Source organism: Hemiscyllium ocellatum, chromosome 6 (genome assembly GCF_020745735.1).
Source record: "Hemiscyllium ocellatum isolate sHemOce1 chromosome 6, sHemOce1.pat.X.cur, whole genome shotgun sequence".
NCBI lineage: Eukaryota > Metazoa > Chordata > Chondrichthyes > Orectolobiformes > Hemiscylliidae > Hemiscyllium > Hemiscyllium ocellatum.
In genome coordinates, this window is record NC_083406.1 from 45,383,642 (window position 1) to 45,520,174 (window position 136,533).

Sequence of the window (136,533 nt, forward strand, 5' to 3'; positions counted from 1 at the left end):
ATATTGCTAGAGCAATTAATATAGTGAACAAAAGGTGAAGATCCCACATCGCATGTCCAATATAGTGAGCACAACTATCTAGGAATTTCAAAAATTCATTCTTGGTGCTGCAAGCCAAGAATACATGTTTGAAAAGACAAATGTTTGACTAGGTATACCAGGGCCAAGCAACCACTAGTATATGGGGACAAAACTTAGAACTAAGAGGCTGAACAGGCTGGGGCTGTTTTCCCTGGAGTGTCGGAGGCGGAGGGGCAACCTTAGAGGTTTACAAAATTATGAGGGGCATGGATAGGATAAGTGGGCAAAAGTCTTTTCCCTGGGGTCAGGGAGTCCAGAACTAGAGGGCATAGGTTTAGGGTGAGAAGGGAAAGATATAGAAAAGAGAAACTTAAGGGGCAACTTTGGTATGGAATGAGCTGCCAGAGGATGTGGTGGAGGCTGGTACAATTGCAACATGCAAGAAGCATTTGGATGGATATATGATTAGGAAGGGTTGGGAGGGATATGGGCCGGTGGTGGCAGGTGGGACTAGTTTGGGTTGGAATATCTGGTCGGCATGGACGGGTTGGACCGAAGGGTCTGTTTCCATGCTGTACATCTCTATGACCTTAATGAATTTTGAACAGATGCACCACTAATTTGTAGCTTGCAATCGTAAGTGTAATTGTGTTCCCCCCACCAGCTTTGGCTGGTCAGAATTTTCTTTAAAAGGACTTACATATAAGTGGCTTAATTTAGAGGAGTGATATACTTATGCAAGTTTAATTTTTCATTGAGATCTGATAGATCGTAGAACCAGATTGAAATTGATGCAAAGAGCAAAATGAATTAACTGTCACCTGCTGTTTCTGCTTCTAACCTGGTAGTCTTAACTCTGAGTTCTCACTCCTGCAGGAATTAAATTGCTGAACTCCTGTAAGACAGTAGCCAAAGAGTGCCTGTTACTTTGCTTGATCTTTTCAAACTAAATATATTTGGTCTCTAAACTAAGTGTGTCTAAATGGATTCCAAAAACATTGCCTTTAGCCATCTGGTGCTAGCTCATATGCAGCAAGATAGTATTTTTCACATTATGAGTTAGCGATGCAAATACCTCAATAGATCAACCCCACAACTTTGTATTAATACCTACATGGTCACCTATTTGTTACATATTGTCAAAATTAAAATGAAAGGCTTCTACATCTTTCATATCAATTTTGACATATTTAACAGATCCCCACAAGGTTGTTGGCTATGATAGGATTGCTCTCCATCACACATCTTTATTCCTACCTTTCATCTCTCACCTCCACCATTAAGTCACCTTGAGTTTCCTGTTCAAACCTCAGTCAAAAAACCTGCACCATTTCTTGTACTAGGGCCTTCCTTTCCTTCGTCCCCCACTTAAATCATTTTTTTCATGTTCAAGCTGCTTCTTTTGAACTTTAATTTTAGCCATTTCCAACAATCAAGTTTTTGCCAGAATTATCTCCTCTTTCTGCACTGAGTGACAACAGCAACTCTAGCACGTCAATTTCAAAACCTCTGCGCACTTTCTGTAAAAATTATGATTTTTTTTCCCCACACCCGGAAGACTAGTGACTTAACCCTGCCTTTCCAGGTGTTCATTAGTAGTAGTCAGGCTGGCTGTGTGTGGGAGATGATGCATCACAAATTTGTTTTTTCATGAAGTGACCAGGAAGGCTGATGAGGGCAATGGCAGTAGACAGACTATACTGAATATGCCTCTACCTAGTGCGTATTTATAGGGTGTTACTATATTGGAACAGCTAATTGGGGGTCAATGACTAAGCATTTTGATAATTATGGTGAAGTCAATTTTTTGACATTATACGCTGTAACTAAGAGACAACTTTTGTTTTGAGCACGGTACTTTAACCAATCTAACTGCATCTACAGGAACACAACCTTGCACTTGTGTTATTTTTAAAAAAAGTTAGGGTTTTGATTTTGAGGGAGTTTGGTCTGGTCCATGACAAATTCAGGGCTCCTGTCGGGATGAAAGTCTAATTCCAGATCTGGTTTATACCAGACTCCCAATGCAGCGAGTGGCCTTTTCTTTTACAGGTCAGAGAAAGTCATACAGCATGGAGACAGGCCCTTCGACTCAAGCTGGTTCACCATGACCAGAATGTCCATGCTAACCTCATCTCTCTAATCTTTCCAAGCCATGTATTTGTCCAAATGCCTTTGAAATTAATAATGTACCTGCCTCAACATTTCACTGGCAGCTCATTCTATATGCACACAATCTGTTTTTTTCTAAAAAAAATTGCCTTTATTCTCCCCTCTAACCTTAAACTGATGCCCTCTAGTCCTGGACTTCCTAACCTTGAGGAAAAGACAGGGTCACTGATTAAATTGGTTTAGCAGAATCTTTTGATGAGGGCAGTGCTTTCAATGCAATTCCTCCATTTCAGCTTTCAGCCTCAATTCAAATGAGTTTTCATGATACTCGTCTGTTGGAATTCCGATTTGAATCTTCGCTATTTCAATTGTATGAGTGAGTATTTCCACATTTCCAACTGTGGATATTAACACTTAAATTGCCAGGAATACTGAGTGCATTCAGAAAATCTCAGTTTGAAAGTACCTCATCACCACTATTTCCCAATACCACACAATTTACAATTGTTATTGATTTGTGTAGGTTCATAGCACTATTTATGAATCCACAAAAAACATTTTGCAAGTTTTTTGGAGAAAGTAAGCTTTTGAACGAAAAAAAGCTATTTCTCCCACTAACTCTTTTGGAACATACTAAAGAAGTCTCAATTGTTATGATCAACCAGAGAGAAGGACTGAATACATTTCCTTTTGTTAAGGCTCTTGCCTGGCTACAGATTGTTATTTCTTTGGAGCAGTTAGGTCACATCAAAATGCAGTTCTCTAGGTTCATTTAGTTGAAAACCTTAAGAACTTATCACTTAAAATGCAAAGTAGAAATACATTTTCAAGATTGGAAATTAGTGATAAGTATTACATACAGTTGGGACATTATGAATGAGACACCATGCAAGGAAACAACCTGAAATTCACAACTTTAGTTTGAAATACTTACATGTATCCAAATATTGTTCCTGCTTATTTCCATATGCTCTGAAGTGATTTTTTAAAAAGAGAAAGTGATCGAAGGGACAAACAGATCAATTTATTATTTAATTTCAACATTATTAAGTGGTAAAGGGAATCCCTGTGCTAAGGGAGACCAAAGAGAATCAACTAAGCCATAACCAGTTACGTCCTTTTGTTCCTATTTTTTGAAATAATGGAGTGACATTGAAACCACGTTAATAGGGACAAGTATCCTTAAGCTTGAGTAAATTGGAGGCCTTTGTGCCATATTCATATTAGAAGACCAAAACATTTTCAGAAGCAACGTAGCATCATTCAACATTTTTCTTTCCAAATTCATTAACAGATGGAAATGTTACTGGTTAAACTAGTGTCTACAACAGCATTTTGTGTTAAGTAAAGAGGATGATGAGATACTATCATAAACTGCTGCGATAGAAGCATGTCCTGCTATTATGGAGGGATTTCCAGTATTTTGAACCAGTTGTAGAATGAACAATAGTTCCCAATCAGGATGACGTACAACTGAAATGACTGTATTGGTGTGCCCAAATGTACGGCCCTTGTACTCTTAAGTACAGAGATCATGAGTCTAAAGTGCTTGTGAATTTTTGCAGTGCATCTTGTAGATAATAGTATATTTACTACGTATTGGTGGTAGACTGAATGCATGGTAACATTGTTAACACAGTAAAAACAATGACTGCAGATGCTGAAAACCAGATTATAGGTGCTGGAAAAGCACAGTTCAGGCAGCATCCGAGGAGCAGGAAAATCAACATTTTGGGTAAAAGCCTTTCATCAGGAATGATCTCTGTACTTCAGGATGCTGCCTGAACTGCTGTGCTTTTCCAGCACCACTAATCTAGAATAACATTGTCAATGCTACTACTTTGTCCCACATGGTTTCAAGCTTCCAGTTCTGTTGGATCTGCACAGAGACAGGCAAGTAGTCCACCATACACTTTGCATCTACTTTGTAGAATTATCAAACACCCTTGCAATTGACAAGCTAGAAGATTGGGTATTGGTAATAATAGCTGAAGATTAAAAACTGAAAACTACCTTCCCTTTCTGTAGTGTAGGGTCTCCCTGGTGTCCATGAACTCAAATTTTCCTCAGAGTTCAGATACCACCCTTAGTGAAAATGGCCTCGTGACAGGAACTGTGCTCCCACCTCCCCAAAAATTCAAGTCTTACTCATTTTAGGCCAATCAGCAACAATGGTAAGTCAGACATGCTACAGCTTTGTTATTACCACTAAAGGGGATGAGAAAGTGAGTTGAGAAAATACAGTAGAAAAATAAATTGGAATAAAAAGTTCTAAGTCCTCAAAAGGCCAAGGGAAAGAAAAAAAAAACACCCAGAATTTAGAATCTGATTGGGGATGGCAACATAAAGAGGACTTGGAAAAAAGTTACTGAGACAATTGAAGATGCCATGGTCAAAAATATGGATGTACGATAAAGAAACAGATCCTTTGGCCAACTCACCACCTACCTCCTCTGGCAGCTCATTCCACCCTCTATTAAAGTTGCTCCTTAGATCTTTTAAGTTTAGGGTGAGTGGAAAGAATTATGTCCTCTCGCTCTAAACTCCCCACAACCCAGGGAAAAGACTTTTCTATCTATCCTATAAATATCCCTCATGATTTTATAAAACTTCCGTAAGGTCAGCCCTCAGCCTTAGGCTCCAGGGAAAACAGCCCCAACCTATTTAGCTCTTCCCTATAGCTCAAACCCTCCAACCCTGGCAACATCCTTGCAAATCTTTGAGCCCTTTCAAGTTTCATAAACTGGAGACCGGAATTACATACAATATTCCAAAAGTGGCCTAATATCCAATACAACTGCAACATGACCTCCCAAATCCTATAATTAATCCTCCCAATAAAAAAAGGAAAGCATACTAAACATCTTCACTGACTTTTTTACCTGCAACTCCACTTTCAAGTAATATGAACCTTCATGCCAAGGTCCCTTTGTTCAGCAACACTCCACAGGTCACCATTAATCCTGCCCTGAACAGACTTTCCAGAAGTGAAGAAATTTATTTAACTCCATCTGCTATCATAATAAACCTGCTTCACTGGAGACTACACCTCTAATTTGGGTTATCTGCAAACTTACTAACTGTACCTCCTATACTCATATCCAAATCATTCATACAATGAAAAGCAGTGGACAAAGCACCAATCCTGTGGCACAATATTGGTCACAGGCCTCCAATCTGAAAAGTTTACTCTCCTCCACCATCTTCATAATCAGATTATCAGAACCAACTGAGCAAATCCTGTGAACACAGACAACTGAACTACTTTGCCAGCCACCAATAACCCCATGTTCACGTGCATTTGTAAAAAGAAAAAGGCCGGGGTGGGGGGGGGGGGCGAAGAGAAGAGAGACCTGGAATTTAAATTGAAAGTAATTATGAACTCTTGGTTTTAAAAAAAACTTTACATGTATCCAGAATCCATGGCAGTTATTCCCAAAGTGTGATGTGCTTTTATTCTTAAAAAGGCAGCTAAATTCGGGAACTGTGCTTACATTTTGAATAGTCAGGCTTTGTATCCTGCCTGCAATCCCAATAAACCTGATAAGTCCGCGTGCATTTTTGGAGACCTAATAGTTCAAATGACCTGAACAGTGGCAGACTGAGTTCAATTTAGAAAAATGCAATACCTTGCATATTGCTAAAAACAAAACCCTAGGACATAGTTAACGAGACCCCTGGGTGCTATCGTGGAACGTAGACACCTAGGGGTTTTAGGTATATAATTCTTTGAAATTTGCATAAGTAGACAGTGGTGGAACACACTTGCTTTCATTGCTAAAGGCTTTTGAGTATAAAGGGTAATGATATCACATTGAGGTTGTACAGGACATTTGGGAGGCTTCTTCTGGAGTACTGTGTGCAGTTCTACCCCTCCTGTAGGAAAAAAGTAATAAGGGCTCAAACACTTTACTAGGACTTGTTGGAAATGGAGGGTTAGAGTCATAACAAGGATGGCGAGTTCAAAGCTAGGAGGCATTTTGTTTAAAAAAAGTGAAAGGAAAAATGATTAAGTTGCCCGCATGTCCTTTTAAAGGAAAGCTGTGTGAAATCAACTCGCAGGCAGTTAGGGATGCAGTTACAAATGATTCAAAGGACACTTGGTCAAGTACACAAACAGGAAAACTGGAGGGATATGGACAAACAAGTGAGACTAGTTTTAGTTTGCAGGCAAGGTGGTTAAATATAATTGTTGAGGACTAGTTGGACCAAAGGCTCTGTTTCCATTCTGTATGGATATGACTGACTAAATATATACATTCAGGCTTTCATGTGAAATTAGGTTTAATCCAGGCTTGAGAAAGGCATTGTTCCATCATGCACATCACGATGTTAGTGCCTTACTTTAATTCAACATCATGAACATACATCTTAGAGCTTCACAGCAAGTTAAGGGAATTGTTTTATTTCCCAAGGAGGAATTCAAGGCTTGCTGGAGTACTGCGATTGCAGAGCAAACTCAAACAGCTTAACCGTCTACTCCCACTAGAATCCCTAATGTAGTACCAGGCCATTGAGTCTACATCAACGCTTCAAAGATCAATCCACCCATACCCACCTCATTACCCCATGCCTGTAATTCTGCATTTTCCATCACTAATCCACTTAGCCAGCACATCCTTCAGCACTCTGGGTAATTGTGCATTACCACACCACCTAACTTGTATATCTACATACTGGGAAGAAAGCCATACAGACACAGGCAGAGTGCGCAAACACCCAACATGGGAATCAAAGCCAGGTCATCTCTCGCAGAGGTGCAAGTGCTAACCAATGTGCTATTTCAAAGCATGTATGACCTCACCCCTCCCTCAGTAAAAAAAAAAAAAATCTCAACCCCTGCAGCATAGCGACCATTCAACCTAAGTCTACACTGACCCGCTGAAGAACATACCACCCAGATTCACCCTAACTTTGCATTTACCATGGCTAAATCTACTTAACCAGCACATCTTTGGAGAAAACCCATGCAGATATTGGGAGAATGAGTAAACTCATTCTGTCGACCCAGACAGGAATCAAACCCAGGCCTCTAGAGCCAGCATGCCTACTTTTAAAACTTCACCTGGTCATTCCTGCATTACTTGTTTTTGCTAGTGAGTTTTGTGTAACTTGTCTAATCACCCTGAATTACAATGAGGTAAAAGGCAATGGACAAATTATTTCCTTGAAGTTTCATTCATAATGAAGTGTATATAATAAATTCCAACATCTACCCTAGTAGAGGCATTAAATAACAGTTTCCATTCTTTCAGTGGTTCCTGCTGACTGAAAGATAGCCATTCCAGAAACTACAGAATCTCAAAAAGTCCTTCACAGATTGCATCTATTACCTCCACAGCTTTTTTCAACTGAAAATGAAGCTCACCTGACCCAAGTCTTCAAGATATTAAGTATTAGCCATTATTATAACATGAATTGTCACTTTCTCCGATCTCATGAAGCAAACATTAAGTTGTTAACCACATTGGGGTCAACGTTCACTTTGGATGTTTCTGCACGTTTTAGTGTAGATCTTGTTTAATTAAGTGCTCTCCATGGTCTGACTTTAAATGGGTGAAATGTTTATCCTCTTGTTGCTTCGCTACACCCAAACTATTCTTCCGATTTACAATGACCATTACACGTATATGGTCATCCATTAGCAATCCTTACCACAACCTTTCATCTTAAAAAAAATAAGTCCACCGACTTTTCTCTCATCTCCATATGGTAATTAATCCATTTCTTCAGTTTGTGCAATCAAGATATCAAGTTATGATACTTTAATACTTGAAGTTGATGCTTGCCATCATCTATTCCACAGTAATTTTTAACTATAGCTGCTCATCTTGAAGCAGAATTCTCTCAAGTTTCCAACCTTTCTGCTAACACCAGCTTCCCAGTCACCTCTTCAAGCACTCAATTTTGTTACTTATTTGTTAGTTAAATACGGAATTTGAAGACCATAACCTCCAAAATAATCCCAATCTACTGAAAAAAAAAATTGATTTTACAACTTCATGCCCCCAAACTTGATTAAAGTCACAAGTAACAGCACAGACCACAAACTCTGGACGTTACCCCCGAGAACACCCTGCATCCTGGACATTCACAGCTTGGCTATCGGGGCACAACACATGCTCCTGAAGCATCATGTACAACTAAAGAACATTCACTTTAATCCTAATATCCTAGCATTAGTATCTTTGCACTCTTTCTCCTCTCTGCACAGCTAAAATCCAGTGATGTCCCTGACAGCAGTCTAAGAAATACTACCATCACCGTTTCCACATCCAAAGTGGAAACCCTAACATGCTTGTAGATTGTTTAATTTTTAAACAAACAACCACCTTAGTCCCTTTAAATTCCCTCAATATTACATTTTACCCGATTCTCAAAAGAATTCAGATGTTCACTGCCAGAATGGAGTCTTAGCTTTGGTTCTTCCTACCTCTTTTTGGAAATAACTTTGTTTGCAACAACTCTAAGAGGTCAATTTTCTTTTTTGCTGGTTTAAAACTGTCTCACCTATTTAAGTTAGTCTTCAAATTTAGAAGTTCAATTTTAGATTCAATTTTAGATTCACTTGCTTTGGTTAAGAGTCTAAATCTTGATTCAAATACCATTTCTGCAGCTTGGCAATGTCTTCATTGTCATACTGAAGAACAAACTCCACCCTTCATATTTGATATTATCCCAAAATACACTGTCCCCAAACCAGCTTTTGATTTCATTGCATTTTTACCCTTTTGTCCACTACAAAATCTTAATATCCTTTCATTTCTAAGAAATTTCTTGAACTCTCCAAACCTTTCCATGTTTTCCGTCAAAAAGCACAGAATCTTTATTATACACTGCTGTCCTCAATAAGCATTTAAGAAAGGCGTTTCCACTAAACACTGAATAGGTTCTGCAAAATCAGTGTAAGTTTCCCAATTAAACACCCACAGCAGCACCACCCCCAAAGTGCTTGGGACAAGATCAAGGGCTGTCATAGTAGCTCTGGGACCATAATGTTTGTCAAGGAGTGTTGCTGGCTGCACAAGAAGCCAAAGTCAGAACAATGGAGGTTTAATATGCACTTCACTGTTCCACTGGAACAGTGGATCAACTCTTCCAACTGTCTTGTGCCATCTGATTGTCAGGAGACAGACTCCAGCCAACTGCAAATTCCTCCAGTAGGTCAATTATACAGGTAGGCAGTAACATTCTATTGTAAGAAGTCAGAAGGACAGGCATGTCAATAATTTTGCCAATTTTAAAAAGCTCAGGTCGACTAGACATTGAAAGTGATCGCACATAATCACTCCAGTTACTTTAAAGAGATGCATTTCAATGATGACATTAGGCTGTATGTAATTGCCCCAAGTTAAGCTTCTAAGTTCAATAAAAATTAGATATCAAAGGGTGATTAGGAAGGCCTGTCAAATTATACCAAATTATTTGGCCATACCTAGTCAAATTAACACAGGTCAAATACACTAGTTACTGCAACTAAAATTTAAACCAGTATTTCACAAGCAAATATTTAAAATAAAAGTAAAGCTAACCATCAAGTTTGATCTTTCTGACCATTCATCCATTTTTGTCTCGGAGCAAACACCACCAAATGAGGCAGAAAGCCACAAAGCTATCTACTAAGCAGTTTCACAATTATTTTGTTCTGAAGAGTCTTACCTTTTTCCTGGAATTAATCCCTGCAGAAGCAAATGAAAAAGGCAAAATAACAGTTCAACACATCAGGATGTTTCACACCTGGTGACTAATTCAAACTAAGTGGCACATGGGCGACAAAGTTCAAAGCAAACTACAATGGACCATTCAGCACAACAGTCAGAAGCATTTTTCATTAAAGTAAATTTCAAAAGGCTAAAATTTTACAACAAGAGACAAAACAGAATGTTCTATATGCACTAGTTAATGGGGCAATTTCATCTTTATTAGCAACTGAAGGTTTGGGTCCAAGTTATAGTTTAAAAGTCAAAAATAAAGCACAAGATTGACAATTTAGTTTGATACCATCTTATACAGGTTTTCAAATTTGATATAGCAATTACAATTTTAAAAAGTGAGCAATCTGAAGCAACAAGTTTGTTTGTAAGTAATAAATGGGCACCACTACAAGAATTTTAACATCCAGGACTGCAGTCAACATGTTTGGCATCAATACACACTTATGTACAGAGGAACCTTGATTATCTGGCAAGATTGCAAAGTCCTGGTGCTCCACTAAACTACGTTATCCAGCATTTAATTAATCAAGCAAAATACTGCCCACCTGTGTCCTTCAGATGATTGAGGTTCTCTGTATAGCATGGAAATTAAAGACAATGTACACCACCAGATAATACATTCTAAAGTTCAAGCTTACTCTAATGGCACCTGCCAGTCCCTTAACCTCCAAGGCAAGATCAACAGTACTACTTCCTAGTTGCACAACTCCATCTGGGGTTAGAGGGCAGCATTAGGACTAAAACAGAGTTCAATCAGCTCTGTCCAACCAAGTAACTATAACTACTTTAAATAGTGCAGTTATACTAATTTATTTAGTAACATCATTTAACTTAAAACTTTGGTTGTCGTCTTGTCTCCAGGTTCTTGCTGCTACATCCAACTGTGCCCACCATCCTTAACAGGCCGGGACAAGTGCAATACCATGTACATTTGTCAGCATTGCAACAAATCCCAACCTGTGCAAGACAGGGTTGTATCTTGAGGTGGATACTTCCAACATTAGTTGTATTTTACTTCTATAGTCAGTTTTGCATGGATTTGCACAGCAATATTTATTAACAGCTGGATGCAAACCTGCAAAACTAACTAGAGAAGCTTTCCACGGTCACAACTTATACAGCTTTAGTCTATTAGCTGGTAGTACTCAAGTGCTTATATTGCAGTAGATTGTTGCAACACTACCTGCACTATAAGCACTTTAATACTGCTTCAGCTATGAGCCTCCACAGCAATGATTTGCTTCACTTACCGTCAACCCAGTCCACCATCAGTTTTGCATAGATTTGCACAACTAATCTCTTCTTGTGGTGCAACCATGCAAAACTGGTAGAAGACTGCAATACTACAAGATTCACAAAACGACCAAAGACCCACACAAGCTGATTAGAGTTACTTATGCCAGAAGGAGCACTTAGGGCAGTAGATTCTACTCTACTTCACTATCTGCACTAGATGCACCTTAACACAAGAGACCTTACTAAGAGATAAGGCTGTAATTAGATTTGAAGGTTCAATGAGGGTTACTGTCAATATAATGCTTGAAGTGCCTCCACTGCAGTAGATTTTAGACACTACCTGCACTGTAAGCACTTTGACATTACTTCTGACCTAAACCATACCAGAAGCATCAAAAAAATTCCAGGTTCTTTCCAGGCATTCAGATCTGAAAAACAAAAAAGTTAATTATCACAAAATCCATAAACGACTCCATATTAGTGTGATCATTCTGATCAGGAATGATAGCAAATTGTAATTGAAGTTATGTTTTTGTTAGTTCAAGTGAATCATTTGGATTTCAACTCAACTTGTAGAAAAAGCAATCACTCAGGGTGGGGGAGACTGTTGGAATGATTCAACTGAAAATCAGCCAACATCTACACAAGCTCACATAACCAACTTTCAATTTGCCTCAATTATGGAAAGGCAGGTGTGGTATCAAGCTTGAAACTAGTAAAGCTGGACATCAGCAGTTCCAGCACAATGTGAAGAAAGAATTAACATGTCAAATCTGGCACATCTTTATCCTTTGTATGAGGTGATTGTTTGACATTGATTTCACATTACTTGGAGGTCAGAATTCATGGCATTACACTTTACCAACTTCTAAAGAACCCCCCTCCATACCATTGTTCTGTTAAACAGAATTCTACTGCCTTTAAAATCTCAATACTATTTAGTGGGATATAGATCATATCCAAAAATGGCCTCTTGAATTATATTTGCAAGAGATATCATTTTGAAATAACTTTTCCTCATCATTCAGGTTGGCAGTTTTCAAATGATCCAAGCAGCAAAAGTCATTCTACAAAGCTTTAAATGCTAGTAAGGCAGACTACAGAAAATACACCAATTGGAATTATCATTAAACCCTATTTTGAATCAGATTTGTGCCAGTTTTTCAGAAGTGTTTGGCAAAATCTGCTTTTGAATCAGTGTCAGGAAGGATGACAAAATCTCTAATGAAGTAACCCAATTCTATGTAGAATCTTTGTACAACTGGTATAGTTATTTTATGCTGAGTATTCCCTTTAGCAACATTTCACTGATTATGAAAATACTGATTGCAAGTCTCCAAAGGGAAGACACCTTAAATGCGCAAGCCAACTGTATGGTCGGGAAATACCAAGTGTACATGTTCCAGTACTCTTAAGTGCAAGAAACCAAAAACTTAATCTAATGTCAGTTTAGGGGACAAAAACTAAACTAGTCATTTATCTTCCAGGGCTGTTTATTCTGAAATAGTTGGAGAGTTAGCTGATTCAAGTAGAATGTTCTTCACAATACAGCAGATAGCCAGGATAGCTGATTAAAGAACATTGCATTGTATCATACTGTGGCAAAAACATGATACTCCACAAAACATAACGGGCCAGGTATGTTTAGGGCCAGAATGGTATTATTACCAGTGGGATTCATGTTCAAGACACTGAGCAGCAGATATTCCAGTTAAAAGTAACCGAAAAGTGCCACAAAACAGAAGGCAAACCCCAGAAGTAGTTGTTCAACAAGCTATTGGGGGTGGAAGAATAGGAGAAACAGACAAGAAAGATCAAGTCAATATCCACTAAGAGTAAAATGCACGATTACTGTACAAAAGTTGCTCATTACAGTTTAATTCAATCTCGTTATCCATCTAATGAGAAAAAGGTGGCATGCAAATAAAGAATAGATCTACTACAGTAGATTAGGAGAGCCCTCAGAGGTGCACAGCTTGTGCTTTCTACCCATGTGGGTATGGAGGGAACTGTGCAGTGACATTATTGGGTTTGGGGGTAGCTTCTAACGACAATGCTGTCCGTCCCTGGCATGTTGTTGATCGAGGGACACGTGTGCACACCTTCATCCTCGACACTACTGGATTATTATACTGACTTGTGTACTCCTGCCCTGCGTTGGCAGAGAAGGCCGCACCAACGTCTGTTCTCTTGACTTATCCAGCAGTTGTGATAGAGCGAGGGGGGAGAAAAAAAAAGGCTGGCACGGCCTCTGGTCTACACAGAGATAATGAGGCCGCTATGTAGCCAGATAGAGAGGCAGCCGTGGTCTCAAACCCTCTTCCCACACCACCGGACAGGAGGCCATGTCCCCTCTCCCTCCCTCTAGCACCACGCTGCCGCCACATTTTTCAGGAGCCGCCACTCGACGTCGCGGGTCAGCGGTCGGTCAGAAATGACGCACTCGACAAACCCGGAGCACACTTCACCGCGGCCGGAGATTGGGGAGGAGAGGGGAGGGAGGGAAGGAAGGTAGAGAGAGGAGGAACAGTGTGGAAAACGGACGACCAGCAACAAGCGGTGGGGTGTAAAAAAAAAGTCTTCACCTCGCCATCTGAATTTCAAACTCAAAAGACAGCTACGCGCGATATAGAATCCCAGACCCTTCAAACCTTCCGCGCCCGATTAAAAACCCACTCGGACGGAAAAGCCCAAGGCCTACACGCGTGTTACAAGGGCGCATGCGCGTATTCCCATCCCCCTCCCCGCACATCATGGCGCTGAGGCTAGAACTCGATTTGTTCCAAAAAGCGCCACACAAAGGGGCAAAAACAAACCAAGCGGGCAAGGCTGAAGCGGCACGGATCCCGCGAACCGGTTGAGCACTCACTTCAATGTGAGCGACCCCCCCCACCCCGGTCGCCATACTAGCACTAAATACTAACTACCCCGCTCCTCTTGCCTTACCCCCTCCCCCTCTCCAGCCGCGGCCCCGCAGTGCAGCGCGCGCCGCACACGCGGCTCTGGTGCCGCTGCGACCGTTTAAATTCAAACTCCAGAGCCTCAACGGCAGGGTCGCCACTCGACCCTCCGGGGTGGGGGAAGGGAGAAAAGGAAAAGAAAGAGGGAGGACAAGAGAGAAAAGACTCTACGCTAACATCACCTCGAGATGCGCGGCGGACAGGCTAGGCCCACTCAAACATGTGGCTTTTTGTTCTGAATAACTTTGGGGAGGCGTGGGTCCAAGGGAGGGGAAAGGCGGGGGATACGAAGTAAAGGAAGTGAGCACCTCCCCTCCCGACCCCACAAAACGAGAGTGGGAGACACCAAACGGAGTCAGAATGAAGAAAGACTTAGAGGCAACGGAGCAATAGGCGGCGAAGACCTTTTAAGTCTGAACCACCCCCGCTATTACCTCTACCTCTCCGTACCTTCACCCTTTAAGAAGGCCCCGCTTTGTGACGCGGCCGAGCATCCCTGACGACCCCATGTTGAACCGACTTAGGCACCCGGACCCGACGCCGTGGCTCTGCCTCCCTTTCCCCACTTAAAAAAGTGAAAAGAAAAAGCCCGCCCCTCTCCGTTCGTGGAAATAGCGACGGCGCCAACTCCAAAAAAAATAAATAAATAAACAAGCCAGTAAGCGGACAGGCAGCGAGAACGCTGAGCGCGGAGCAAGCAGGCCCAGGCTGCAAGGAAAACCTGGAAAGGAGGAAAGAAAGAGAGAAGGCCACGAGGAACAAAACCGTCAAAGAAAGAAGATTATATAGCCGAGCGAAATGGAAAGGGCAGAAGCGAGTTCCCAACACACATACATACCAACACCAAGAGGACAAGCGGACGGGTACGCTTTCACTCACGCAACTTTGGGCCGCTCGGGCGGGGGCAAAAAAAAACTTTTTTAAACAAATGAACTGAATACGAGGGTCACCGTTAGGTGGGGGGGGGGGGTGGAGAAAGAAAGAGGGGAAGGAGAAAGAGAGAAGATGGTAAATCCTGGCAACGAGCCCAAATAAGCTTCTCTCTCCTTTTTCCCCCATTCTCTCTCTTCCCTCCCGCCCCCCTTTACTTTTCTGCTCCTCGCGGCGGCGAGCAGTTGAAGAAGCTACTGCGATTTCTGGAAAGTGGCGCGAATGCAGCACCATGTGGGTGAATGAAGGGCGGCTCCCGGTTCAACGTAAATATACTACACACGGGCTCATTAGCATGTAGCCCGGTGTCAATCACCGCAGCTGCCATAGCGACCCTGACACCCCATTTACTCCTTTCTTAAAATAATATAAAATACCGGGCCCACTTCCCACTGACTCCCCAAACTTCCAACTTTAATCGGTACTCTTTCATAACGCCTCCCTGCTAACAAGGACTGACTGATCTAACACGGATTCTCTCGCGCTCTCTCTCACTTTCTTTCTTTCTTTCATCAATTGTTTCCCCCACCCTCTGTACCCAGGGAAATGGCAGGTTTTATCTCTGGCTCCTCTATTTTACTTTTTTCTGCCGCTTTGCAAGTGAGAGAACCTGCATATTCTTATTCTTCCCCACCCTCCAACCCTGATTAAGGCTCCACCGTCACGTGTAAGACCGTGTCCTGCTTTGCTGAAGATAGCAAGCAGCAGCAAACAACAACAAAAAAAAACCGCTGGCCGCCCTCGTGTTATCAATGGGGGTAACACACACCCACACACACACACACATTAGCACGTGCCCGCCTTTTTCTTTTTAAGAAGCAGCGCCGAAATTATGAACGGACGTAAACACAACCTGCACTTTTTTAGGTGAATGAAAATAGAGACTTTAAATAGTAATTAATCTTAGGCCACAAAAAATACTGCGCTCAGGACAAGATTTGATGTTTCTTTCAGATCACTACAGTACAAGGGCATATTTTGTGAAACTCGTGCAGATTAATAGAATTTAAAGCTATACACTTTATACCCAGATATTCTGTACCAGGTTAAGTGCTAATTAATGAAAACGTGCTTGTTAATGTTGAGTAAATTGAAAGTGCATTGTATTCACTGCTAATCAGATGCCTGAGACTATTAATAACGCACAGATTTTGATTTTATGTTGAGTTGAAATTAAGTTTCTCTAGGAAACAATTCAGCTATTTTGGACAAGATTAAATCTGTAGCGCTTGGTTAATCATCGTTTCTTTTGAAAAGTCACTCATTTATGTCAGGCAATAAGATGTCTTTCGTATTTGGCAATTTACGTAAGTACATTTCTCATTTTAGTCTGAATATATAACTAAAATAAATTTTATTATAAGGATGAAATTCTTTTTAGAAGGAGCAACATTTTTTCATATTTAAGGAAAATTAATTTTTCACAAAGTTGTAAAGTATCTGTGGAATTAAAATATAATAAAGAGCAACACAGTTTTTAACATTTCACACTTAATCATAACATTTGAAGAATTAATAGAAAGTCAACTAGGTGTGACTTAATTATTTTGGATTTTGAAAAGATTTCTGATAAGCAATCATATAAAAGGACTCTGACCAAGTTAGAACATAGAGAGTCAGGGAATAAATAGTGGAATGGATCGCAAGATAGCTACAAATCAAGAGCATAAGAGCTGACAGTAGTTATTCAGATTAATTAAAGGTGGTAATGATAGAACATAGAACATAGAAGGATACAGCGCAGTACAGGCCCTTCGGCCCTCGATGTTGCGCCGACCGAGTCCTACCTAACCTATACTAGCCCAATAACTTCCAAATGCCTATCCAATGCCCGCTTAAATGAACATAAAGAAGGAGAGTTCACCACTGATACGGGCAGGGCATTCCATGAACTCACAACCCGCTGTGTGAAGAATCTACCCCTAACATCTGTCCTATACCTACCACCCCTTAATTTAAAGCTATGTCCCCTAGTAACACCTGACTCCATCATCGGTAAAAGGTTCTTAGTATCTACCCTATCTAAACCCCTAATCATCTTATACACTTCTATCAGATCTCCCCTAAACCTTCTCTTCTCCAATGAGAACAGCCCCAAGTGCCTCAGCCTTTCCTCATAAGATTTTCCTACCATTCCAGGCAACATCCTGGTAAACCTCCTCTGCACTCGTTCTAAAGCTTCCACATCCTTCCTATAGTATGGCGACCAAAACTGCACACAATACTCCAGATGAGGCCTCACCAGAGTCTTATACAACTGCAACATGACCTCAGGACTCCGGAACTCAATTCCTCTGCCAATAAAGCCCAGTACACCATATGCCTTCCTCACAGCACTATTTACCTGGGTGGCAACTTTCAGAGATCTGTGTACATAGACACCAAGATCCCTCTGCACATCCACACTACCAAGTAGCCTACCATTAGCCCAGTAATCCATCATCTTGTTATTCCTACCAAAGTGAACGACTTCGCACTTAGCTACATTGAATTCCATTTGCCACATTTCCGCCCAGCTCTGCAACTTATCTATATCCCGTTGTAACCTACCACTTCCTTCCTCACTATCCACAACTCCACCGACTTTTGTGTCATCCGCAAACTTGCTTACCCAGCTTTCAAGTCCTTCCTCTAGATCATTTATAAAGATAACAAAAAGCAATGGTCCCAAAACAGATCCTTGTGGTACACCGCTAGTAACTGCGCTCCAAGATGAACATAATCCATCAACTACTACCCTCTGTCTCCTTCCAGCCAGCCAATTCCTAATCCAAACCTCTAATGTATCCTCAATGCCATACCTCCGAAGTTTTAGCATTAGCCTACCATGGGGAACCTTATCGAACGCCTTACTAAAATCCATAATAAAATCCATGATATTCCATCATGTCCAGTATTTACATAAACAAATTTGATTGTGGAATCAGGAGGTAAATTGGAGGTAATATAGATATTACAAAGCAAAATTGACCAATTTTGAGGGACACTAATAAATTTACAGTCAGGCATTGAATTGACAATTGAATAAATGTATGGGTAAGTGGGAGATAGTGCATTTTAGTATGTAGAGTAAGTACATCATAGGCAAAATAAGAGTTGAAATCAGACAGGGAAGCAAATTGGTTTGTACGTATATAACTAGAAGTGTCAACAAAGGACAATAAAAACGGCCATCTTAAAAATCAAGAGCTGGTTTTGGAATGTAAGAGTAGAAGAGCAAATAAATTATTTTGCATTCACCAAAACCTTGGTTCGATTGCATTTGGAATACTATGCACATTTTTGACTCATAGAATGTATACAAAGTCATAAAGAAAGATGTGAAACGATCCATAAGATACAGAACTTTGATCAAGGGTTATTCCTATAGGGGAATATTGAACAGAAATAAGGAGAATTTGACAAAGATCTTTAAGATAAAAAGGGGTTTTTGTGCATTATATAGGGACATTTCCATTTCTGGGGATAAACAAGATCATACAAATTCAACCGGGAATTTTAAAAAAAAACACCTTTTACAAAGTGGGTAGAGTGCAGACTATATTTCAGCAATGAGTAGTGAGGTGAATTGTATTTATTACGACATAGAGACAGACAGCTGAACCAGATCAGCCTTTCTACCGCTGTATTTGCAACACAGCAAAATTAAAACTGAAGACTCCCAATAGTTACTCCAATGGTTCCTCATCAGACTTCCAAATAACCAAAACCTAGACTTTGCAAATAATTAATTCCAGTCACTAGTTTTATATCTGAAACAAAAGACTTACCAATTCATTGAATACATGATAACATTAGCGGTAAAAAAAATAAAACAACGTAATCTAATTACTTCTATGAATTAGAACATAGAACAGTACAGCACAATGCAGGGTGTTTGGCCCTTGATGTTATGATAACCTTTTATCCTACTGTAAAATCAAACTAACTTACATACCCTTCATTTTACTATCATCCATGTTCCTATGCAAAAGTCGCCTAATATATTTAACACTACTACCACTGCTGGCAGTGTATTCCACAAACCCACCACTGTCAGTATAAAGAACCTACCTCTGAATTTCCTCTAAACCTTCCTCCAATCACCTTAAAATTATGCCACCTCATAATAGCCATTTCTGCCCTGGGAAAAAGTTTCTGGCTATCCACTCTATCTATGCCTCTCATCATCTTGTACACCTCTATCAAATCATCTCTCATCCTTCTTAGCTCCAGTGAGAAAAGCCTTAGCAGCCTTAACCTCTCTGCATCAGACATGCCCTCCAGTCAAGGCAGCATCCTGGTAAATCTCTGCACCCTCTTCCACATCCTTCCTATAATGAGATGACCAGAACTGAACGCAATATTCCAAGTGTGGCCAAACCAGGACTTATAGAACTGCAGCATAACGTTATGGCTCTTAAATCTATTCCCCCTGCTAATGAAAGCCAACACATTTTTACGCCTTCTTAACAACCCTATCAATTTGGGTGGCAGCTTTGAGGAATCCATGGTTGTGGACCCAAAGATCCCTCTGTTCCTCTATACTGCCAATAATCCTACCTTTAACCCTGTAATCGGCATTCAAATTCAACCTTCCAAAATGAATCCCTTCACACTTTTCCAGGTTGAACTCCATCTGCCACTTCTTAGTCCATGAATGGTTTATGGCCCATAAAAATGATAGATTCAAAATCTCTGGTTCAAAAATAAACTTCAAAGTTTTGAAGAGCTGTTATCACTGCCGATACTTCGTTTTCCACTTTTGGAACCTAACATTGGTACTAATCAATAGGTGTGAAAAGTGCGGAAATTCCCTTCATGCTCATTGTTCAAGTTCTTGTCAATAGCCTTTCAATGAATCAAGTTTAGATATGAATGACACAGTATTGACCCTATCAATGTAATCTTCTAGTCTGGGAATAGCGTATGAATCAGTCTTTGTGATTGCATTCACTTTCCTGTAGTCTACTCATAACCTAATTGAACCGTCTGGTTTAGGAACCAAAAATTGAGGAGAATTTCAATTACATTGACTTAGTTTGATTAGATTAGACTATACTTACAGTGTGGAAACAGGCCCTTCGGCCTAACAAGTCCACACCGACCCGCCGAAGCGCAACCCACCCATATCCATATGGGCAATTTAGCATGGCCAATTCACCTGACCCGCACAGACACGGGGAGAACATGCAAACTCCACACAGTCAGTCGCCTGAGTCGGGAATTGAACCCGGGTCTCAGGCACTGTGAGGCAGCAGTGCTAACCACTGTGCCACCGTGCCGCCCACAATTGATAAATTGATTTTCTAACATGTATTTAATTTCTTCTGTTACTTTGGCCTGTTTCTCTGGGTTTAACCAATGTAGGTACAGTCTTATTGGATCCAAATTACCTATATCCATGTCATATTTGGTTAATGTGGTACATCCAAATGTGTCTTTGCAAACTTCTTATATTTTTTGAACAATCTCACTATATCTCGCTGTTGATCTTTCTCCAGATATGACAAGTTTACTTTGGAAATTGTCTAATTCTCTTTGGCTCTCATCAATCTTTCTTATATTCTACTACTACTCTTAGTATTTCACACACCTGTATCTTTTTATTACCTTCTCTTTGATAGTACTGTTTTAACGTGTTCGCATGACACAACCATTTTTTTTCCTACACTCAGGAGTATCAATTAAGTATGTTTCCTGACCAATCTGTTTAATTTGTAGGAACTATTGAATTTTGCCTCTTAATGACTCACTTTTTAAAGATAACAATAGCAAAATATCAACTGACTGCTATAAAAGTTCTCATTATCTCATGTCTATCTGCCCACTCTTTCATCTTGTTTTGGGAAGTTTCCAGATATACCTATGCAACTCTACAACCATTTAAGAATTGTGGACATATACGCTAACAGTGAACATTTGTTTTTGGCTTAGCAATTTATCTCTAATCATTTTGAATGGTCGTCTTATTTCATGGCCATAATTTTTTTAAATGAGTTGAGAACAGTCGATTAATTTGGAGAATCTCTGATTGCAAATACAAGAAAATCTAATCCTTGTCACAATCCTTTGGGCACATTAAACATTAGGCTTTGATCATGGTTTTGAGAGTTTGATGATACTTCTCCAAGGTACTTTGCATTTGTGGATGATACACAGTCAATTTCAATTGTTTAATTTCCAAAGTACTGATGATATCTTGAAACTGCTTTGACACGAAGTTTGACCTTTGATCAAACTGTAGTTTCATTTGTCGACAATAATGAGGGAAAAACTGCGAGTGTTAAGGAATCGAGTAGTCATATTCATAATGGAAAGGATACATTCATTTCCGGCTTTCACTTTAAGTAATGGTCCTGCACAATCTGTTTGTATGCAATAGATGGTTACTTGGGCGGCACGGTGGCACAGTGGTTAGCCCTGCTGCCTCATAGCAACAGAGACCTGGGTTCAATTCCCGCCTCAGGCCACTGACTGTGTGGAGTTTGCACGTTCTCCCCGTGTCTGCGTGGATTTCCTCCGGGTGCTCCGGTTTCCTCCCACAGTCCAAAGATGTGCGGGTCAGGTGAATTGGCCATGCTGAATTGCCCATAGTGTTCGGTAAGGGGTAAATGTATGGGTGGGTTGCGCTTTGGTGGGTCGGTGTGGACTTGTTGGGCTGAAGGGCCTGTTTCCACACTGTATGTAATCTAATCTTAAAAAAAACTGTTTTCAGAAATAAGCTGTGCTAGTTTAAACATGTTGAGGTTTACCTACAGCTTGACAAATACAACATGGTTGACAAAATTACACCACTACTTTATAAAATTTTGGCCAGTTTATGGATGTCTGAGTTTTCCGAATTGTCAGTGTGCTCCCATGGGAATCTCATGCACTACTCGCAATAACTCCCTATGATAACTGGGTGGTACCCCTACCCGATGTACAACGGACTATTCTTAATCTGTGGGTCTATGAGGGAATCTCTACTTCCTCATCAGCACTTTGTTCTGAAGATAATAGCACACTGAAACTCCTTTATTTTCTAACTCAGTACAAACTGACAGTGTCAATTTATTTAATTCAGGTGTTTTTTTTGTTGTAATTAGGGACATCATACCAAACACTTCTCCTGGATTATTTTCATCTTTCAGGAAAGTTTCAGATATCCTTTCACTTCCTTGCAGTGTCACATCAACCCTTATTGATTGATTTTGTCTAACCAATGCCCTGGTTACCACACACAAAGGAGAGATAGCAGGAATCTGTTCTGTTATTTTCTGTTTCTTTTACCTTGTTTATCCATTCTATAATTTATCGGTGAAGCTACTACCTTTAGTGCTGCCAAATCATTACCAGAAGTAAGTCTACTCCTGAACAGACAATGTTTTAACCACTCTGACAATTACTTCTCCTGATTACAAATCACATTCTAATTCTACTTTATATAATGGAGGTGGAATATATTCTTCACCAATCCCATTTATTGATACCTTAGCTTTCATTGAAATTTATAAAGGACGTATCAATTCTTTCTTCATTAAAAATCATCATGTTGCCTCTTTATCTCTTAAAATTGTTATGGGTTTATCTATCTCACCAGAAAAAAGTCACCTTTCCTTTTAACAAAATTATTTAAACTCTCATTTACCTTACAACTTCCTCTATGAATGACCTTTTTGTTATAATTTCAGCTACAATCTGGTTGATTTTATGTTCCTTTTCCGCTTCATTTTTACAAATTCCTGTAAGCCATGGCTCTACCTCGCAACTTCTAACATTCCAAATGCGCATGGCCCAATTTATTGCAATAGAAAGTTTTGCCTTTCGAAACTTCACGTCCACCTTCAGCAATTTCCTTCTTAATTGCAGGAGGAATTCTTGATGTGTTCTTTACCATTCCCTAAACTGACTATCTGCCTTCCTTGCACTCACCCACATTTTATTTTTCTCAAATTCTTTTGAGAAAAAAGTTTATGGATCAGTCCATAATCTTCAGGCACTGATGCTTTGCCATTGCTATCCTTTGGTCTTTTACATGGTTTCTGATTGTATAAAATAAGTTTTAAATGTTTCTAAAATAATAATTTATCTGAGTACATTTGAAGTATTCTCACCTTTAATACTCTTATCCACTTATCAAAATTGATTTCTTTATTAACTTGCAAACTCAGTATAAGATGTTTCAGGCCATTTCCAGAAGTTCCAACCTTGTGCCTGTAGGCTTCCAGAACCAACTCAGATGTGCTTAGACTAGCCCTTTTCACCTCATCATAATGTCGAGAATGTTTCTTTGACAGGGAGGCTTAAATATCTTGTGCTTTACCACTTAATTTACTTTACATGAGCAAGATCGAAACTGCTTTTGAATTCTCACTTGTGTTGCTATCTTCTCAAACAACATGAAAAATGCTTCCACATCCTTCTCTTCAAATTTTGGAAAAGATTACAGAGTCCATACAATCCCTGTGGAAGCAGGCTATTCGGTCCATCAATTCCACATCAACCCTCCTAACAACATCCCACCCAGATCGACTCCCCTAACCTTGTATTTCCCACAGCTAATCCACCTAGTCTGCACGTCCCTGAAAACTGTGGGCAATTTAGCATGGCCAATCTATCTAACTAAAACTTTGGAAACCGGAGCACCAGAAAGAAACATCATGCAGACATTGAGAGAGTGTGAAAACTTCACACACACAGTTGCCCAAAGTTGGAATCTATCCTGGGTCCTTGGGATTATGAGGCAGCAGTGTTTACCACTGAGTTCAATCTTAAACATCTCTGGACTAAATCGTGGATTATGATGAGAATGTTTCTCTTCCAAGTTTTCCCAAACCTCTGATTTAGCTTGCTGAAGTTGCATCATTTTTAATTTAAATTCCCATTATCTCTCTCTCCCTTCCTTTTTCTGTTCCTTTTCTCTGTCTTTCTTCCCTTTGGCATTCCAAATTTTTTAAGTTCTAACTCTCTTTTCAACTCCCTTTCTTATTTTTCTTATTTCCATTTGCCTGAACTCAAACTTCACTGCTGCATCCAAAGTTCATCCTGTACCATCTGGTACCATCCAGTCTCTCTATTTCCACTAAACCCAGCTATTTCAGTATTTAATCTATAATGTCTGTCCTCTTTGATTGCTCTGGCAACTTTATTTCCAGTCTACTAGTTTACTTTAGTCATACCATGCAGCTGACACAACTAACAATTTTCAGTGCAACCTGAAGTCTGAATAAAAAACAGGTATCTGATTATCCAATCTAAGTACCAAAATCAAGACCTACATTGTCTTTGTTTTAAGATAAAGGACTCAAGTCACCAATTATGTTATGAGATAGACAGCCACATCAGCTTTTCTATTTCTATATTTGCAACGCAGTAAAATTAAAACCATTCAAGCCACCCGATCGTAACTTAGTGGTTCCTAAACAGACTGTTGAATGTCCAAATCCCAGACTTCATAAACTATTAATTCTACCAGTTTTTTAATCTCAAACAAAAGATTTGACAATTTAGTAAAAACACCATAATTTAAATGTAGAAAAAAATTACACAAGGTACTCTATTTACTTATATGCTTTAAAACCAAAATGTTTATTTTCAGCCCCAGTCATATTAAAGACAAACTGACACAGGTAACGGATAAATAAAATCAAATCATTAAACTGACCAGATTATTTAAATAATTTTCAGGATGCATTGTTTCATAGGCATAAACTTGGACTCCTTGGTTGTTTTTTCTAAAACATTGATCAGGGTCACCTTTTCAGTTCACCTGGGTGCACGTAGTAATGGGAGAAAGTGCCTAATGAAGGGCTTATGCCTGAAACCATCGATTCTCCTGCTGGTTGGATGCTGCCTGACCTGTGCTTTTTCAGTACCACACTCTCGACTGTAGGTAGTAATGCTTCTTATTCAGCTTTTCATTCTTTGGGCTTCTAAACGTTGTTCAGGAAGATCATACAAGGACCTTAGAAAAGTTCATGCTTTGTCGCAGCAGCCAAAGCCTTGTCCCTGAAGAAACGATTCAACAAAACAACTTCAACTTTGATTCTGTCCTGAGAGACTGATTGTCTTTCCCCAAGGCCTGGATTACCATTCAACATCTGCCATCTGCTTGAACATAGTCTCTCTTCAAAACTTTCTGGAACCAATTCTCAGATACTGACCTTATTAAAAGCCAATTTCCATTACCTGTTTAAATACAATCCTCTTCCTGGGCTCGTTTGGTTTTATGAATCATTTGAAACAAAATTGGCCTCAAGGCTTGGCTTCACAAACAATCAGAAGCTTTTTTGGCCAGTTCTTTTCCTTTCATCACAAACTTCCAAAAATTCCCCAAGTCATCTTCAGCCTCCAAGTCAAAATTGATAAAAGAGTTAAAATAATGAAAAATCAGCAAGAAATCTAACACATTGATACATTTAGGGGATAGATGCACACCCAAGGATTAGAGGACGTATTGATTGGATTAGGTGAGGTAGAAGAAGGTCACCTTGAGTTTAAACACAGTATGGACTTGTTAGACCGACTACCCCTGTTTTTGCTCAACATTCTATGGAAATAATAAAAATAAGTTGCTTTCTCTTGTCATATTGAAATCAGGCACAGTGAAAACTGTCTGTCTGCACAGTATTCTTTCTTGGAAATGTGGTCAAAGGTTGAGAAGATTTGGTGCATGACACTTTATATTTTTGCCAATAATCAATAATTATGGCATCACCAGTGTCTTAATCCATAAAAGCAGTCCTAAATACTTATGATCCAGGACATTCATTTTTATCTTTATTTTAAGGTATTTCACAACTTTGCAGAAAAGATAAATTTCAGCAGTTTTATTTTACAGGGCTGCCTTATGAAAATGTATGGAAATAGTTGAAAGCTTTTCTCATTCTATAGACATTTGTATCCAGCTATTAATGAAAAACAAATTAAGCAGTAATTGACCCACAGGAGCACAGTCAATTGCAATTGAAATTTAAACACTGGAGTTCATGTGTTTCTAATTAATCTACCTGTTCTTAATTTATATCCTACTCTCCATCCACAAATTTACATTATTTTCTAAATATACTTGCAGTTTATCTTCAATGTTGTCTTGGGTACACTGGTACATTCCAGTAAGAGGTCTGTGCAACTTTTGTTTGGGGTGTGTTTGTGTTAACCAGTTTCTTTATTTGATTTGATTTATTTATCGTCACATGTATCTTGTTACAAAATATAATGAAAAGTGTTGTATAGTGTTGCCACTTTGGCGCCATTTTAAAACACAGAAAAATTAACTAAAACGCAGAATATAAAGGCAGAAGATTTAAGAAATAAAGGAAGTACCCAACTTTGTAGTCCTTCTTGTTAAGTGTTCTCTCATAGGCCTGGTGGCCATGCATGAGTCCCTTTTGCTACACCACTGCCACTGTAATGAAAGTTGCCACTCTTCAGCCCCATCTCGCTCCCACCAATGCCCTTGCCATTATGAGTGCTCACTGGACCTCACCCCTCTAAATGCAGACACCACCAATGCTGCTGGGTATTGCACTGGCCCAACCTCAACTCCGCAGTTGCCATAAATTTGCCTCGGACCCACCTTGCCAATGTAGTAATTGCTGATGCTGCTGCGTCTTGTACTGGACTTAAAGTCACCTCCGCCACCTCTATGAATTTACGCTGGAAGCAGTCACCACTGGAACCCAAACTCATCTTCATAACAGCCATGAGTCAGCACTAGTACTGTCTCAATGATGCAGTAGTTGTCAGGTACTCAAACTCACCTCCATGCTGCCACCACGAGTCCACAGTACTGGTGAGTTTTAGAGCAAACTAAATGAATAAGAACGCATTAGATTTCAGTTTGACAGACCTGAAATTGTTTTCAAGGCTTAGGGGAAACATCCGTAGCTTGAAGAAAGCTTGAGGTTTTCAGTTTACAGAAGTCTTGGTTGAAGATGAATGAAGTCTTGGCTGAAGTGTAAAACAATTGCTTCTGAAGATATGGAATAGTTTAAAACTATTAAGAAGTAAGGAGTTTAGTTTGAAAGATCCAGACAGAAGTGGTTAGTTAAAACCGTGAAAGGTTATTTGAAGCTGAGAAAGTCTAACTGCCAGTTGATGGGTGATGGTGGCTCAGTGGTTAGCACTACTGCCTTATAGCGCCAGAAACCTGGGTTTGATTCCCGCCCCGGGCGACTGTGTGGAGTTTGTACATTTACCCTGTGTCTGTATGGGTTTCCTCCCACAATCCAATAACGTGCAGGTCAGGTGAATTGGTCATGCTAAATTACCCATAGTGTTAGGTGCATTGGTCAGGGGGCAATATAGGGTGGGGGAATGGGTCTGGGTGGGTTACCCTTCAGAGGGTCGGTGTGGATTTGTTGGGCCAAATGGCCTATTTCCATACTTTAGGAAATCTCATCTAATCTTGCATGCAGACTCAAGGAGTCAGATCCTCAGACAGGGAATTTAAGCTGCAGCTAAATAAATCCTTTAGATGTGATAGAGAAGGGAATTCTCTCTGGTGTGAGATTAGTGTGATTGTATTTTACCATTTGTTTTGAAGCAATTTGGTTCATTCTGTTTCTTTTTCTCTTTATTTCTTTTGAATAGTAGATTTTTGCTTTATTGTTAAAACCAAACCTGCAGTATTATGTGAAAGATCACCTTGTTAAAGTAAAAATATTGAAGATTTCAGTCTGGAATCTTACTTCAAACATAAGAACATAATATAAGAACATAAAAATTAAAAGCAGGAGTGGGTCATTCAACCCTCAAGGTTACTCTGCCATTCAATGGCTGGATGCACCTCAGCCTCGAGTCCATTTTCCCCTCCTTGTCCAGTAATAACATAAGCTGGGATCGTAATGGTAGTGTTAACAAAACCAGGACTCTCTAGAAACGTAGAATCATTGGAGTGTGGAAGCAGGCCACTTAACCCATGGATATCCTTAGATGATAAAAAAGATAGAAATTAACATGAAGTAGTATTTAAGATAGATGTCAGGTAAAATAATACAATTATGAACCTGGCTGAATATAGAAGGTTCAGAGAGGAAGAGAAACGTAAAGAGGAAGTGTGAAAGAAACTGGCAGCCAACGTAACAGGGATTAAAACAACCTCTATAGATACATAAAGACTAAAAGTTTAATAAAAGGAGGAATAGAACTGATTAGAGATTTAAAAAGGGATACAGGTATTTGGCAGAGGGTATGGCTATGAAAGCATGAATACATTGCACCTGTCTTTATCAACAAAGAGGATTCTACCAACGGGGCATGGAGACAAAAAAGCTAATTCAGGAAATATAAAGGTTTAAAAGTCATGATGAGGAGTTATTAGTTAGGTTGTCTGTATTGAAAGAGGATAAAGCACTAGGACTGGATGTGATGCATCTGAGGATGTTGAAGAAAGTGGGAATGAAATTTCAGAAGTACTCGTCATAATCTTTCAGTCTTTCTTAGACTTGGGGTGGTGACAGTGCACCATAGAATCATAAATGTGACACCTTTTTTGAAAACAAAGGGTATAAAGATGAACTCACCAACTGCAAGCCAGTCAATTTAATTTTGATAGTTGGTAAATGTATAGACTATTAATTTGGCACACAATAGTCACACGGACAAATTGGGTTAATTAAAGAAAATCATGTTAAACTGCTTTTTAAAGCAGTAATGAGAGCATTGCAGTTGATGTGATGTACCATGGACTTCGATAAGATATACGATATATTGCAATACAATGGACTTGTGGGCAAAATTATACCTTGCAGAAAAAAATAGAAGATATGGAATTGGTTGAGGAACAAAAAACAAGGAGTAGTGCTAAATTAGTATGTTTTGAATTGGAGTAAATTGTACAGTGGACTTCCTCAAAAATAAGTATTAGGTCCTTTGCTTTTCCTGATACATACTTAGACCTTGATGAACAAGGTATGATTTCATAGTCTATAGACAGCATGAAGCCTGTTCGCATTGTGAATTACAAAGATGTTAGTGTACAACCTCAGAAAGAGTTTTGAGATAGACAGTTTGGTGGAACATGTGGGCAGATGTCAGATGAAGTACACTACATGAGGACTGATCCATTTTGTTAGGGAGAACATAGGAAGAAGTGAAAACAAGGAGTGCAACTCTAAATAAATGCAAGACCAGAGGGACCTATTTGTATATGTACATGGGTTACTGAACGTGATTAACGGGTTAACAGTGTAGTTTAAAAAAAGCATGCAGAGTCCTAGGCTTTAGTAAAAGGGACTTAGAGTATAAAATTGAGGATGCTATGTTGAAATTGTGTAAAACATTATTTTAGCTAGATTGCACCCAATTCTGAGTGCTGCATGTTAGGAAAACAGATACAGTTGTATAAATGGTTATAGTATTATGGAAAGCTATAATACTAAGGGATTTTAACTTTCCAAACATAGACTGGTACTGTAGCAGTATTAAGGGTTTGAATGGAAAGAAATTTGTTAAGTGTATTCAGGAAAATATTCTCAATCAATATGTACATGGCTGTACCAGGAAAGGGGCAAAATTCAACATCCTGTTGGGAAATATGGCAGGGCATGTGACTGAATTGTTAGTAATGGAGCTCTTTGGGAGCAACAACTAAAATGAATGATCTTACTGTCACATTTACCACTGGTAGGAAGGATTGTCTTATGAGGAAAGGCTAAATAGGTTGGGACTCTGCACATAAGTTTGGAAGAAAGAGTGATGATCTCATTGAAACATATAGAATTCTTAAGGGGCATAACAGGGTAAATGCTAAGAGGATGTTTCCTTTCATGGGAGAGTCTAGGACAGGAGGGCATTGTCTCAGAATAAAGGGGCACCAAATTAAGACTCAGATAAGGAGGAATGTCTTCTCTCAGAAGGCTGAGAGTCTTTGCCACAGAGAGTTGTAAGGGCAGAGTCTTCATGTACATTTAATTCTGAGATAGATAGATCATTGATCAGTAGGGGAATCAAGGGTTAGGGAGAAAACTCAGGAATATGGAAATCAATCATGATCCTAATGAATGACAGAGCAGGCTCAAGGGGCTGAATGGCCTACTCCCTGTTCCTATTTCTTCTGAGCTTATGGTCTGGTCCACGAAGAACCATAGGCATCTCTCTACAGCAAAGAGCCAGAGAGGTAATTGATTATATCTAGCTTGAGGACTACACTTCACAAAGATGGGGCAAAGTGAGGAGGCAGAGTATTCTGAACTACCGTGGCTGGTTATAGAGATTGATGTTAGTTTTACTCTACACCACACTGTAGTCATCTTAAAAGGGATGTAACTGTATGGATGGAGAAATGATGAGAGGCTTCTGAACGAGAGTTTTCTACCTTTCTATTAGTCTATCTTATGAGGAGGAACCATGTGGTGGCCCTCTCCCAGTGCTCAGGATCCACAATGCTGCCCGCCCCAATTGAGTGAGTGGAATGGGGGAAACATGCCTCAATCATATTCAAACTTCATCAATCATGAGGCAAGACTTTGCTTACCATATGAGGAAATCAAAGGTCTGATTGTGTACAATAGGGATCTCTCTCTCTCTCCTGTCTTTCACAGAGCCTCTATAACACTGATTCACCAACAAGAAACTCTCTTGCACTGACTCAGAGAGAAATCTGTGTTTCAGATGAAATAAATTTTCAGTTACCTCTCAATATTAGTGCCTCACTGGCCAGAACCTGACCACCTGTTAAATCGTGAAATTTCTTGGAAAACTCTTGTGATTACACTTGCTAGGGGCATTGTGGGTCTACCTACAGGACATGGACTGCAATGGTTCAAGAAGGCAGCTCACCACCACCTTCTAAAGGGTCAGCTAGGGACAGGCAATAAAAGTTGGCCCAGCGAGCAATGCCTGCATCCCAAGAATGAATCTAAAAGCAGCTGTCAATTTCTGAGTGGCCGTACTGATTATAAAGTGATGCATTTTACAAAGGTACAGGCACACACGATTCACCCCAAGAGCTCCAATACACAGGTGTGTAGAAGGAAAATGATCAAGATTAAATTCTTGACATTTAACATTCCTGATATCCATGCTTGTGTTGTTTTCAGAATGACATTTGAACACCTGGGACCACTGCAGTTGAACAGCGCTTTATCACTAGAGGTACTGACCTCTAGTGGACTAGACTCAATAAACTGTTGGATTTTCAGAGCAAATAGTTGATGTACTGACATTAAACCATATAGACCAACATCATTGACAAGTGAAAACACATCACCACTGTAACACTCCTAAATTAAAGCCCATCATGTGTAGAATACCTGCACTGAGAGTGCATGAGGACCTGCTTGTGATTTAAATTACACTCTCTTTAAAGGCACTGTCAGTTGAAGTTCTGATGAAAGGTGTCATGGAGTTTTAACAGCACAGACAGAGGCCATTCAGCCCATGCTGTTTGTATCGCCTTCCACTCAGTCACATTGTCCTGCTGAGTCCCTACCTTTGCACGCTTATTTTCCTTAACTGCCAAAACAGTTTCCCTTTCAAAGTATTTGTCTTCATTTCAGACCATACCCCGGCTCCTACTGCTTGCAATCCTTAATAGGAAATACAAATGATACATTCAGGGTAATATCCAACTGATTAAAACATTAAAAAATTTGACCTTATTGAGCATCACTAGCAGCCCCAGTGTGGTACTGTCCCTACCTCTGAGTCAGAACGCTCATGTCCCACTTGCTCCAGGGATGTATCACAATGTCCCAGAGTCGATATGTTAGGAAAAGTATCTAACAGTTTCAGTAAATTAGGTGTGGTGCGTATTATTTTGACTCAAAATTGTCGGTTCAAATCCTACTCGAGAATTTAATAATCACGGCTAATACTGCAGCAGAGTAGCAAGGTAGTGCTGCACTGTCAGATTAAACTCCATCTGCTTCTCAGGTGGACATCTGAATATTTTGAATTCTGTCTGGAATGCTCGTTAAAACTGACCCCTCAATAGACATCACAAATGAATGGTTATCTAGCTCTGTTCATTATTAAGCTGTTTGTCTAGCATGTTCTGTATAAATCTGTTGCTGCATTTCCCACACTACAACAGTGACACCACTTCAGAAACACTTCACTGGCTGCACAGTACTTTGGAAGACAATGATTTGGATCATTCATATTATTTCTCTTCACAGTTGCTGCCTGAGCTTATAAACATTTCCTGATATATTCCAAAACCCTAGCTTCTCCTCTCCCGTCAATCGTGCCAAAGGCTATAGACAGGATCTGAATTTGTGGGGAGTTTTGGTCCTTCATTTGATGTATTTCTCAATATTTAGCAATATACACCAGATGTGGGCAGGTCTAACTGTTTCCAAATCTTTAGCATGGTTTTTTCATTTTCATATGGGATTTTTGAAGCTTTCCTTTCTTGTCAAGCAGTTTTTAGTTTACTGGAGCTATCAGGGCCTTGGTGAAACCACACCAAGTGTATTGTGTGCAGTTTTCTCTCCCTATTTAAGAAAGGATATACTTGTCATAGAGAGTGTGCAGTGGAGTTTCACTAGGCTGTTACCGGGGATGTGGACAGATTGGTTCGACTGGGCCTATATTAACTAGACTTTAAACGGATGAGAGGGGAAATTTATTAAATTCTAACAGGGCTGAAGAGACTAGATGCGGAGAGGATGTTTCCCTTGCTTGGCAAGTCTCGATCAGAGACACAATCTCAGGGTATGAGGTGAGCCATTTGGGGCTCAGATGAGGCAAACTTTCTTCACTCAGAGTGAAGTGAATCCATGGGATTCTCTATCAAAGAAGGCTGTGGAGGTAAAAAAAAAGAATGTTTTCAAGAAGGAGGTAGACATTTAAATTTTAAAGGGATTCAAGGTTGTGGGGAGAAGGTGGGAATATGGCATTGAGATAGAAGATCAGCCAATCTCAAATTGAATGGCAGAATTCTAAAAGAGCTAAATGACTTACTCATTCTCCAAGTTTCTATTATAGAAAATTAATTTTGATTTTCTTATACCCCTCTGGCAGTGGAGTACAGTGGTATGGATGATTGACATTGAAGTTTCAGCACAGAAACAGGGGACCCAGTGTGACTTCTCACTGTGAGTTACATCATCTCATGTTACTGAGCTCAGATTCCATTGCAATGGTTTCACAACTTGAATTCTGTTCAGAAATCTGTAAAGAAGGTGTCAGATTGTTGGAAATACTCAACTTGTTCCAAGTGTCCTTTAGAGATGAACACCTGCCATCCTTAACTATCTAATCTATATGTGACTGCAGCCTTGTCTGACAATCCTTAATATCCCTCTGAAGTGTTCTCAAAAAGCAATTAATCGTATCATACGTCTCTCTATTTAATAAGGTTCTGCAATATTTGCTGCTCACGTTGTGACAGTGAAGAAAACAAATTTGAGGTTTCAAAGCTGGCTGCTTTAACCATCTAATTGGGTGAATTTAGGATAGTTAACTGCTTTCCTCCTCCCATCCCCCATTGATGAATGGAGTGATCCATGCTCAGGAACATGCTCCATATCCTCCCTGACAAGGACAGTGAAGAAGGTGTTTGACATGCTTTCCTTTATTGGTCAGTGCATCAAGTATAGGAATTGGGGAGGGGTCATCTTGTAGCTGTACAGGACATTGGTTAGGCCACTTTTGGAATATTGTGTACAATTCTGGTCTCCCTGCTATAGAAGTATGTTGCCAGGGTTGGAGGATTGAGTTATAAGGAAAGGCTGAATAGGCTGGAACTGTTTTCCCTGGAGCACTGGAGGCTGAGGGATGACCTTATAAAGGTTTATAAAATTTTGAAGGGCACGGACAGGGTATAGACAAGGTTTTTTCCCTGGAGTGGGGGAATCCAAAACTACAGGGAATAAGTCTAAGCTGAGAGGGAAAAATTTTAAAAGGGACTTAAGGGGCAACATTTTCACACAGAGGTTGGTGTGTGTATGGAATGAGCTGTCAGAGGAAATGGTGAAGGCTGGTACAATTACAAAAAAAGGCATTTGGATGGGTATATGAATATGAAGGGTTTAGCAGCATATGGGACAAGTGCTGGCAAATAGGACTAAATTAATTTTGGATATCTGGTTTGCATGGACGAATTGGACTGAAGGGTCTGTTTACATGCTGTCTATCTCTATAATTCTATAGCTTTGCATTATAGTGTAAAATGCAGTTAAGTACAATGAAAACCTTTCATTGTCACCATGATCTAACACTATTTGATTAGCTTAAGAATAATTTTTTAAAAATAAAAAAAGATGTAGTTTAAAAAGAGTCCATAACTCTTCCATCACCTCTTCGCTGCCGGTAGCACCGGACTCAAATCCAACATCGAGGTTGTTGCACCTCGGGCGCCATCTTTTGTCACTGGGCCTTTTCATTACTGTTACCTCCGCTGATATAGTAGCCGATGTCAGCCATGCTCGCCCCCTCCACCAACCACCTATAAGGTTGCAACCAGAATCCTGTTCTGGGCTCAAAGCTTTGACAAAGGGACAGTTAGACTCGAAACGTCAGCTCTTTTCTCTCCTTACAGATGCTGCCAGACTTGCTGAGATTTTCCAACATTTTCTCTTTTGGTTTCAGATTCCAGCATCCGCAGTAATTTGCTTTTATCCCGTTCTGGGCTCACCGACCACCTTTTCACTGTCCGCTAGGGTGCTGCTCCGGGCTCATGAGGTGCCTTGCTTCCGCTGCCAGAATCTTGCTCTGGGCTCACTAGCATGAGAGCGAGAGAGAAAGAGAGTATGTGTGAGTGTGTGCATGTCATTGTGTGACTTGAGTGTGACTATGCGTGACTGTGTGTTTACATGTGTGAGTGTGATGGAGTATAAGCCTGTGAGAGGGTGTGTGCGTGGGTGTGAGTGTAAGTGTCTGTATGTTTGTGTACGAGAGGGAGTCTGTGTGAGTATGTAAGAGTGTGTGTGTGTGTGTGTGTGTGCGTGTGAGAGAGAGAGAGAGAGAGTATATAGTGTACACCTGTAGTGTGACCTGAACGCAAGGTTCCGGTTGAGGCCATCCTCATGGGTGGTGAACCTAACTCAAGTCCAACTCAATCTGTTGGACTATAACCTGGTGTTGTGTGATTTTTAACTTTGTCCACCCCAGTCCAACATTGGCTCCTCCACATCACAGTTTTAAAATAGTCATAGAAAATGATGGGTGGTCCGCAAGCTAAAGTTTCAATTTGGGGTAAAGGAAAGTTTGACACAGGAACTTTCAAAAGTTGATTGGGGGAGGCTTTCCACAGGTGTAGGGACATCTAACAAGTGGGAAGCTTTCAAAGTGGAATAACAAGGATTCAGAGCCAGCATGTTTCTGTTCGTGTGAAGATTTGAAAGACACCTTCAGGGCAACTTTTTCACACAAAGGCTGATATGTATATGAAATGAGCTGCACAAGGAAGTGGTAGTGATGGATACAGTTACAACATTTAAAAGACATTTGAACAGGTCCGTGGATAAGGAAGGTTAAGAGAGATATGGGCAGGTAAATGGGAATTTTTAAATTTATGAAACCTGGTTCGAACATGGACAAGTTGGGCCAAAGGACCTGTTTCTGTGCTGTGTACCTCAATGTTTCTATGATTTTAAAACATTTTCAAGAACCATTCCAAGAGTACAGAACTTCAGTTTTGAAAATACCTCTCAAATCTAAGACTGATTTCCCTAAGTAAAACAAGACTGAAATAAGTTTTAATGTAGGTTTTCAAAATAATGAGGAATAGTAAGGGAAAATCTGTTCCAATTTATGAAGGAATTGAGAATGAGAAAGCACAGATTTAAAGTAATTGCTAAAAGAAGCAAAAGCAACATAATAAAAAATACCTTTTCACTCAGCAAGTTGAATGGAGGAGGCTCATAAGTAAGTGGAAATAATGGGGTGCAAAGGAAAGGAAGGTAGGAGGCTGCAATGGAATGAGTGTGAACAAGGACCCTGTAAGGAATGAGAAAGGAGAGGTGCTGGGGGTCATAAAGAAGGAGGCTGTCAGGAGGGGAGAAGGAGGAAGTGGCAAGGGTTGTAGAAAGGAGGAAGCTGCAAAAGGGATGGAAATCAGAAGACTGCACAGGAGGAGACAATAAACATGCTACAGAAACAGGAAGGAGGGGGCTGCAAGTGGATAGAATAAAGTAATGAGATCGAGCATAGAAAAAAAAGAGGCTGCAAAATGGAGGAGAAAGAGGCTGCAAAGGATAGAGAATGGAAAAAATCAATTTACAAAATAATCAGCTAATGTGGATTCAAGAAAACTTGGAATCAGTGATGTAATGAACTACTTCGAAATGAATGTGAAATCTCAATTTTGATACTGTAGGAAACATAGGGAAATCTAGTAAATGCTACTATAATAAACAACATGTCAGTTATGAATTTTAAATCTCTGACTGGAAATTTGAGATGCAGAAAACCAGAAATGAGAATCAAAAAGATGGGAGGGATTTGGGCCCATTTGGTGGGAAAACAAAAGAGAGGGAGGGAGTAGGGATTGGGAGGGCTGGCAGAAGGAAGGCGTCTGCGTCGGAGGAGTGTGTAGTTGCTGGCAGATAAAAGATACTGGAGATAGGAGGAGACTGGCGGAAGAAGGGATTTAAGCTGCTTGTGGGGATCAAAGAGATAGAGTTGAAGCTAGGTTTGGGAAGCTGACAACAAGTGTTGAGAGTTGCCTCCAGGAGTTGAGATCTTATGGCAGAGAAACCTGTATCAGCAAAACTGAAGCTAGTGGGTTTGCATCATACAGGAGCACTTAGACAGGCAAAAGCTTCTTAAGGTTAGTGCTGTGGGATGTACAATGTTAAATACTTCATTTCTGCTCATATTGTCACATGTTGTTGAACAAACTTGTTTTGGAAATATTTTAACGAGTAGATTTTATTGCAGAATTTTGACAAATAGGATGCTGTGAAGAGATATTGCAGATGTCTGGAAGGCTTGGAAACTGGAGCAATGTTAGTAACAGGGTGACTTCCTAACAGAATTGGAGTCCCAGCTCATGTATCTGGCAGCAATGACTCTTCTCTCACTGAAACAAGTCTGTGGAGAGCCCAACGGACCACTACAAATTTGAGGACACTTTCCAACAGTGCTGTAGGGCTCATCCCTTTTACTTTAAAATTTAAAATGCCAATGACTTGATAGAATTTATTTCTCGAACCATTTACAGGAATGAAGGAAAGTGTACTATCCATTGAATCCATGCTCCCCCTGGAGCAATCCAGTCAATGATCCTATGTGGGAGCAGAAGAAACAAAACAGATCCTGAACAATAAGAGTAGCCAGCATCCATATCACTTACAAATGCGTGCTTAACATACTCTTCCATGCAATGGGACATGGAGTATCTTCACAAAGAGAGCCATATATTGACTCATTGTGGCAATAAGGTACTGAATTTTACTCTGATAAATTGTCATCAATCAAAATGCAAATAGATAGCAGCAGAGTGTAAGTGTTGCATGAACATTGATTCCTTCTTCTTCCAGCCCCAAATCACCCATCAAAGGCTTCATTGCATGTAACATACTCTGCCAATATACAGTTCAGGTTGAGAAGGAATCCATTCCATTCCACCATGCACTGGAGAAGGTCTTGCATTAGCTGTGTGTTTAATGGCTTGCAAGTGCCTTTTTAAATGTCACCTGTGATTATTTCTAGTTCGCGGAGATGTCTACATGCAGTTTTGCAAGATTCAATGACATGGCTTGACATTGTGATCAACTTTTGCACTTTACAAGCAAAGATATTTTTGAATCAGCCTACTCAGAGACATTGTTACACACCTCTGGAGGATGTCAGACTTTAACCAGAGCCACTTGGTTCAGAGGTTCTCACTACCACAAGCACCAGGAATACCACATCACCACAAGAACCCCATTTTTAATACTTGTTAACTGAATACATTTCTCATACACAATGATATGATTGCAAATGATTTAACACTTACACTCTACAGGTATATGATTGATGCCATTTCCCAAGTTGATAGACCTTCCACCATGTTTTTGGCCATCACACAAACAGTGACTCTGCCACCTTCACGTGTGGTCACAGCATTTTCCATTCACTGGTTGCACTTAGCAATCAGTAGCTTATTAAAAAACAAAGCAGACCACACAGGACACCGTTTCAAAATCCAAACTCCAAAGGAAATGAGATTAAAATAAAACAAATTACCCATTTTACATAACATAATCTGGTACCTCAAATTTAGAGTCTACTTTCTTTCTTACCCCTGAGCCCCATTACCACAGTCAGGTCATACGTATTATCGTGCAGCAGAGATCTCACAGCAAAGGAATGGTTATGATGACCAACTATCACCACACCCTCCTGCAGCATCCCATATCCTCCCACGTATTACCAGCTCACCATTATATATTGAATTTATCCCTCTTCACCAATCTTATACCCTCTGCATCCTAGGCTGCTGCCTCCAATCCCCAGTGCAGAGATCCCCCCAATTCCCAACCGCAACAGAGTCCTCTAAGACCCACCCATGACATTTATTCTGCAAACCCCATCTGACTGAGCCCCATCCCATGGGGGAGGAGAAATGAGGAAACTGGAGAAATCTGAGTTTATCCCTTGTGGTTGGAGGGTTCCAGCAACACGTTTTCAGCTCTGATCTCCAGCATCTGCAGTCCTCACTTTCTCCAGGAAAGACAAGCTGCCTGACTTTGTGTTTCCACTATACAGAAAGGCAAGACAGAGTCAAAATGTGTGGTGCTGGTAAAGCACAGCAGATCAGGCAGCATCCAAGGAGTAGGAGCGTCGACGTTTTTAGCATAAGCTCTTCACTTGTGCCCAAGATGTCGACGCTCCTGCTCCTCAAATGCTGCCTGACCTGCTGTGCTTTTCCAGCGCCACACTTTAGACTCTGAGTCTCTAGCATCTGCAGTTCTCACTTTCTCCTCCACAGAAGTACTGTGGAGGTTTAAAGTGTGGTTGAAGGGACAAATTAGTAAAAGGTAAAACAGGGATGCTGTGATCACCCAGACAGGACTAATTGAGTGAGTGCTAAGAAAACAAGCAAGTGCCATGATGATGTGGAGAAGCTGGCATATGGATGCCAATATTCGTAGATGTGAAGTGTGTTCAGGTTCTGTGCATGGATTATGTTCTGAGGTATTCATGCCAGGTATCCAAGATGAATATCTGTAAAAAACAAATGGTGAGCTGGACTTCATATCGGAAATTCTCCTCATCTAGTTTTTATCCAGTGGATGGTGGAATGGGAACGTGAATATTAATAAAGAGAGATTCGTAGTCATCAGGGTAATATTGAGACAAATTTCCTTGAATGCACCCTTCGCTATTCACTAGTGAAAAGCTCATCTTGATATCCAGGACATAGTTGTAAAATGCAACTTATTGCTCCCAACGTCAAGAAGTACCTTGTTCAACTTCTTACCTGATTCTCAATTCATTTCCACTGCCCACATCATTCAGGCCTGGAACAATTCCACCTAACATTTCAATTTTTCAACTCTTCCTGCCATAACTTATGACTTCCTATATTAATAACTTGCCCCATTGGTTTGCCTCTACTCTTTGATTTACCTCACTTTCCCATAGGACCATAAGGTGTACAAGCAGAAGTATACCATTCAGACATTGAGTTTGTTCTGTCTTTTGGTGAAATCATGGCTGATCTAATAATCCTCAACTCCAGTTTTCTACTTTTACCCCACAACCCCTGATTCCCTGACTGACTAAACATCTATCTCACTCAGCACTGAATATACTTCACCCTCTGCAATAAAAAGATCCAAAGATTCACTACTTTCTGAAAGAAGAAATTTCTCCTCATCTCTGTCCTAACTGTGTGATCCCTTACTGTGAGATTACCACAGAAGTGCTCCAGTACATTTCATCTGGTCCTGGAAATTTTCCTACTTTTAGGCTTACCAGACAACTCAAACTACCTCTCTGTCTATGCTAGTTTCTTTAACAGTGTCACTGGCCTTCTCCCTGATTTCTGTACCAACATTTTCCCTCTCACTAGGAAACACTGACCCAAGGTATTCATTTCAAACTCTACTTATATCTTCTGACTCCACACAGAAATTACTGGTTGTGGTCCTTGATGGATTTCTATTCATTCCCTTGTTATCCTAATCTGACAATCACCCAGTGAGATTCAATGGCTTTACCATCACTGAATCCCTACTACCAATATCTTGGGGATTACCACTGACCAGAAACTGAATTAGATTTACTATATAAGGTACTGTGGCTACAAGAGCAGGTCAGAGGCTAGGAATCCTGGAACTCCTATCTCCTCAAAGGCAAACTCCCCTGTCCACAAGTCCGGAGTATAATGGAGTATTTCTATTTGTCAAGAGGACTGCACTTCCAACAACATTTAAGAAGTTTGACATCATCCACACCAAAGCAGCAATTGGCACCACAATCTCAACCATGGGGAAGTGATGGCCTAGTGGTCTTATCACTGGTCTGTTAATCCAGAGATCCAGGTAATGTTCTGGGGGCCTGGGTTCATATCCCACCATGGCAGATGGTGAAATTTGAATTCAGTAAATATCTGAAATTAAGAATCTAGAGATGACCATGTGTCAATTGTTGGAAAACCTATCTGGTTCACTAATTCCCTTTAGGGAAAGAAACTGCCATCCTGACCTGGTCTGGCCTACATGTGACTCCAGACTCACAGCAATGTAGTTGTCTCTTCACTACCCTCTGGGCAATTAGGAATGGGCAATAAATGCTGCCTGGCCAGCAGGGCCCATATCTTTTAAATGAATAAAGAAAAAAAATCTCCCTTGATCACTGAAGAGGTGATACCAGAATCTTTTGACCCTAGATGAGATAGACATGCCTAGCATTTTGGCCCTATTTGAATTGAATTTCCAAGAGTTGGAGTAGGTCAGGTAGGATGGAGATGAAGTGTGTAGCCACCTCTGCAGTGGCCTGAGTGGAAACTGCTAAAGGATCTGTGTGTAGCTGTAGCTCTGGATGGGTACCCTCTGTCCCTGTCTCCTTCAAGAATTGGGGCACCTGACCTAGTTTCCTGTCCCCACATCTACTAGGGACCTAGGCCCCAATAGCTGGATGATGAATTACAGGTATGTGAGCCTCTCCAGCACATCCCGAGGGTCCTGAGTCTGGCTTTTTATGGCAGTAGCCAACCTACCCTTGGAGGCAGTCAGAAAATTGCATAAATCAGCGCACTGATATAGCTTCTGGACAATGAGGGCCATTGCATTTCATGCTTGTCTGCTGCTATTGTTCTGCCCTGTACATTTGGTTAAGATCCCTGATTGCCATAACCACAGGGTCATCCTCTGACTGAGGCTGAGCAAGTGGCTGATCTCCAGTGGTCCTCTAAATCCTGGCTTCTTTGGCCAGTTGCAGAGCTCTCACTGTGAAATGTTCACTAAATTATGAATTCACAGTTTCTATATCTTTGTAGAATCGGAGAATCATGCAGAATAAAAGAAGCTTTTTGGTCCATTGGGTCTGTACTGCCAAAAATATACTATTACCTACACCAGGACCACTTTCTGCACCAGGCCCATAACCATAACACTTCAAGTGCTCATGTAATTACTTTATAAAGGTTGTGAGGTTTCCCACCTCGACTACATTCCCTGGCAGTGCATTCCAGACCCCACCACCCTCAAGGGAAAAATGTTTTTCCTCAATTCCTCAGTCCTGCTTTTCATCTTAAAATTACTTTTTGCTTTGATCCTTTGACTAATGGAACAGCTGCTTTTTTATTTATCCTGTCTATGCCCCTTATAATCTCATATGTATCTTTCAGGTCTTTCCTCTGTCTCTTTGCTCCAAAGCAAACAATCCAAGCTCATCCAGCCTCTCTTCACAGCTGAAACACTGCAGATAGGCAACCTCCTGGTGACCCTCCTCCGCATCCTTGTCTGGTACAATCACATCCATCCTATAGTGTGGTGACCAGAACTGCAGCTGTGGTGTATGTAAAGTTCCATACAGCTCCAACATGATCTCCCTACTCTTACAACTGGTAAAGGCAAGCATCCTTCAAGCCTTATCCAAGCTATTAACCTCTCTTGCCACCTTCAGGGATCTGTGGACAAGCATCCCAAGATCTCTCTATTCCTTTGTGCTTCGTAGTGACCTATCATTCATTGCATACTCCATTGTCCTTCTTTCAAAGTGCATCACCTTACATGAGTCATGCCTTATCTGAGGCCTCAGCATTCTTGTCCTCAGAGGTGCAGAGTATCCCAAGAGGGCTGTTCTTCTGTCAACAATCATTGTTCCATAGATGTCATCAGGAGTCTTTCAGGAAGTGTTAGAATCAGAGAGATTTTATTGAAGTCAGTGGCAATGCATGTGAGTGACAGCAGGTTTAATGGGAGAATGACAGTGTCATACAGAATAATACTTACATATTGGCAGGATATATATATCTTGGCATCTCTCGCAAAAACCAGTATTCTCTCCACAGAGGGGCTAAGGACATAGGTTGGGAATGATCATCTACAACCACCCCACCAACCATACAGGATCTCTCAGCTCTGTTATGGGCTTTCTTGTAATGAGAAACAGGGAGAGAAAGAATACAGCAGGTGGCACAACTGTTAGTTCTGATGCAGGTGGGGAAACAGTGGCAAGGATTAAAGAAGCAGTGTAGTAGCCATGCAGGGTTAATGGAGGGAAGAGTGGATGGGGAAAGACAATAGCAAGTGTGTTAAAGCATAAACCTTGATGGGCGATTGATTAGGTTTTGGGTAGCCGAGATAGAAGAAATATGAAGTGGCAGAGAGAAGAGAGTGTGGCATTTGAACTGGTGAAGTAGAAAATATTGAACTTGTTTCTGCACTGCTGGCCACTTATCTACACTCTGAAAATGACACTGACCCAGACGGCAATTTCAGACAAGGCTGACAAGGTCAGGTGCTGTAGTCTCCTCTGATGGTCTTCCAGGATGGAGACTTCTCTCCTTTGCATCACCCCATCCACCAAGAGCTCCAGATCCCTGTTGGAAAATATAATGCCACATTCTTTTTCTTTGCCATGTTCTGACTCCGTCCATTTATAAAGCAAGGTAGCTTCAGGATGCCAGTCATGAGTGTGTTGCAGCATTTTAAAGATGGCACAGATACTAGGACTATTGATGTTTTACAACGTACATCTGCTGAATGGAGAGTTGTTTTGCGAATGAACCCTAGTAAGATGGGGCAGATATCAGATGTAAGAGATGACAGGTAATTAATGAGTTGAGTTTGGCAAGAGAACCCATGAAGCATTGTCGCAAAAAATCTTCCAAAAAGTCAGATTGAGCCAAAAAATCCCCAAAAGATTCATCCTCTAAATTTGAGTGTGCATGACCCAGATGGCACAATTAATTTTATAATTTGGCAAATGACATGAAACTTAAAATGATTGTGAACTGTCAGTAAGGTCATGACCAACTTCAAACTTGTAATGATACCTTATAGCTATGCTCTTTGCCAAAAGAGGAAAAAAAATCTGTCTTCACTCAAGTACAACTTTTTATTAAGTGCAATGGCCTCTATTACTTGCAGTACATAATGTCTTTTTACATAATGTCTGCTGACATCCCCTCAAACGCTTTGCATCCACATGCAGAAAACACACATGCGCAGTACCTCTGCCAATACTGCCAGTCAATCACGCATATTTATTGTGGATATTTTGATGTCACCATGTTCTTCTTCTTCTTGCAGAGCATCTCACAAAACATGCACAAGCAGAACTCCCAGTGTTCGTAATGTGTAATTTTCAAGGATGTCAGGAAACACTGGCTTCCTTCAACCCTTTTATACATATTCGTGTATTTCTAGTGTCATTCACAAAAATCTTCCCTGCAATCCTGTAGATTCTTTTTATAATGTCATCTTGCAACACTCTAGAAATGGCCCAACCAAGGTTCAATACAGGTTTGATAACTTTCCCTACTTGACAAAGTTCACCCTCTAGCAATATAACTGATTAGTCAGATAATATTCTAGATGGTCTTATTAACGTGGAGCAAGATCAACTGATTGCTTTATTTGTACTCCGAGAACTCTTTGGTCCTCTGCCCTACCTAACCTAACACTCAGCATAACAGTGATGTGATTGGACTGGTAATTCAGATCCCCGGGGTAATGTTCTGATGATGTGAGTTCCACTACCAACATGATATATGGTGAACTATGAATCTAATAATTTAAAAAAACTATTCTAATGACCATGTCACAATTGTTGAATGTTGTAAAAGCCCATCAAGTTCCCTAATGCCCTTTTGGAGAAAGAAATCTGCCATCCCATCCTGGTCTGGGCTATATATACCTCCAGACCTACATAAAAGTACTGGACTCTTCATTGACCTCTGGTCATTACCTAGCTAGACACTTAGTTGTAATCAACTGCTATAAAGTCAAACAAAGAAATGAAACCGACAGGATCATTCAGTTTTGTCTTTAGCACTAGAAATGACGATACAAAATGCAGCCCTGTTTACCCTTCAAAGTTGTCCCGCTGAGGCTTAGACAAAAATTGGGAAAGCAGTTACATAAACTAGTTAGGTAACAGCTGGACATTGTCTGAGAGCTGGACTCGATGCTTCTGACTATGTTCTAGCCACCATTATTGTTATTCCTGAGTATATGCTGACCCCCAGTAGGACAGACCCTCCGGTGATGTCTGTGCAGTCATATATAGTTGGGAACGAGATGTCCTGGATATCTTTAACATTGACTCAGATCTAATGACCTTTCATAGAATCAGGCCAAATATGGACAAGGAAACCTCCTTCTGAATATCACCTAATATTCCCGCTTAGCTGACGAATCAGTACTTGTGCATGTTTCGTTTCACTTGGAGGAAAGCACTGAGGAGGACTAGAAAATCATAGAATCCCGACAGTGCAGAAAAAGCTCATTTGGCCCATTGTGTTGCACCAATCCTCTGAAGAGAATTCCACCCAAACTCAGCAGCCTCCACCCGATCTTCATAATCCCATATTTACCATGGCTAATCCACCTATCCTGCACATTCAGGGCAATTTAGCATGGCCAATCTACTTAGCCAGCACACATTTAGAACTGTGGAAGGAAACTGGAATGCTCGGAAAAACCCATGTAGACACAGAAGAATGTACAAAGTTCACACAGATTGTCACCCAAAGTTGGAATCAATCTCATCTCCCTGGCAGTGGTAACCACTGAACCATTGTGCTGCCATAAATGTACTCTAGATGGGGGACTTCAATGCCCATCACCAAAAGTGGAACGATTGATAGAGTTAGTTGAGTCCTAAAGGATGTAACTGCTGGAATAGGTCTATGGCATCATGAAGGAACCAACAGAATCTGTTTCACCTCGTCTTTTACCAGTCAACATGCCCCAAATGTATATATCCCCATGACAGTTTCAATAATAGTGACCACTCCATAGTTATTGTGGAGAGGAAGATCCTTCTTCACATTGAGGATACTCACCATAGTGTTGTATGGCAGTACTGTTGTGTTAGATTGACTGACCTCAGCAGCAACAGGTTTTGTTTTCAACCAAACTCTGTAATCTTATTGCCCAGTAAATCTCTCACTCTACCATTATCACCCAGCTGAGATATCGATCCTGGTTCAAAGATTTGTGTAGGAGCATATGCTAGGTGCACCATCATGCATACCTCAAAAGGAGTCAACCTGGTGAAGATATGCCACAGGACTGCTTGCATGCAAAATAGTGTAAGCAGCATGTGATAGATAGGGCTAAGTCACATAATAACAAATTGTCCGTACCAGGCTCTGCAGCCCTGCTATATACAGTAGACTATCAACAACTACATGAGGATAAGCCTCCACAAATAAATCTCTTCAATGATGGGAGAGTCATACCTAGCATATGGTCAGACGTGGATTATTCATTGTGCAATCATCAATGGTCTGTACCATTCATGAATTTTCAGATACTAAAGCAATCTGTATTCCTGTGCCACAAGAATGACAGCCAGCCTGGGTTGATAGGTTCGAAGTAATATACCTAGCACATAATACCAGGGAATGACCATTTCAAACAAGAGAATCGTAACATTCAATCTTTGTCATTCAATGGCATAACTATTGCTTAAGGATTCACTCCACCACGCACGGGACACACACAACGCACAAACATAAAAGTACTGTGACTACAAGAACAGATAGATGCTGGGGCCTTTGCATTGAATAGCTTTCTTCTTGTCTCTCTAATGGCTTGTCCATCATCTACAAAGTCATGAGTGAGATGGAATACTTTCGGTTATTTGGATGATCGTAGTTCCACAAAACTCAAATAGCTTTGTACTATCCAGTAAAATACATTCCACTGAATTGGAACCCTAACTACCACCTTCAGTATTCGCTCCTTTAAAAACTAAGTGACAACCATGTGTACCATCTGCAAGATACACTGCTCAAACTTAACAAATAGAGATCATTCAAAAACTGATATTGACATGGCAAAATTTGGAAGAAGGCAGCTTCCAAGACTTTCAAATATTGCAGTAGTGGCCAAACATTGATTAGATTCATAGAAGGAGAGATATGCACTATCTCTGCACTATAGGGGCGAGCAGAATCTTTGGCTAGGTGCCAAACCATCATGATCTGGTCTCACTGAGAGTGAATTTAGCCATGATAACTCACAACATCCAAACAGATTGTACTGATATAAATAAAAGATAATCTGAATGATTACATCTGAAACCTAAAACGCAGGATGGCTGAGAGACGTCGCTGAGTAGCATTTTGGGAGAAGTCGACTCAGTCACCATAACCAAACAGTGGAGTGAGGAAGAACTCAGTAACAAGGAGTGCTAAGCCATTACTTCCCTCCTCCTCTAACCAAAACAAAAGAGAACAGGGAGACCGTTAGGAAGTTTGTTGTAGCCAGAGGGTATTTGGTCTGTTTGTAAATATTGCATTGTAATTTAAGTGGCAAGTTAGTGCTGCTAGTTGACATAAGTGCAGGCTTAGGTGAATATTGGGTTTCAGTGAGTAAGGCAAGCAAGTTAAGATTCTTTTATCTTTATGACTGTAAAGGGGCAGAGATGGCAGTTAGGGAAGTGGTGTGCTCCTCCTGCCAGATGGGGGAAATCAGGGAGCAGTCTGGTGCCCTTAACAACTTTGTCTGCAGGAAGTGTGGTGGGCTGCAGTTCCTCCTAGATCACATTGATCAGTTGGAGTGGCAATTGGACACACTGAGGAGTATATAGGGGGAGAGAGTTGAGTAGACACTAGTTACAGGGAGGTGGTCACAACACAGGTTCGGTCAGATACACGGATGACCATCAGGAAAGGTGGGCAGTGCAGGAGTCTCCTGTGGCTATTCCCCTCTATCACAGGTATAACCTTTTAGATACTGTTGGGGGTGGGGGATTGCCTCTCAGGAGAGTATAACAGTAGCAGCCAGACCTGTGGCACCACAGCTGGCTCTGCTGTAGAGCAGGGTCAGCTAAGACCCAAACGAGCGATAGGGTTTTAGACTCACTTGTTAGGGGCACAGACAGGTGTTTCTATGGCTGTGTTTGAGATTCCAGGTGAGTTGTCTCCCTGGTGTCAGTGTGAAGGACATTTCTGAGTGGTTGCACAAAATTCTGAAGGGGAAGAATGCACAGCCAGAGGTTGTCGTGCACATTGGTACCAATGACATAGATAGAAAGAGGGATGAGGTCCTGTGGAGTGAGTACAGAGAGTTAGGAAAGAGGCTGAAACGCAGGACCTTGAGGGTAGTAATCTCTGAGATACTGTCATTGGCACGTGCTGGTGAGGCTATGAATAGAAAGATAGGACAGACGAATACAAAGTTAAGGAGCTGGTGCAAGGGGCAGGGTTTCATGTTTTTGGATCATTGGGATCTCTTCTGGGGCAGGGGTGACCTGTACAAGAGGCTCGGGTTGCACCTAAACTGGAGGGGAACCAATATCCTCACAGGGAGGTTTGTTAGTGCTGCTCAAGAGCGTTTAGAGTTGCAGGGGGCTGGGAATCAGAGCAGCAGGTCAGCAAGTAGATGGATTATGAGGAAGGTAGATATTAGGACCAGTAAATCAGAAGGAAAGAAGGAGCAGAGACGAGTAAATGAACTCGCTAGTACTAATAGGCTGACGTGTGTTTATTTCAACACAATGAGTATCATAGGTAAGGCAAATGAACTTAGAGCCTGGATCAGTATTTGGGACTATGATGTTGTGGCCATTATAGAGACTTAGTTGAGATAGGAACAGGACTGGTTGCTCAACATTCCAGGGTTTCGTTGTTTTAGACAAGATAGAGAGGAAGGTAAAACAGGTGGAAGAGTGGCATTACTAATCAGGGAGAATATTACATCTGCATTCGGAGAAGAAATACTGGAGGGCTCATTATTGAGGCAACATGGGTAGAGTTCAAAAATAAGATGGGTGCAATTGCTTTGATAATATTATCCTCTAGGCCCTCCCCACAATCACCGAGAGATTGTTGGCAGATTATGGAAAGATACAATAAAAACAGTTGTATAGTGGGTGACTTCCCCAATATTGACTGAGAGTCCCTAATAGCAAGAGGCTTAGACTGTGCAGAATTTGTTAGGTGCATCCAAGCGGGTTCTTGAAACAGTATGTAGATAGTCCAATTCCAGGAGGGCCCAAACTTCCCTCCAGCACATCTCCTACACTTTCCCCACCTCTGCCCTTGAACCCCACCCCTTCAACTGCAACAAGGATAGAACACGTCAGTCCTCACCTTCCACCCCACTAATCTCTGGATACAGTGCATTATCCTCCACCATTTCTGCCACCTACGATCAGACCCCACCATCACCAGACTTACATTTCCCTCCAAAGCCATATCTGCATTCTGCAGAGACCATTCCCTCCATGATTCCCTCGTTAGGTCCATGACCCCCACCACCCAGCACCTTCCCTTGCTGTCACACAAGGTGTACATCCTGCACCCACATCTACCCCCTCACCTCCATTCAAGGCCCCAAAATATCTTCCCACATCTGGCAGAGATTTTCCTGCACATTCACACATCATCTGCTGTGTCCATTTCTCTTAATGTGAACTCCTTTGGGGAGACAGGACGCCAACTTGCAAAGCATTTCAGGGACCATCTCTAGGACACATGCACTGCAAAATCCCACCACTCTGTGACTGACCACTTCAACTCCCCCTCCCATTCCCCCAGGGACATTCAAGTTCTGGGACTCCTCCACCACCAAATCAAAGTCATCCACCAGCTGGAGGAAGGAAGCCTCATCTTCCGCCTTGGGAGCCTTCAATCACATGGCATCAACATTGACTCTAGATTAAAATGGTGCTGGAAAAGCACAGCAGTTCAGGCAGCATCCGAAGAGCAGTAAAATTGATGTTTCGGGCAAAAGCCCTTCATCAGGAATACTGTATTCTTGATGAAGGGCTTTTGCCCGAAACGTCGATTTTACTGCTCCTTGGATGCTGCCTGAACTGCTGTGCTTTTCCAGCACCACTCTAATCTATACTCTGGTTTCCAGCATCTGCAGCCATTGTTTTTACCTATCAACATTGATTCCACTGGTTTCCAAATCTTCCCTCCCCCCACCCCATCTTGATCCAACCCTCCAAATTGGCACTGCTGTCTTGATCTGTCTTACCTATCCATATTTATCTCTCAACCCCCTTCCCCCTCCACGTTCCCGATGAAGGGATTATGGCCAAAATGTTGATTTTCCTGCTGCTTGGATGCTGCCTGACCTGCTGTGCTTTTCCAGTGCCACACTTTTCGACTCTGGCAAAGAAGGCGTATGGCATGCTTGTCTATTGGTCAGGGAATTGAGTACAAGAGTCAGGATGTCATGTTCCAGCTTTATAAGACTTTATTTAACCACACTTAAGAGTATTGCATTCAGTTCTGGTCGCCACATTACAGGGAGGATGTGGAGGCTTTGGAGAGAGTACACAAGAGGTTTACCAGGATGCTACCTGGATTAGAGGGTATGAACTGTAAGGAGAGGCTAGAAAAACTTGGGTTGTTTGTCTTGAGTGGGAGAAGCTGTGAGGTGACTTGATAGAAGTCTGTAAAATTATGAGATGCACAGATAAAGTTGACAGTCAGAATCTTTTCCCCAGAGTTGAAATGTCTAATACTAGGAGGCATTTAAGGTGAGAAGAGGAAAGTTCAAAGAAGACATGAGGGGCAGGTTTTTTACACAGAGAGTGGTAGGAGTCTGCAACGCACTGCCATGGGTGGTGGTTCAGGCAGATACAATAAGGGCATTTAAGAGACTTAAGATAAGCAAATAGAGGGATAGGGACCAACGGCAGACAGAAAGGATTAGTTTAATTTGGCATCATGTTTGGCACAATGTCATGGGCTAAAGGGCACGCTCTTGTGCTATACTGTTCTATGCTGTATGTATTATAAACTCAGCAGGTCTGACAATGAGTCATATTTAACTTAAAATGTTAACTCTCTTCCTCTCTCATCAGATGTTGCCAAACCTGCTTAAAAGAACAATGATATAGTGCCAAATCAGGATGGTGTTTGACTTGGAGAAAAACTTTCAACTGGTGGTGTTCTCATGTGACTGCTGTTCTTAGTGGTTGTAAAGGTCACAGGTTTGAAAGCTGTTGTCAAATGAGACTTTTAGTGACTTGCTGAAGAGCACAGTGATATCAGCAACATACATTAAAATGTTATCTTTTTCCTCTTATAAGTAAAATTTAATAGAATCCCTACAGTGTGGGAGCAGGCCATTCAGCTCATCAACTCCACACTGATCCTCCAAGCAGAATCCCACCCAGAGCAACCTCCTACCCTATCCCCGTCAGTCTGCATTTTCCATGGCTAATCCATCTCACTCTGCAAATCCTTGGACAACAATGGACAATTTAGCGTAGCCAATCCACCCAACTTGCACATTTTTAGACTGTGGGATGAAACTGGAGCACCTCGAGGACACAGGGAGAATGTGCAAACTCCATATGGACAATTGCCTGAGGGCAGAATCAAACTTGGGTCCCTGACACTGGGAGGTAGCAGTGCTAACCATTGCGCCACTGTGCCACCCCCAGTCGGTTGGCTATTGTAACAGCTGTGTGCATATTTGATAAGCATTCAGTTCACCAACACAATTCAAAAGTAGTTGGGATTAAATTGTCGGTTAGCAGAGTGCCTGCTGGATGTGTGAACAGCTGCTACAATAACTAGCTTATTTCTCCTTCTGTGTTGGACAGATTAAGAGGAGCACCAAACAAGCAGTTACTGCTGACTATAATTAAAGTTCCTCTATGCAATAGCGCTGCCATTACAAAATAAAAATGCTGTCGGAGATTTGCATCCACCATGTACTTTAACTTTTGAACGATAGAAAATGCAAGATTTCAAGAAATAGATGGGAGTGTAAAATTGGTTTATGCCACAGCATGAAACAGTGTTGTAATTAACTTACAGCTTGTTAGGCGACTGCACCAATTTTTATTTTCTATTGTCTTTAAAAATCTCGGCAATATTTTCTTTTTCAAACAAATAAAGATGACCATGAGACCAGGAAACAAGTCTCTAAAGAAAACTGGGAGAAAATTAGACATGATGGAGAATTAGTTTAAGGTTTTTCTGAAGATCTGTAGCTCGGTTCACCAGGTTGGTTTTGTTTTGTAATTGTTTTGTCCCCCTACTATGTGGCAACATCACTGCTGTGTAGCCTCCGGATGAAGCACAATTGTTGTAATCTGTGCAGAATTTACACAGTTCTGTCTGTCATGGTGGTTGGTTTTGTACTGTTATGGTCTGTCGATGGGATGTATTTCAATATGTTTGTTTATGGCATCAGTGGATGAATACCAAGTCTGCAGGAATTCCCGAGCTTTGCCTGTCCATGTTGTCCCAGTTGAATTGATGTCATTCATTATCAGAGTGTATTAACATGAGGGAGAACTGGTCGTGTCATTTTGTTGGAAGCTGATGCTCTCATATTCTGGTGCTGAGTTTCCTGCCCGTTTGTCCTATGTAATGTTTCTTGTAGTTGCTGCATGATATTTTATGTATCACATTCATCCTGCAAGTTGTGGGTATGAGGCCTTTTTGTCTTGGATAGTAGTTGGTGAAGTGTGGCTGTTGGTTTGTGTGCTGTCATTATTCCCAGAGGATATAGGAGTCTTGCAGTCAGTTCTGAGACAATTCTAATATATGGTAGGGTGGTCAGTGTATTTAGCACACAGTGTCTTCTTGGTGTTGGTTGTTTGCTTGGCATCAGCAGATGAAGCTGTTAGGGTACCCAAGACTTTGTATGGGTGGTTTCGTGGAGCTCTGTATTATAGCTCATCTAAAAAGGACCTTGACACAGCTCTGTTTGTGGACACTGGGTAGTTACTATTGTAATTAAGAAACTAGTCTGTAAGTGTAGCCTTTCTGTAACTCTGGTAAAGAATTCACTGTTGTTCGTTTGTTCTACCAGTATGTCTAAAGAATGGGAGTTGGTTGTCGTTCTCTTCTTCTCTGATGAACTTCATCCCAAGGAGAAATCAATGAGGATGAAATGATGGTTTTGTTCAACATTATAGCACTGTTCACCTCTCTTAATATAACACTGGCAAAAGAAACACTGACTGCACTTCTAGACAAACAGATAACACAGGCCGCTAATGAAACTACCAGCAAAGATAACATGCTGAAATTACTGGCCTTATGCCTGATCATGCACATTGTGTTTAATGACCAGGTGTATGAATAAACTAATGGGACATCCATAGGCTCATCCATGTCTTAGCTCATTGCTGAAGCAGGGCGAAAGTGAGGGCTGCAGATGCTGGAGATTAGAGTCGCTATGCAGTGCCCCATGTCAGATTGAATCCAAATATTTCTATGCAACTGGATAACAACAACAGGCTGTGTGGCAGGCCTGGCAATGCATCAAACATCTTGGTGTGTCTCCCATTAAAGTCTCATTGTTGTTTCTCTGAGGAGAATCTCTTCTGGCCCTTCGAAAGAGATAGTACATGAGCTTTCACCTTGACATGCAGACCACTTGTGCTCAGTGACACATAACATCTAGATGAATCCAAATTCCATCACAGTAGTGCTTTCAAGTTCATACAAGGTTAGTACCTGTGTTGATGCCCATAAGTATTGGCTCAAGTCTTATGATTTTTAATCAGATGTCTGCTACTCTTTCTCATGAAGTTGCTGTAGCTGGCAAGGCAGCATTTCTTGAATGCCTGAAAGCAGAAAATCAAAAGGGAAAATTAGGTGGGAAAACAAAAGATCCCTAATAATATCTGTTAGACAATCTTGGAGTCTATTTGTGAAGTACATATATTCAGAAAGCAATGTACTTGGAAGATCTTTATTTCTCCAAACTGAGCTTGCTCCTCCATTCAAATACATTCATAAATCAAAACAGCGATTTTCTTTCTCCTTGGATGCTGTTGTGTTTTCCAGCACCTACTCTTGACTCATTGCTGAAGCAGTAATGCAAAGACTAGAAAGCGCAGCCCTCCCCCACATCCAGCCCAAACTATGGATAGATACGTGGATGATACCTGTGTTATCATTATACATTCCAAGTTAGAAAGCACACACCACATTATTAATAGTATATTCATCGGGATCAGGTTCACCAGAGAAGAAAAGAATGACAACCAACACCGTTTAAGGTTAAGGTTTCAAATTCAATGACTCTTCTTTCAAACTCATAGCAGTGTGAACTTCATTCGTAAATTCAGGTACTCCACCTCATCCTCAGACTTCTTTCAATGATTCCAATTTCACAGTCAGTTTCAGCTATTCAGCAGGAAAGACATATTACCCCAAACCATTCTACATAATCAATGACATTAATTCCTGTCTTACAGAGCAAGGCCATGTACAAATATGGCAGCAAAGCTGAATTTGGCAGGGAACAGGAATCCTTACATCTCCTGAGCACTATAGAGAACATGGTGTTCTGTAACATTGACTAATTGCAGCAGAGTCACTTTGATCCGGATATTTGGAATGTCATGTCTTATAAGCTTCCTCAATTCTCATTTAACACTGCTGACCGATAGGATGCTGCTGTTGATATTACTAGTATTTAATTTTGAAAATAGTATACAGTCAGTCCTTCTATAACATGGGCGGCACGGTGGCACAGTGGTTAGCACTGCTGCCTCACAGCGCCTGTAGACCCGGGTTCAATTCCCGACTCAGGCGACTGACTGTGTGGAGTTTGCACGTTCTCCCCGTGTCTGCGTGGGTTTCCTCCGGGTGCTCCGGTTTCCTCCCACAGTCCAAAGATGTGCGGGTCAGGTTAATTGGCCAAGCTAAATTGCCCGTAGTGTTAGGTAAGGGGTAAATGTAGGGGTATGGGTGGGTTGCGCTTCGGCGGGTCGGTGTGGACTTGTTGGGCCGAAGGGCCTGTTTCCACACTGTAAGTCTAATCTAAACATGATGGTTGTGTTCTTGTGCAAACCTCCCTCCCCCACCACCGTTATAGAAAAATCATGCTTTAGAAACAGCACTTAAAGTATTGGCAATGTAATCGTGTTACAGCCAACACACATTTTAAAAGTTTGCGCTATAGAAGCAGCATTCCCAATTGTCAATCACGTTAGTGAATTCGTGTTGACGAAACGCACATTATAACAGAACAACCTGTACTGAAATTGGATTCTTGTGGTGTAATGGTAGCATTCCACTGTCTGAACAGTTTGATCAAAAAGAACTGCCTTGGAATTAAAAGTAAAAGTAATTAAAAGTGGTATTGGGAAGTAATTAGGTAATTGGATAGAAATGTATTTATACATTAGCCAATGCAGAGAAGAATTGAATGTATTTGAATGGAGGAGCAAGCTCAGTTTGGAGAAATAAAGATCTTCCAAGTACATTGCTTTCTGAATATATGTACTTCACAAATAGACTCCAAGATTGTCTAACAGATATTATTAGGGATCTTTTGTTTTCCCACCTAACTTTCCCTTTTGTTTTTCTGCTTTCAGGCATTCAAGAAATGCTGCCCTGCCAGCTACAGCAACTTCATGAGAAAGAGTCACAGACATCTGAATAAGAATCATATCACTTGAACCGAAACTTATGGGCATCAACGCAGGTACTAACCTTGTATGAACTTGAAAGCACTACTGTGATGGAATTTGGATTCATCTGGATGTTATGTGCCACTGAGCACAAGTGGTCTGCAGGTCAAGGTGAAAGCTCATGTACTATCTCTTTCGAAGGGCCAGAAGAGATTCTCCTCAGAGAGACAACAATGAGACTTTAATGGGAGACACACCAAGATGTTTGATGCATTGCCAGGCCTGCCACACAGCCTGTTGTTGTTATCCAGAGTTGCATGGAAATATTTGGATTTAGTCTGACATGGGGCATTGGGACAAATTGTATAACAGGTCAAGCAGATCCAGATATGACCATTTGGAGAATGGATATTGAGTCTCCACTGCTGCAGAGACACAAACCACACAATGGGCTGTATCTTCCAAAAAGTGCCAATTACAATTGGACAGTTACTTTGCCCCTTTTTAACTTGCCATGCACTGGAGCTCCATGTTTCATGCCTGAATATCCAATTCATGCCACTTGAGAAAAGCCTCACTCACCTGCTCTATGAGCCTTCCAACACAGCATTGCCATTGAAGGTCAAACCCTATTACCTTTTTAAAGCAGTAACAACTGTATTCCAGGGTTTAAACATCCAAAGTCTATTTAATGTGTGTATGTGTGTGTGTTTGTGTATGTACATGTGTGTATGTGTGGACGTGTGTGTGTGTGTGTGTGTGAGAGAGAGAGAGAGAGAGAGACTGACATCAGTGGCTGATGGAGTAGGATGGCAAGTGGATGAGTGAGTAATCTGCCAGGAGAGTGAGCTTGTAGAATGCTAGGTATGCTGATGAGAGGATAAGATAACAGGTGAACGAGCAGGTGGAGACTTTTTCAGGCAATTCAAAATGCTGGGTTTTTGCCCAACAGAAGTTTGAATTTTCCAGGTAGTTCTTGTGTAGTCAGTACCTCAAAAGTTCTGAGGTCATTCCAGAATCTAACTGTTTGAAAACCATGAGTTCTGGGCCAATGTTACAGTGTTGAAGTGGAAGCTCAGGTTGAAGATATAAGATCCACGAATGATGCTGTAGTTTTTATGACTGAAGATCTGTGACTTGTGATATCCACACTGGTCAGTGCTGGGACCTCTGTTATAGAGTCATAAAGAGTCATTGCAATGTACAGCATGGAAACAGACCCTTTGGTCCAACCCGTCCATGCCGACCAGATATCCCAACCCAATCTAGTCCGACCTGCCAGCACTCATATCCCTCCAAACTCTTCCTATTCTTATACCCATCCAAATGCCTTTTAAATGGTGCAATTGTACCAGCCTCCACCACATCCTCTGGTAGCTCATTCCATACATATTCCACCCTCTGCGTGGAAAAGTTGCCCCTTAGGTTACTTTTATATCTTTACCTTTTCACCCTAAACCTATGCCCTCTAGTTCTGGACTCCCTGATCCCAGGGAAAAGACTTTGTCTATTTATCCAATCCATGCCCCTCATAATTTTGTAAATCTCTATAAGGTCACCCTTCAGCCTCTGATGCTCCAGAGAAAACAGCTCCAGCCTGTTCAGCCTCTCCCTGTAGCTCAGATCCTCCAACCCTGGCAACATCCTTGTAAATGTTTTCTGAACCCTTTCAAGTTTCACAACATTTCTCCAATAGGAAGGAGACCAGAATTGCACACAATATTCCAACAGTGGCCTAAACAATGTCCTGTACAGCAGCAACATGACCTCCCAACTCCTGTATTCAATACTCTGACCACTGAAGGAAAGCATACCAAATGCCTTCTTCACTATCCTATCTACCTGTGACTCCACTTTTAAGGAGTTATGAACCTGCACTCCAAGGTCTCTTTGTTCAGCAACATTCCCTAGGACCTTACCATTAAATGTATAAGTCCTGCTAAGATTTGCTATCCCAAATGCAGCACCTCACATTTATCTGAATTAAACTCCATCTGACATTTCTCAACCCATTGGCCCATCTGGTCCAGATCCTGTTGTAATCTGAGGTAACCCTCTTCACTGTCCATGACACCTCCAATTTTGGTGTCATCTGCAAACCTACTAACTGTAACTTTTGTGCTCACATCCAAATCATTTATGTAAATGACAAAAAGTAGAGGGCCCAGCATCGATCCTTGTGGCACTCCACTGGTTACAGGCCTCTAATCTGAAAAACAACCCTCCACCATCACCCTCTGTCTTCTACCTTTGAGCCAGTTCTGTATCCAAATGGCTAGTTCTCCCTGTATTCCATGGAATCTAACCTTGCTAGTCAGTCTCCCATGGGGAAACCTTGTCGAATGCCTTACTGAAGTCCATATAGATCACATCTACTGCTCGCCCTCATCAATCATCTTTGTTACTTCTTCATAAAACTCAATCAAGTTTGTGAGACATGATTTCCCACGCACAAAGCCATGTTGACTATCCCGAATCAGTCCTTGCCTTTCCAAATACGTGTGCATCCTGTCCTTCAGGATTCCCTCCAACAACTTGCCCACCACTGAGGTCAGGCTCACTGGTCTATAGTTCCCTGGCTTGTCTTTACTGCCCTTCTTAAACAGTGGCACCACGTTTGCCAACCTCCAGTCTTCTGGCACCTCACCTGTGACTATCTATGATACAAATATCTTAGCAAGAGGCCCAGCAATCACTTCTCTAGCTTCCTACAGAGTTCTTGGGTACACCTGATCAGGTCCTGGGGATTTATCCACTTTTAACTGTTTCAAGACATCCAGCACTTCCTCCTCTGTAATCTGGACATTTTGCAAGATGTCACCATCTATTTCCCCTCAGTCTATATCTTCCATATCCTTTTCCACGTAAATACTGATGCTAAATATTCATTTAGTATCTCCCCCATTTTCAGCGGCTCCACATAAAGACTGTCTTGCTGATCTTTGAGGGGCACTATTCTCTCCCTAGTTACCCTTTTGTCCTTTATATATTTGTAAAAACCCTTTGGATTCTCCTTAATTCTATTTGCCAAAGCTATCTCATGTCCCCGTTTTGCCCTCCTGATTTCCCTCTTAAGTATACTCCTACTTTCTTTATACTCTTCTAAGGATTCACTCGATCTATCCTGTCCATACCTGACATGCTTCCTTCTTTTTCTTGACCAAACCCTCAATTTCTTTAGTCATCCAGCATTCCCTATACCTACCATCCTTCCCTTTCACCCTGACAGGAATATGCTTTCTCTGGATTCTTGTTATCTCATTTCTGAAGGCTTCCCATTTTCCAGCCGTCCCTTTACCTGCGAACATCTGACTCCAATCAGCTTTTGAAAGTTTTTGCCTAATACCATCAAAATTGGCCTTTCTCCAATTTTTAGATCTTGTCTATCCTTTTCCATCACTATTTTAAAACGAATAGAATTATGGTCGCTAGCCCTAAAGTGCTCCCCCACTGACATCTCAGTCACCTGCCCTGCCTTATTTCCCAAGAGTAGGTCAAGTTTTGCACCTTCTCTAGTACGTACATCCATATACTGAATCAGAAAATTGTCTTGTACACCCTTAACAAATTCCTCTCCATCTAAACCTTTAACACGATGGCAGTCCCAGTCGATGTTTGGAAAGTTAAAATCCCATATCATAACTACCCTATTATTCTTACAGATAGCTGAGATCTCCTTACAAGTTTGTTTCTCAATTTCCCTCTGACTATTGGGAGATCTATAATACAATCCCAATAAGGTGATCATCCCTTTCTTATTTTTCAGTTCCACCCAAATAACTTCCCTGATGTATTTCTGGGAATATCTGCCCTCAGCACAGCTGTAATGCTATCCCTTATCAAAACTGCCACTCCCCCTCCTCTCTTGCCTCCCTTTCTAAACTTCCTGTAGCAGTTGTATCCCAGAACATTAAGCTGCCAGCCCTGCCCATGCCTGAGTCATGTTTCCGTAATTGCTATGATATCCCAGTCCCATGTTCCTAACTATGCCCTGAGTTCATCTGCCTTCCCTGTTAGGCCCCTTGCATTGAAATAAATGCAGTTTAATTTATTAGTTCTACCTCGTCCTTGCCTGCCCTGACTGTTTGACTCACTTCTGTTCTCAGCTGTACCGTCTCTGATCGATCTCTTTCCTCACTATTTCCCTGTGTCCCATACCCCCACCTTACTAGTTAAATTCTCCCAAGCAGTTCTTGCAAATTTCCCTGCCAGTATATTAGTCCCCTTCCAATTTAGGTGCAATCCGTCCTTCTTGTACAGGTCACTTCTACCCCAAAAGAGATTCCAATGATCCAAAAATGTGAATCCTTCTCCCATACACTAGCTCCTCAGCTATGCATTCATCTGCTCTATCGTCCTATTCCTGCCCTGACTAGCTCGTATCACTGGGAGTAATCCAGATATTATTACCCTTGAGGACCTCCTTTTTAAATTTCTGCCTAACTCTCTGTAATCTCCCTTCAGAGTGTCAACCTGTTCCCTTCCAATGTCGTTGGTTCCAATGTGGGCAATGATATCCTGCTGGCCCCTCTCCCCTGCGAGAACATTCTGCACCCTCTCTGAGGCATCCTTGATCCTGGCACCAGGGAAACAACACACCATTCTGATTTTTTGCTTCTGGCCACAGAAACGTCTGTCTGTACCTCTGACTACAGAATCCCCTAACACAATTGATCTCTTAGAAGCCGACGTACCCCTCGTTGCATTAGAGCCAGTCTCAATACCTGAAACTTGGCTGTTCGTGCTATGTTCCCCTGAGAATCCATCACCCCATACATTTTCCAAAACAGCATTGTTTGTAAAATACATAAATTATTTCGATGGAAATGTTGGTGGTCTGATAAGTTTTCAGATGACACAAAGTTGTAGAGTTGTGGATAAAGTGGAAGGTTATCAAAGGATACAGCACCATATAGCTCAGTTGGAAAATTGGATGGAGGAATGGCAATCCATGTTCAGATTGCTGGTATCATGACTGCAGACCTCCAAATTAGAAGGGGTATACAAGCTTTTCAACAGTCCAACAATTTGTCTCCTACAAACCTTTAGGATTACTGATGCACCGACATTGTGGAGATGAATTGACAGTGTCCCTCTGAAGAAATGGCAGATATAGTTTAACCTAGACAAGTATGAGGTGATGCATTTTGGGAATCAAACACAAGAGAAAAGTATACAGTAAGTGGCAAGACCTTTAGGAGTATTAGTATACAGTGGAATCTTGAGGACCAAGTCCATAGCTCCATGAAAGTCATAAGACAAGTGGATAAGATAGTAAACAAGGCAGGCACCATGCTTGCCTTCAATGGCTGGGGAATTTAGTACAAAGTTAGCAAGCCATGTTGCAACTGTATAAGACTTTAGTTAGGCCACATTTGCAATACTGCGCAGTTCTGCTTGCCTCACTATAGGAAGGATGTGAAAGCTTTGGAGAAAGTGCAAAAGAGATTTCCCAGAATGTTCCCTGCATTGGAGTGTATTAGCTACAAGGAGAAATTGGACAAACTTGGATTGATTTTGCTAGTGCATTGGAGGTTGAAGGATGACCTGATGTGTGTATATAAATATATATATATATATTATATATAGTTATGAAAGGCATAATTGAGGTGAATAATTATAACCTTTTTCCCAGGGTCGAAATGCCAAAGACTAGGTGACATAAGGTTAACGTAAGGGGGAAAAGTTTAAAGGAGACACACAACAAAGGTTTTTTTTACACAGGGGAACAGCTCCCTTGCAAATGCTGGGATGGAAGCTGGTAGAAGCAGATATAATAGCAGTATTTAACAGGCATTTAGATAGACACAGGAACAGAAAGTGGATAGACAAATGCAGGCAAATGACATTAGTTTAGAATCTCAACATGGTCAACACAGATATGGTGGACTGAAGGACCTCTTCCTCTGCTTCACTTCTCCTTGCTCAAAGGCCTATCAGAGTTTGAAGGTGTGTTCTATTTTGTATTCACTAAGTAAGAATGCAGTGAGGCCCACATTTGAGTTCACAAATATGAGGTATTGAAGGAGAGTTGAAGTTTTGCTAAGCCATGTGCAAGTGGAAGGAGCCCAGTAAAGCTGACATTTGAAATACTTGGAAAAGAACAGAAACAACAGGGAGAATCAAATTGAATTTGATAGCTATGGAATATATTGGTTTGGTCCTGCATACCTCTATTTTGTCTGTCACTGTGTGGACCTCTGAGGTCCATGCATGGCAGCACCTTCCAGAAATAAATCAATGTGTTGCATACTGATCAATGTGCATGGTTTGGTCCTAGGAAAAGTGAATGAACATTGAAGATTCTGTAAAGTATAGGGAATACTTAGTGGAAGATAAGTTTGACATACTGTTGCAATTTTCATTACTAATTTGATTTCCAAATATAGTGTTAAACTAATAATGCTTGCTTTGTATGACTCTCATACAGTATATGATTGTTTGTTTTATATTTATTTGTGGAATATGGGGCATTGTTAGTTAGACCAGTGTTTCCTGTATATTCCTAATCGCCCTGCAGAAGGTAGTAGTGAGGTGCTTTCTTGAATTGCTTTAGCCCTTAGTGTAGGAATATCACAGTGCTGATCGGGAGCGTTCAAAGATTTTGAATATGACAGTGAAATAACAACAATAAAATTTAGAATCAGGATAATATGTGGTGTGGAGGGGTATGTGCAGATACTGGTGCTTCCATGCATCTGCCGTCCTTGTCCTTCTACGTGGAAGAGAACTGGGGATTTGAAAGGAGCTACTCAAGGAGCCTTGGTGAATTACTGCAGTGCATGTTGTGTATACCATTGCCATTGTGCATCAGTGGTGAAAGGAACAAACGTTGAAGGTGGTGGGTGGGGTACCAACCAAGTGAGTTGCCTTTTCTTGATGGTGTCAATCTTAGTGAGCGTTAATGGCACTAATACACATTCAAGCAAGTGGAGAATATTGTGCTTTATGGATAGTAGACAGGCACCGCAAAGCTAGGAGCTAAATTACTCGCCACCGAATTCCCAACTTGCTCATGAAGCCACAGTACTTATATGACCAATCCAGTTCAGTTTATGGTCAATGGTAACCTCATCATATTGATTAATGGGAAATTCAGCTATTAATATCATTGAAGATTGTAAGATTCTTTCCTTATGGAGGGAAGGTCATTGATCAAACAGCTGAACCTGGTTAAACTTGAGACACTATCCTGAGGAACTTAAGAGTTCTTGTGGCACAGTGGTATTGCCCCTGCCTCTAGAGCCAGAAGGCCTGGGGTTATCTCCAACCTGATCCAGAGATATGTCATAACATCCTTTGACAGGTTGCTTAGATTAGTGTTTATAAATTCTGTGTTGGTATTCCTTCCCTCTCTCATACAATGCCTGAGGAAGGAGCAGAGCTCTGAAAGCTTGAGTTTTCAAATAAACTTGTTGGACTGTAACCTGGCGTTATGTGATTTTGACTTTGTCCAACCCAGTCTAACATCGGCACCTCCACAACAGAAAATATCTACCCTGAGGAACTCCTGTAGTGATGTCATAGAACAGGCATGATTGACTCCAAACAACTACAGCCATTTTCTTCTGTGGTTGGTATGATTCTAATCTAAGGAGAAATTCCATCCCTATCCCAACCAATTCTCATTGAGTCCAATTTTTCTTGGCTCCTTAATGTCATACTTAATTAAATGGTTGATTGAGTGAGTAGTCCAGGAGCCTTGGAAAAGGGCAGTCTTATCTTTCCTCTGCAGATCTTATTTTCTGTCAATCTTTGTTCAAAGGCTGAAATGAAATCAGGCACCAAATGACCCTGGCAGAACCCAAACTCAGTGTCAGTGAACTGTTTTCCTTAGTAAATGCTGCTTGATAGCATTGTTGATAATCCTTCAGTCACTTAGTTAATGATCAAGAGATGATTGGATTCGATGTGTCCTCCTTTTTTGTGCATTGGACATACTGAGGCAATTTTCCACATTATCAGGTAGACCCCAGGTGGTTAGCTGTACTGGACTAGCTTGGCTAGGCGTGCAGCTACTTCTGAACGTAAATCTTTGTTACAATTTAAGGTATGCCTGATGCTGCTCTTGGTTGCTCTCTTTAAACCAGGGTTAATCTCCCAGCTTCAAGATAACTGTAGAGCAGTGGACATGCTGGGCCATGAGGTTACTGATTGTAGTTTATAGCAATTTTGCTGGTGTTCATGGCCCACATCACTTTGTATATACACAGTTTGAAGTTGCTCAAAGTTTTTCCCAATCAGCACAGTGGTACTACCACATAACATGATGAAGGGCATCTTCAATGTGAAGTCAGGACTTTCATCTATTCAAGGACTGTGCAGTGAACTTCCTATAGATATTGTTATGGACATATGCCACGAAGATTGACGGGGTCAAGGTAAATATTTTCCTTTTGTTGGCTCCCTCATCAGTTCACAAAACTAGTCTGGCATTTGTATCTTTTAGGACGCAGCCAGTTCAGTCAATAGTGGTGAAACAGAGCTCATCCTCATGATGGACATTAAAGTGCCTGCCCATATTACATTTTCGTCCTTTGCTACTTATTGTGTTACCTCCAAATGGTGTTCAATGTAAAGATGTTCAGATTCATTTGAAAGGACTTATCAGCAGGGGTTTCCTTTCCCATTTTTGACTTGATGACATAAGAGGTTATGGGACCCAGAATCAACGTTAATGACTCCAAGGCTAATCCCTTCCTGACTGCAAACTGGTGTGCCACAACCTCTGTGTCATATTAGCGGGTTAGGACATGACCCAAGATGTTAATGGTGCTGTCTGGGATATTGTCATTCTCATGGAAACATACCTAATGAACAGTGTCAAACTATTAATTATATAGTCTCTGAGAAAGCTCTCACAAATTTGGAACAAACCCTCAGATGTTGGTAAGGAGGGCTTTTTAATATTGACATGGCTGTGTTTGGTTTTGTCAGTTCAGGGACCTAGGTCGATGCCAGATGGTTCATGTGTTTTCATTTTTTTCTTTAGACTTTGTCGTGGTTTGATATCACTGATTAGCCTCTTAGAAGACATTTAAGGGTCAACCACGTTGATGTAAGTCTAGAGATACGTATACACTGGTTACCTGGTCACCACCATACTTTTAATTCTAGATTTTATTGCTTTCAAATGTCACCATCTGCAATACTGGGATTCACACCCATGTCACCAAAACCTTATCTTAGGGTTTTGAATTGCTAGTCTAGTGACATTACCAGTGTATTACCGCATAACAGTTTGTGCCATAGTTCATTCAGTTGCTAACTGGAGTTTGAACTTACTTTTGATAGTTGTTGATCTTCATTTGGGTCATAACAAACTTTGTGGGTTGATGAACCAACACATTTCCTCTGTACTTTTAAATATTCAATCTAAAACCCAAAGAGTTTGGGAAAAGTCAAGTTCACAACTTTTTTTAAACATATAAAACAAAGGACTGTGGATGCTGGAGATCTGAAACAAAATCAGAAATTGCTGGTGAAACTCAGCAGATATGGCAACATCTGTGGGAAGAAAGCAGAGTTAATATTTTGAGTCCAGTTCTGATGAAAAGTCATTGGACTTGAAGTGTTATTTCTGCTTTCTTCCTACAAATGCTGCTAGACCTGCTGAGTGTTTTATTTTCAAGAGTTTACTGTAACATTGATAATCTTTTAAACATCAGAACCTGCTTGCCTTATGTTAAATCAGTACTCAAAAATGTAGTTGATCATTGATGATGAACAGCAATCAATACATTGCTCCCCTTATAACCAATCTGTAACATATTCACAAACTCTGATCCTATAACTTCCAAGCTGCTCTCGCACTGTTGAGACTTGAATAGCTTTTTTCTGAAAATTGTTCCTGCTGGCTCTTTAGCTTAGTTGTCTCATTTTAATTCATGCAGACTCCTTTTAAACCTTATTTTTGAAGAAGCTATATACTGTGTAGTGCTAGCGCTGCTGTTTTACTGTTGTCTGTTTCAGCTGTCACTGCTATCTACTATTGCTACCATCTGCTACCAGCACTCTTCCTGCTAAACATGCATTTCTTAAAACTATGAAAAAATTACACTTGTGACAACAATTGCAGCAGACTCTCCCCAGATCTTTCTTTCATATTGTAACAATCTCATGTCAGTTCATGAATAGTCCATTAGTTATGTAGAGTTTTTTTGATGAGGAGGTTCCTGGTTATGATATAAGTTAGATTTTGTTCATATCAAGGAAAATGATGGCATATTCAAATACAGAAACTCCAATCTGTAGATATTATTTACAGTACTGAAATCTGTAGGTGCATACTCATTGTGTGGTCAGATGTTGTCCATTTATTAACTCAGATATTGAAAATGTCACATATTATGTCTATTTAGTTTAAGGTCTATAGGCTGCTGGAAGGCAAAATGTGACCAATTTTTGAAGGAAAATCCATTGCAAATAGTCTTCTTTTGTCTTACGTCTTTTGGTGTACAGGGGCTTTTAGATATTGGTTCTTGTTAAGTTAAATGCTTTCTTGATAAAGGACCTGCTATCCTCTATCAGAATGACAGCAAATGCATACTCTCAATGCCTATGCGGTTGTCTCCCAGACACGGAATCCTGATTGCGGCTACCATTTCAACGTGCTTCTGTACAAACCCAGGCACTCAAGCTATTGGAGGTCAATCCTGCAAGACGGTCTGCCCAAGTGAATATTAGCAACCATCCACCAGTGTTGGAGTAGCATTGGGTAGGATCAATGAAACAGGAAAAGATAACCTGACCACAGGCACCAGAAGAATGCACAAAGGTTAATTTTCCTTTTGATGCATTGTTTGATAAAGTAGTGACAGAAAGACATTTGTTGCCAACTTATGTTGCAGGAAATTCATCAAGAGGATGCTATCGTCATTGCAGATGGATGGAAAGATCATGAATTGTGGAGCTATGATGGTTAAAACATAATCTTCAAAAGGATTTGGACTATAAGTAGGCACTCATCCACCAATCCAAAGATTGATTCTCTTCACACTGATACATAGTGTGAGCAGTGTGTACAATATATAGATTGACTGATATAAAGCACCCAGAGTTACTTTAATGGCCCTTTCCAAATTCGTGCCGTCTACCACCTAAAAGGATAAGGACAGCAGGTGTATGGGGACTCTACTACCTAAAAATTGCTTATATACCATCCTTTATTGCCATTTCCTTTACTTATTGAATCATTTGCCTCAAGCTACTTTTCTAACTGCATTGTGGGTTTACCTACACCACATAAACTTCACCAGTTCAAAGTATCTCAGCACCTTTTCAGGGGCAGTTATGAATGGGTCTTATTAAAAATGCCAACATTCTATGAAAGAATTTCAAAAATTCAGATGAAAGAATACAACACATTTTAAATAGTCAGTAGAATAAGGATGTACCTCATGTGGTTACAAGCATTCGCCTTACGCCCCAGAGAAATGTAGGACCACTTTTAACCCCTCGATTTTCCATCTCCAAGATTCCTGCAATAAACAACTAGTGTAATAGAGAAGTGAAATGAACAAAGAACAGACATTAAAGAATTTCTCTCAGTGATTTCAGCATTGAGAAATAAAAAGGCCATTCAATCATTCCTGTATATGATATGAAATAAGGAGGTGTTTCTTCTCATTGATTTTAGTTTTCATTCTCTTGGTTGTGTATGTTATCCATGACTTGTAGCTTTTTGGGGGTATTCAGAAGCCTGATGAGAGGAGAGGCTCAAATAGTAGCCTGTTGTTGTTGTCTGAGGAAGGGGAGGATTTGCTTAGGAGAATCCATCCTCATTCTTTGTCAACTTACAACTCTGGCAGCACTTTTTGACTTGGGTCTTCCTCATCATCTCTTTCTTCCTTATCCCTATTTTTAGCTTCCTCCTCATTCTCCACTTGTTTCTTGATAGAAAGCTGTAAGAGTTGAATTCTGAATCGCATAGCTGTGTAGCAGGCAGCAAACCACTAGAAATTGGGAGAGTCAATCTGGGTGATAACAATCACATGCTAGCTGTCCTTGAAATTCCATTGTAATGTAATGGCAGAGGAGTAATAATCTCCTCACATGGAAAGCGCTGTTCCTGTTGAGTGTAGGTCCTGTACTATTGGGTCACAAAGAAGATCTTGGGCAATATTGGTGACAGCACTGATGTTGTGCTATTTATCCTTTTCAGGCAAAACCTGTCAAGCGCAAACCCCCAAAAAGCTTCTGCAATGTGTGTTCTGAATAGGACAGTTCATGTTGTTTTTTCTCTGCTGGGGCATATGATGGTGTGGTACGTTCAATAAAACTGTAAACAACTGATGAAGCATAGATTTCAGTATACCATTGACTATCTGCATTACGGTCAGTTGCCAAGCAGTTTTGTATAGCTGCTCTTTGCCCACAAAGGGGAGAGATATTTTGCTAAAGAGTAGGTAAGTGCACAGTTTCCTGTCAAAATAGTGCTTGCACTGAATCCCCAGCCTGGGCATACTAGTTTCCAAATAGTGTTTACTTTGGTCTCGGTCTTTTATCTGACTCTTTTTAAGGGACATTGTCCCCAGATTGATTCAGGCACTTGAAACTTTGCTTGAGATTCTGCAGCAACTTGGTAGAAGGGTAAGGCATTTCTTTATCTTTGTGAAAAGGACATCTGTCACCTGCTTGATGGCCCTATGTACAGTATACTGACTGATATTACTGATATAATTTGTTGCAACCTGGAATAAAACTATGGCATACAAGTTTACTTTAAGGTTCATATTATAGGTGGCATTTTGTGTTTTCTGGTGTTTGACTCTATGCAGCTGACATGGGTTAGTGACTGTCAACCTGCTGAAGTACAGTATCCTAATACAGTCCTTTGTCATGTTGAGGGTAAAATCCCATTGCAAGTCATCCACATATTTACTTTTGCCTCTTTTCCATCTCTTTGAACATGGATAGGTCTGTGCTACTGCACTTTCTGCTGCTACTGTTAATGCTGTTGTGTTAATCAATTGTAAACACAACATTATTTGCGTCTTTTGCAGCATTTCTGAATTAGTGAATTTGACAATTCTCAAACAGATATTTAGCACTAATGACTGTCCAAACTCTACCAATAGGTGGATCGACTGCTTCCAATAAATAATTATCCATAAACTGATGGTAATGGAATTGGGAACACTTGAAATATCACTTCTTCATCTTTCTTTCTATTGTGACTATCCCAATTTTAACACTTGTAAAGCATATTCACTTCTTCATACCTGCCGTAGGAGCATTGCTCTGGAAACTTCTGATTTCAAATAAACCTATTGGACTATAACCTGGTGTCCTGTGACTTCTGACTTTGTTGGTCCCAATCCAACACAGGCACCTTCACATCATCATTATCTGAAGAAGAAAGTTTACAAGAAGAACAAAAAAGTATTTATACTTTCAACACTGATTAAGGTCCCCAAGAAGAGAAGATAGTACACCACTTTGGATCATAATTTGGTCTTCACATCCAATTTACACTTTTAAAGTTTATCACTGGTGCAAAGCCAGAACAAACTTGCACAAATGCTTGCCTTATAATGCAAATACAGCCAAAAAGAGCAGACTCTGGAGCAGAAATTAAGTTGAAGAAACAAGGCATGGATCTACATAAGAAGTTTTGCCCAAAATGCATAATAGTTCTGTATTTACAAATCACACTAGTTGAGCTTCAATCTTGACTCTATTTTCTGGAATTTGGATGTAATTCACTTTTTTTTTCAGTAAATACTCCCATTAGTGTACTTTCTGTTTGGTGTTTATTGTTCAACTTTCACTTACACAGTGTGTCTATTTGTTTTGCTGATACATTATGCTCATGCCTTGCCTAGCCTGATTGCAGGCCTAACAGCTGCCCATAAATTGTAAAATATGAAGGCCTTGCATTACTGCCAAAGAATTTTCCCAGTTGTTGTATTAGACTTTTTGTGCTTAATGCAAAATTCCCTACATCTGTTTTAATACTGTAACTTGTTGTGCTGGAAGATAAGCCATCTCTGTATTAATGCCATATATCCTTCTATTCACAAACAAAACTCACGATTGCATTCCAATTTGAAGTCGAGCTACTCATGCAAAAAATATAGAATCTCACCAAAAGATGCAAGGTTTTGGAATCAATTTGAGAAGCAATCTATAATTAAAATTATTTAAAACAGATAGAATTCTTATTTTATTCAGAGGTGGGCATCACATCATTAATCACCCTCTCATTACAAATGCACAGCTCTTGACAATAGCACTGCCTCTAACTGAGTCAGGCATTTAGGATTCAATATCCCGACATTTATCAGGTCTCCCTGATTGGACCAGATTCTTTATGCCAATCAGGGAACCCATATTCCAGCTGGCTGACCTTGTTACAATCAATAATTTTTTTTCATTACTTTATTTTATTCTTTGAAATGTGTGTATTGCTGGCAAGGTCAGCATTTTTGTCGTTTCATAATTGCCCTTCAAGTGAGAGATTTCACTCAGTCAGGAGAGCTCCTGTCTTGCTGACTAATCAGAGGCCAGCTGCTCCATTGAATGATAGTGCCAGTGGGGAGGTTGGCTGCTATTGGAGCATCAACTACCAGAGCCTCAGAATTGAGGAGGTACCCAGGCCATAGGTGGGGAAGAAATAGCACAGTGGGTGTCACAGTCTGAAGGGTATAAGAGGTTTGGCAGTCACGACTGACAGTTAGGTTCCATTTCTGATGTCAGGCAGGAGTGTCTTTAGCTGAGGGATCCACTCAACCCACAGGGAGACACAAAAAGGTTTTACTTGTGAGACACAATGTATATCAATAGGCTCAGCTGTAACTGGATTAATTTCAGCAATGAGGGGATGAAACTGTGAAATGGTCATTATAGTGTGAGTTTACCTTCAAAGGGGTATTTTATCTGATGGGATAATGCTTATGCTATCTTCCATAGAACACAGAACATAGAACAGTACAGCACAGCATAGGCCATTTGCCTACAATGTTGTACTGAGCATTTATCTTAATCTAACATCAACCTAACCTACACACCCCTCAATTTACAGCCATCCATGTGCTTGTCCAGCAGTCGTTGAAATGTCTCTAATGTCTCTGACTCTACGACCACTGCTGGCAGTGCATTCCACGCATCCACTACACTCTGTGTAAAGAATCCACCTCTGACATCTCCCCTAAACCTTCCTCCAATCACCTTAAAATTATGAACCCTCTTGACAGCCATTTCTGCTCTGGGGACAGGTCTCTGGCTATCTAGTCTATGTATACCCCTCATTACCTTGTACACCTCTATCAAGTCACCTCTCTTCCTTCTTCACTTCAGTATGGAAAACCCTAGCTCACTCAACGTCTCTTCTTAAGAGAAGCCCTCCAATACAGGCAGCATCCTGGTAAATCTCCTCTGCACCCTCTCTAAAGCATCCACATCTTTCCTATAATGATACAATATTCCAAGTGTGGTCTAACTAGGGTTTTATAGAGCTGCAGCAAAACCTCACAGCTCTTAAACTTAGTTCCCCTGTTAATGAAAGCCAAAACACCATATGCCTTTTTAAAAATATTTTTATTTTATTTTACAGAATAATAGAAATAATACAACATTATTATATTACAATAATGTCAGTAGTAAACTATCTACTACTACTTTACAGGATACAATCGTCTCATACTTAACGCAAATTAAATTAAGTGAAATTGAATTAAATTACAATTAAATGAAATTAAATGACAATTCATTATGTTACTCCACTCGCTGCACCTGCACCGAAGCTTCCACCCACAGAAGCAACAGTTATTATGCCCGTATTTACTAAGCCTCCTTCTTCCAGGGCCCTTAGACTGCCAAATCCGGCCTCCAAGGCAATTCTAAGGCTCTAATCAGAATCACCGACAAATCCATGTGTATGTAATTTAAAAAGGGCTGCCACATCTTATGAAATTGCTCGCTTCTGTGGTGCACCATAGAGGGGAAGTGCTCCATCACGATTCTGCGCTGCCCCGTAAGACCTGGGGTTTTTTCGCATGTCCAGTTCAGTAGAAAGTTCTACCTTGCACAGTGTGTAAGAATTTTAAATAACCTCTTCCCGTACTCACCAGAGGGGGTAGATTCGGCAGTCCCAAAAGAAGGAATATCAGGTCCACCTTAACTTCAATTCCCAGGATCTTCTCCAGCTCATTCACTCTGTCACCCAGTATCCACGAATCTTGTAACATGATCAGAAGCAATGTGTAAGGATGCCTGTACTAACTTTACATTTAGGACATCCTAGAGAACATCCTTTCATAAACTTAGCTAACCTCTGGTGCTATTTGGGCCCTGTGAAGTATCCTTAATTGCAAAACTTGTGCTTTATTGCAAAACTTGTGCTTTATTGCATATTGAGATTTCTTCACATTCTCTCACATATCTTCTTATTTTTCCAATGAAGTTTTCTTTTCTAGTTCCTGATTCCATAGAGTCTCTCCATAACTCCCAAGGTGCTCCCTCTCTGTAAGTGGTATAGGGTATTGGCCAAGAGAGTGCCCACCCATCTTCTCTTCTCTTTATGTCCAACTTGTAGGACTGAGCCAAGAGCGTGGTCCTCTTCTTTATGTAAACCCTAACCTGAAAGTATCAGAAGAGGTCCCTACTAGGTAGCTCAAATTTCTGACTTGATTGGTTAAAAGATATCAAGACCTCTCCCTCAAATAAGTCTCCCAAAAGGAGATGCCCTTATCCTCTCATGCTTTGAAGCCAGAGTCCATTGACTCTGACCTAAATCCTGGGTCTCCCACTAGGGGGCTGATCAGCAAGGTCTTAAGCAAATTGCCCCCACCCTGCCGCATTATTGTCCATGCTTTCACCCTCTTTAAGATAATTGGATTCTCACAAAGCTCAGCTACGGATTTCATCTCATCCATTAACAGTGAATTAACGAGGGGACAACTTGCCTCCGAGGCCTCAATATCAAGCCATATCAACCTTGAGTCCTTACCACCCAATCGCCCATTTGTGACAACAGGGAACCTATTTGGTATCTCTTTAGATCTGGTAGATCCACCCCCACTATTCTCTGCGGGCGTTGCAGTTTAGTAAATTTAATTAGGGTGCGCCTACGGCACCAAATAAAGGATCCAAGCCAGCCACTAAACCTGCACAGCACCTGTCTGGGTAGCAACAATGGGAGCATCCGCGTAGGGTATAATAGCTGAGGAAGAACATTCCTTTTAACCAAGGCTATTCGGCCTAACCATGATATTGGTAGCCCTTCCTACCACTGCAGGTCCTGTTTTAACTTATCAAACAATTGCGCAAAGTTAGTTCAATACAACTGATGGAAGATAGAGGTAATAACAATTCCCATGATTTGGAGATATCGGTGTTGGACCAGGGTGTACAAAGTTAAAAATCACACAACACTAGGTTATAATCCAACAGGTTTAATTGGAAGCACTAGCTTTTGGAGTGCTGATCCTTCATGAGGTGTTTCGGTGTTATAAGATCGTAAGACACAGAATTTATAGCAGAAGTTTACAGTGTGATCTACTCTTTGCTGTCCAGCACCTCCCAGGAGCCAAAAAACTACTCCATGTTCTTTGCAACCTTCAACACATTATCAATAACGATGAGCACCTCGCCCAGACCTTCCCCACGCTTCCACTTCTCGCCTTTAAACAACCACCAAACCTCAATAAGATCATTGTCTGTAGTAAACTGTCTGGCTTTCATGGTAGATGCTGCAAGGCATGTCAGAATGTCGACATGGATACCACCATTACGCGTGGAGACACCTCCCACCATATATGTGGCAGGTACTCATGTAACTCAGCCAACATTGTCTATCTCATACGCTACAGGCAAGGTTGCTCTGAGGCATGATACATTGGCGACAACAAGCAGAGGCTATGGCAACAAATGAATGGACACTGCACAACAATTAACAGACAGAAGTGTTACCTCCCAGTCGGAGAACACTTCAGCGGTCCAGGACATTTGACCTCGGACCTTCGGGTGACCATCCTCCAAGGCAGACTTCGGGACAGGCAACACCGAAAAGTGCCTGAGCAGAGGCTGATAGCCATGTTCGATACCCATGGGGATGGCCTCAGCTGGGACCTTGGGTTCATGTCACATTACAGGTGACCCCGCTGCACTACATAAACACACACAAAAACACACACACACACACACACACACACACACACACAAACTCAGACAGATGCACAGACACTCCTGCACACACACGGTCCTACACACATATGCCTACAGACACACACACTCCTACAGACCCATACACTCACACAGATGCTCTCTCATACACAAGCTCTCTCTCATATGCTCACACATACACTCCCACACTCACATACACAAACGCACCCTCTCATGACTTTTACTCCTTTACACTCACATACACACACTCTCTCACACAGTCATAATCATCTCCCCCCCGACCCACCCCACCATACACACACACACACACATATATAAGTTTGTGGGGTGAATTTGTACTTGCACACTTATATTTTATTTTGCTCAAAAACTGCATTAATCCGTGTAAGATTCTGTAAATCCATTTTTTAGATTAGAATCACTCTGAATATTGTGGCACAGACAATCTCACACAGTGCACCTCACACCTTAAGTGCATTATCTGGGCCGACATGACATCAATTGTTAAAGTTCACTTGAGCATATAACTTTTAAAAGTTCTGCGATTTACATATGAAAGAACTGAAATCAACATGTTCATTCTAAAAGATGAGAGACTTAATAAACAATCCAGATCTTTTTCAATATATAATTTCAGTTACATCACACTGTAAATTTTTGCTATAAATTCTGTGTCTTACGATCTTATATTCCACAACCACCTGATGAAGGAACAGCACTCCAAAAGCTAGTGCCTCCATATAAACCTGTTGGACTATAATCTGGTGCTGTGTGATTTTTTAAAATTCCCAGGTAGAGAAAACCTTTTTGTGACCATCGAAAGGAATCTGTGTTCCATCCTCTAACTCCCACCAGTCTCCATGTGGGTATGGCTTGCGACTTGGTAAAGTTTATCCTGCATCTCGAAAAGCTGCCAAATAATTTAATTTTTTGTATTAGCCGGGGTATGGACTTTTCTGGGTTAGCCAGAAACAAAAGCACATCATCAGCATAAAAAGCAATTTTATGCTCCTCTATTCCTACCTTTGGTGCCACTATCTCTTCTGGATGGCCTCCGCCAACAGCTCAATTATCAATGCAAATAGCAGTGGTGAGAGAGGACACCCCTGTTGGCTACGTCTCCCAACACTAAAATGATCTGATTTAACATCATTTATGATAATTGCCCCTTGGGATTGTTATACAGCACTGCCACCCACCTAGTGAAGGCCCCCTGCTCCCCGCCCATGATCAAAACAGTCTAGAACACCAAAGAGATACAACCACTCCACCCAATCAAACACCTTTTCTGCATCCAGGGAGACCACCAAGCCTGGAATCAATCTCTACTGACATACTTGCACTATGTTCAGTGCTGTCCTGATATTATTGGAAGAGCTACGGTGCTTAATAAAAACCTGTCTGGTCTTCTTTCATAATTACGGGCAGTACCTTTTCCAACCTTAGGGCCAGCACGCTTGTTAACATTTTGAAGTCTACGTTCAACAACAAGATATATCTATACGAGGTGCAATCCTCGGGGTCTTTCCCTTTCTTTAACATGAGGGTGATATTGGCCTCCCTAAGGGAGGCAGGAGAGGGGAGGCAGTCCTGGCTAAATGAGTGACTATATATCCCCAGAAATGGCCCAGCCAAATGTTTACAAACTCCTTGTAAAACTCACTTGGGAGATGCTTTGCCACTTTGGAGCTGCGTTACTGCCTCTTGACCTCTTGTATTGTCAGGGGTGCATTTAAAAGGTAGCCCTGCTCTGAGTTTATACCGGGGAGGTCCAGGTCCTTGAAAAAGGATTCCATTCTCACTTTGACAAAGGGTCAGTTAGACTTGAAACATCAGGTCTTTTCTCTCCTTACAGATGCTGCCAGACCTGCTGAGATTTTCCAGCATTTTCTCTTTTGGTTCCATTCTCACTACTTCATCTTCACAGCCCTCTGACTGGTATAACTCAGCAGAGAATTCCTAAAATCTGGTATTAAACTTTTTCAGCTTGCACGTGATGGTACCAGCTCTCTCCCTAATATATACAATGATCTGCGGAGCACTTTTCTTCCTAGCCAGATAAGCCAGGTATCTAATTGGCTTATCCCCATATTTGAACAACCTTTGCTTTGCAAAGACCCCTCTCTTCGCCACCTGTGTGAGCACTGAATCCAGAGCAGCTTGGAGAGCCATGACCTGCTGTAACTTAACCATAGATGGTCTATTATGACATAGAACATAGAACATAGAACAATACAGCACAGAACAGGCCCTTTGGCCCACGATGTTGTACCGAACATTTGTCTTAGCTTAAGCAGCTATCCATGTACCTATCCAATTGCCGCTTAAAGGTCACCAATGATTCTGACTCTGCCACTCTCACAGGCAGCGCATTCCATGCCCCCACCACTCTCTGGGTAAAGAACCTACCCCTGACATCCCCCCTATACCTTCCACCCTTCACCTTAAATTTATGTACCCTTATCACACTCTGTTGTACCCAGGGAAAAAAGTTTCTGACTGTCTACTCTATCTATTCCCCTGATCATCTTATAAACCTCTATAAAGTCACCCCTCATCCTTCGGCCGTTCCAATGAGAAAAGGCCTAGCACTCTCAAGCTATCCTCATACGACCTATTCTCCATTCCAGGCAACATCCCGGTAAATCTCCTCTGCACCCTCTCCAAAGCTTCCACATCTTTCCTAAAATGAGGCAATCAGAACTGTACACAGTACTCCAAATGTGGCCTTACCAAGGTACTATATAGCTGCAAAATCATTTCACGACTCTTGAATTCAATTCCTCTGCTAATGAACGCTAATACACCATAGGCCTTCTTACAAGCTCTATCCACCTGAGTGGCAACTTTCAAAGATCTATGAACATAGACCCCAAGGTCCCTCTGCTCCTCCACCTTACTAAGAACCCTACCGTTAACCCTGTAGTCCATATTCTTATTGGTCCTTCCAAAATGGACAACCTCACACTTGACAGGGTTGAACTCCATCTGCCACTCCTCAGCCCAGCTCTGCATCATATTTAAGTCCCTTTGTAGCCGACAACACCCTCCTCACTATCCACAACTCCACCAATATTCGTATCATCTGCAAATTTACTGATCCACCCTTCGATTCCCTCTTCCAAGTTATTAATAAAAATTACAAACAGCAGTGGACCCAGAACTGATCCCTGCGGAACTCCACTTGTAACTGGGCTCCAGGCTGAATATTTACCATCTACCACTACTCCCTGACTTCGACTGGTTAGCCAGTTCTCTAGGAGAAAGTGAGGTCTGCAGATGCTGGAGATCAGAGCTGAAAATGTGTTGCTGGAAAAGCGCAGCAGGTCAGGCAGCATCCAAGGAACAGGAAATTCGACGTTTCGGGCATTCCTGATGAAGGGCTTATGCCCGAAACGTCAAATTTCCTGTTCCTTGGATGCTGCCTGACCTGCTGTGCTTTTCCAGCAACACATTTTTAGCCAGTTCTCCATCCAACTGGCCAAACTTCCGACTATCCCATGCCTCCTGACTTTCCACATGAGCCAACCATGGAGAACCTTATCAAATGCCTCATTAAAATCCATGTACACTACATCCACTGCTCTATCCTCATCCACATGTTTGGTCACCTCCTCAAAGATTTCAATAAGACAAATCCGTGCTGGCTGTCCCTAATTAGGAAGTGTTTTTCCAGATACTCATAAAGCCTATCCCTCAGTACTCTTTCCATTACTTTGCCTACCACCGAAGTAAGACTAACTGGCCTGTAATTCCTGGGGTTATCCCTATTCCCTTTTTTGAACAGGGGCACAGCATTCACCACTCTCCAGTCCCCTGGTACCACCCCCATTGACAGTGAAGACGAAAAAATCATTGCCAACGGTTCTGCAATTTCTTCTCTTGCTTCCCACATAATCCTAGGGTATATCCTGTCAGGCCCGGGGGACTTGTCTATCCTCAAGTTTTTCAAAATGCCCAACACATCTTCCTTCCTAACAAGTATCTCCTCTAGCTTACCAGTCCGTTTCATACTATCCTCTTCAACAATACGGTCCCTCTCATTTGTAAATACTGAAGAAAAGTACTCATTCAAGACTCAATACACAGTCTCAATACATATCTCTTCCGACTCAATACACAGTCTCCCACTACTGTCCTTGATCGGACTTACCCTCGTTCTCGTCATTCTCATGTTTCTCACATACGCATAAAAGGCCTTGGTGTTATCCTTGATCCTACCCGCCAAAGATTTTTCATGCCCTCTCTTAGCTCTCCTAATCCCTTTCTTCAGCTCCCTCCTGGCTATCCTGTATCCCTCCAACGTTCTGTCTGAACCTTGTTTCCTCAACCTTGTGTAAGCCTCCTTCTTCCTCCTTACAAGACATTCAACCTCCCTTGTCAACCAATGTTCCCACACACGACCATCTCTTTCCTGCCTGACAGGTACATACATATCAAGGACACGTCGTATTTGTTCCTTGAAAAAGTTCCACATTTCAACGACATCCTTCCCTGACAGCCTGTGCTCCCAATTTATGCTCCTCAGATCCTGTCTTGCAGCATCGTATTTACCCTTCCCCCAGTTGTAAAACCTGTCCTGTTGCATGCACCTATTTCTCTCCATAACCAAGGTGAAAGTCACAGAATTATGGTCACCATCACCAAAATGCTCACCCACTAACAAGCCCATCATTTGTCCCGGTTCGTTACCAAGTACCAAATCCAATATGGCCTGCCCTCTGGTCGGACAATCTACATACTGAGTTCGAAAAGCTTCCTGGACACACTGCACAAACACCGCTAATCTACTTGATCGAAAGAGCTTCCAATTAATGCCAACTCAGATGCTTTCAGCTAGGCCTCAAGCATCCGCAACTGCTCTCCTCTCTGCCTCTTTCTGGTTGTTAACTATGAGATAATCAAACTCCTTAAATAGACCTTGGTGGCCTCACAATGCACTGATGGATTACTGGCTGTACCTCAATTGATGTCCTGGAAGTCCCTGAACTCGCTTCTAATGAACTCCACAAAGCCATCCCTCAACAGAAACAGATCCATATGCCAGTGCTGTGTGTCTGTTCCACTACCCTTAATCTTGACATCCAAGTGCATGGTTCGAAATAGTTATTTTCCCAAACTTGCAGGCTAATGCTGAGTCCAAACAAACCAACAGAATAAAGAACATACCAATTCTCGTGTGGCACTTGTGTGGGTTGGAGTAAAAGGTAAAATTCCTCCCATTACAGTGGAGACACCTCCATACATCCCTAGCTCCAAATCCCTATATAGGTCCACTAGCTACCTAGATTGCAGGGGTGTACCTGACAGACCCCTTGACATCCTGTCTATCCTGGGGTCCTTGAGATGATTAAAGTCTCCTCCTATGATCTGACAATGTACCTCATGTGCGATTAATTTAGAGACTGCGTCAACTAAAAATTTGAGGAGGTGTGCCTGGGGTCAATAAATGTTCAGGATGCCATATTCTTCTCCATGTATTAAAGACTTGAGAATGAAGAACCACCTGTGCTCATCCCTGATTTGATCTATTATCAGAAATGGGAAGTTCCTTTTTACTAGTATGGCCACTCCTCTACTTTGAGACTAGAAGGAAGAGAAGAATACCCTATTGTATCTCTCCTGCTGTAACTTCAAATGTTCCCATCAGTTAATGTGTCTTCTGCAGCAGAGTGATGTCAACCCATTCCTTCTTAAGGTTTGAGAGCATCTTTTTTTCTTTTAATGGGGGAATGGCTCCCTCTTATATTTCAGGTGCACCATCTGAACGGATCGCTTGCCATGATCGCCCACCGCAGCCCGTAGTCACCCACGAGGAAGAAGCCTATTCAATGTGCAGTGAGTGGAAAAAACACGGACTTTATAGAATCTAAAAACTATCCCTACAAACACGACTAAAATTAAAAACCTAACCACTACGCTTAACTTGAACGAATAAACATATAAATCATAAATCACTAGAGATCTCCCCCCTCACCCATAGGGAGCATTCATTCCAAACCTTACAGCCAACCTGGTTCCTTCCACCTAAGGCCATGTTCCAAACCCAAGCAATGCACAGACAAAGAAACATGGTATTTACTCTCATACATCTTTAGACAAAAGAAGTAACCACCCCTCACCCAGAAAAAAGAACAATGAAATAACAGATAACTACCAAACTGATGAAATATGAAACAAACAACATTTTACACCAAGCAATGCCAAGCCTATAGGACTGAAAAACCTGAAAGGGAAAAGAACAAAGAAAGAAAAAAAATTATGCCACTGTCCACAATTATCTTCTTCTCCTACCTCCCGGCTCAAGCCATTTATTTCAGTGAGTTCAAACACTCCTTTGCTTTTTCTGCTGAGTCGAAATTATAAACATTCCCGCTTGATTAAAATGGAGTACTGCTGGATACCTCAAAGAATATTGAATATTCAAGTCTCTTAATTTCTTCTTAACATCATCAAAAGATTTCCTCTTCTTAATTATGGTCCCAGACAAGTCTTGAAAGAACATTATTCTCTAACCTTAATATACCAAGGCCTGTGGATCTCTTCCTAGTGTTCTGGAGGTTTCTATTATAAACTGCTTCTCTTCATAGTGCTGGAGTCGCACTAGGACCAAGCAGGGGTACTGATCCGACCTGCACCTGTGCATAACAATCCGGTGGGTCTGCTAAACACTTAGCGGCCTGAATCGATCTCCAGCCCCAGAAACTTTGGGAGTCACTACTCCAAGAATCCAACCAGAATCTCGCCCTTCTCACGCTCCAGAAGACCGACAGCCCGTAAGTTTTTCCTTTGACGTTGTTTCTCGAAGTCATCAACCTGGTCGAATAGGCCCTTCAGAGTTCGGAACTGCCCTTCCGAGTCTCTGTTGTGGTCTCTGACGCTGCAGTCCTTTGCTCCATGCCTCGATCCAATGTCTGGATCTCCTGCTCATGCTTTTTCAGCATGGCAGAGATCAGCTCCAGCGCCGTTTCAATTTTTTCTCGGAAAAAAACTCCAAGAGTAGATGCTGCTGCTCAACTGGGTTCAAAGGCGCTGCCGTGGGAGTCGAAGCGGCGGCTGCGGAGTGTGCCTGACACAGTAGGGGAATGCCCTGCCTGCTGTGATCCTTTCACTCCCTTTCCTTTGTTCATCTTCATCTCTCTCCTAGAGCTTCCAAATCAAAATGTAAGAGGCTCTAGATACTTTGCCTGCTTTGTGCTACCAATTTTTTTTGGGGGTGGCTAATGAGGGGGGGGTGTAGAAGTCTACTTTGCCCAGGGTATGGCAGACTTTTCAGACTGCCGCCATCTTGGATCTCCCCATCGCATGCATTCTTAACAACCCTATCAACTTGGATAGCAACTGCATAATAGCAGCATAATATCCCCTCCCCCAATAAATACTTCCCATACTGTCTGTTCCTATCCCCTTCCATGGCTATGGTAAAGGTGAGGCAGTTGTAGTCATCATCACTAAAATGCTCTCCCACTGACAGATCTAACAACTGGCTTGATTCGTTGCCTAGCACCAAATCCAATGTGGCGTGCCCCCTCGTTAGCCTATCTAAATACTGAGTCAGGAATCCTTCCTGGATACACCTGACAAAATCAGTTACATCCAGATCATTTGCATTAAGGAGGTTCCAATCAATATAGGGAATGTTAAAGTCACCCATAAAAACAACTCTGTTACATCTGCACCTTTCCAAGATCTGCTGTCCAATCTATTCTTCCATCTCTCGGCTGCTATTGGGAGGGTCTATAGAAATGCGCGATAAAGTGACTGCTCCTTTCCTGTTACTGACTTCCACCCATACTGACTCAATAGACAAACCGTCCTCAACAACCTCCTTTTCTGCAACTGTGATGCACCACTCTTTAATTACCAATGCTATTCCCCCCCCCCCACTCTTTTACCCCCTTCTTTGTTCTTTTTAAAAGATCCATACCCTGGAACATCCAGCAACCATTCCTGTCCCTGTGTCCTCGTATGGCCACAACATCGTAATTCCAAATACTGATCCATGCTCTAAGTTCATCACTCTTATTCCTGACACTCCTTGCACTGAAACAGATACACTTTAACCCATCTCTTTGCCCTAGCAACTCTGTATCCTTCCTGACAGACTATCTACATTCTTTTTCTGCCCATTCAACAACTACCCTCTCCTCTGATCTGTAGCTCTGGTACTCATCCCCCTGCCAAAGTTGTTTAAACCCTCCTAAAGTCATAGAGTGTTGGAGATGTACAGCATGGAAACAGACCCTTTGGTCCAACTCGTCCATGCCGACGAGATATCCCAACCCAATCTAGTCCCACTTGCCAGCACCCGGCCCATATTCCTCCAAACCCTTCCTATTTATATCCCCGTTCAGATGTCCAATCTTTATGAGAAACTGCAGAACATTGTCAAACTGAGAACAACTCTAAATCAACCAAGGCTGCATCACCGTGCATTTCTTTTGTTACACTGGTCAGAACTGAAAAATGTGTACTAGACAGGAAAAAGACTGAACAGTTTCCACTTTTGCTCTCTTTGGCATCCCTTGGCAGTATAAGGTCGCCAATTCAGAAGTCCTGGAGCATGCTAATTGCATGAGCATACTCACATTTTTTAAAAAAAATCATTCACAGAGTGTGGATATCATTGGCTGGGCCAACATTTACTGCCTATCTTTAATTGTTCAAAGGACAGTTAAGATTCAGCACATTGCAGTGGGTTTGAAGTCACATGGCGAGGACAGGAGATTTATTTCTTCAAAGACAATAAGGAACTACATGAGTTTTTCTGACAATTAGCAATGGTTTCATGGTCAATGTTAGACTCTTAATTCCAGACTATTTTTTATTAAATTCAATCTCTACTCTCTGCCGCGGTGGGATTTGTACTTGGGTCGACAGAACATTACCTGAGTCTCTAGATTAATAGTCTAGCAATAATACCACCAGGCTATCACTTCCCTGACTCATTACTAAGTCAATGACATTCATGTCAATCTATCAAAATAAATGTCTGGTTAAATGGTCGCCCAGTTCTGATGGAGTTTGTTAACAGTGGATTTGTGTCAGTGATTGCAGAACCAGTCTTTATGATAGTTTGCTCTGGAGTCCAACCCTTAAATTTGCATAAGAAATCAGCCAGGCTGGAACCTATACTGAGGAACCCCTACAGATAAAGGGTACAATTTCGGTTCCAGTCTCTAATGAGAAGGAGCTGGTTCAGTTCCACTAAATGAAGTAAAACGCTCGATCCCAGCTTGATGGGGCACAATTGGGGCGGCACGATGGCACAGTGGTTAGCACTGTTGCCTCACAGCACTAGGGTCCCAGGTTTGATTCCAGCCTCAGTGACTGTCTGTGTGGAGTTTGCACATTCTCCTCGTGTCTGCATGGGTTTCCTCCGAGTGCTCCGGTTTCCTCCCACAGTCCAAAGATGAGCAGGTTAGGTGAATTGGCCATGTTAAATTGCCTGTAGTGTTAGGTACATTAGTCAGAGGGTAATGGGTCGGTGTGCGTTACTCTTCAGAGGGTTGGTGTGGACTGGTTGGCCGAAGGGCCTGTTTCTATACTGTATGTAATCTAATCTTATCTTGATTGGCTCAATATGTTTCAATTAGAAAATGGCTGAATGAAATCCTAAGGAAATACCTGGAAGTTTTCAAGAAGGTCTAGGGACTATCATATCTAGGGACTGGAAGTGGAGGTTGGGTTGGTGCGGGGTGTGGACCTGACGAGGGAGTCACGGAGGGAGTGGTCTTTTCGCAACCAACCCAACCTCCACTCTCGGCACCTTCCCCTGCAACCGCAAGAAATGCAAAACTTGCGCCCACATCTCCTCTCTTACTTCTCTCCAAGGCCCCAAGGGGTTCTTCCATATCCGCCACAAATTCACCTGCACCTCCACACACATTATCTATTGCATCCGCTGCACCCGATGTAGCCTCCTCTATATTGGGGAGACAGGCCGCCTACTTGCGGAACGTTTCAGAGAACACCTCTGGGACACCTGGACCAACCAACCCAACCACCCCGTGGCTTAACACTTTAACTACCCCTACCACTCCACCAAGGACAAGCAGGTACTTGGACTCCTCCATCGCCAGACCATAACAACATGACAGTTGGAGGAAGAGCGCCTCATCTTCTGCCTGGGAACTCTCCAACCACAAGGGATGAACTCAGATTTCTCCAGTTTCCTCATTTCCCCTCTCCCCACCTTGTCTCAGTCGAATCCCTCGAACTCAGCACCACCTTCCTAACCTGCAATCTTCTTCCTGACCTGTCTGCCCCCACCCCACTCCAGCCTATCATCCTCACCTTGACCTCCTTCTACCTATCACATCTCCATTGCCCCTCCCCCAAGACCCTCCTCCCTATCTTTTATCTTAGCCTGCTGGACATACTTCCCTCATTCCTGAAGAAGGGCGTATGCCCAAAACATCAAATTTCCTGTTCCTTGGATGCTCCTGACCTGCTGCGCTTTTCCAGTAACACATTTTCAGCTCTGATCTCCAGCATCTGCAGACCTCACTTTCTCCTCAAGGACTATCATAGGAGCAAAGGTAACCTTACATGTTGACCAAGAAGCAATTTCATGATCCACCAAGGCCTTCCTGTGTCACTTGCTTTAAATGCAAAAGTATAGGCAGACATCAGGAGGCTGGGAAGTGAAGGAATCATCAAACCAGTAGTTTTTGGAATGGACAACATTGGTTGTACCAATTGTGAAGCCCAATGGGTCAGTTCGCCTTTGTTGGTATTTTAACCAAACAGTAAACTGCTTCCCATAGCTGGATAAATACACATACGGGACATATGCAATACTGGCTGGGGTGCGGTGGGAGTGGGGGGATGATTGTCTTTCATGAAGCTGGACATGAGCCATGTGAGTAATTGCAATTACAGAGAACATAGGATAGTACAGCACAGTACAGGTCTTTTAGTCCTTGATGTTGTGCCGACCTTTTATCCTACTCAAACCACATTACCTTCATTGTAATATCTTCCGTGTACCTGTCCAAGAATCGCTTAAATGTCTCTAACGTATTTGACCCTACTACCACTACTGGCAGTACATTCTACGAACCCACCACTCTCTGTGTAAAGAAACTACATCTGACATCTCCCCTAAACCTTTCACCAATCACCTTAAATTAGCTGAGGATTCCCAAAAGCATGCTACAATTAATACCCATAAAGGTTTGTGCCTTTTGCCATCATCAGCCTATGCCATTTTCCAGTGGACAACGGAGAACATTATATAAGACCAATAAAGAGCATTTAAAGAATATGGGTGGAGTGCTAAAATGTTTTCTAGGCAGGTTTTTAGATTACTTACAGTGTGGAAACAGGCCCTTCGATCCAACAAGTCCACACCGACCCGCCGAAGCACAACCCACCTAGACCCATTCCCCTACACCTAACACTGCGGGCAATTTAGCATGGCAAATTCACCTAACCTGCACGTTTTTGGACTGTGGGAGGAAACCGGAGCACCCAGAGGAAACCCATGCAGACATGGGGAGAATGTGCAAACTCCACACAGATAGTTGCCTGAGGCAGGAATTGAACCCAGTTTTCTGGTGCTGTGAGGCAGCAGTGCTAACCACTGTGCCATGTGCACCGTGTACACCTTAGGTGGGAAATAATGTGTGTTCTAGACTGCCCAAGTGACCTACTTAGGCTATAAAGTTGACAAAACCAGATTACACTCACTGGAAGATGAAATGAGGGCAATCAAAGGTTCTCCGGTTTCCATATCTGTACCAGAGCTTAGATCTTTCCTTGGGTTGGGGAATTATTGCAGAAAATTCATGCGTAACCTGGCCTCCTTCCTGACTGCCTTACATCTGCTATTGAAAAAGGGTCAGCCTTGGAAATGGTCACCAAGCAAAGATGTAGCTTACAAGGAAGTGAAGAAGCAGCTATCTTCATCTAAGGTGTTAGCACACTACAATCCCAAGCAAAATATTGTGCTGACCATGCAACATCTCCGCATATGGTATTGGGTGGTGTTGACTCATTGGTGGCCCCGTGGAGTAGAACACTCAATAGCATATGCTTCCCAGACTTTGGCTGATAGCTGATACTGAATGAAAATTTGACCAGATAGAGAAGAAAGGTTTGGCAGTCATCTTCGATGTGAGAGAGATCCCACAATATCTTTAAAGACTTAAATTTGTGATAGTAGTGAACCACAGATCCCTATTAGGGTTACTAAGAGCGGACAGGGCTTTGTTGCCTGGAGCTTCAGGTTAAGTTCAGCGGTGGCTGTTATTCAGAGTGCGTACAATTACAAGTTTGAACACAGTCTGGGAGGCCAAATGGTAAATGCAGATACCTTGAGCCACATCTCACTAGTGGATACACCACTAGGCATGCCGCCACAAGAAGAATCCGTTCTTGTTTTGAACTTTCTGGACACCCTCCCAGTCACTGCTGACAATATCAGACTGTAGGCACTAAAAGATCCAGTCTTGTCAAAACTAAAACAGCTGGTGGCACTGGGTGAAGCAAAAGTGCCATCATAACTAGAGTTGAAACCTTTCTGGACCTTGCAAAACCAGATCACTGTAAAGGATGGCATATTATTATGGGGAGCAAGATTGATTGTCCTGTGTAAAGTTTGCTGCCAAATACTGGCTGAATTCCACCACAGTCATCCAGGTTTTCCAAACTGAAGATTTTGGTGAGAAGTTATGTCTGGTGACCAAGATTAAATGCCGACCTAGCCACATTGGTGGGTCACTACCCAAAGGGGCAACAGAGACAAAACTTATGACCAGCAGCTCTCTCACATTCATGGGAATGGCTGGGTAAACCTTGGACTTGGTTATACATAGACTATGTCGGTCCATTCATGGGGTCTATGGTCTTAGTCATTGTGGTCACCGATTCGAAGTGGTTGGATGTGCATGTATAGAGTTCATTTGTCAAACATGGGAATAATGATTGAAAAGCTCTGTACATATTTTGGAATACACAGACACCTGGAAGTGTTGTCACAGACAATGGGCCATCACTTACCAGCAGGGAATTTGAGTATTTCCTAAAGTCGAATGGCATTCGGCATGTAAGGACAGGTCCATACCATTCATTGTCCAATGATTTGCAGAAAAAGCAATCCAACCTTTCAAGGCAGGCTTAAAGAAACAGACCACAGTTTCACCAAACTGTCTCAGTTCCTGTTTGATTATAGGACCACTCCTCACAGAATTATAGGGACAGCCCTATTGGAGCTGTTAAAGGGTAGAAGACTCTGCGTTAGGTTACACCTGATCTTTCTGGACCTGGGTGGGAGGCGGGGTGGGGGGGAGGATGAATCAATATCAGAATATCAATGGCAGATACAAGACTCCTCTCTGCAAGAGAGGCAATTTTCCTCAGGGAACAAAATTTCATGTTGAAACCATGAACATGGCCCTGCGTGGGTAAAAGGCATAATTGATGCAAGATCATGTCCTGTGACATACAAAGTTTGGGTGGGAGAAGGCAGACCTGAACAGCACATGGACCACATGAGAAATGCAACCTCACAAACGTGGCAAGAGCAAAACATACACAGCCCCTCAGAACATTCAACAAGGCTGTCAGACTTTGTGGGTTCTCCCCCTCCATCTAGCATTAAAGAAACCTCTGAGGATGAGATGGACACGACAGATGTTACAGCCTTGATATTGTTACCACCTAAGATGCTCCAAGCACAAGAATCAGGCTATGTTCCAGTACATGCTTCCAGTACCTGAGGCTGAGTTGGAGGAACTGGACCTAGTGTGAAAATGCCCCAGGAGAAGCAATGTCCCAGCACTTACAGGAGGAAGGATGTAGTGATTGGAATGAAATCAGCCAGATGGACCTCATAAAATATGAGTTTCCTGACTGGGGCTTTTAACCTGATCTAATCAGGGAGTCCTGGCTAACAGATATGAACAGGAGTGTCAGGGGCTCTGTTCTGTTCACCTTTGAAGCTGACTCTAAACTAGCTGGTTCAGTGTCATGTACTATGCACATGTAAATCAAGAGTGACTTGTTGATGCATGCCTGCCTTCGAGGAATTATTTCAGTGTCCAGCCCCCATACACCCCTGCAGGGAAATGTTGACCAACTGCCAGAGGAGATGCTGCAAATGCGGCTAGATAGGTCGTTATATCGGGGAGTGCAGGGAGCCCACCCACAAGCATAGGAAGCAAACCACAAATATCCTACCATGCCACCTAACGGAGCCATGAGAAAAGCAGTGATAACTTAGGTAAGGGATGCCAGAGACCCTTCTAAACAATATCCCCAGTCAGACATAGGGCCTCACAGAAATGGGAATGTGATGCTAAATGGGATAGCATAAGGTGCACCGTGGTTGAAGGTGAGGTCAGGGGCCATCACATTGAGCTCCTAAGGGACACCAGGGGTTCTTGCACAACCCTGAACTATCCTGAGATATCAATAGATTCTAACATAGATTGGGGCGGCACGGTGGCACAGTGGTTAGCACTGCTGCCTCACAGCGCCAGGGACCTGGGTTCAATTCCCACCTCAGGCGACTGACTGTGTGGAGTTTGCACGTTCTCCCCGTGTCTGCGTGGGTTTCCTCCGGGTGCTCCGGTTTCCTCCCACAGTCCAAAGATGTGCGGGTCAGGTGAATTGGCCCTGCTAAATTGCCCGTAGTGTTAGGTAAGGGGTATATGTAGGGGTATGGGTGGGTTGCGCTTCGGCGGGTCGGTGTGGACTTGTTGGGCCGAAGGGCCTGTTTCCACACTGTAAGTAATCTAATCTAATGTAAGTAATCTAATCTAATCAAAACACCTGCAAAATGCAGACTTACGTGGAACTTACAAAAAGGGATGGAAACCAACCCCTTAAGAATTACACCGGGGAAGACTGCTTGCCTTCACTCATACTATTTGACCTAGACCCAGAGGTGGAACACATCTGGGCTTCGATTTCATTCAGAAATGCAATCTATCATTTGACCCCATGAACTGCTGTGTATGCAGATGCCCGATACAGATGAAGCCCTGATTGCTGAGAAAGATATGTCAAAATCTGTTGCTGATGTCAAGCAAGGTGAAACATTTGTTTTCCGGGGCTTGTTTCATAATGGATTCAGTCACTACCACTGGTACGGTGATGGGTGTTTTTTGTAAATCTCCCGGTAGTCATTCGTCAGCCTCCAAGAACCTTCTGATTTTTGAACTGGCCAGATTGGGGAATCGTTGGTGGAGGCTACTGGGTGCAGGACTCTCTGTTTAGGAGGCTATTTATGACCTTGGCAATCTCACCTTCAGCCTTCTTGGGGAAACCCGTGTTCCTTCTGAGGTTTCAGATCAGGACGGTCTATCACTACTGCCCCCGTCATTTTACCACAGTCTTGTCTGTGATTTGCGAAGGCTTAAGGATGTCTCACAAAAATCCCTTGTGCCTCTGGATCACCAGTTATTTCCACAAGCTTAAACCACAATTCTCCCAGACTGCACATTCTGTCAACATATTTCCCTGTGGAGGCTTCCATTGGAGCCTTGTCCTTATCAGGCATTTGTATCCTAAAACGGGCCCTGGCAAAGGCTCCTACACTACAGGTACCAGACCTGGAACTCCCATTTGCACCAGAAGTATTTACTACAGATGCTACTCTCACAGTTGTACTCTTACAGGAGCACCACAGGAGACTTGGACTATGGGGGTTTATGGCTCCCAACTCCTATCCCCAGTGGAAAAAGGTTTCTCAGCATATCAGAAACACTTCCTGACAATTTTATGAGCAGTTTGCAAGGCTGCACTAATTGGACTCAAACCTCTAAATATCTCACCGAGCATAACCATATACAACTACTGCTGAACAGCCGAATTAAAGATGACCAAACATCATAGTGGATCAAGCAGTATCCAAGGAGCAGGAGAATTGATGTTTAAGGCATGAGCCCTTCTTCAGGAATCCTGAAGAAGGGCTCATGCCCAAAAAGTCAATTCTCCTGCTCCTTGGATGCTGCCTGACCTGCTGCGCTTTTCCAGCAACACATTTTTAGCTCTGATCTCCAGCATCTACAGTCCTCACTTTCTCCTCAAACCTCATAATGGGCTGGACTCTGATACCTCAGGGCCTTTACGTTATGTTGAAATGTACCAAAGTGTCCACCTTCCTTGCTGACAACTTGAGCTTCGGAGGGGAACCTCATGAGTGTCAGGTTGTGTCATCAAATGATTCCAAGGGAAAATACATCCCAGAACAAAATGGGGGAGAGCTCAAGGGAATCGGAAAAGCCAATACACACAGTCTTTTGAAATTTATGTGGATAGGTCCTTTCTGGTGAAACACAGGAATAGAAAATCAGCATGTGAAATGTATGTGGAGAATCACTGAGGTGAGTTCCTGGTGGGATTAGCATTAAAACTCCTCAACAAAATGAGCATCCAAACTGCTGAACTAGCCATCCAGATAAACTTCCTGCACTGGCAAACAAATATTCAGATAACATGTATGTCTGTGACAGTTTAACTGACTTCCTGCACGTTTGGAAGACAGAGGTTTTGTGTCAGTGGATGGAAACCTCTACTATCAGCATTCCTGATAAAATACATATTCCAAAGTGCCCAAGAACAGGAGCATAGGATCATTAAAGTTAGGGCACACCATAAATCTTCCCCGGCTGGGAATGTGAAAGCAGATGAATTTGTCAAGGAGAACATCTGAAAGAGATAGCTATGGTCGCCCCCATTCTCCAGCACCCCCTCCCCCCACCCCTCCCCCACCGATTCTCAAGAAGGTGAACACTATCGTTGTGAACCAAACTAAGATCGATGACCTTAAACAAGCTCAGGGCAGTGACAATGACCTAAAATAAAGGAAGGGGCAGATGCTGTATCCTAAGACAAATCGAAGGACAAACTAATACTAAAACAAGGACACATCTGTAAAGATGGGCAACACATGGGACTATATCAATGTCATGATGTCCACAGCAACAGAGATTAGAATTAATCATTCATATGTACAAGTCTATACATTGACCATCCAGGTATTTTGCTGAGGTGTCAGCGCACCCTGATTACTGAGTGGGCCCCCTGTTCTTCTTAGGCAGGCAGACCTTACATGGTGGCTTTCCCCACTGTGCTTTGGTGGCAGCTGCCTCAAACTTCAGCGTGTCCCTCAGCACGTAGTCCTACACTTTGGAATGTGCCAGTCTGCAACACTCAGTTGGGGTCAACTCCTTCAGCTGGAAGATCAACAGGTTTCGGACAGACCAAGGAACGTCTTTGACCAAGTTGATGATCTTCCAGGCACAGTTAATGTTTGTCTCTGTATGTGCCCTGGGGAACAGACCGTACAGCACGGAGTCCCGAATCACAGAGCTGCTTGGAATGAACCTCGACAAACACCACTGCATTCGTCTCCAGACTTCTTCTGCAGAAGGAGGTATGTGACAGTCTCGTCCCCTCCACAGTTGCTTTGGGGGCAACATGCGGTGTGGCAGAGAGTCCAGGCATGTATAAAGGATCTCATAGGCAGAGCCCTTCTCACCACCAGCCAAGCCATGTCTTGGTGCTTGGTGTAAAGTTCTGGTGATGAGGCATTCTGCCAAATTACTTTGACAGTCTGCCCAGGGAACCACTCCACAAGATCCGTTTTCTCCTTTTCCCAAAGGGCCTCAAGGACACTATATGCTGACCACTTCCTGATGGACTTGTGGTCAAAGGTGTTTTTCTTCATAAATTTTGTAACTGTATAACCTGTGCCCAAAATAATTGCGAAAGGTATGCCTGGGGAATAAGGGGGAACTGAGGCAGCCCCGACCTGTAGCATGCCTGGACAAATATTTAGCAAATGGTTGGAGGTTTTCCTTACCTGAACCAACACCGTTAATGTCACCGCAACCATTCTAAACCACCAATTTTCTCCCGGTGGGGACTCCCTGGCAGCATAGAGTTAGACCAAGGCACTGATTTCACCACCCTAGAAATGCAAGATGTGATTAATTTATTTGGCTTTGACCAATGGTTCCACACCACATACCATTCCCAATCCAGTGGGATAATGGAAAGAGTGAATCACACCTTAAAGGTAATCTAACAGAACAGCACCACTTATAACATTGTAACACCTGTTGTGCTGATGTTGGTGATGACTGGAAGGTACGTGATGGAGATTGATCCACTCCTGAGCGGGATGTCTCGACTGTCCAAAAAGCAATGGCTGTTTGAATGGGTCAGAAAAAAAAAGAGATAAAGCAAAATTTACTTCAATAGCGAAGTCAACCTCACAGAATTTGAAATAGGACAATAAGTCTTTTTTTTATTTCAAAAATATACTTTATTTGTAAAATAATCATAAAATAATTTGATGGTCTGTACATTAGGTAATGCCATACATATGTCAACATTTACATACACAGCTCAGAATTATCGTTATTATATACAGGTCTGTGCATTTCTTGCTCATATGCCCATATATTGAGCTGAGGCATCAGCAGAGCCTAAATGACTGCGTGGGCCCCCTGTTCTTCTTTAGACAGGCAGATGTTAAACGGTGGTCTTTCCCCACCGCGCCTTGGCGGCAGCTGCCCCAAGCTTCAGCGCGTCCCTCAACACATAGTCCTGGACCTTGGAATGTGCTAGTCTGCAACACTCAGTCGGGGTCAACTCCTTCAGCTGGAAGATCAACAGGTTTCAGACCGCCCAGAGAGCGTCCTTCACCGAGTTGATGATCCTCCAGGCACAGTTGATGTTCGTCTCGGTGCGCGTCCCGGGGAACAGACCGTAGAGCATGGAGTCCCGCATAGTTTCCATGCTATTTTGTGGTGCCTTGCTGGTCAAAAATATACTTTATTCATAAAATATTAGATACACTGTACATTTGGTAATGCCATACATATGTCAACATTTACATACACAGCTCAGAATTTTCATTATTACATACAGATCTGTGCACTTCTCACTCACATATTGAGCTAAGGCTTCAGCAGAGCCCAAATGACTGCAGGGCTTGCCCCAGGGAAATCCTGCAGGCAGTACATGTCCACTGCTGCAAACCCACAGCACTCCAGCAAGACCTTCTTCACAAACACCGTCCGATCGACCGGTGTGTGCTCCTCCACCTTCTTCACAGTCACCCTGACTGTGTTGCGAATGCCTTGGCCAAGGCTGCGAACGGCTGCTGAGGCAATGGCTCTGAGATTGGCTGGTCCCTGAATTGGCGTTAGGCCGAAGCCAGCATGAAGATCCACCAATAGTAGGTCAGCACAACCAAATGATCCTCCATCGTCCAATCACGATTACGATCCAGCGATGATCTCTCCACTAGCTCTGGTGACTCGCAACTCGACACCGTTCTTATCTGTCCTGATAAGAACAGACAGTTGATCTTAGCCAAAAGGCCGCGAAATAGGACAATAAGTCATGCTCCAAGTTTTCCAGCCAGGAATATTTCTGTCCCTCAGCTACTCAGGACTTCACTTTGTGATGGATAAGATGAGTTCCTCAGTTTACATTGTGTTGGGTAGACTCCAGGAAGACCAGATCATACCACATTAACTAGATGAAAGTGTATGGTTCCCAAAATATAAACCATCATTTTCATACATCCCTGGAAGAGTTCAAGACACCAACCCAAAGACTTAGGCCCGCACAGTTAACTCCATCCTCATTGGTCGAGGAACTGGTTGCCAAAAGCCAACCTGTAGTCCATCAGAAATTGAGACCAATAGTCATCCAGCAACATATTAAGGAATTTAAATAGCACCGGAACCCACAGAGGCATTTGGTCTGGAAATCCAATGCGGCAGCTGTGGAAGAATTGGTTTCCAGCAGCCAGACCCCACCACGAGAGTTACAATTCTACTATTAGAACCATATAGGCGCCACCACCCATGATTGGTTCCATTTTCGGAACTGGCAGCCAACCCCACTCCCACATTCCTGGTATAACTTCCTTGTTTCTTTTCCAGATAATTCATTTTCACAAATACAATTTTCTTCCTGACTGGAAGACAATCTCTTTATCTCATGTCTTTCGAATTGTTGCACAATCTGATAATACTCTATAAAATTGGTGCAAGACCCTGTATGCACTCCTACCACCTGGGTTAGGTTCAGGCTGAGAGCTATAACTGAAGGAAAGAGAAAAACAAATCAACTATTAGTAATGGGACATAACCGGGGAAGGGAGGGAACCTGGGAGCATCGAATCAGTAACAGATACCACTTTAATCATTTTCCCTAAGAATGTATGCACAGGCAAGGGACATTGCAGCAATCACCACAACATAACCCTGTTGATCACAATCCAACCTTATGAAGTACTAGATTATCCAAGATAAATGTGGATCGCCCCACTGGTTACTGTGAAAACAGTGTTCTACGAGTACACCCCAACAAAACAGTGATGTTCGGGTCGAACAAATGGTATACAAAAGATACCTGGCAGCTTGAACTATTGTTCAAATCTATGTTGAGCAGGAGAGAACAGAGGAGGTTGCTCACATTGCAGGTGCATAGGGATACCTAAAATATGAATCAACCATTTTCCAAAAGCATTTTCTGATACTGCACCGACTGATAATGACCACACTGTTCTGTGTTTGCATTTATTTGCTTGTATTCATTTTTGAATTTTCAACTGCTGTGTAGATTATAATTTTTAAATAGTTGAGGCTGTCAGCCTGAGACCCAAGTGCTGCTCAGTTGGAGAACAAAGTTGAAGTTATGTGATCCCATTTTGCTGACCCTAATTTGAATCAAGAGGAAGGACTGTGGCTGGATAATGCAGGGCCTGAACAACTAGGCCTGAGACCAGAATGGACAACCTTTGAGCAGCCAGGCCTGATAAGAGTTCCAAGGCATCTGTGCAGGTCAAAGGCAGACAAAGATAAGCCTGGACTTGCCATAGAAAATGTATTGCAGTATAGCGCCTAGAGTTCCCAACAATGTACACCAAGTTTAGCTCCAGAGTCCTCCATACATGACATCGGGAGCCCAATGAACACCATGCTTTGACCTGGAAGATTGATTGGCTGAGTGACAGAGAACATTCTAGAAGGATGCAGCAGGGGGAGGTAAAACTGGCAGTCATTCCATCAGTGAAGACCCAATCTGGCCCAGCAGTGCAGTTACAACTACCTGGAAAGAGAGAAGATAACCATATGCAAGATCAACCCTTGCCAAGTTCATCAGAGCTGACTACACAGACTGGCCAAGTTTAAATACAGAGGTAGTACATGGTCCTAATCTGGCAGCCAGTGGTCATTGAGATAAAGATTGCAACAAAAATATACCATTGCAATTGGGAGAATAATTAATGTATGAATTGGGTGATGTAAAATGAAAGAACAGGGTTTTCGACAATAGACAGCCAAATGGTCCTTTTTGTGTCTTAGTGAATTTTGTGTATAAAATTATGTTGAATTGCAAGTTGAATCTTTCCCTTTCATTCATCTCAGAAGTACAGCACCTGAGTGAAATGTGTTTATGGAGAAACTAGTTGAAGTGTCCAAAGCATTGACGTCAGAGGCCATTCAGCCCTTTGTGCCTGTGCTGGAAAAGCAGGGGGTGGTTTGGACACTAATTGGGACAGGTAATGCCCCAGTCAGGTGGTATGTCAGGAAAAAAGGCTATGGATTTGGATTTGAAGAATGATGGATCTAGGGATTGGAAAGCAGGAAGGTTCTGGGTAATGATTATGAACAGATTGAGGGCAGGGGTAATCTTTTGCTTACTTTTGGATCTCAGCTGCAGTAATGAGGAATAATTGTTCAGATCTTGCTTAGTCAAACTGTTCCAGTAAAGTTACAAAACTGGCATCAATCTGGTGACATAAAAATTTGTCTAAATTTGCCCTGTCCAACAACATGAGAGAAATCCCTTCTGGCAAAATGCTAATTCAGGATGCTCCCAGTCAACAGCAAAGTCATGGACGGTGCCAGCAGCAGCATTATCAAGTGGAACTTATTTAGATTAGATTCCCTACAGTGTGGAAACAGACTCTTTGGCTCAATCAATCCACACTGACCTTACGAAGAGTAACCCACTCAGACCCATTTCCCTCTGACTAACACACCTAACGCTACGGGTAATTCAGCATGGCCAATTCACCTGACCTGCACATCTTTGGACTGTGGGAGGAAACCCTTAGCAGTAATCTGTTCACCAAACTACAGCTTGGGTTCCACGAGGCCCAACTGGTTCTAGGCTCTATACATTTTGATCCAAATATTGACAATATAGTTGGATTGGGGTGGCACGGTGGCTCAGTGATTAGCACTGCTGCCCCACAGTGCCAGGGACCGGAGTTTGATTTCCACCTCGGGTGACTGTCTGTGTGGAGTTTGCACATTCTCCCTGTGTCTGTGTGGGTTTCCTCTGGGTGCATTGGTTTCCTTCCAAAATCCAAAGATGTGCAGGTTAGGTAAATTGGCCATGCTAAATTGCCCATTGTGTTCAGGGGTGTGTAAGTTAGGTGCATTAGTCAGGGGAAAATGTAGAATTATGGATGAGTTACTCTTTGGAGGATTGGTGTGGACTTGTTGGGTGAAAGGGTCTGTTTCCCCACTGTAGGAATTCTATTCTATGAATTCCAAAATGGATTTCTTTTCATTTTTAACGGATGACAGTGGCACTAGCAGACCAGCATTTATTGCTTAATTACTAAGTGCCCTTGAGAAGATGCTGGTGAACAGCTCTCTTGAACTGCAGCAGTCCAACTGGTGTGCATGTACCCACAATGATGTTAGGAAAGGAGTTCCAAGATGTTGACTCAGCCACAGTAAAAGGATAGTGAGATGTTTGCAAACCAGGATGGAGTGCTTGGAGAAATATTTGCGTGGCATTTCCATGCCTGCCTTTGACCATCAGGTCAGCAGAATTTGAAAGAAGGAGTTGAAACAGCCTTGACAAATTGTTGCAGCGCACCTTTTGACCAACACTGCTGTCACTATGCATCAGTATTGGAGATAGTGAAGGTGCTGGTTGAGGTTTTGATAAAATGTGTTGCTTTATCCTGAATTGTGCTTAAGCTTCTTGAGTATTGTTGGAGTCTCACATATCAAGGTAAATGGTCTGTATTTCCTTGAAAATTGTGAATAGGCTTTGGGGAGTCAGGAAAAATGCTAGTCATGGCAAATTACCTGTTATTCTAGCCACAATATTTTTAATGAGTAGTCCAGTTAAATTTCTAGTGAATGATAGCATCCATGATGTTGGTAATTGCATTGAATTATCAATAATCCTTTTATTGGCCTAACTTTTCCTCTCTCTCTCTGAGTTACATCTCCACATATCCGTTCATTCCTTCCCATCTCCTCCCACACCCACACATCACTCACTAACCCACCCCCTTCCCGAAATCATCAAGATGGTATCAGGTCTGAAGGAGGGTCACTGGACTTGAAATGTTAACTTGTTTCTCAGTCCACAAATGTTACCAGACCAGAATTTCTCCAATAATTTGTATTTTTGATTTGGGTTTCCATCATCTTCAGTTATTTATTTTATTGTGGCTTCTAACATTGATGTCCACTGTCATAATTATGTACTTTAGCCAAAGCAAGGAAGGAACTTCACCCAAGCTTGGGATCCCTGGTAATCAACAGACTACTAGAGATCATTGCAAAGGATCAAGCAGCATCAAGACTGAGCACATTCTTGTTCTCATGGTTAACTTCACCAAGTTCATGCAGACCATTCCCACTCGTGACAAAAGACTCCAACAGTAGTCAAACTGCTATTGCATGACTGATTTGTTTGTTTCAGTGTTCCATGTTGGTTTACACCGATTGGGATGAAACTATGAGAGCAAGATCCAAGGCCTGTTGTATTGCAAAGAGCAACACCAACCATATGATAATGAACAATGCAAATGATGCAACTGTAGTCTACACATCTCTCACCTCTGCAATTTTTCTCCTGCAGCGAAACAAAAGTGGGTGGAATGCTTTTTGGGCCCATTTTACACTTTTAATGGAACGTCACATTCATTGATGGATTGTTATCTATGCTATCTCTTCTTGGACAAGATTATCTCTTTGAATTTACCATGCCTTCTGATGGAGATGGTCAGGTCAATGAGTAGATAGTTGGACATTACATAGGGCTAAACAGGCTTTTGTGATGGCACCCAAGAGAACTGAAAGTGAAATACTAAGAGGAAAGACCATCACAAGGCTAACAGGACTGAGCTTCCAATTGAAGCCAGGATGTCGTTCTCAAAAATCAGAATATTAAGGGTGGGAATAAAATACAAGATATGTGAGACCCTGAACACTACAGAGTCATTAAGTGGCTGGATACAGGTTACCATACTTATGTTATTGAATCAATAGCTGGGGAGCAGCCTACAAAAATGGTTCTCAGATGGAGGGGAGTTCTTAAGGGTAGAAGTCTCATAGGTGACATGGAGGCAAGCAGCGCACACAACAGTGTCACATAATTGGAATAAGTGGAGCATGATCTCTCAAGCAAACTGGAACCAGATAGTAATACAGATTTCTATAGTGACCTGTGTGTTTTGAATCCATGGGACGTATCTAGTATGCGTAGATCTATTCCCTCCATGAAAAATTATGCAGCGAGGCAGAAACTGAAGCAATAAATACTCTCAATCATATGATTTCTGGAGCTCTGACTAACCTAGAAAATATGGGTGACCCTTCAGAGCTTGGATCCCTTGGAAGGGATTTCAGATAAGAAGCTGAGAAGCTTTTCCTAAACAAATGTGTCAATCAAATCAATCCTTACCATTTATCTAGATCAGTTGTTCATGGAAAGAGCACTACCATGAATTTGAACTCCAATGTTTTAGTCATCATGGCACAATTGGATTGGTTAACCAAACATCTGCTTAGCACATGATCACTATAGTGAATATCCAACAACTGGAAAAAAGTGTCTGGGGGAAGGAAGCTGGAAGAACACAGCAAGCCAGGCAGCATCAGGAGGTGGAGAAGTTGACACTTCAGAAGGGAGCAGATGGACAAAAAAATTAGTCACTCAATGTAACCAACTGGCATTGTGCCACGCACATTCTGTAAAATAGTTCTTTGTTTTTCTTTAATTTTCTTTCCTGTTTGTCATATGAGAACTCTGGATCTGTACTAAATGGAGTTTAGAAGAATGAGGCAGGATCTCATTGAAACTTATTGAAAACTGAGAGGCTTATATTGAGTAGACATGGAGAAGATGTTTCCACTAGTAGGACAGACCGTGGCCTTACGGCACAGCCTCAGATTGAAGAGACAGGAGGGACTTCTTCAGTGAGAGGGTGATTAATTTGTGGAACACATTGCTGCAGAAGGCTATAAAGGCCAAGTCATTAAATGTATTTAAGACAGAGATATATAGATTCTTGATTAATAAGCAGATCACAGGTTACAGGGAGAAGGCAGGAGAATAGGGTTGATAACCATGTCAGACCTGATTGAATGACAGAACAGAATGGTCAAATTTTGCTCCTATAGCTTATGGTCTTCTAGTCTGTTTGTAATTAACCATAGGCAATGGAACAAAGAATCACTGCTTTAGGATCTTTAGACCATCCATATGTTCAAAAGTATTAGAAAATATTTGGAAATTAATGGAAATATGTCCTTGCTGAAGAGGGTCATGCCAATTTTGACAAAATTAGCTATCCCACAGGTTAAGCATGCAAAACCTATATAATGCAGGTCCACAAATCTCTATTGGCCAATGTTATTGAGTTCACCAATACCTGCTTGGAAGGAATGCCATCAGTGTAACCAGGAGCATCATCATTTTCATTGTTTTCTTGTTGAAACATTATCTGTGCATGCACAACTTCTCTAACAATACCTCAGAAGAGTTTTGCTCCTTGTACATTCTTGGTGGTTGTGATTTAAGCAGTTCTGGGGAAATATGTGGTGGAAGCAGTAGTAGTAAAACTGGTTCAGCATTCAGAAATGGTGTTTGATGTGTCTTCTTCCTCTTCCTTCTTCATGTTCCTCATAGTAATCGGAACCAAAAGATTGCATAATGGAAATTTCCTTACTGTAGAAAGAGCTTTAGGTCCTGCAGATAAGTGTTTTTCACTAAATAGAATCTTTTCTGCCAAGGAAAGGCTGCAACAACAGAGACAGGGATTATAACCTCTTTTACAAATTTATAGATGCTAGCATGAAACTTTACGGTTGCAATGTTTCCTTTCTTGGCTTATAGGATGACAGTCAAATATTGACCATAAATCACATCATTACAAAGTCAACTACCATTATTTCACAGTGTTAAATAGCTTTGGCATGATTGATTGCAAAATATGTCATATATCTATCAAAGGTGTAACCATTCTTGATTTTAATGGTAACATGAGCTGCTTGAAAAATGTTTTAAAAGTATCATGATTATCCCATTGTTAGCTGAATGTTATACGTTAAAGTAATGACTCATGTCTTCTGATCATAATGACATGTGTTTCTAGTAATTTCATGCTTTATATTTGTAGCAGAAAAAAAATGAATAAAGCTGCACATGTAAAGATTTTTTCTAAACTTCCTTTTAATCCTGTGAAACAAGGTTTCCTCCATCTTTGATGCAGCATTTTTTCAAGGTTTTACATTCTCCACAGATTAACAACATATTTACCATGATTAGCTGACCATTTTGTTCCTTAAGACATGGGAAAGGCATACAAGCATAGAGTTAAAAATCACACAACCCGGGTTATAGTCCAACAGGTTTATTTAGAAGCACTATCTTCCGAAGCACTGCTCCTTCATCCCAGTCCAACACCGGCTTCTCTACATACAAGCATAGATGCATCATGATTGACTGTATTTCATTTGTTCTCACTAGTAACTTCAAACTGCATTGAAAAAAAATATAGGAATGGACTGAATTTAATAGCCACATCCACCTGCCAGAAAACCCAGGCCAACCCTATGCTGATTACTTCTGGAATTCAATGGAAATCAGTCTATTAAGCAGCTGCCAATAGGGTTTTCATGCCTTCAGGTATCAAGAGACCACCAACAGTTAATGACAAGTCAAAAGACTGGCACTTCTACTGTTCAAGCCACACCACCTGGAGCAGCATTCAGAAATTATTCCTAGATTGCAGGAAATTTGGTCTGTCTGGCAGAGCCAGCCATAGAGGGAGGGTGAGTCAGCAGAAGAGCTCTTCCAACAGTACACTGTCAATGGAGGCTAAGGATCTCATCAAATCAAGTGGTTTCCCCTTCCTAGGCTGACAGGAAGGCCCCTGCTTTTACTGCATTTCCCTGCTGGAGGTAAAATAGCAGTTGCAGTAGCATGAAATTAAAACAATGCTTGGTTAGTGCATCCCATTTGCAACAATATGTTCAGAAATGTTAAACAAGTATTACAGAATTCCAAAGCATATAAACATATGAAGAATGAGAGAAGCAAATTTCTAATGGCAAACAGTTTGAACAAATGGATAAGAACTGTAATAAGTGTGCAGAGAATGAAAATTAATTTAGCTGATTCTATGATCCTTCTGCTAGAGGACTTCTGAACAATATCAGAAATCATTTATTTTATTTGAAAAGTGTTAGACATACACAGGCATGAGACTACATTTCATACCAATGAGTTTAGAGATAGGAGGATAGAAATGGCTGAATCAGTGCCTGAAAAGATGATGTAGAAGGAAAGGCTGTGTCTTCTTTGCCACTGGCATCGAGACCCTCTAAAAGTATGGATTCTTTAACGGCTTCTGTGGTCTAATGTGGTTGAAGCTAGCCATAGAGCTTAGAAGATAGAACAGTACAGCACAGGAACAGGACCTGCGGCTAACATATATTGTGCCAAACATGACACCAAATTAAACTAATCCCTTCTGCTTGCCCAAAGTCAATATCCCTCAATTCTTGTTTATTCATGTGACTATCTAAAAGCCCATTAAATACTCCTGTCATATCCATCTCTAGCACTATCCCAGCCAGCATGCTCCAGGCACTTACCAATCTCAGTGTAAAATACTCACGCCTCATATCTCCCTTGAACTTTCCCCCTTTTACTTTAAATCAATGCCATCTAGTATCAGACACCTTCTGATTTAATGAGAAGAATCTTATAGAATAATAAAGATATAGTTTATTGCATCTTGCAACTACTTATAGGTTATTATAATAAAGGGGTTCATCTTAGAAAATGTTGCTTTGCGATAGAGTCATAGAGTCGTACAGATGTACAGCATGGAAACAGACCCTTCATTCCAACACATCCATGCCAACCAGATATCCTAAATTAATCTAGTTCCATTTGCCCATTTCCCTCTAAACCCTTCCTATTCATAAACCCATTCAGATACTTGTTAAATGTTGTAATTGTACCAGCCTCCAGCACCTCCTCTGGCAGCTCATTCCATAGTTCTCCACAAAGCCAACATGATACTATGATTGTACATGGTATCATTGCACTCAATCAATTACTAATCCTTTCAGATTCTTCCAAACCCTTTTAAAAAATTTAATTCATTCATGGGACGAGGGCATCACTGCTGGGGCACCATTTATTGCCTGTCCACCACTTGTTTTGGAGAGGTGGTGGTGAGATGACTTCTTTAATCATTCCAATCTATTTGGTCAGTTAGGCCCACGATACCATGAGGGAGGAAGGTCTGGGATTTTGATCCAATGACACTGAAGCAATGGTGACATATTTCCAAGTCAGGATGCTGAGTGGTTTAGAGGAGAAATTGCAGATGGTAGTGCTCCTATATATCTGTAGTCATGGGATCAGAAGGTGCTGTCTAAGGAGTCTTGGTGAATTTCTGCAGTGCAGTTTCAGTGTGAAAGGATTGAATATTTGTGGATGTGGCGACAATCATGCTGGTTGTTTTGTCATGGATGGTACCAAATGTCTTCAGTGTTATTTGAACTGCAATCACTCAGACAATTTAGGACTATCTCATCATACTCCTGACTTGTGTTTATAGATAATGGACAGACTTTGGGAAGTCAGAAGATGGGTTCTCACCACAGTATTCCTGTCCTCTGACCTGATCTTGTAGCCATAGTATTTATATGGCTTGTCCAGTTTAGTTTCTGGTCCATCGTGATCCACAGGCTATTCATAGTGGAGGATTCATTGATGGTAATGCCATTGAAAGTCAAGAAGTGATGTTTAGATTTTCTCATATTGGGGATGGTCATTGCCCAGCACTTCTGGACAAATATCATCTACCACTTTTCAGTCAAAACTTGAGTATTGTCTAGGTCTTTGGACATAGACTGCTTTAGTATCTGACGAATGATAAATGGTGCTGTTTATTGTGCGGACATTAGCAAAGAGCTCCACTACTGACCTTATGATGGTGGGAAGGTCTCCCACAAGCATTTTGTTTAATAGCTATTATTATTACGCATTTGTTTGTATAATAATTTTCTATCTTTTGTTCTTTCATGAGGAATGTGGTATAATGTACTTACAAGATCAGTATTTGTTGCCCGTCCCTCATTGTCCTTGGATTGACTGGCTTACTCGAGTATTTCAGAGGTAATGAGTGAACCACATTTCTGCAGATCTGGAATCACATGTGGGCCAGACCAGATAAGTGTGAATGATTTATTTCCCTAAGGAATATTAGTGATGCTGTCAAGTTTTTATTAAGGTAATAGCTGGTAATTCTGTGACAAAATTATCAAGACAGGTTTATATTCCAGATTTATTAATCAAGTTTAAATTCCACCAGCTGCTGTAGTGGATTTAGATCTGTGTTCTCAAACATTTGTCTGGCCTGCTATTCTCATGCAGTGACATTACCACCATGCCACCTCTTCATCTCCCCAGCTTCCGCTCTCCCCCAACCAACATTCAAGTATTTAACTGGACATGTTTAGATGATCTGGAGGCTTAACTAATCAACCAAAATGTATCTCTTTGGACTTGGAAGAATGGTAATTTGTTGTTTAGAAGGTAATTACTTTGGACTGTCTTCCTAATAATGACGTTTTCTTCTAATGGAGAGAGCCTGTATTCTCCTTCATTTCTTTTGTGGAGGATCTTGTCTCTGCTGGAGCAGGCACCTTATCTTCACAGTACATCAAATCATTGGACATTGACTGTGAACTCTTCAATGGACTATGTTCACCACATTTTCCATTTTTCAGTGTTTTCAGCCTGCTTCTTCAACTTGTTGATTTGTTTGAATTTTCTTATTTGCCTTGGCAATTAATTATTGGTGAAATTAACTTGTTCTGTTTCTCAGTTGTGCTTTATGAAGATTCCTTTCTTTATTTGATTTCTTCTTTGAAAGATCCAGAAGTCAGATATTTTACTTGAATGTATCACTCTCTGGTAAACTCAGTATCAAAGGTGTGAATTGGACTTATCACATCAGTTGGTAACTGTGCTGTGTTGCAATGAGACTCATTTCAGATGCTTCAATTATTTTGAATAAGATATACTGTGCCATTGCTAAATCCTTGTTTGTATTTCTTCACTAAGTTTGTACACACTTTGCTGATAACAATAGGAAACATTTCAATCAGTAGTCATGATTAAGCCTAAATAGTCATTGAGGCTCAGAGAACATTTTCAACGACCTTGATCAGGTTTATGTTTGAAGGATGCTCCCCCTTGTGGGGCAATCTGGAATTGCGGGACACTGCTTAAAAAGAAAAAAAATCCCCAATTGAGGTAGAAGTTAAAGATTCCCCAACTGAAGTAGAGAAGAGGAGTATTTATCTTGAGTATTGTTACACTTAAAAGAATTCTGTGTTCAAAGATCAGTATTGTTGAACATAATATTGAACAAGGCTGAGTTAGACAGATTTTTAATTGCAAGGGTTATGTGGGACAAGTGCACAAATGGAGTTAAGAAAACAAACTATCAAAATTAACAATTGAAAAGTAGAGCAGGTTTGAGGGGCTGCTCCTGCGCCTTAAGATCAGAAAGGATTAGGAGGGAAATGGAGTGCACTGGAGAATCAAATAGGAAAGTGCAGAGTAGAGCCAGGCAAAGAGAGAATATGAGAAAGTGTAAAATAAAACATACGCAAATATTTGAAGAGTGGTTAATAAAGTTGGTGAGCTGGAGACTCAAATAGTCACATGTGAATATGTTGCTGTAATAATAAAGGAGTCTGATTCACAAAATGAAGGACCAGGTACACAATATTCTTGGATATAAAGGTTTTGGCAAAGATAGGAAAAGCAAAAGATAAGAATGGCTTTACAGGTCAATGAGAATATAAAGTGCGACACAGAGAGAAGAAAATGTCCTAGCTAGGTCAAGGTCAGATTCCATTTGGTTAAAAATAAGAAAAATTGAGCTGGTATTGCATGAATGTGTGTATTTATAGATCGACGGAGGGACAGGAAGTGGGAGGCTGCAAAAGGACTTGGACTGCAAGGAGAGTGTGCAAAGCTGTGGCAGATGAAATATAATGCGGAAAAGTGTGAGGCTATGTACTTTGGCACAAAGAATAAAGGCATTGGCTACTTTCTAAATGGGGAAAAAGTTCAGAAATCTGAAACACAAAGGGACTTGGAAGTCCTAATTCAGAATTCTCTTTAGATGAACATGCAGGTTCATTTTGAGAGGACTAGAACACAACAGCAAGGATTAATGTCGAGGTTGTATAAGTTCTGGTCAGATTGAATTTGGAATATTGTGAGCAGTTTTCGGCTCTATATCTGGGAAAACTGCGCTTGCACTGGAGGGAGTCCAGAGGAAATTCACAAGAATGATCCTGGGATTAAAGGGCTTGTCATATGTGGAGTGGTTGAGGATGCTAGGTCCATACTCAATGCAGTTTAAAAGGATAGGGGGGAAATCTCACTGAAACTTACAGAACATTGAGAGGTCTAGGGTTGAGAAACACAGAGCCATGATTAAATGACAGGGCAGGCTCGATGCACCAAATGTTTTAATTCTGCTCCTATGTCTAATGGTCTTATGGTCTATCTGAAAGGTGATAAACTGGGAAAGAGGGAGACTTGGGTATCATTTTATACCAGTTGCTGAAAGTAAGCATGCAGGTGCAGTTGGTGCTAAAGAAGAAAATTGATATGTTGGCTTTCATAGCAAGAAGGTTTCAGCACAAGAGCAGGAGTGTCTCACTGCAATTGTACAGAGCCTTGGTGAGACCACACCTGGAGTATTGCTGTCTGTTTTAGTCTCCTAATCTGAGGAAGGATGGAAGCTATGAGGGAGTGCAATAAAGGTTTACCAGACTGATTCCTGGGTTTGTATGACTGATAAATGAGGTGCAACTGGAGTTTAGAAGAATAGGTGGCACGGTGGCTCAGTGGTTAGCACTGCCGCCTCACAGCGCCATGCACTTGGGTTCAATTTGAACCTTGATAGGTGATTATCTGTGTGAAGTTTGCACATTCTCCCCATGTCTGTGTGAGTTTCCTCTGTCAGATCCCAGGGATTTAGCCCTTTTTATGCATTTTAAGATGTCCAACACCTCTGTAATATAGGCATTTTTCAAGATGTTGCTATTTATTTCCCTATGTACTATACCTTCCATGTCCTTTTCCACAGTAAACACTGATGCAAAATACTCACTTAGTATCTCCCCCATCTCCTGCATTTCCACACATCAATGGCCTTGCCGATATTTAAGAAGTCCTATTCTCTCCCTCATTACACTTTAGCCCTTAATGTGTTTGTAGAATCCCTTTGGATGCTCCTTAACCATATTTGCCAAAGCCATCTCATGTTTTCTTTTGTCCTCCTGATTCACCACTTAAGCATACTCCTACTGCCTTTCCTCTTTTAATGATTCACTCGACTTCTGCTGTCTAAACCTGACATATGCTTTCTTCTTATTCTTGACCAAACCCTCAATTTCTCTAGCCATCTAGCATTCCCTATACCTACCAACCTTGCCCTTCACCCTGACAGGAACATATTGTCTCTGGATGCTTGTTACCTCATTACCTCTAACTGCTGCTTCAATTTATCCATGCAATCCAATAATATTTCCAACCAAACACACTTCCTACACACATGATCATCAGTAATATGGAAACTGTCCCTAGTCTCCCACGTCTAACAAGAAGAGCACATCACTCTACTAAAGATCATCTTTAGTACAACTGGATCTACAGATCCAACAAATAGCAGTTTACTGCTCTAAAAACACGACTCCAGGCTAATCTAGTACCTTTTTTTTCATATATTTTAAAGTTTAATCAAGGGACAGATCTCAATACAACATGTAATTTAGAAAACCTACTCTATTCATTATCATAGATTTACAAACTGCTATTTGCTAGAACTGTAGATTGTTAAGGTACACCAGATCCTGTCAGCCTGTTGCTCCCTGTGAGCTATGATCACAGCTCATGTTATTACTGGACAAGACAGATACCAGACTAAAATCTGGCTCGATAGATCATATTTTGTTTCTTTAGTTTTTATAAGGTGACCTGTCATGAAACACAAGCATGTAATGCTGCTGATTTGGTTTCATCAATAAAACAGGGTGGCATGGTGGCTTAGTGGTTAGCACTACTGCCTCACAGCACGAGGGTCCCAGGTTTGATTCTAGCCTCGGGCATCTGTCTATGTGGAGTTTCCACATTCTCCCTGTGTCTGCGTGGATTTCGTCCGGGTGTTCCGGTTTCTTCTCACAGTCCAAAGATGTGTGGGTTAGGTGAATTGACCATGCCAAATTGCCCGTAGTATTAGGTACATTAGTCACAGGGAAATGAGTCTGGGTTGGTTACTCTTCAGAGTAGCAGCAGGGTGTGGACCTGTTGGGCCAAAGGTCCTGTTTCCACACTGTAGTGAATCTAATCTAATCTAATCTAAAAAAAAACAGAAGCTCATTATGCATAAGGAATGATGAAGAATTAGAATAAACCAAACTTTACATACATGTTACGATTTTAAAGATTTTGAAATGCGTGTTTAAAAATAATCCCTTTAATCCTATCCAATCCCCACACAGTAATGCCCCATTCCCAGGCATATTGAGTAAGTATGCTAGATCTTGTAATCCACCCATTCTCCAAGGGAAGCCATGGTGCTACTGAATGTTGATGATCTCCTCACCTAAATTATCACTTGTCCTTCAATACACCATTATCTTCCACCTTATATATAGAGTTCCGCCTTAACAATTGTAATCCCTTGTCTGGCCAACATGCTGGTTCCCAATCCTACAATTAAGCTTCCCAGATTCCCTCTTGCAGTACAAGTCTTTGATAAACTACCTTGAATTTCACTGAATGGTCCCCAGAACTGACTGCAGTCTCCCCTATTGACTGACCCAGATCTCTGAGTGATTTCTGGACAGCTCCCTTCTGTCGATTTAATGCCACTGTACTCCAAAGTGCAGCACTACTGTACAGAGCCATACTATAAATGGATCAGAAATATGCTAAGATGGTCTGGTGAGGCTGTTATATGTCAGTTGTCAACATCTCTTGAAATGGGATTGATTACATCATTGCCCATTGAGTGTGTGCTAAGATGTTGGTGCCAAATGCCCAAGATAGAGGTCGGAGAACAAACAGTGAGCTGGAGTTGCCAGGTAACCACGCAAAATTTTGTCATGGAAATATCATCATCTTGTTTCTATCTGGCAGATGGAAGAACGAGAATCTGCATATTGATGAGGTGAGATTAGGTAATAATAAGATGCTAATACATGCAAATAGGCCTGTTCTTATACACATGTGTAATTGTTCAACACTTGGTTGGAAAATAGGAAGTTGTGCTCTTAATGTTGAGAGGCTCTTCACTGAATATGCCATTTGATTTTCCCAACTTTCACCCAATAGCCAGGCAGGGCCAGGAGAGGTGTAACAGTGCCAATGGACTCCTAACCTTGTATGAGGAGAAAATCATGGTCCTTGCAAGAGAACACTGGAACTGTTCTTGTGGAGATATCCTGTCAACTGACTAAGTTCTATTCTTTAATCCACTGCAACTCTTATAGTAACACCATTTCTAACCACTGGCCATGATACCTTCTTTCTTTTGTGTCAGCAGGTGTCAGTGGGATGTTCACAACCCCTAAAGAGAAACTGGTTGCTCCAACAGAAAGGACTCTTCCACCTCTGAGCACGTGAATTCTCAGAGGAAATATTGGTAAGACTGCCTCTCCCACCCTCTGCCAGTTCAGGTACTGGCAGCTTGGTGGGAACATCAAGTGTCGAATAGGTGGCAGCATCAGCTGGTGAGCAGCTGAGGACAAAAACTTCATACCTGGATAAGGAAGAAATGCTGAGCACCTCTGGCATTCAGAGGACTTGAATGCACATGCTCAAACCCAGGACTGTGTGATGTTAGCAACTGAGGTCTTGGTCCAAGCACAGGAGCAACAGACAAGTATGTGGGAGGTGTGGGAGAAATCTTGATTATGTTTAAACAAAATGTCAGCAGTTGAATGTATATTGTACAAGGTACTTGAGTAGAAACTGTGTAGCTGCAGAAAGCATGGGCAGAATGCTCCAACAAAAGGCAGGACTGACCACTAAAATGGCAAGAACCCTGGTGCTTGAATAAGATGAATGGGTGAAAGTGAGAGGATGGGAGCAGGTATAAAAGTATAAATATGTAAGGCCCGTGTGGGCAGTTAGAATCAGAAGGAAGGTGGTCGAGATCGACTGCTCATGTAATTTTTTTTTAAGTTTGACCAATAAATAATTATAAAAAACGGACCATCCCTGATGGCCTTGTGTGTGTTTCATTATGAAAACTTTGGACCAAACAGAGAGAATGGCTCTCTTAGCTCAGAAGCTACAGGAGCACAGCTGGAGAGCAAGCAACTGATTGGCAGTCTGCAAGACCAGGTCCAACACTCTTATTGTCTGCTGGGTGTGTGCACAAACCCTGCACTCCCTTCCCCTAGCTATTGGTCCTCTTGACCAAAGAGATGGTGAAAGGGGTTCAGGGAGACGTGACCTCAGCCCAGGTACCCCTTCTTTACCAGGCGATGGAAGGGGTGGGGGGTCCACTGTCAAGCAAGCTCCCTCCTCCCACACTGTGAAACTTGGACTACAATGAAATGGAGTGAAAAGGACTGAAACAAGATATCCTTTTGAAAGCACTTGGTGGTAGGAGTGCTGTTGCAATGTACACTAATACTTCAATTTCTATAAATGTTGAGTGTTACACTAAATCTGTTTGTTTGAGTCTCTGTCTAGACCCAAATGTAACTGTAGCACCATGATGTAGTACATCATGTCGATGCAGCATGTGCAATGTCTTAACTGAGAGCTTACTGCAGCATGTATAAGCAAGATAAACATGATTTGGAGATGCCGGTGTTGGACTGGGGTGTACACAGTTAAAAATCACACAACACCAGATTATAGTCCAACAGGTTTAATTGGAAGCACACTAGCTTTCGGAGTGACACTCCTTCAGCAGGACAATCACCTGATGAAGGAGCGTCGCTCCGAAAACTAATGTGCTTCCAATTAAACCTGTTGGACTATAACCTGGTGTTGTGTGATTTTTAAAAAAGATAAACATGGCCTTGTATAGGGGAATACTGTTGGCTACTTAGCCTCCATATTAACCTCCCTCTTAGCCAAATAATATTATTCTTTCACTGGCTTCAGTGTGCAAAAGTGTTGATCTTGCAACGTCTGGAGCAGGGCAATATGCAGCATACAGGGAACCAATGCTTTAACATCACAAGGGATTGGGAGTCCGTTGTTTCTGATGGAAATACTTCAGATCTGTGGGTCTTGTAGCTTCTTCCCACACAAATTGTAATATTTACCCTGCCCACCATGAACAGCAGATCTCCAATTTCTTGACAGCTGGCAAGTGAATCAGAAAAGTGGCATAATGTTCCTGAGAGATGGAAGTGACCAGATGTCAATAACCTTGGATTAGGGTTGTGTACAGATGGTGGTCACAGAAGATACTGTTTTGTAGTAACCAACATGGAGACCCCTTTGGAGCTCAGTAAGCTTCACACAGTCAGGAAATAGAGATCACATCTGGAGTGAGACACAGGTTGAGTGAGTATATAGTTCTAGTACTTTGCAGGCAGTGTGCAAATAGAACTGGTAAAGCCTTCCTTTCTTTCTCCATTTTAAAAGTTTAAAGATCAGTAGTTTAATGAAAAGGTTATTAAGGTAGCTGACTCAACTGACCAAGGTAAATTTGGCAGTCAATTACCTGAAGCCTGAATAAGCCCTCAGTTGAAGCTTAACCCATGTAAGCCATCCCAGCTCACATCAGCTCTGTTTAAAAAGGGGCCTGTTGAAAGTGTATGGTCAGTAAGCTTTGCATGGTCAGGAAGGAGAGATCACATTCAGAGTGAGACATAGCTGGAGTGAGTGCATAGTTTGGTGATTTTGGAAACAGCATTAGAATTCAGAGGGGAAGAGGTTCTTTTTATTTGTTTTTTTTATCCTAGTTTGTAAGGTCTTTCTAACAGGATAACTAGGAGCCCAGAATCAGGGCCCAGCACAAAACAAAGATTTCGTCACAGGAAAGCTGTCAGTCCATTGGTTGTTAATAGTTACTGTACTAACTATGAGAAGTTACTTTCAGATTGAAGGTAAAGAGGAAATTTTTTTTTACAGATTGCAAATGACAAGACCAGTAGGAATTTTTCTTAAAAATTAAGAAATAAGTAACTAAAAAAGTGAGATCAGGTCAGGGAAAGCGCTTTACCTGCTTGATGTCGGAGCTAGTGGACCACATTGTAGTCCATATGTAGCAAGTATTGGTTGCTTGAGGAAGACCAGCTCAAAGTTGATGAGCAGGAGTTTGAGCTTTGAACATCGTGACATATTAGGGAGTGGGAGAGTTACCTGGATGCTGTGTTCCAGGAGACAGTCACACCCATTTGATTAACTACCTTAAATTTGGTCAGCAGTCAGGCAGAAGAAGATGTGACTATGAATAGGACAGGCAGAGGCAACCAGGAGGTAATGCTGGAGGAGTTTCAATCCTGGAGTTTGTCTAACTGTTTTGAGATTCTTGCTCCCTGTGTGGATGAGAGGAGGGACTGCAGAGAGGATGAGCAAACTGACCATAGCATCATGGTAAAAGCAACCATTCCAAAGTCCCGAGAAAGGAGAAACATAGTTGTAATGAAGGAGCAGTGCTCCGAAAGCTTGTGCTTCCAAGTAAACCTGTTGGACTATAGCCTGATGTTGTGTGATTTTTTAGCTTTGTACACCCCAGTAAAACACCGGCATCTCATATCGTAATAAAGGATAGTATAGAGAGGAGTTTAGGCACTATTAGTGATGGCTGCAGAGGAACTTCAAGTGGGATGGGAAAGATCCAGTCATCATAGTCCATATAGGTTCAAGTGATATATGTAGAAAGAGGAAGTTCGTTCAGTTGAGGGAACATAGAACTAAAACTTAAAACAAGAACAAGCTCTTTGGCCCACCATATCTGAGCTAACCATGATGCCATTCTAAACTAATCCCATCTACTTGTTAAGAGGAAAGGTGCTGGAACAAGTGCACCAAGGGCACCCAAAGTAGGGCAAATGAAGGAGAAAATCAGGAGCTACTTTTGGTGGCCTCCAGATTGTGGAGAAAGTGGGATTACGTGAATCCTGCGTATTAATAAGGAAAATACCATTATCCTATCGTCCATGGGAAAGCCCTCAATCACCGTGGCAGCAGATTCAGGTTGATTTTGCTTGACCAATAGATGGATAGCTATTTCCAGTGGTTGTGGATGCCCACTCCAAGTGGTCTGAGGTGGTGGTCATAAAGTCAGAAACAATGATATGGGTGACCTTATAGAGGTTTATAAAATCATGAGGGGCATAGATAGAATTAATAGTGAAGGTCTTTTTTTCTTAGGGTGGGGAGTGCAAAAATAGAGGACATAGGTTTAAGGTAAGAGGGGAAAAATTTAGAAAGGACCTGAGGGGTAACATTTTCATGCAGGGGGTGGTTCATGTATGGAACGAGTTGCCAATAGAAGTGGTGGACTCAGATACAATTGCAACATTTAAAGTCATCTGGATGGGTATATGAATAAGAAGGTTTTAGAGGGATATTGAACAGTGGGAGGCACGGTGGCACAGTGATCAGCACTGCTGCCTCACAGCACCAGAGACCCGGGTTCAATTCCCACCTCAGGCAACTGAGTGTGTGGAGTTTGCACATTCTCCCTGTGTCTGTGTGGGTTTCCTCTGGGTGCTCCGGTTTCCTCACACAGTCCAAAAATGTGCAGGTTAGATGAATTGACCATGCTAATTTGCCCATAGAGTTAGGTGAAGGAGTAAATGTTGGGGAATGGGTCTGGATGGGGTGCTCTTTGGAGGTTCAGTGTGGACTTATTGGGCTGAAGGGCCTGTTTCTACACTGTAAGTAATCTAATCTAAAAAAAATGCTGGTAAATGGGACTGGGATGTTTGTTTTGTGTAGATAAGTTGGACCGAAGGGTCTGTTTCCATTCTGTATGACTAATATAGGCCCATTGGATGAAATATTTGCCATTTTCAGGAAACTTAAATAAGTCATGAGGGACAATGGTTCACAGTTTGTGATGCAAGAGTTTGAGGAGTACCTAGAAAAGCACAGAGTCAGACATTTGAGATCGGCTTCATAAAACCCTGCAACAAACGGCCAGACGAGGAGATTTGTATAAACCCTGAAGCAGGCCTTAATGGCTTCACAAGGGGAGGGTGTGCTGGGATAGTGACTCAACAAGTTATTCAGCATGAACAGGAATATGTCACACATGACAACCCAATGTTTGTATGCTTCCTTAATGTTTAGACATCAGCTGAAAACCACATTTGATTAATTGCGGCTGGAAGAGCCTAGAGAAGTGATAGAGCGGAATCACGAAGGGCAGATGGGAGGGAACCTCACAGCCGAAGGTATTCTAAAGAGGAGAGAACATGTTGGTCTAGAATCATACATCTGGGGAAAAATGGATCCCAGAAGTGATGGTGGCTCAATCAGGACTATGTCATATACTGTACAGAATAGGGATGAACTGATCTGGAGAAGACACATCGACCAACTGGTTGCTGTACCTCACCAACGGAGTGCAATCCCTCAGAAAACTAAGCCAGTTCAGATGGAACCAGAGGTGTTGACTGAGCCATGTGTCTCTGAGCCAGGGTTGGCCATACTCAGGAAGGAAATACCAGCAACTTTACAGGACAACAGCCAATCAGAAAGGAACATGTCACTGAACAACAGGGGCTTCTGGAAGCCAGGGAGACTACACTTGAAAAGGTTCCTGAGACAAAGAGATGGTCTTCCAGAAACTGCCATTCCCCTGAGAGGCTGATCATGTTGATTCAGATTATGGATGGAACATCTTATATTAGGGAGGAATGGTTGTTCTTCCATGATTGTCATGCTTTTGTAAATATTCCTGACTATGTACATGTATTGGCTACAATGCCTGTATATTATTTATAATTTTGTATATATGGTTATTAATGGGAGTTTTACAATAAAGGGGTGGGGGCATAAAGTATGTAGGTGGGGGCACTACCCCTTTGACAGCTGGACAGGTGACCGAGAGGGGCAGAGCTGGGGTCCAATCTAGAACCGGTTATGGAGGTATAAGCATTGTCAATAAAGGATTTCTGTTCAGATTTGTCATTTGTCTACCTGATATATAATTCCTGATTCTAAAAGAAATACAGACATAACAGATCACATCTGGGCCTGGCTACAATCTGTCGTGTTTAAAAACAAACCTCTTTCACACATTTGCTATAAACTTTCTCCCGCTCATCTTATAACTATGTCCCCTGGTATTTGACATTTCCATCCTCGGACAAGACAAAGTATACACCCTAGCCACCCCACTCATAATTTAATGTATTTATATCAGGTTGTTCCTCGGCTTCCAATGCTCTAGTGAAAACAATCTAAGTTTGTCCAAACTCTCCTTTAGTAAAAACACTCCAATCCAGGCAATATCCTGGTAAACCTTTTTTGCACCTTCCTAACCCTGATGAAACATCAAATCTCCTGCTCCTCGGATGCTGCCTGACCTGTTATGCATTTCCATTGTCACCCTTTTTGACTTCAACATCCTTCCAATAGTGTGGCAACCAGAACTGCACATAATATTCTAAATGTGGCCTAACTAAAGTCTTATGCAGCTGAACCATGGCTTGGCAACTTTTAAACTCAGTGCCCTGACCGATGAAATCAAGCATGTTGAATACCGTCTTTACCACCTTATCTACTTGCATTGCCTTTTAGGGAGCTATGGACTTGCTCCACAAGATCCCTCTGTATCTCAACATTTGTAAAGGTCTGCCATTTGCTGTATACACTCCTTTTGCATTTGACGTTCCAAAATTCATCACTTCACATTCACCAAAAACGGATACCTGCGCAATTTCATCAACAGATGCCTAAGGGAAAGACAACGGAATGAGGACATGCCACAACCCAAAGGACTAGCCACACTACCATACATCAAGAGCATTTCCAAACTGACAGCCAGACTACTGCGACGACTAGGACTCATAACAGCACACAAACCAACAACCACTCTCAGACAACTCATTAGGACAAAGGACCCGATACCCAGCATGAGAAAACCAATGTAGTGTACAAAATCCCATGCAAGGAATGCACAAAACACTACATAGGACAAAAAGGAAGACAGCTAATGATCTGCATCCATGAACACCATCTAGCCACGAAACGACACGACCAGCTATCCTTAGTAGCCACACACACAGATGACAAGCAACATGAATTCGACTGGGACAACACTACTATTATAGGACAAACCAATCAGAGAACAGCCAGGGAATTCCTAGAGGCATGGCACTCATCCACAGATTCAATTAATAAACACATTGACCTGGACCCAATATACCAACCACTGCAACGGACAGCTGGAACTGACAACCAGAAGCGGCAGATTCAAGCCACTACAAATGCCAGAGGAAAGATCACTGAAGTGCTTCACAGGAGGCTCCCAAGCACTGAGGATGTCACCTAGACAGGGGACGAAATGTCTGCAACACAAATTCCCAGCTCGGCGAACAGAACCACAACAGCTTTTACATCTTTCCTTGATCTGCTTACTTATCTGTTCCTCTATCCTATGCTGGCTTGGGAAGCCTACAGTATTACCCTGTTATATTGATTGTACCTTTTTTCTTCCAAAGTTCTACTTACATTGCCTCACTGGATGAGCCCTCCATGACGTCCTTTCTTAATATAGCTGTGACATTCTCTTTAATCAGTAATGCATCTCCTCCACCTCTTTTACGTCCCTCTCTATCATGCCTGAATCATCTAAATCCTGGAACATTGAGCTACCAGTCCTTCCCTTCTCTCAACCAAATTTCTGTAATGATGATGGTATTGTCCTTCCATGTATGAATCTAGGCTCAAAGTTTATCTTCTGTATTTGTTGTATTCCTTGCATCAAAATCAATACATTTCAGACCATTAGTCCTGTCGTGTTTAAGAAGGGTGGTAAGCACACGCCAGGGAACTATAGACCAGTGAGGTAAAAACAATGACTGCAGATGCTGGAAACCAGATTCTGGATTAGTGATGCTGGAAGAGCACAGCAGTTCAGGCAGCATCCAAAGTGCAGTGAAATCGACGTTTCGGGCAAAAGCCCTTCATCAGGAATTTTCCATGATGAAGGGCTTTTGCCTGAAACGTCGATTTCGCTGCACTTTGGATGCTGCCAGAACTGCTGTGCTCTTCCAGCACCACTAATCCAGACTATAGACCAGTGAGCCTGACATCAGTGGTGGGCAAGTTGTTGGAGGGAATCTCGAGGGACAGGATGTACATGTATTTGGAAAGGCAAGGACTGATTAGGAATCATCCACATGGTTTTATACGTAGGAAATCATGTCTCACAAACTTGATTGAGTTTACTGAGGAAGTAACAAAGAGGATTGATGAGGGCAAAGCGGTGGACATAATCTATATGGACTTCCTAAGGCATTTGACAAGGTTCCCCATGGGGGACTGGTTAGCAAGGTTAGACCTCATGGAATACAGAGAGAACTAGTCATTTGAATACAGAACTGGCTTGAAGGTAGAAGACAAAAGGTAGTTTTTCAGACTGGAGGCCTGTGACCAGTGGAGTGCCACAAGGATTGGTGCAGGGTTCACTACTTTTTGTCATTTATGTAAATGATTTGGATGTGAACTTAAGAAATATTGTTAGTAAATTTGTAAATGACATCAAAACTGCAGGTGTAGTGGACAGCGAAGAAGGTTACCTTGGATTACAACAGGATCTTGATCAGATGGGTGAATGGGCTGAGAAGTGGCAGATGGATTTTAATTTAGATGTGCTGCACTTTGTGAAAGCAAATCTTAGCAGAACTTATACACTAAATGGTAAGGTCCTAGAAAGTGTTGCTCAACAAAGAGACTTTGGAGTGCAGGTTCATTGTTCCTTGAAAGTAGAGTTGCGGGTAGATAGGATGGTGAAGAAGGTGTTTTATATGCTGTCCTTCATTGGTCAGAGTATTGAGTACATGAGTTGGGAGGTCATATTGCGGCTGTAAGTGACACTGATTAGACAACTGTTGGAATATTGTGTGCAGTTCTGGTCTCCTACCTATTGGAAGGATGTTGTGAAACTTGAAAGGGTTCAGAAAAGATCAACAAGGCTGTTGCTAGGGCTGGAGGATTTGAGCTGTAGAGAGAGGTTGAATTGCCTCGGGCTGTTTTTCCTGGAGCTTTGGAGGCTGAGGGGTGAGCTCATAGAGGTTTATAAAATCATGAGGAGCATGGATAGGATAAATTGACAAGTTATTTTCCCTGGGGTGGGGGACTCCAGAACTAGAGGGCATAGATTTAGGGTGAGAGGGAAAAGATATAAAAGAGATCTAAGAGGCAACTTTTTCACGCAGAGGGTGGTATGTGTATGGAATGAGCTGCCAGAGGAAATGGTGGAGGCTGGTACAATTGCAACATTTAAAAGACACTTGGATGGGTATATGATAGGAAGGGTTTGGAGGGATATGAGCCAGGTGCTGGAATGTGGGACTAGATTGGGTTTGAATATCTGGTCAGCATGGAAAAGTTGGACCGAAAGATATGTTTCCATGCTGTACATCTCTATGACTCTGCGACTCTATGTTCACTAACCTGGCCCTACCTATTTTCCCATCTAGAGTTACATGATTTAGCACCCCTCTTCTCTTCAAACACTGCCCTACTGCTCTCGTTCCCACGCCCTACCACATTTGTTTAAATTCTCCTGTGTGGCATTAACAAACTTCACTGAAAGGATATTGGCACTCCTCTACTTCAGGTGCAACCCAGCCTTCTTATATAGGTCCCACATGACCTGGAAGAGATGTCAATTATCCAGCTACCTCAAGAAATCTCTCCTACACAAGCTCTTCAGCTGTGCATTTAATTATATTATCTTCCTATTTCTGGCCTCATGAGCACAGGGAGTAATCCCGAAATAACAACTGCTTTTCAATTTCCTACCTAATACCTAAATTCCCTTTGCAGGACTTCATTTTTCTTTCTGACCATGTCAATAGTAACAATAGGGGCCACAACTCTGGTTCCTTACCCTCTCCCTACAGAGTATCCTGTGGCTTCCCAAAGACATCATTGACCATGGCTATAAGGAGGCAAAATACCATCTGGATTCTCGCAGCCACAGAAATGCCTATCTGTGCTACCATAAAGTCCCTATCACTACTGCCTGTCTACTCTTCAACCCTCCCTGCTGTCCAACAACAGAGCTAGTCTTGGTGCCATTGATCTTGCTGCTGCTGTTGCTTTCCCATAAAGAAGCCATCCCCTCCAATAGTACTCAACATGGTGCATCTGTTTGAGAGGGGAAAGTCAAAGTTCCCTCCTGTGCTCCTGCCGATGCTGGCTAGTCTTCCTGGTGGTCACCATGTCTTCTCTGTCTGTGCAGCCCTGCCTAGTGGTGTGACCAACTCACTAAATCTGCTATCCATGACAGTCTCAGCCTCACAGACACTCCATACTGAGTCCATCTGCAACTCCAGGTATTTCATGTAGCAAATCAGGATCTGCAGCTGAACATACATCCATTGACACTGGAAGTGTCTCGGTTTCCCACACATCGCAGAAAGAGCATTCCATGAGCTGAATTTTCTTGCCATTTTGAACCCGAACAACTACAGACAATAAATTGGGAAACAATTATACAACCTTACCCATTATCACCAAAATCAGGTTTCTCACTGCCTCTCTTATTCCTAACAATCTGCAATGACAAAAGTAAGTATTCTATCTCCATTCTGACATTACTCACTCAGTATCCAGAGTCAGTTCCTGAACAGTCAAGCCTATGTCATTTTTTAAGTCATGAAGTCACTTCTGGATCTCCTCCTTTGGATTCAGCTCCACTTCCACCATCGCTGCTCTGACTGACCCCACTCCAATCCGGTAGCTCCTGCCACATTTCACCCGCTGGTTCACGCTGCTGTGTTCCCTGTACAAGAAGAAGGACAGGGTATGCAAAGAATCAGGAATCTAACTTCAGGTACAGCTGGTAAGGGTAAACCTGAGACGGTGGTGGTCAATGCACGACTCAAGGCATTGTACTTAAATGCGTTCACTGTACGAAACAAGATAAATGAGCTGGGAGCACAGATTTAAATTTGCAGGAACAATATTGTAGGTATCAGAGACATGGCTGCAAGGAGATCAGGGCTGGGAACTACATATTCAAGGATATTTATCCTATCGAGAGGACAGGCAGATGTGCAGATGGGATGGGGTTGCCTTGTCAGTAAGAAATGAAATTAAGTTGATAACAGGAAGCAACATAAGGTCAAAAGACAGAGAATCTGTGCAGGTAGAGTTGAAGAACCACAAAGGAAAAATGATCCTGATGATGTTATCCTTATCTGGTCTGGCCTATACGTGAATCCAAACTCAGAGAAATATGGTGGACTCTCTACTGCCTTTGAAGTGGCCTAGCACAACATTCAGTTGTATCAATCACTGCAAAGTCTCAACAGGAAATGAAACTGGATAGATTGTCTCGCATCGTGCCTAGATACCAGATCTGAGGCACTGTGGGCCACCAACAACAGCAGCATTGTCCTACAGTGCAATCTGCAAACTCATGGCCCAGCATATGCCCACTCAACCATTACCATCAAGTCTCCTGGTTCAACAGAGAGCTTAGGAGAGCAGGCCAGGAGCAGGCATACCAAAATATAACATGTCAACCTAGTGAAGCTACCAACATAGGACTACTCACATATCAACAGTACGAGCAGCAAGTGACAGACAGAGCTAAGCAAACCCACAACCAACAGATCAGATCTAAGCTCTACAGTCCTGTCATATTGTGATGGACAATTAAACAACTCATTGGAGGAAGAGGCTTCACAAATATCCTCATCTTCAATAGTGGAAGAGCCAAGTACATCAGAGCAAAAGATAAAGCCAAAGCATTTGCAGCAATTTTCAGCCATCTCAGCCTCCTCCTTTGGTCCCCAGCAAAAGAAACATTTGGAGGTACTGGATATTGAAAATGCGATGGGCCCTGTCAACATTCTGGCAATAGAACTGAAGATTTGTACTGTAGAACATGTTGCTCCTCTAGCCAAGCTCGTCCAGTGCAGTTACAATGGTGACATCCACGCAACAACGTGGGCAACTGCCCAGATATGACCTGTATACAAAAAGCAGGATAAATCCAACCCATTAATGATCTGGACAAAGGAACTGTGGGCATTACTGCTAAGTTTACAGATGACATCGAGAAAGAGTGAGTGATAAGTTTTGTTGAGGAAGCAGGAGGGGTGCAGGGGGACTGGACAGGTTAGGACAGAAAGCAAAGATGCTGTTGATGGAATACAATGTGGGAAAGTGTGAGATTATGCTCTTTAGTAGGAAGAATAGAGGCATTGACTACTTTCTATATGAGGAAAGGCTTCGGAAATCTGAAGCACAAAGCGACTTAAGAGTTCTAGTTTAGCATACTTTCAAGATTAACATAGCAATAGTAATAATAATAATAGTAATTTATGGTTATGTGTATTTGTGAAAATATACTAAAATGTGTTTAAGTCACCAGGAGCCAGCACCATTTTAATTACATAAATTATATATAGAAATAAATCATACAAAGTTAGGGCAAGTTTCATTTTTCTTTCCACACAGGGCTTCTTGTTTCCTACAGGATGCTGCCACACTCTGCAGCTGCCAAACCATTCCCTAGGCCTCAACATCAAGGGGGAAAAACACTGAAGCAACCCCTGCTGCTGCTGACTGGACCCAGAATGTCACCTCTGTGAAAGCCACCTCATCACCTCTGCTACTCCAGTTGCCACCATAGCCAGGAGACTGTCCCAATTCTCTAGGCCCGGGGCCCATCTCAACTTCTAAGAACCAATTGACCATCCAAAGTAACTCCCAAGAAACAAGAGATCATTCACTCCACCACTGTTGCAAATGCTGTCAAAACATCAGAGGAGAACAATAGTGTCCATTTCACCGACACTGGAACAGTTGATCAAGCCACAACTGCCATGGCCATGAGGAATGGACTGGATTTCCCCACCCCTCAACAGTTCCCTACTCCCTGTAACCTCTCTCTGTCATCATAGCTGCAGAAAGAAAAAATGAATTTGATTCAAAAGTTAAATGAAAAAAATAAAATTAGTAGAAAAGAAAGATACAGTCAGTCATGCAAGACAGAGCAGATGGGTTGGAAGCCCAAACACCTCCTCCTTTGCCACCTCTACCATCTTGAAATCTTTGAAGATTCAGTTAGGAAGGTAAATGCATTGATTGCATTCGTTTTGAGAGGGTTGGAATACAACATCAGGGATTGTACTACTGAGGCTATATAAGGCTCGCGTCAGACCACATTTGGAATATTAGGAGCAGTTTTGGGCCCTGTATCTATGAAAGAGGTTGATGAGAATGAGGAAGTTTATTGGAAGGGGTTGAGAGGAGGTTTATGAGAATGATTTTGGAAATGAAGAAATATCATATGAGGAGCAGCTAAGTAATTGGGGTTTGTTCTTGATGAAGTTTAAATGGATGAGGAAGGATTCTGATGGAAATTTACTGAATACTGAAAGGCCTGAATAGAGTGGGCATGGAGAAGATGTTTTCATTAGTAGGAGAGATTAGATGCCAAGGGCACAACTTCAGAGTGAAGGGACAATCCTTTAAAACTGAGATGAGGAGGAATATCTTCAGCTAGAGGGTGGTGAATCTATGGAACTCACTGCCACAAAAGGTTATGGAGGCTAAGTCATAGAGTCATAGAGATTAGATTAGATTACTTACAGTGTGGAAACAGGCCCTTCGGCCCAACAAGTCCACACCGACCCGCCGAAGCGCAACCCACCCAAACCCTTACATCTACCCCTCACCTAACACTACGGGCAATTTAGCATGGCCAATTCACCTAACCCGCACATCTTTGGACTGTGGGAGGAAACCGGAGCACCCGGAGGAAACCCACGCAGACACGGGGAGAACGTGCAAACTCCACACACAGTCAGTCGCCTGAGTCGGGAATTGAACCCGGGTCTCAAGCGCTGTGAGGCAGCAGTGCTAACCACTGTGCCACCGTGCCGCCCATGTACAGCATGGAAACTGACCAACCTGTCCATGCTGACCAGATAGTCTAGACCCAATCTAGTCCCACCTGCCAGCATTCGGCCCATATCCCTCCAAACCCTTCCTATTCATATACCCATCCAAATGTCACTTATCTGTTGGAATTGTACCAGCCTCCACCACTTCCTCTGGCAGCTCATTCCATACAAGTACCACCCTCTGTGTGAAAAAGTTGCCCCTTAGGTCTCTTTTATATCTTTCCCCTTTCAACCTAAACCTATGCCCTCTAGTTCTGGACTCCCCGATCCCAGGGAAAAGACTTTGTCTATTTACCCTATCCATGCTCCTCATAATTTTGTAAACTCTATAAGGTCAGCTCTCAGCCTCCGACGCTCCAGGGAAAGCAGCTCCAGCCTGTTCAGCCTCACCCTGTAGCTCAAATCCTCCAACCCTGGCAACATCCTTGTAAATCTTTTCTGAACCCTTTCAAATTTCACAACATCTTTCTGCTAGGAAGGAGATCAGAATTGCATGCAATATTCCAACTGAGGCCTAACCAATGTCCTGTACAGCCGCAACATGACCTCCCAACTCCTGTACTCAATACTCTGACCAATAAAAGGAAGCATACCAAACGCTTTCTTCACTATCCTATCTACCTGTGACTCCATTTTCAAGGAGCTATGAACCTGCACTCCAAGGTCTCTTTGTTCAGCAACACTCCCTAGGACCTTACCATTGAGTGTATAAGTCCTGCCAAGATTTGCTTTCCCAAAATGCAGCACCTCGCATTTATCTGAATTAAACTCCATCTGCCACTTCTCAGCCCATTGACCCATCTGGTCAAAAGTCATTCAGCCAAAGACATAGGTTATTGATTATTAATGAATCAGGATTATGGGGAGAAGACAGGAGAATTGGGTTTAGAAACATATCAGCCATGATTGAGTGGTTGAGCAGACTCGATCGATTGAATGGCCTAATCCTACTCCAGAATTTTACGGAGATTCTTATGAAGCCAGTGGTGAGCTAAAGGTACAAACTTGCTATGTTGAGAATTCTTTGTGGGTTGCTTTGCTCATGGTGGATAATAGGATAGAAAGCTGTGCATTAATTATTTGAATTAATTCAGTGAAATGCATAAACAGTAGTTCAACATGCCTGCAGTTATTTCCCTTTAACTTTATGAAAGGAAATCGAAAATTTATGCCAACATTTCATGTAAACAGGGTGCAGTGTTATACAGTTTGTCAGATTCGTGCGATTTAACTAAAAACTTTTTGAGTACTTATTATAATGAAAAAATGGTTATCAAGCAATGTGTAGCTTTATAAAGATTTTGCGGCATAGCTGGAAATTATGAAAGTTCTGGAAACATCAAATAAAGACATATTCTAGAGACACATTTTGTCAAAGTCAATTTGGTAAAAATATCTGGCCTTGAAAGGTCTTTTTAATGAAAGTATATGTGGTCGTCATTCATTGTTGGCATGTGTAGAGTGTAGTTTGGCCACTTGACATTCCAAAGTTTTATAATTCCAGCAATTCAGTTTTTATTCTAATAATTTTAAGGAATTGTAAATTTTTATCAATTACCTACATATACTGGTGTTTTATATAGTGTTTTCCAGTATGATTTTGATACCAATGCTAACACAATGTGGAAATGATAATTTGTGATTTTAATGGAAATTCAAATTCAATTTCCTTGAATCTCTTGTGAAGAGGAAGAAATGGCTTATGTTCAGATGGGATGTAATGGGTCAGTTAGGGCATTTGAGAGTTACAACTTAGCCAGGAAAGACCTAAAGAGTGTGTTAGGAAGAGCCAGGAGGGGACTCAAGAAGTCGTTGGTGAATACCTTAAAACCTCCTTAGTAAACCACGGCTCCCACGCTCGACAACTTCCTCCCTGCCTGACAAGTACATACTTATCAAGGATCTGCAGTGACTGTTCCTTGAATAAGCTCCATATTTCAATTGTGCCCATTCCCTGCAGTTTCCTTCCCCATCCTAAATCTTGCTTAATCACATCGTAATTGCCTTTCCCCCTGCAGTATATACCTATCCCTTTCCATCACTAAAGTAAACATAACCGAATTATAGTCACTATCACCAAAATGTTCACCTACTTCCAAAGTGGTGGCAGGGGAAAGTGCCAGGACGGGAGGGTGGGTTGTAGGGGGGGGGGCATGGACCTGACCAGGTAGTCACGGAGGGAACGGTCTTTGCGGAAGGTGGAAAGGGATGGGAAGGGAAATATATCCTAGGTGGTGGGGTCCGTTTGGAGGTGGCGGAAATGTCAGCGATGATTTGTTTATGCGAAGGTTGGTAGGGTGGAAGGTGAGCACCAGGGGCGTTCTGTCCTTGTTACAGTTGGAGGGGTGGGGTCTGAGGGCGGAGGTTTGGGATGTGGATGAGATGCATTGGAGGGCATCTTTAACCACATGGGAAGGAAAATTGTGGTCTCTAAAGAAGGAGGCCATCAGGTGTGTTCTGTGGTGGAACGGGTCCTCGTGGGAGCAGATACGGCAGAGGTGGAGGAATTGGGAATAGGGGATGGCATTTTTGCAGGAGGTAGGGTGGGAAGAGGTGTAATCCAGGTAACTGTGGGAGTCGGTGGGTTTGTAAAAAATGTCTGTGTCAAGTCGGTCGTCATTAATGAAGATGGAGAGGTCCAGGAAGGAGAGGGAAGTGTCAGAGATGGTCCAGGTAAATTTAAGGTCAGGGTGGCATGTATTGGTGTGGCACAAGCAACAAACCAGAGATAACAAGTTTTGGCTCTAAGACTCCACCCTAGCTCCCTGAATTTCTGCCTTAAATCCCCATCCTCCTTCCTACCTATGTCGTTGGTGCCTTTGTGGACCATGACTTGAGGCTGCTCCTCCTCCCCCTCAAGGATCCCAAAAACATGATCAGAGACATCATGACTCCTGGCACCTTGGAGGCAACACACCAACTGTGAATCTTTATTGTTCCCACAGAACCTCCTATCTGTCCCCCTATCTATGGGATCCCCAACAAGTAATGCTCTGCTCTTCTTCCCCCTTTCCTTCTGAGCAACAGGGACAGACTCTGTGCCAGAGATCTGCACACCATTGGTTACCCCTGGTAAGTTGCCCCCCCCCCAAATAATATCCAAAACGGTATACTTCTTGTTGAGTGGAATGGCCACAAGAGATCCCTGCACTGCTTGCCAGTTCTCTTTCCATCCCCTGATGATAACCCATCTACCTTCTTCTTTTACCTGAGGTGTGACTACCTCTCTGTAACTCATCTCAGTAACCACATCCACCTCCCAAATGATCCGACGTTCATCCAGCTCCAGTTCCAGTTCCTTAACACAGTTTTCCAGGAGCTGGAGTTGGGTGCACTTCCCACAGATGCAGGGACATCAGCGGTGACCGTTACCTTCACATTCTGCAGGAGGGACATTCAAATGTTCTAACCTACATTTTCCTACAAGTTGCAGTTATTTTCATTTTATAATGGCCCATAAAGTGCTTTGGGATATTTTATTACATTTCGTATGCTGTATAAATATTGTATCGAAGCTGATTGTTGCAGCCATCAACAATAAGTGTAACTTCAGAAATGCTCTGACGAGACTGAAGTTCCAAACCAATTCCACACAGTAGTGATACAATTTCAAATCATAAATAGTCAAGAGTACTCACATATAATGGTGCAGCCTGTTCTGCATCATCAGCCGAAATCCGGTGTGGTACCCTGCTGTTCCAAGAGCGGGAACAAAAGATAAGCTAACCGAAGTGGACAAAGTGAAATACTTCTCTCAGCCCTGACAACTAATGTCCAGGGTAAAGAAAATACATCTTTTCAGGAATTTCAGATCAATGTGTTAAGCACACATTCACTAGCCTGCAGCATAATTTTGTGGCATAATGATTCGCTCTAAAAGAAGGCTTCAGTATATTAAAAAAAAATTGTGGCATTGTAGTTTTAAATTACTGCCTATGACCTGCCTCAGCATAACACTAGATAACTGAGAATAGTAAATCTTTTCTTCAAAGACAAATAATTAGTTTTTTTTAATGTTTACCTTAATGGGAGGAATTATAACTCTCCTTTCTAGATATTCCATGTGATACTTATCGAGTTTAGAAAAGAACAAATACAGGACAGAAAGGGGCAAAGCCATGAATAATTTGAGCCCTTAGATAAATGATTAAGATTAAGGTAAAATGAGTGAGTGGGATGTTTTGTGATATGACCAGCAACTGTTTTTTTTACTTTCCACATGTCTGATCAAAATGCGATGTCTTTTTGTTTCACATATCTTCATTCCAAGGCTAAGATTGGAAAACTCAGCATACAACATCCCACAAAGCATTGGGACACAAAGATATCAGTATTTTTTTTTATACTTTTGTAGCCATTCACCTCTCTTTGCTTTATAAAAATATAATTCACCCAGCATACTTGTGAATTATGAAGCAATGTAATAGCTGGATAATTTGCACTCCTCCACAAATAACCTTGAGAAAGTGAAGGCTCACCCTTAATCTCCCCAGGAGCTACATGATAGTACTACATTTATGCTTCAATTGCAAAATTGCATCGCCACCAAAACATACCAATTAGGATTAGTATGCAACTGTATAAGTAACAAAGAGATCGAAGATGCTTCAATGCCTCTGAACTTCTCCTATCCAGAAGAAATATAATTTAAACTGATTACTTTAATTCCTGTAGGTGAAAGGCTATCATTTCCATCCACCTGGAAATCTCCCTTGGTCCCATCTCTATCGTCGATAACCATCAATCACCTGAAACAGCTTCCCTCCCTATTCCTGTACCATTACTTCTGCACTCTCCCAAAAATGCATTCTTCATGTGCTTGTATTTCTCATCTGCATGTTGTACCTTAGCAATATAGTTTGGAAAGAAAACACCAGATCCCACATCTAGAGTGAAGGCACCCATACTACCCCGGTACCCTTCTTTTAGCCACTCTGACAATTTCTATTTTATCATGCAACCTTGTCTGATAGCCATCATTGGATGAGCTGAAATATTGAACAGGTTGATGTCGTTTCCACCCTTCTCCCTACTTGTTACCTAAGGCTGAACCAGGCTGTTTGCAACTTTGACACTAGCATTAAGAGGAGCTTCCCCTCTCTTGTTCTTTCACGAAGACTGCTTAACTTTACCTCTGTAACATTGTCCATTTCTAGCTCTGCCTCTGCTTCTGAAATTCTCTGCTATGCCTTTGCTAAATCCACATTTTACTGTCCCAATTGCTGTCCTGGTTGAATTCTCATTCAGCACCTTCCATAAACCTGAGCTCATTCAAGTTGCTGCTCATATCACAACATATTCCACTCACTCATTTTACCTTAATCTTAATCATTTATTTATGTGCTCAAATTATTCATGGCTTTGCCCCTTTCTATCTCTGTAATCTCTTCCAGCTATACAACCATTGAAATATCAGTGTTCCTTCAATTCTGATCACTTGAATATTCCCATTTTCCTTAATTATGCATTGCTTTCAATTGCCCAAATTGTAGGTTCTGGAATTCCTTTCCTAAACCTGTCTGCCTTTCTACTTGTCTTTCCTACATTAAGATGCTCTTTAAAACATACCTCTTTGGCTAAACTTTTGCTCACATGTTCAATGTAAAATGATATCAAATTTTGTTTAATAATCAGATCAGTTATGTTTAAAATCCTATATAAGGACAAGGGGTTGAATTTTACCACATGTTTGGCAAAGTGTAAGTTTCATGAAGAGTTTTTCTCCACCTGGCCTAATGAGTTTCTTATGCTGATAGCAAATGTCACCTCACTAACTATCTGCCAGCTATCTATGGTGGGCTCTTCTCATCTATTGCTCACCTGATTCTCTCAATCCTTGTGACTAGAAGTACTCACCACTGCTGAGAAATCCCAGGATGTCTGGCACCATCTTCAAATGGTTTGTGATATTTGCCCTGGACATGGCAGATGGAAAAATGGATGTTACAATCTTCTCTCTACTACCTCACACACACTCTATCTCCGCCAGTGCACACACTTCCCATGAAGATTCGTGCTCTATCACTTGCATTACTGCATGTAAAATCATCTCTGATTATACTTTATCCACCTAATTCTCCCACATCGCTAATACTGCATGGTCTACTCACTTACAGGGACACCTCACCATCTTTCTCCCACTTGCACTAGCACCAACATCCATGCCAACCATTTTCATTTCTCTCAACCATTCATTTTCTATCATTCCAAGAAAAAATAGCTCACCATAGGGCAGAGTTAAGCCTGAAATTTGGCACCTCATCTGCTATTAGAGAAGATCCTCATTCTGTGATCAAATGACTACGCCATTACCCTGGACTGATATTGGATGCTATCATTGATTTATTGTCTTCCTTGACTTGACTGAGGACAGCTCCCAATTGCCTTGAGACATGTCTGTTTGCTTTAAGTACCTGCAGTGTGTTTGCCATGTCCAATGCTGACACAAGCGGAGGTGAAATTGACATTGCATGATGAAGCACAGCAACATGTCCACCCCTTTGATCTATGCTTGCTGATAGACTTTCTGTCAATGACGATTTTCCAGTCTTTGTCTTCTTTGAAAGGCTAGACAAGATAGAAGTTTTGTGCTTCTGTTAACTTTGGCTGAGGATGCTAAGCACAAAGGCTAGGTAAGGCAAGGTATCCAGGTCGGCACAATGTCAGTGAGTGCTAAGAAAGCAAATGAACAACTCTGAGATGAGGTCTGTTGTAGTCCATGATCTGGTGTTTGTTCCATTACGCAAATTGTCCTTATAGTAGCATTTCAATAACAGCTGGTAAGTTTCAAAGTGTAACTTTGAAGTATACACTAAGTGGATCAGATGTGGCATAATTGCATGGAGAGGCTGACAAGCACTGGATGCCAGCAGCTGTGGATGTTAGTTCTATGCTGGTACTGTCCGTAGAGTGTGGCCTGAGATGTTGGTGCTGGGTGCCCAAGATGGAGATTCTAAGGAGCAGGTGATAAGTTCAGGTAACCAGGTACTCTCCCAGACTTTCACATCATGACTTCTCAGTATCTAGTTTCTATCTCTCACAAGGTAGACTAGGAGAGTATATATTAATGAGGAAATGTAATAGAGCCATAGAGATGTACACCATGGAAAAAGACCTTTCGGTCCAACCCTTCCATGCCGTCCAGATATACTCAATCTATTCCCACCTGCCAGCACCTGGCCCATATCCCTCCAAACCCTTCCTATTCATATACCCATCCCAATTCCTCTTAAATGTTGCAGTTGTACCAACCTCCACCACTTCCTCTGGCAGCTCATTCCTCTGTGTGAAAAAGTTGCACCTTAGGTCTCTTTTATATCTTTCTCCTCTCAACCTAAACCTATGTCCTCTAGTTCTGGACTCCCCAACCCCAGGGAAAAGTCTTTGTTTATTTATCATATCCATGCCCCTCATAATTTTGTAAACCTTTAAAGGTCACCCCTCAGCCTCCGATGCTCCAGGGAAAACAGCCCCAGCCTGTTCAGCCTCTTCCAATAGCTCAAATCCTCCAACCCTGGCAACATCCTTGTAAATCTTTTCTGAACTCTTTCAAGTTTCATAACATCTTTCCAATAGGAAGGAGACCAGAATTGCACGCAATATTCATTGAAATACTAAAAAGAATGAAAATATTTGTCATGGCTGACTAATAGGGGATTAAAAAGAAGGGAGTTGAGTCACCACTCTTCACTTAATTTGAATGTCTTTTATCTTTTACCTATCTTTTTGTACCTGATTTCAATTTAATGTACCTTAATTCTTTGTCTATCATTTATATGTTTCTTTCTCAAACTTTAAATCTCTTTGATTAAGGAATTGTCTGTTGATCCATTGATCACCCACATTTCCTCACACTGCAAATTGCTGGAATAGTGTTTAATATATGGGGCAAGCCATGTAATGTTCTGCTCCAGCAAAATATGGTCTCATGCTCACAACCCATGCACTATAAATTTTCTTTGGCATTTTCCAATATGCCACTGCAATTTATGCAGAGTATTAATGGAAACATTGATTAGTTGGAAGACTGGAGCTTCTGGTTACTTTCAGCCAAAGATTCAGCTCACAATCATGGTTTGTAAAGTAATTTCAGGTGAGAATGATGAGAGGAAATATTTCTCTCATTCCATATTATCCTTTATCTAGCTTCATATTTCTTTTTGTTTTCCTCTACAGGCTCTTCTTTTTTCTATTCTGTTAACATTATTTATCCTTTGCCCCGTCCTGTTGAAATGAGGAGCACTTTAATCAAAGTATTCACTTCCAAGTCTTTACCTCTTTTCCAGCATTTCATTAAATCCTATTAACACTGACAGAACTATTTGGAAAGTCACATCTGACATCTGATTAGAACAAAATATTGTCATATTCCATAAACATAAAGAGAAAACCATTTACTACAGTAGAGTTTTGAACCAAAATTGCAGCTGGCCCATTCACATTGGACACCAGATGGAGTAAGTGCGCTAACTTTGCAACACAATAATCTAAAAATTGGTGTTTTAAAAGGATGTTCTTTATTCAATATGAAGGAATTTTATGTTGAACAATGAGATATGTAAGATATAGTAATGTTGTGTCTTTGTAACACTCAAATTATTGAATTGTTTAAATAGAAGCACACAGAAATTACAACAGGAAACACATTAGTACAGGTTGGTTAATCAATGTTTATCATTTACTGGTATTGGTGGGAAAAAAAAGTCTCCTAGTTTCTGTCCTAACACAATTTAATTTTAGAGTTGTATCACCTTCCTTAGTCCTCTCAACTCATTCCTGTCTACTTTTCCCTGTCCCATTATAATTTTAAACACCTCCATCAAATCATCCCTTATCTCCTTTATTTTCAAATCAAGACTGTTTCTTAATATTAATATTTCCCTGTGCTAAGCAGTGCAGGAGGTAATTTGCACTGTACCCTTTCTACTGCTTCAAAGTTTTTCATAGTTATTGAAACCAACACAGCAGTTCAATTATGGTTTTATGAAAGCTTCATGCAGATATATTATGAGAACATGATATTAAAATATGTATTTATTTCAAAATCTAGTATTACATTAATTTTTTAAAACTATATCTACTTGAGGTACTGCTTTAGTACATTTTGCACATGAACCCCCAAATCCTTCTGTTCTTCACCATCAACCAGCTCTTCCCATTCAAAATATAATTTAGTTTACTTTTTTTAAACTAAATTGTACGATCTCACACTTACAGGTGATAAATTTTAAGAAATAAAGTATCATGTACTATGTGGATAGCACGCCAGAAATGCTAGTCCACTTTTACTGCCAAAGTCTTCACAACCGAAAGCTGTTTCATTGCATGTGCATACTTATCATTCAACAGTGCATGTTTTCAAGCTACAAATTGTACATAATACAACACATCAAACCATTGTTACTTAAACTTGAAATCTACTGATATTCAAAACAGATTTCAACTTGGGCAGTCAGTCTATCTTCTATAATATCTTCTAATCATTCTCCCATATCATCACAACCAGCGACTTCACAGGATCTATCATTACCGACATAATTTGAGGTGTAAAACCATGTTCCATATACAGACACATATACGTGCATAAATACAAGGCTGATGCTTCTGTCTATCACTCCATCACTTCTGTCTGTGCAATGATAAGTTTCATAGGGTTAGTAATATGCGAGCTTGATTTCTAATCCAGTGTTGAGAGACCATCACTGATTATTTCTTGGTTTTTACTCAGCATTGAATTAGCAAGAGTGAAATAATACTAATTTTAAATGTGAAGAGCTTAATGATTTCCTGGAGAAGGCAGGATGGTGGGAAAGGCAGGCAGTGGCAGAGTGGGGGAGGTCATGGAGATGTTGAAATTGATGCCCAATTAGTGCAGAGTAAAGAGTTAACTATTTCAACACTCTGAGCATATGCAAAAGAAATTGTGTCATGGTAACATCATATCAACATTTTTGACCCTGAATCTAAGGAAGGATGTGCTAGCCTTGGATGGAGTCCAGATGAGGTGCAAGGAGAGGTCTGTATTCGATGGTATTCAGAAAGATATGTGAGAATCTCATTGAAACTTACAGAATACTGAGAGACCTGGATAGAGTGGAGAAGATCTTTCTTCTAGGAGAGTAGGAGAGATGAAGACCTAAGGGAACAGCATTAGACCAAATGTTCAACCTTTAAGAACTGAGCTGTTGAGGAATTTCTTCAGCCAGAAAGTAGTGACTCTGTGGAACTCATTGCTACAGAAGACTGTGGAGGCCAAATCATTGAGTGTCCTTAAGACAGAGATAGATAGGTCATTGAAATGAAAGGAGATTAAGGGGTTACAGGGAGAATGCAGAAGAATGGGGTTGACAAAATATCTCGGCCATGACTGAATGGTAGAGCAAACTCAATGTACAAAATGGCCTAATTCAGCTCCTATAACCAATGATAATCTTGTGGAAGAAGACACCAGTGAAGAACTAGTAAAGATCTTCTGTATATAGGTTATAGTTAATAATGTTAATGCTTTGCACTTGCCTTGTGCCCAGTCCTTGTTTGTTCCAAGCTCCCAGAAGGACATAAAAATATTTCTACAGTTAATGTTGTCAGGTGTGCCTTAGAAATGGGTCACAATTACCAAACGACCTTTGAAAAAGTGAACAATAGCCATGACTGGTCCTATGTTTCTTGAAACAATGGAGTGGCAGAAACATCAGAGGACCAGCATTAGCTTGGGAGGTTTTCTGCAGGTAACACCAAGTTTCTCTGGAACTATGGCAGCTTTACAATGGCTTGATATCTAAAGGGGAGTGAATTAGATGGCGGCTTACTGGTGGGCTGCAGTTGCTATGATTTGTTTATTTAAGAAAATGTGGCATTGGAGATCCTATTCTTAATAGGTGGAGAGAGAATTCCTCAGATGTGTGTGTTGGCCAGATGATATCTCTCTGATGGAAAATGTATGAAAAGGCACCTGTTGTAAAATGATCGGGTGTGCTCAGATGAAATCTTGCTGAATTTGCATGGTCCTTGTAGCTATGCCAGTCTGTCAGTTCTTGACAACCTTGACAGTCCTCCTCAATGCTGCAGCACATAGCCCATTTAAAACATCCGCTTTGTGTTTCATTACTTTTTCCTCCCTGTCCTCCTCTAAGGAGGTTATGAATTTTGATCTTCCTGTTTACCAAGGTCCAAGCTTCTCTATTTGTTATTTTGGGCAGTGCACACTGGATGACCACAGTTTGAAATAACCTGGCTCTCTTGTACATGATTGATCAAAGCAGTAGAATTGCTTCTTCAAAATAAAGTCTCCATCATCCTAGCAGACCATAGGGCTGCTCTCCCATGAGAGGGAAGCAACTAGTGCTGATTAAACCTAAGGGTCACCATGCCTCAGGCAAGGACAGAGTTTGAGAAAGAGGGAGCTTCCTGGAAACCATAGCCAGTACAGGAACTGAAACCATACTATTTGCACTTGGCGTTGACACTTCTCTGCAGTAAAAATTCCACATATTCATTGTGCTTGTAGAGAAGATATTTTTCCTAATCTCGGTCTTAAATTGACAAACCCTGCTTTTGAGATTATGCCTTCTGGTCCTATGATCTTTCTGGGCGGCACGGTGGCACAGTGGTTAGCACTGCTGCCTCACAGCGCCTGTAGACCCGGGTTCAATTCCCGACTCAGGCGACTGACTGTGTGGAGTTTGCACATTCTCCCCGTGTCTGCGTGGGTTTCCTCCGGGTGCTCCGGTTTCCTCCCACAGTCACGAAGATGTGCAGGTCAGGTGAATTGGCCAAGCTAAATTGCCCGTAGTGTTAGGTAAGGGGTAAAATGTAGGGGTATGGGTGGGTTGCGCTTCGGCGGGTCGGTGTGGACTTGTTGGGCCGAAGGGCCTGTTTCCACACTGTAAGTCTAATCTAATCTAATTTTACCCTTTTAAATATTCTAAGGATCTTATCCATTTCAACAAGGTCTCCTCTCATTCTCCTATCTTTCAATGGGTATAAGTCCAGCCTACTTAACTTCTCCTCATAGGAAAATCCCCCTTATATTCAGGATCAACCGAGTGAAAATTCTCTGGGCTGTCTCCAACGTCATTATGTCTTTGCTCATATAAGGGGACTAAAGCTGTTCACAGTATTCCAGTTGTTGTCTGATGAGAAAGACCTCCCTATTTTTATACTCCATTCCTTTGGTATAAAGGCAATATTACATTTGCCTTCCACTGGTACATCCCACACTACATTCCATTTGCCACGTTTTTTGCCAACTCACATAAGCTGACCATAACACTCACTGGATAACTTGTATCGCCCTCACTTCTTGCATTCTATCTTTCTATGTCATCTACAAACCTGGTTACAGTACATTTGCTTCTCTCATCCAAGTCATTCATATATCTTGTGAATAATTGTGGCCTCAGCACTGACCCCTGCAGAACATGACTAGTTACAGGTTGCCATCCTAAATATGCCCCATTTATCCCAATTCTTGTCTTTATTAGGAGAAAGTAAGCACTGCAGATGCTGGGAATGAGAGTCGAGAGTGTGGTGCTAGAAAAACACAGCAGGTCAGGCAGCATCCGAGGAGTAGACGAGTCAATGTTTCAAGCATAAACCTTTCATCAGGAATGAGGCTTGGGGGCTGCAGAGCCGAGAGATAAATGGAAGGGGGCTGGGGCTAGTGCAAAGGTAACTGCGAATGTAACAGGTAGATAAAGGTGGGGGAGAAGGTGATAGGTCAGAGAGGAGGGTGGAGCGGATTGATGGCAAAGATGATGGACAGGTCAAGACAGCGGTGCTGAATTGGAGGCTTGGGAATGGGATAAGGTGGGTGAGGTGGGGGAATGAGGAAACTGGTGAAATCCACATTAATCCCGTGTAGTTGAAAGGTGCCAAGGCAGAAGATGAGGCGTTCTTCCTCCCCGTGTTGGATGGTTATGGTTTGGTGATGGAGGAGGTTCAGGGCCTGCATGTCCTTGTGGAGTGGGAGGGGTGTTCAGCCATGGGACAGTGGGGTTGGTTGGTGCGGGTGTCACAGAGATGTTCTCTGAAACAATCAAGTTGGCGTTCTGTGTCCCTGATGTAGAGAAGACCACATTGGGTGCAACGGATATAGTAGATGACATTAGTAGAGGTACAGGTAAATTTCTGTCAGATGTGGAAGAATCTTTTGGGGCCTTGGACGGAGGTGAGGCGGGAGGTATGGGCGCAGGTTTGTACTTCTTGCAGTGGGAGGGGAAAGTGCCGTGAGTGGGGTGTGGGCTGGTGGGGGACATGGATCTGACAAGGGAGTCGTGGAGGGAATGGTCTCTCCGAAACATTAATAGTGTCAGGGAGGGAAATATATCCCCAGCAGTGGGGACTATTTCTAGGTGGTGGAAGTGGCAGAGGATGATGGATTGGACACAGAGGTTGGAAGGTGAGAACTAGTGGGGTTCTGTCCTTGTTGTGTTGGGAGGGGTGGAGTACAAGGTGTGGGAAATGGAGATGTGCTGGAGGGCACTGTCAACCATGTGGGAGAGGAAAATGCAGTCTTTGAAGAAGAAGGTCATCTGGGATTTTCTATGGTGGAATTGGTCATCCTGGGAACAGGTGTGGCGGAGGTGGAGTTGGGAAAAAGGAATGGCATTTTCACAGGAGGCAGGGTGAGAGGGGGTGTAGTCCAGGTAGCTGTGGGAATTGGTGGGTTTGTCACAGATGCCTGTAATTAGTCAGTCTCTTGCTCCTCAGATGCTGCCTGACATGCTGTGCTTTTCCAGCACCACACTCTCGACTCTTGCCTTTATTAGTCTAGACATAGAGTTTAAGAGCAGGGATGTTATGCTGGAACTGTAAAAACAATGATTAAGCCACTACAAGTATTGTGTGCAGTTCTGGAATCCACATTATAGCAGGAATGTGATAGCATTGGAGAGGGTATAGGAGGTATTTGCCAAGTTATTGCCTGGGCTGAAGAGCTTCACTTATGAAGACAGATTAGACAGACTGGGATTGATTTCTTTGCAGCAGAAGAGATTGAGAGGGGAAAGATAGAGATATATAAAATTATGAGGTGCATGGGGAGACAGGAAGAAACTTTTCATCTTAAAGAAGGGACCATTGAACAGGCAGTATTAATTGAAGTAAGGTTTAGAGAAGGGGTGAGGAAAAATATTTTCAGCCAGAGGGCATTTGGAATCTGGAACTCAGTGCCTAACATTTAAGAGGTGTTTAGATGTGCATTTGCAATAGCAATGCATACAATGTGCTGGAACATGGGATTAGAAATGTTAGGTGTTGTTTTTGACAGGTGTGAACTCAATGGGACAAAGGACCTTTTCCTCTGCTGTAATCTCTAAGACTCTATAAATCTCTGATTTCTATGAGTCAGCCAATTCTTCATCCATGCAAATTTTTACCCTCCACTGTTATCTTAAGTAGCACTATGTGTGGTATCTTACTGAATGTCTCTTGGAAATCCAAATCTGTTGCAACTATTAATTCCTCTTTATCTGTTTTTCTTGTTACCTCCTCAGATGGGACTTCCACCATTGCTTCCTAATGCTAGGCTCCTTGATCAGCAACTGAATGCCTTTGAAGAAAGAACCCCATTCCAGGGAGATCACTTGCAAACCAACATGCTTAGCCTGTAGGGATAATACTCAATTGGCAGAAAAAAAAGGAAAGCTATCCACAGGTCTTCCAACAAGGACTTAATCATTTTGGAGGTGTGGAGATGGTGGGAAGTAGAGAACCCAACTTCATGAAACTTGCTATTGGGTACACCAGATACACTTTTTATTTCACTTGCTAAACAGCGATTTAAATGAAATAAACATTTCCATATTGTTTCATTTCCTGCAGTGTTGTCAGTTAAGTTTTTGCTACCTGATTTGTTGCAATGGCTGACAGGAACTGCATTTCACAGGTAGAGGAGCCAAATTCAAGCTGACAATAGGAAAAGACTTTTTACACTGGAACTTGCTGAAACCTTCTGCAAAGTTGCTTTTCTTCCTGAGGTTCCAACAACGTTCTGCCATTCTGAACCTCAACGTTGTTATGAAGATATGGGTGTACTATACCTTTAAGAAGTTAAAGCTAGCAGTGACAGCACCAAATGTTCTCAATAAGACATAATGTAACATGTGCTCCAGCTACTGGGGTAGCTAGTTGCCTGGAAAT

At 41.8% G+C, this 136,533-nt stretch overlaps 1 long non-coding RNA gene across 1 annotated transcript; it reads left to right on the top strand.

Moving 5' to 3' along the window:
* The first annotated feature begins 13,844 nt into the window (after window positions 1–13,844).
* LOC132816680 (uncharacterized) lies at window positions 13,845–108,463 on the top strand. Its single transcript, XR_009644816.1, has 3 exons — window positions 13,845–14,907; window positions 54,812–54,921; window positions 107,859–108,463. It is a non-coding gene; the product is annotated as an uncharacterized LOC132816680 (long non-coding RNA).
* The last annotated feature ends 28,070 nt before the right edge of the window (window positions 108,464–136,533 follow it).